We start from the raw sequence: 144,179 nt of genomic DNA on the forward strand, positions 1-144,179 counted from the left end.
GCAATATGTGACATCATCAGCAGTGCATTGCGGGCGCGTGAGTTATAGTTAGCAGAACTAACTATAACGGAGGAATTTCTATGGTTTTGTATGAGTGAAATGGGCAGCTAACTATAACACCCCTGAAACCTATGGTTTTTTCTGTGAATATATATATATATAACATCAAACTTCACTGAGATATTCACACACATGTACGTGTTGAAAAACGGAGGGAGACTGACCAGGAGGCTTCCTGCTGGCTTTACGACCTCATCAAGAACACTTTATTATAAGCCCTGAAGAAGCACAGTGGAGCGCGGAACACGTGTTGGCTTTTTCTGACTGCTTAAGGAAAATAAATAACAACTAAAAGAAACAGAACAAGAAGATTACATTTTTTATTGATGTTGTGTGTGAATATCTCGGTGAAGTTTGATGGTATATAAGTATAATGAATACTGGTGGGGAACAGTATCTGAGATACTTTTGCTCCGGGCAGAAAATCCTGTTACCCTCACTGTTTTAATATATATAGTTATATATCGAAATCCTCCACACTCTTGCAACCTCCTCTTGGCGAAGAGAGAGTAACAGACTCCTGGCTAATAGTTTTGGCAAGATGTTTATTTGTTCTCACTCCTCACATCGATGACACATTTCAGGTAACAGGATGGCTGAAAACACATTGGGGTATGTTCACAAGAATGTGTGCTAAACATCTCCAATAAATGTTAACGCAACTTTACACATCGCAGGAAAATAACCCCGTGTCAACGTGGAATTCACAACATGGCGGTACCATGCGAGAGTCACCAAAAACGCGGCCAATGTCCATGATACAACCACCTTGACGGAGATAAAAACACAAAACTCAATGAAAAAAAAATGTGATGGCCCAAAGCGCGATGAGGAAATCAGCGATAAACAGCGCCAGGCCAGCAATACACACATGGCAGGCGAGAAAAATCACTATAAAAGTTTTTAAAAAAACCCAAACACAAACTGACCAACACCCAAGCACCATGGTGGCAGCCGGAGCAGCCGGAGCAGGCGCAGAGGACGAGCGCAACTCCACAAGCACCCCAGACAACCAGCCTGGGACCTCGGGTACAGGGAAGGGCAAGGACAAGAAGAAAAGGAAGACAAAGTTCAGTCTGAAGGAAAACAGGATACTAGTCACAGAGGTGATGGAACACCATCAACTACTGTTCGTCACCTCCAACGTGTCATTGGGCACCAAAAATGGAATATGTCGGGACATCGTGGACAAGGTGAATGCCGTCAGAGAGCACAAGAGATCAATGGACGAGGTCACGAGGCAATGGACTGACATCAAGTGCAAGACCATGGATAAACTCGCAGCCAGCCAGAATGCAGCAATGCAGACTGGAGGTGAGAGCCCAGCGCCATAGCTCGTGCTGGATGACATGGAGGAGCTGGTGTCGACAGTCATCAGTGTGGAGACTGTGGCCGGAGTCGACAGGACACAACATAACCGCAATGTGTTTTCAGCCATCCTGTTGTTCTTAATGTTGCTACGGGGTGCAGTACATTCTGAGTCACTTGAGGTGAATGCGGTACGGCCCACTTCTGTAATGATTTGTGCCGGTTACTTTGGATTATATGCCTCTGCTCCGATGCGAAGGTGAATTTTCATGTATTATTAATTTGAGTTTATGAAACCAGTGTATTTATGCCTGAATTACACCGTGCTTTGATAGCTCTAGTATTGTATAGTTGTGAAGCATGTTTTTGTTATGCATGACAATGTGAGTTTAAAGGTGGCATTGACACAAATGATTTCTGTAGCTTTTGACAGGGTGAGTGACCACCAGGTACTGGGGGCGGGTGGAAGTGGCTACAATGGCACACATGCACAATCAAGCAGAGCACAGTGCACACCCACAATGACTCTGGGTCTTGGCCCTGATCTACAGACTGTCACAATGTACAATGCCATGCTGTCTGAATGTCAACATGTACCATGCGGCTACATACGTGTGGACACATTGTAATACACCATCTCCCCTTCACATTGCAGGGGCACCATCAACACCTCCTGCAGAGCATTCCCAGCCACTCTTCACTGATGACGAGGAGGGCACCCCCAGCATCGACACCCAAGCCCTCCAAGACATCATTGACATCATCCACATCTCACCTCCAGGATCAGGGCAGCCCAGCTGCATCGAGGAAACCCCACCTACTACCCAAACCACCCAGCAGGAGGCACCCACAGCCCCGGCAGTCTCCCATGACCCCCAGGAACAACACATGGCCTTCCAACGCCGTGTGCTGGAGGGCCAGATGGAGACGGCTGAGCAGGTGCGGGTGGGGTTCGACATCATGGCTACCTAACTGGATGCCATCCATGGGTGTATAGGTCTGTTACATGGTCACCAACGAGCCCTGACTGACATCGCTGGAGTCATGACACGGAGAAAAGAACACCTGTCTGCTCAGAGTGGCTCCAGCGATCCCAGCCTTGAGCTGGCACACATGCGGAGGCTCATGGAGGAAATGTGCGGATGGAGGCGGAAAGGATGGCAGCCACGCTGCACATCAGCAAAATATAGCAGGGATCTACCATGCCCTGCATATCCTCATCATGACATTGCTGCCACAAGGCGTGGCGTTGATGAATGCTGCTGCCCCCACATCATCCACATCTCTGCCCCCTGGTGTGTCAGTGCCTCACAGTGTGGCAGGCGTATCCACTCCGGCCCCTGATGTGTCAGTGGCACACAGTGCCGCAGCCGGTACTGCAACACCCACAAGTGGGGCAGAGCACACATCCGAGGATGAGGACGTGGATGGGTTTGAGTTCAGAAGGAGGCACTAGCATTCATTTCCGCCACCTGTCCTGTTTCTGCTTGGCGCCGCACATGGCCCCATTACCTTCCACTGACCCCGGATACACTCCACTGCACTCACCTTGGACCGCAACATGGACTGCCATTTCCTGTTTGATGACCAATGACACGCCGACCAGACGGTGGACTGTACCCCTCCTATTCTGCAGTACTTTTCATCCCCAGATGGACTCTGGCTGGCCCTCCAGGGGCCCATAATGAGCGGTGCGCTTAGCATGGCCCTGTACCGCTCCAGCTGCAAAACTCCACTGGATGTGCAATAAGCATCCAGTAATGCACTGCTGTGTCATGTCTTTCATCATTCATGTATGAATGTGTGAACAGTGAACAGTGATTTCCCTTACGTCAATGATGCCAGTCACTGTGTGCTACTTTGCCTATTGTGTTCCGGGTGCCGTGGACACTACAACAGGGACACATGCATTAGTCACTTCCTTGACCGGACATGGACTGAACCACGCCCAGAGCGCCCCAGTCATTGTTGCAAGCCCTGTGCTGGTCCGGAATATGCCAGGCCAGCCCACTCCAATTATGCTCCGAGAGGGGCCCACATAGCTACCTGTCGCAGGCGTAGTCGCTGGTGATGTGCAGGTCACTGGTGTAGTCATTGGCATGTCACGGACACTCCCTGAGGGCAGGTTTGCACACACACAACACCCATCCGGCACAGGTGTCACAGGCCATGTGACGCCGCAAATATAAGGGGCCGACAACGTCACATTCCCCTCTGCCAGTGGTGACTAGATGACGGACGCTCCATGGTTCTCAATCATAAAAGGCCCATGAGTTGTTGCACACAGGGTCAGTGGCACCCGAAGCCTTGTGGCCACCATGGGCCTACCACCACGTGACGCTGACTGGTGTTGCACAGGGTTAGTGGCACCCAAAGCCTTGCAGCCGTCATCGGCCTACCACCACGTGGCGCTGACTGGCGTTGCACAGGGTTAGTGGCACCGAAATAGCTGAGTGCAGCCTGCGATGATGACGTGTGCACTGATGATGCAGGACTCTGCGTCATATGTGGGACCTGCTGGGCCGCGGGACGGGTCTGCATGATGTGGACCATGCCATGGTGGCGGGACCGGGGCCTGGAGCTTGCACGGGCACGTGGTGTGCCCATTGGAGGACACACCGGTGGCAGCAAGGGAACAGTGGGGCCTGGGTGTACTAGGGCATCTGTGTCTCTATCTCTCTCCCTTCCCTCTCTCTCTCTATCTCTCCCTTCCTTTCCTTCTCTCTCACTCTCTCCCTTCCTTTCCTTCTCTCTCTCTCACTCTCTCTACCTTCCCTCTCTGTCTCTCTCTCTCCCTTCCTTTCCTTCCCTCTCTTTATCTCTCTCTCCCTTCCCTCTCTCTCTCTCTCCCTTCCTTTCCTACCCTCTCTTTCTCTCTCTGGCTTTCTTTCCTTCTCTGTTTCTCTGTGTCTCGCTCCTTTGATGTGTGCATGACACATGTCCTGATTTTTTGCATTTTTTTCCAGGCTGTGACGTTGAGATTGTCCCTGACGGACCAGACAGGAGTCTTTCGCATTGGTGTTTTGTGTTGTATTTCAATAAAGTTTTTGGTTGTTACTTCAGTGCCGTGTGACTGTTTCCCGTTCTTCTGGCCACACGTGTGTGTTTTTTTGGCAATGTGCGTCATCATGCGCTTTTTGTGGCTCTTGTGTCGTGCACGGTATTTATATGTCCAGGGGGGGGCTGGGGTGGTGGTGGTGGGTGTTGTGACCCTCATGGGTAACGGAGCTGCATGATCATTGTCTCCATGGCATCTGTGGATCTTCAGGTGTGGCTCCTGGCTCGGCTCCCTTTCATGCTGTGGATAGTCATGCTACTTAGCACCAGCAAAAGGCAGGTGTTAAATCCCTGGTGCTACCGCGGCTTATCGCCTGTTTTTGTATCGCTTCGCAGATCTGGCAGTTCGTTGTGTAAGTGGTGTTGTGGTTTTTTCGTGAGTTTTTGCACGGGAACGCCTACTCTGTATGTCATTAGCGTTAGTTGGTGGTGTCCACCTGCTTGTGAATGGGGTGTTAAATCTATCTCCACTTTTGATGCGTTAAGGTGGAGATAAATCGGAGATAAATCCTTGTGAATATACCCCATTGTCTAGTAATGTTATCCTAACACCAAGTGGCCTGCAGAATAGACATCTCATTTCTTAAGGTGCCACAACAGCTCCAACATACAAAATGGCCTATATTTACAATATTTGCAAATGTTTGTGCACATGTTTAAAGCGACATCAGTTTGCAAGAGTACTCATGCCTAGTTGCCCCAAATATAAATCCTCTTTCAAAGCCAGTCAGACTAGAAAACAGATCGATTCTGCTGTTCTCACAAGAACAAAAAATATATTGCTGTGATATTATAGCCCAGTGAATTAAGCAAATGAGATTTATAATCAATTTGCAGTTAGTGTAAGCCTGACACCACTGTGAATTCATATAACATCATACAAAACTACCCACCAATTTACAAAAAGAAAACATTAAACACAGAAAGACACAGAAATCAAATTAAGAATATATGGCAAACCGTCCAGTAATTAACACAATTTTCATCAAAGGATATGACAAAACATGATACAAGAACGAACACTGCTAGGGAGGGAAAATATATGTATATACAGAGACTTATCCTCAATGAAAATGAAGCTCCTCATCCTGGTTCAGACTCCCCGGCTATTTGCCGTTGAGACCGATTATAGATTCAAATTTCAAATTCCTATAATAAACTCAAATTCCAAATTCTTGCTACTATTGCTACTGCCAATTATATAAATTGGGACATGACCACATGGAAAGGAGCAGTTACTGTAACGAGCACCTTCAGGTATGAATCTTCTATGAGACAGTAGTGCGGCTGATGAGGGGTAAACGTGCAGTACAGCCAGTCCGACACTGACAGCGCACTTTGGCATGATTAAAACGCCGCCAAAAAGGAAACAAGTTACTTTCACGAATACCATCACGATGATGAAACATCACTATGATTGAACTGAAACACATGCAATTATGGCGGCATCATGAATGAAGTGGACTACAGAGTCCTTTTTTGTTGTCCACAGTGCAGGAGGAGTCAAGTGAACCATGTAAACACCTGCATGACAACGATTTTAACTGAAAGCATTTGAAAAAGGCAGAATCGCCGAAACACATCATGCTGAGTTGAAAGGATGCATTTTGGGAATACTGAGTGAAATAAATGCATCTTTCTCACCCGTGAGAGCTCAGGTTTGGTTCCTGATGTAGGGACTTTCTGGTGAACAATTTGTTTGGTGCAGGTCACATGCACACCGGAGGCACCTGTCTACAAAGTGTTCGGAGGAATGTGTGTCAATTGATGGACTCTATAAGAAAATCTGCCTGAACCCCCGCAGTCCAATGAGGAAATATGCCTGCCAATTATAAATTGGGACATGACCACATGGAAAGGAGCAGTTACTGTAACAAGCACCTTCAGGTATGAATCTTCTATGAGACAGTAGTGCGGCTGATGATGGGTAAATGTGCAGTACAGCCAGTCCGACATTGACAGCGCACTTTGGCATGATTAAAACGCCGCCAAAATGAGAACAAGTTACTTTCACGAACACCATCACGATGATGAAACATCACTATGATTGAACTGAAACACATACAATTATGGCGGCATCATGAATGAAGTGGACTACAGAGTCCTTTTTTGTTGTCCACAGTGCAGGAGGAGTCAAGTGGACCATATAAACACCTGCACGACAATGATTTTAACTCAAAGCATTTGAAAAAGGCAGAATTTGCCGAAAGCGTCATGCTGAGTTGAACGCATGCATTTTGGGAATACTGAGTGAAATAAATGCATCTTTCTCACCCCTGAGTGCTCCGGTTTGGTTCCTGATGAAGGCACGTTTTGGTGAACAATATATATCCATATATGTGTATATATATATATATATATACATATATATATATATATATATATATATATATATATATATATATATATATATCTACTGGCGGTCGCCAGTAGATAGTTATAGTTAGGACCGAGTTTCCATAGGAAATCTCAAAATTCTATTTTGAATAACTTTGGCGCCGATTGACGAATCCTCGCGAAATTTTCAAAACTAATGGGGCGCTCCGCTCCTACCCTGAAAGTCTCGGGGTGATTTGTCAAGCGGGGGCCGAGAAAAAGGGGGGTCCCAAAACGCGTTTTCCCCATGGATTTTTCCATAGGGACTTTAGTCGCAGCTACAGCCCGAACGGCTGAACAGAATTACGTGAAATTTGGCAGAGAGGTAGCCATAAGGCCTTTTGCAGGTTTGGTGTAAATCTGCTCAGTATTTCCAGAGAAAATAGCATTTAAATCAATATATATATCTGTACGCGCGCAGGCACGAACTGCGTAAAGTGGGCGTGCAGTGCGCGAAGTGCACCGCGTGCCCACTGCGTGTGCATGGTGCGCGAAGCGCACCGTGCGCGCGCCGTGAAAAAGTTTTGTTTAAAAAAATATATTAATAAATAGCATTTAATAAACCGTACAAATTCACTGAAAAAACCATAGGTTTCACACACGTTATAGTTAGGAATTAGCATTTAAAAAACCTTGCAAATTCACTTAAAAAACCATAGGTTTCACACATGTTATAGTTAGCTGGGCATTTCCCTCGTAAAAAACCAATGAAATTCCCCCGTTATAGTTAGTGCAGGCAACTATAACTCATGCGACCGCAATCCGCTGCAGATGACGTCAGATATTACATCACTGATGACATATGTGTCTTTCTGAAAAAAAAAAAAATGAAATATATGTATAGCTAAAGATGAATGGAAGAAGACATGGGTAAATAAGTGTCTAAATACAGTGATGTAATATCTGACGTCATCAGCAGCGGATTGCGGTCACGTGAGTTATAGTTGCCTGCACTAACTATAACGGGGGGATTTCATTGGTTTTTTACGAGGGAAATGCCCAGCTAACTATAACATGTATGAAACATATGGTTTTTTAAGTGAATTTGCAAGGTTTTTTAAATGCTAATTCCTAACTATAACGTGTGTGAAACCTATGGTTTTTTCAGTGATATATATATACATATATATATATATATACATATACATATATATATATATATTCACTGAAAAAACCATAGGTTTCACACACGTTATAGTTAGGAATTAGCATTTAAAAAACCTTAGAAATTCAGTGAAAAAACCATAGGTTTCACACATGTTATAGTTAGCTGGACATTTTACTCGTAAAAAACCAATGAAATTGCCCCGTTATAGTTAGTTCAGCTAACTATAACTCGCGCGCCCGCAATGCACTGCTGATGACGTCACATATTACATCACTCATGACATGGTCAGTGACATCACTCATGACATCACTGATGACATCTCAAATGACATCACTGATGACATCACTGATGACATCATCCTTGTGATAGAGTGGCAGACCTCCTCTCACCTTAATATAAGCTTTGATACACACATTCAAAAATAGAGACTAAAAATTTCAAAACAATGGACATACCAATACCAGTTACAACAACCTCTTCAGTAATTCTAAGATCCACATACACATCCACTCATTCACCAACAGTCCTATACAGTCACTCATACATGTACTCACTCATCATATGTACTCATACATCTATACATCCTGTTACACAATGCCACTCATCCATAGAGTTACTCACACACATAGTCACTCATTCTAATAAAGAATAAAACATACATTTACTTGCATATACAGTAATACACACACCACCATACTTACTTCTACGGAAACTTACACATACTTAGTCTTTTAAACAATCACTTATAGAAACACATACTTATTCATACAGGAACTCTTTCAATCTCTCCCTCTCACATATACTCACATATATACACCAATAGTCACATATACTAGTTAAAAACATATGTAGTTACTCCTGAAGACACTATTGAGACAGTCATTCACTCACTAACACACCCATACACACACTCATCCACCCATACAGTCCTGCACACATGCTGTCTTCAACACATACAAACAGTGAGTCACTCATTCATGCATCTATGCACTACGTAATACCCCCCACCGTACCATACAGACACTCAGACTGATACTCAAAAAAACAACTAATAACCTATATAGACACCCATGTAGCTACTCACCAACCCATGCAGCCACTTATACACAAAGTGAGAGATACACTTAATCAGTCAGTAACACAATCAATTTTTCAAAAACAAATCATCCATTTAGACACTTATATACCCATTTATTCTTCCATCGACCTTGAGATACACATATATAAAACATATTTAATTTTCAGAAAAACACACATTCACTGGATGATGTCATCAGTGATGTCATCAGTGATGTCATTTGAGATGTCATCAGTGATGTCATGAGTGATGTCACTGACCATGTCATGAGTGATGTAATATGTGACGTCATCAGCAGTGCATTGCGGGCGCGCGAGTTATAGTTAGCTGAACTAACTATAACGGGGCAATTTCATTGGTTTTTTACGAGTAAAATGTCCAGCTAACTATAACATGTGTGAAACCTATGGTTTTTTCACTGAATTTCTAAGGTTTTTTAAATGCTAATTCCTAACTATAACGTGTGTGAAACCTATGGTTTTTTCAGTGAATTTCTAAGGTTTTTTAAATGCTAATTCCTAACTATAACGTGTGTGAAACCCATGGTTTTTTCAGTGAATTTGCAAGGTTTTTTAAATGCTAATTCCTAACTATAACGTGTGTGAAACCCATGGTTTTTTCAGTGAATTTGCAAGGTTTTTTAAATGCTATTTTTTTTTTTTATTCTTCATTTTTTTCAAACATATTTTTAATTTAATTTTCTTATCTTTTATAAAGACTATGCTTAAATTTTTAAAATCCTTAAATATTTTTTTTATATATATTTTTTAAAATAAACATGTAAAATTTATTTCCAGTTTTTTTTTTTTTTTTTTTTATTTTTTTTTATAGTACGCGTACCGTAAGCTCACGGTAAGCGTACGGTTTACGCAACGCCCGTAATCTATCTACGCTGCTTGCGTATAGTTACGTACTTTGCGTAGCCGCGCGTACTGCGCGTGGGACGCGTGCGCGCTTACGCAACACGCGTATGTTACGCGGAAGTGCCGGGGAGTGACTGTTATGCGCATGCGCGCAAGCGCGTGTCTTTTTTACGCGCACGCGTACTTTTTGCCGTAAGCGTACCGTAAGCGTACCATAAGCGTACGGTAGGTCATGTGATCTTGAAACACAACTTTTGATTGGTTGAAACTACTTTCAGTTCTAGAACTCTCCTACACCACACCCATTCCCCTCATTTCTGCTTGTGATCCCTTGGGAGAAGGAGCTGGTTTGTCTTTGGGATACGATGGCAGAACAGCAGAGCTCTTCTGAGAGTGAGGCTAGCACCAGCAGCACTGTCTTGAGGCAGAGAGCGAGGAAAGTAAAGCCTTCTTATGTTTGGGATTATTTTACTTTTCCAGAAGGCCAGCAAAAGGTGAATGCACCCTTAGTTACTTGCAAGCTGTGTAAGCGTGTACTTTCTAGAGGTAATCCTAACAGGAAGTATTCCTTTGGGAATCACACCATGAAGAGACACCTCCAGGAAGTACACAGAAGGACACATGGTCATCTTTTTGGAGGTAACTCTTCAGAAAGACGAGCCAGTACATCCACAGCAGCTCAGCCTGGACCATCACCTGCAGGGCAGACTCCTTCTTCTGCAGGTCAGGTGAGCCCTTCATCTGTGGGGGGAGAATCTCCTTTTGCTGGCCCTCTGGAAATTAACCCTCGGTTTGCGAGGGTTGAAGTACGGTGCGCCACTTGTCACGATCTAATTACTTATAGGGAGACCAGTGTTTCCCTGGTGAACAGTAAAATAGATCAGCACACTTGTCGTACCGTCTAATATTCCCAATCTTTCTTTCCTCTGTCCCTGCATGAACACAACGGTTCTTTTAAGAGCCAACCTTATCTTTCATCTTTTTTTTACATATGTTTTTAAAAACTTTTTTTTATTTTTTTTTACCGTACGCGTACGGTAAGCGTACCTTTTTTTTATTTTTTAAAAAAAACACTAAAAATCATTTATCACATTACAAGGTCCTTGAGAGACTACAATTATTATTATTGACTTACCATACTCACTCAAAAAAATATTTATTCATTTGTTTTTAAAAAAAATAGTTTTTAAAATGGTTGTAGTTTCCAAAAATTTTCTATATCGATCTGAAAAAAAAGAAAAAAGTATTAATATTTTTAAACCATTTTATAATACAGTACACATATTTACATTGCTACACTCCAGCAAGGGCAACCAGCCTTAGTGATGCTGAATGTATTTGCATTACAGACTTAAACCTGAAAACCCCACTCGCTTCTAATTACTGTGCATGACTATACATGGCAAGCACATGGGTGTGTGCTAAGCCTCTGCTTCTTCCCCAAAAAATTCGCTCCTCTTTTCCATCTACTGCAACTGTGAAATCACCAGAGCAAGACGCAATAAATCTCTGCCTATAATTCTTCTATGCACACAGAGTCATGTTTTCACATTAGTGCCAAAACGAAATTTCTTTGCCAATTTGAAAGCACACTTACTGCTCTTTTTTTTTCGGGCCAAGTGAAAATCTCTTTTTACAATTTGAAATCACTTTTACAGACTGACACATTCTGAAACCTTTTTTTTAAATTTATTTAAATGCACATGTCCAAGCTGTTTTTTTTTCAGAGCACCACCGTGTGTATTCTCTGTGACTGCCTACACTCCAGCAGGGGCAACCAGCCTTACTGATGCTGAATGTATTTGCATTACAGACTTAAACCTGAAAACCCCACTCGCTTCTAATTACTGTGCATGACTATACATGGCAAGCACATGGGTGTGTGCTAAGCCTCTGCTTCTTCCCCCAAAAATTCGCTCCTCTTTTCCATCTACTGCAACTGTGAAATCACCAGAGCAAGACGCAATAAATCTCTGCCTATAATTCTTCTATGCACACAGAGTCATGTTTTCACATTAGTGCCAAAACGAAATTTCTTTGCCAATTTGAAAGCACACTTACTGCTCTTTTTTTTTCGGGCCAAGTGAAAATCTCTTTTTACAATTTGAAATCACTTTTACAGACTGACACATTCTGAAACCTTTTTTTTAAATTTATTTAAATGCACATGTCCAAGCTGTTTTTTTTTCAGACCACCACCGTGTGTATTCTCTGTGACTGCCTACACTCCAGCAGGGGCAACCAGCCTTAGTGATGCTGAATGTATTTGCATTACAGACTTAAACCTGAAAACCCCACTCGCTTCTAATTACTGTGCATGACTATACATGGCAAGCACATGGGTGTGTGCTAAGCCTCTGCTTCTTCCCCCAAAAATTCGCTCCCCCTTTCCATCTACTGCAACTGTGAAATCACCAGAGCAAGACGCAATAAATCTCTGCCTATAATTCTTCTATGCACACAGAGTCATGTTTTCACATTAGTGCCAAAACGAAATTTCTTTGCCAATTTGAAAGCACACTTACTGCTCTTTTTTTTTCGGGCCAAGTGAAAATCTCTTTTTACAATTTGAAATCACTTTTACAGACTGACACATTCTGAAACATTTTTTTTAAATTAATTTAAATGCACATGTCCAAGCTGTTTTTTTTTCAGACCACCACCGTGTGTATTCTCTGTGACTGCCTACACTCCAGCAGGGGCAACCAGCCTTAGTGATGCTGAATGTATTTGCATTACAGACTTAAACCTGAAAACCCCACTCGCTTCTAATTACTGTGCATGACTATACATGGCAAGCACATGGGTGTGTGCTAAGCCTCTGCTTCTTCCCCCAAAAATTCGCTCCCCCTTTCCATCTACTGCAACTGTGAAATCACCAGAGCAAGACGCAATAAATCTCTGCCTATAATTCTTCTATGCACACAGAGTCATGTTTTCACATTAGTCCCAAAACGAAATTTCTTTGCCAATTTGAAAGCACACTTACTGCTCTTTTTTTTTCGGGCCAAGTGAAAATCTCTTTTTACAATTTGAAATCACTTTTACAGACTGACACATTCTGAAACCTTTTTTTTAAATTTATTTAAATGCACATGTCCAAGCTGTTTTTTTTTCAGAGCACCACCGTGTGTATTCTCTGTGACTGCCTACACTCCAGCAGGGGCAACCAGCCTTACTGATGCTGAATGTATTTGCATTACAGACTTAAACCTGAAAACCCCACTCGCTTCTAATTACTGTGCATGACTATACATGGCAAGCACATGGGTGTGTGCTAAGCCTCTGCTTCTTCCCCCAAAAATTCGCTCCCCCTTTCCATCTACTGCAACTGTGAAATCACCAGAGCAAGACGCAATAAATCTCTGCCTATAATTCTTCTATGCACACAGAGTCATGTTTTCACATTAGTGCCAAAACGAAATTTCTTTGCCAATTTGAAAGCACACTTAATGCTCTTTTTTTTTCGGGCCAAGTGAAAATCACTTTTACAGACTGACACATTATGAAACCACCATGTGTAACTACAACAAAAACAATTCCCATTTCTATTATTCATTTCTTAAGTTACCACATACATCCCCTCTCAAACTGTAAACTCACCTTTAAAATTAGTTAGTTGTGAAAGAAATGTGACACTCAAACAGCAGATTATCAGAGCCAGGATCTCTGTTGTGTTCACCTCTCTCCTCTCAGCAGAACCAGATAATGGCAAACTTTCCCTCTATTTTTCCACACATATACATGTAAGTTTCAAATCTCAGTGCTTCCCCCTTTTTTTCAAATGTAATGACACATTTCTATTGGTTGAAAACCAACCCTTTTCCAAAAGTACCCTTCCCCCAACTTGACTTCTGCCTAGTACCCTTCCCCCAACTTGACTTCTGCCTGCTACCATAGCAACAGCTCATGGAACACTGCTGTGTGCAGTTAGGTCAGAAGTTCGACACACAATGTTTCAATTCCACAGAGCAAGAGTGCTTGACTTTTCAAACCTAACAGCAAATCCATAGTACTGTTCTTTGGTTACACATTGTTTTGTACCAATACAAAACATGCTTCTATTAATTTTCACATACAGCCTAGTTTTTTTTCTAGAATGGTATGAAACAGCCAATCAGTTCTTTTTGTTTTGTAAAAAATATGTATGCCTCCATTTCCAAACTGTCTTTCTTTTCATATTGCCATTCTACTGAAAGACACCTCCTGAGTGCATCCAGTTCTCCTTTGAAGATGTTCACAGTGTGGATTGTAGGGCACAGCTATGTCTTCTGGAGTGAAAAGTTTGCAGAGAAAACAGATATGGTGAGAGACCTTGCTTTGCCAAATGTAGACATTAAATGGATTGGTCAGAGAGGGTTAAAGTGGCACCAATTGATGCCATTGGTGAAATCCTTCATTCAAATCCAACACCCTGACCTCATAATAGTGCACTGTGGTGGCAATGACCTAGGCACTTTGACTGGGGTAGGTCTGGAAATGCTTATGAAGGACACCTTTGCACAACTGTTTACACTTTTCCCTAAAACTGCCTTTGTGTTTTCCAACATATGCCAAAGGCAAAAATGGAACTGGTCCAATCATTTCTGTCCACAGATTGACAAAGCAAGAAAGCACGTCAACAAATCTGTTTCTGCTTTCCTCCGTGACTATGGTATGGGTGCCATTTATCACAACAACTTGCGTTACGACATGCAAGACATTTATAGAGGAGATGGTGTGCACTTCAATGATGAAGGGAACAGAGTCTTCCTCTTGAACCTTAGACTCTGCATCGGTACTTACTTGTAGGTACCACTAAAAAAATGACTCCATAAACACAACAGCTCTTTTTAGAGCTCCCTAATTTCTAAACTCTTAAATCTGATTTTCATTTATTTATTATTTTTTTTTTTACCGTACGCTTACCGTAAGCTCACCGTACGCGTACCCCGTGATTTTTTTTAAAATCAATAAATGTTTTTTTTGTACTTTTCTGTCCTTCTTTGACCCCCTTACAATTGTTAGGGGGTCTGTAACTCTCCTCATTGCCCCCTTTCCTTGTTTTCACTCTTTTTTTTCAGAGTGAAATACACAAAATGGCGGCCGCCGCTTCCTGGTTTCGGCCGATTCGAATGTTTACTAAGATCAATCAGAATCGCGCTCGCGCACGCCACCGTACGCTTACCGTAAGCGTACGGTAAGCGTACCGTAAGCGGGCTCAGATATATATATTGATTTAAAGGCTATTTTCTCAGAATCTACTGAACAGATTTACACCAAACCTACAAAAGGCACTTCCTTGACCTAGGGACTACCTCTCTGCCAAATTTTGAGTAATTCTGTTCAGCCGTTCGGGCTGTAGCTCGTTCTAAAGGTCCTATGGAAAAATGCATGGGAAAAACGCGTTTTGGGACCCCCCTTTTATCTCAGCCCCCGCTTGACGAATCCCCCCAAGACTTTCAGGGTAGGAGCGGAGCGTAGCGCCCCACCTATTTTGAGAAATTCGCGAGGATTCGTCGACCGGCGCCAAAGTTATTCAAAATAGAATGTTGAGGTTTTCCTATGGAAACGTGGTCCTAACTATAACTACCTACTGGCGACCGCCAGTAGGTAATATATATATATATATATATGTATATATACATTCACAAAAAAAAACCATAGGTTTCACACACGTTATAGTTAGAAATTAGCATTTAAAAAACCTTGCAAATTCACTTAAAAAACCATAGGTTTCACACACGTTATAGTTAGGAATTAGTATTTAAAAAACCTTGCAAATTCACTGAAAAAACCATAGGTTTCACACATGTTATAGTTAGCTGGACATTTCACTCGTAAAAAACCATTGAAATTCCCCCGTTATAGTTAGTTCAGCTAACTATAACTTGTGCGACCGCAATCCACTGCTGATGACGTCACATATTACATCACTCATGACATGGTCAGTGACATCACTCATGACATCACTGATGACATCTCAAATGACATCACTGATGACATCACTGATGACATCATCCAGTGAATATGTGTCTTTCTGAAAAATAAATATTTTTTATATGTATATTTAAAGGTTAATGGAAGAATAAATGGGTAAATAAGTGTCTAAATGGATGGGATTTTTTTGTAAAATTAATTGTATAACTGACTTATTAACAGTATCTTAGTGAATACAGTGATGTAATATGTGACGGGTGTGAAACCTATGGTTTTTTTATTGAATTTGTAAGCTTTTTTAAATGCTAATTTATGTGTGTATTATTATATTTTTTATATACTTATTTTACAATAAACTACCTATGTATATAGTTATAGATTGACTGTATCCTGTAATATGGAATGGCTCAGCTCTTTTTTTTTTTATTTGGAGAAAGTTGAACAGCATAGTTAATATCTTCAATAAACTTATAAACAGTTTAAACAGTTTTTTTTTTTAAAGGGTTTTTCACCGTGCGCGCACCGTGCGTGCACCGTGCGTGCACCCCGTGATTTTTTGAAAAAAAATAAAATGTTTTTTTCACCCTTCAGGGTCCTTCAGGGACCCCCTGACAAAGTCTAGGGGGTCAGGAACTCTCTACCCTGCCCCCTTTTCACGTTCTCCACCTTTCTTTTTCACTGTCACACACATAATGGCGTCCGACACTTCCTGATTTCGACCGATTCGAATGTTGACTGACATCTAACCACCAATCAGAATTACGCTCGCGGACATTTGGTGCACGCACGGAACTCGGTCCTAACTATAACTATCTACTGGCGACCGCATAGGAAATCTGAAAATTCGATTTTGAATAACTTTGGCGCCGTTTGACTTATCTTTGGGAAATTTTCAAAACTAATGGGGTGCTCCGCTCAGCTCCTAACCTGAAAGTCTCGGGGTGATTCGTCAAGCGGGGGCTGAGAAAAAAGGGGGGTCCCAAAACATGTTTTTCCCATGTATTTTCCCGTAGGACCTTTAGTCTAAGGTACAGCCCGAACGGCTGAACAGAATTACTTGAAATTTGGCAAAGAGGTAGTCCTCCGGTCTGGCAAGTGCCTTTTGCATATATGGTGTCAATCTGTTCAGTAGTTCCTGAGAAAATTGCAGTTAAAAGTACATAAATATCTATATGCGCGCACCGTGCGCGCACCGTGCGCGCACCAAATGTGCGCCAGCGTAATTCTGATTGGTGGTTAGATGTCAGTCCACATTCGAATCGGTCAAAATCAGGAAGTGTCGGACGCCATTTTGTGTGTGGCAGTGAAAAAGAAAGGTGGAGAACGTGAAAAGGGGGCAGGGTAGAGAGTTCCTGACCCCCTAGCCTTTGTCAGGGGGTCCCTGAAGGACCCCGAAGGGTAAAAAAAACATTTTATTTTTTTCAAAAAATCGCGGGGTGCGCACACGGTGCGTGCACCCCCCAGCCGTCATTTTAAGTTTTAGAGGCAGAAGAAAGCTAAAAACACAAGTGGAGAACGTGAAAAGGGGGCAGGGTAGAGAGTCCCTGACACCCTAGGCCTTCTCAGGGGGACCATGAAAGACCCCTAAGGTCCCAAAAAAAAAATATTACAAAAAACGCGCATGGTGCGCTCACGGTGCGCGCACGGCGGCAAAAAATTCATTAAAAAAATAGATTCAAAAATCATGTTTGAGTGTTTAGATGTTGGTTGGCTCTAAAATGAGCCGTTGTGTTCATTGAGTGTTTTTTTGTACCTACAAGTAAGTACCGATGCAGAGTCTAAAGTTCAAGAGGAAGACTCTGTTCCCTTCATCTGTGAAATGAACACCGTCTCCTCTATAAATGCCTTGCATGTTGTAACGCAAGTTGTTGTGGTATATAGAACCCATACCATAGTCTCTGTGGAAAGCAGAAACAGACTTATTGACGTGCTTTTTTGCTTTCTCAAACTGCGGACAATATTGGTTGGACCAGTTCCACTTTTGCCTTTCGCATATATGAGAATATACAAAGGTTGTTTGCGGAAAAAGTGACATCAATTGCACAAAGGTGTCCTTAACAAGCATTTCCAGACCTACCCCAGTTAAAGTGCCTAGGTCATTTCCACCACAGTGCACAATTATAAGGTCAGGCTGTTGGAGATGTAGAAAGGATTTCACCAAAGGTATTAATTGGTGCCACTTTAACCCTCTCTGACCAATCCATTTAATGTCTACATTTGGCAAAGCAAGGTCTTTCACAATACCTCTTTTTTCTGCATACTTTTCACTCCAGTAGACTAAACTATGACCTACAATCCACACTGTGAACATCTTTCAAGGAGATCTGGATGCACTCAGAAGGTGTCTTTCAGTGAAATGGCAATATGAAAAGAAAGATAGTTGTAAAATGGAGGCTTACTTACTTTTTTTTTTAATAAAAAGAACTCATTGGCTGTTTCAGACCATTCAACACTAAAAACTAGGCTGTATGTTTACATTTTTAAAAGCATGTTTTGTATTGGTTCAGAAAAATGTGTTCCCACAGAAGATTACTTTGGATATGCTGTTAGATTTGAAAAGTCAAGCACTCTTGCTCTTTGGATTAGAAACATTGTGTGCTGAACTTCTGACCTCTCTGCTCACACCAGTGTTCCATGACCTGTTGCTATGGTAGCAGGCAGAAGTCATGTTGGGGGTAGGAATCATTTGGAAAGGGTTGAAATTTGCAACCTATAGAAATGTGTGTTTCCATTTAAAAAAATGTGGGAAGCAATGTGATTTGAAGTTAACATGTATATGTGTGAAAAGAGAGAGGGAAATGTTGCCATTTAGGGGTTCTGGTGAGAGGAGTACAGCTCAGAGATTCTGGCTCTGATAATCTGCTGTGTGAGTGGCACATTTCTTTCTCAACTAACTACTTTTAATGGTGAGTTATGAATTTGAGAGGGGATGTATGTGGTGTATTTTTATATAAATATTAGAAATGTGTTTCTTCTTTTAAAGTTGTGTTTTACATTTTATGTTTTGGAAGATATTTAACTGCCTTGAACTTGTAAGATATTATGGAGAATGTCTTCACCATAAGTTAAGGTGTACTGGTATTACCCAGGAATACTGTTTTGTGCCTAGAATCACATCATGAGTCTGTGTGCACACAGGAATTGTTGTCAGAGATTTAATTAGTGTTGCTCTTGTTCTGTAAGACTTGCATTTGTAGGAAAGGGGCAGCTTGTTTTCATGAACTGTGATGGTTAGCATTCAGCACAAATCACTATCTCACATATGAGAGGCAAATGCTAACACATTTGAAAACAACAGGGTAGATTTTCCTTCTACTCCTGCAATGGGTGTGGTAGTTCCTACATGTTCAAAACTCCAATTAACCCTTACCACAGGTGATCTTACATACATCTCTGCAGTCTTCATGCAGTTGTGCAAGCGTCCATGCAGATCTCTCTTGCACCTGACAATACACAGTCTCCAGAAACACACTCTTAGCACACAGGCAGCTGTTTCTCCTGCACTCCCATGCTTACTATTCAGCACTGTGTGGTATTTCAGATAGCAGTGTGTAACGCTAACACATTCAACATCACCAAGGCTCATTTCCTTTGCTCTAGTCTAATCACTCACCCAGGTTCCACATGCTCATGGTCTCAAGTAGCTGTTAGGACATGTGCTCTTTTCTGCATTTCTAAACTATAAGGAAAATGTGTCAGGCTTTTACAGTAATTATCACTTGCTCTACCACAGTAGTAAATGTGCCTTTGAAATTGCCAATCAAATATCGTTTTCAGCCTAGAATCACACAATGAGTCTGTGTGCACACAGGAAATGTTGTCAGAGATTTAATTTGTGTTGCTCTTGTTCTGTAAGACTTGCACTCGTAGGAAAGGGGCAGCTTGTTTTCTTGAACTGTGATGGCTAGCATTCAGCACAAATCACTATCTCACAGATGAGAGGCAAATGCTAACACATTTGAAAACAACAGGGTAGATTTTCCTTCCACTCCTGCAATGGGTGAGGTAGTTCCTACATGTTCAAAACTCCAATTAACCCTTACCACAGGTGATCTTACATACATCTCTGCAGTCTTCATGCAGTTGTGCAAGCGACCATGCAGATCTCTCTTGCACCTGACAATACACAGTCTCCAGAAACACACTCTTAGCACACAGGCAGCTGATTCTCCTGCACTCCCATGCTTACTATTCAGCACTGTGTGGTATTTCAGATAGCAGTGTGTAACGCAAACACATTCAACATCACCAAGGCTCATTTCCTTTGCTCTAGTCTAATCACTCACCCAGGTTTCACATGCTCATGGTCTCAAGTAGCTGTTAGGACATGTGCTCTTTTCTGCCTCTCTAAAGTATAAGGAAAATGTGTCAGGCTGTTACAGTAATTATCACTTGCTCTACCACAGTAGTAAATGTGCTTTGAAATTGCCAATCAAATATATTTTTCTGCCTAGAATCACACCATGTGTCTGTGTGCACACAGGAATTGTTGTCAGAGATTTAATTTGTGTTGCTCTTGTTCTGAAAGACGTGCACTCGTAGGAAAGGGGCAGCTTGTTTTCTTGGACTGTGATGGTTAGCATACAGCACACATCACCATCTCACAGATGAGAGGCAAATGCTAACACATTTGAAAACTACAGGGTAGATTTTCCTTCCACTCCTGCAATGGGTGAGGTAGTTCCTACATGTTCATAAGCCCGATTAACCCTTACCACAGGTGATCTTACATACATCTCTGCAGTCTTCATGCAGTTGTGCAAGCGTCCATGCAGATCTCTCTTGCACCTGACAATACACAGTCTCCAGAAACACACACTTAGCACACAGCCAGCTGCTTCTCCTGCACTCCCAGGCTTACTATTCAGCACTGTGTGCTATTTCAGATAGCAGTGTGTAACGCTAAGACATTCAACATCACCAAGGCTCATTTCCTTTGCTCTAGTCTAATCACTCACCCAGGTTCCACATGCTCATGGTCTCAAGTAGCTGTTAGGACAGCTGCTCTTTTCTGCCTCTCTAAACTATAAGGAAAATGTGTCAGGCTGTTACAGTAATTATCACTTGCTCTACCACAGTAGTAAATGTGCTTTGAAATTGCCAATCAAATATCGTTTTCTGCCTAGAATCACACCATGAGTCTGTGTGCACACAGGAATTGTTGTCAGAGATTTAATTTGTGTTGCTCTTGTTCTGTAAGACTTGCACTTGTAGGAGAGGGGCAGCTTGTTTTCTTGAACTGTGATGGCTAGCATTCAACACAAATCACTATCTCACAGATGAGAGGCAAATGGTAACACATTTGAAAACAACAGGGTCGATTTTCCTTCCACTCCTGCAATGGGTGAAGTAGTTCCTACATGTTCAAAACTCCAATTAACCCTTACCACAGGTGATCTTACATACATCTCTGCAGTCTTCATGCAGTTGTGTAAGCGTCCATGCAGATCTCTCTTGCACCTGACAATACACAGTCTCCAGAAACACACTCTTAGCACACAGGCAGCTACTTCTCCTGCATTCCCATGCTTACTATTCAGCACTGTGTGGTATTTCAGATAGCAGTGTGTAACGCTAACATATTCAACATCACCAAGGCTCATTTCCTTTGCTCTAGTCTAATCACTCACCCAGGTTCCACATGCTCATGGTCTCAAGTAGCTGTTAGGACATGTGCTCTTTTCTGCCTCTCTAAACAATAAGGAAAATGTGTCAGGCTGTTACAGTAATTATCACTTGCTCTACCACAGTAGTAAATGTGCTTTGAAATTGCCAATCAAATATCGTTTTCTGCCTAGAATCACAGCATAAGTCTGTGTGCACACAGGAATTGTCAGAGATTTAATTCGTGGTGCTCTTGTTCTGTAAGACTTGCACTCGTAGGAAAGGGGCAGCTTGTTTTCTTGACCTGTGATGGTTAGCATTCAGCACAAATCACTATCTCACAGATGAGAGGCAAATGGTAACACATTTGAAAACAACAGGGTAGATTTTCCTTCCACTCCTGCAATGGGTGAGGTAGTTCCTACATGTTCAAAACTCCAATTAACCCTTACCACAGGTGATCTTACATACATCTCTGCAGTATTCATGCAGTTGTGTAAGCGTCCATGCAGATCTCTCTTGCACCTGACAATACACAGTCTCCAGAAACACACTCTTAGCACACAGGCAGCTGCTTCTCCTGCATTCCCATGCTTACTATTCAGCACTGTGTGGTATTTCAGATAGCAGTGTGTTACGCTAACACATTCAACATCACCAAGGCTCATTTCCTTTGCTCTAGTCTAGTAGTATTTGTACTGTACGACAAGAATCTATTGATAAATTACGTGACTTTCTAAGAGAATATAGTAAAAAAAGTGTTAAATAGAAGATTAAGGTGATTCAAAGACTAGATCCATGCAGAGTGAAAAAGAATACTGGTTTGCAAGGACATTCTCTGGCTTGTCTTTCTAGGAAAGTTTGTCAAAGTGTTTTTCACCATTTTAGGATGCTGGCAGTACATCATACTGAAATGAGAAAGTTTGTGAGAAGATTGTATTTTGCTAAAAGTCCAGCACTAAAGTTAAATGAGTTGAATAGTGCTCTGTTGCGTGGATCTGTATCAGATGTAGAGAAGGTTACTGATGATATTCAGTTTTGTTACTTTGGTCCAGAACAAGAAAGTGCAGGAAATGACACAGTTATTGAAGAATATGTGGAAGAGAATGTAGAACCCACTGTTAGTAAAAATTTTGAAGATCAAATGACAAAATTTACTATCATCTCTAATGAAAGACCAAATATTACTTGTATTTATTGCCGGAGAAGCCATTATAAAACTCAAACAAGGAATGTTGATCTCTATAAAAAAAGTGAAAAAGAAAATAATTATGAGTGGAAGGATTTTGCTACATATTTGTTTCTGGAAAATTGTTTTGATTTGGGTGAAGATCAGCGTATTTGTAAATACTGTTATAACAAGTTAGAAGAAAATAAAATGCCAGCTAGAGCTGTACATAATAATTTAGAATTGGTTGATATTCCTGCAGAACTTAGTGATTTAAATACGTATGAGTCTATACTCATTCAATGTGTCCATCCGTTTCAGACTATAGTTCGTATGGAGCCCAAAACAGGTAAATTACCTCCTTCAGATTTACAAAGAGGTTTAAAAGGAAGAGTTGTCTATTTGCCATTTGATTTGAAAAAAAATATTGAAACAATTGATGCAGATAGTTTGGAAATTGAACCATTAGTTATTCTGGTTAATGGTGTACCTACAAAGAATAAGAAAATTTGGCAGGAGCTAGTAGATGTACGAAAAGTACAAAGAGCAAATTTATATTTGAAAAGAAATAATAAGTACTATGAATCAATTTATATGGATGAAGATGAAGAAGTTTTACTAGCAGACACAGGAATACCAACTGGGCAAATTGAAAAAGTGGATAAGTCAAAAGAAGAAGAAATTTATGAACATTTCAGCATACATCCTCTTCATTCTAAAGAAGTTATGGGAAACACTATTCATCTGTTTCAGATGAAAAAAGCAAAAGGAACTCCCGTGAGTGTATGGGAGGAGAGCTTGGAAGCTCGTTGTTTTCCCCAGCTGTTTCCTACAGGAAAAGGTGGACGATATGATGAACGTCCAGTACAGATTCCTGCTTCTGAGTATCGGACTACAACAATATATGCAGAAGATCCAAGATTTCGTCAAAGTATTCCTTATTTGTTCCATATTTTATTTGAAAATGACTTGTCTGCACTATCCTATGCAGTAAATCACATTTTAAAAACTGGAGTTCATCTACATAATGTGTCTGCAAAGGATTTTATGAACAAAGTGCAACAGCGAGATGATCATTTGGAATATCAATTGATTAATCTGATGGCTTGTCAGCGTGGAACTAATGAATATTGGTACCGATGCCATGGAGAATTGAAATGTATGTTACAGAATTTATGAACTCCTACATGGTTCCTTACCCTAAGCTGTGCTGAGTACGCTTGGGATGATTTACTGGATTTTCTTCGAGAGGCAAATTCAAATATTGAAAACATCCAATACAAGACAGCAGGAGAATTGTGCTCATTGGATCCGGTTAATGTTTGCAGATATTTCAATCATAGATTTGAGGCTATGATGTCCTTCATCTGCAATAAAAAAATCCACCTCTTGGAGAAGTTGTGGATGTCTTTTGGAGAAAAGAGTACCAAGCAAGTGGTGCTCCTCATATTCATATGCTGTTGTGGATCAAGGATGCCCCAAAATTTGGAACAGATTCTGATGATGCAGTTTTATCTTTCATTGAAGAATATGTAACATGTGCTATACCTAAAAGCACAGAAGAAAAAAACTTAAAAGAGCAATTTTTACGTTTCCAAAGTCATCGGTGTGGTAAATACTGTAGACGAAAGTACTAAAGATAAATTCTACACAAAATGTCGATTTGGATTTCCACGACCTGTTCTTTCAAAAGGAAGAGTAAACAGTTCTATGTCAGCTGTGCGACATGCCATTACAAGAAAATCTCTGAAAAATACCTACAACCTAAGAAGAAAAGAAGAGTCAAAATATGTAAATGACTACAACCCAGTCATTTTATCCATGTGGAATGCTAACATGGATATTCAGTATGTAGCTGACAATTCTATTGCTGTTGCTCGGTATGTCACATCTTACATCACTAAATCTGAGAAAATGGAATTGAAAGAAATGTGGGAAGAGATTTCTCACGAGAAGACTGTCAGTAAAAAGCTATACAGTTTCAGTTTAAAGATGTTATCGCATCGAGAAATTGGGTCATACGAATGCTCAGATAGGTTATCATCTGCAAGTCTGTACTCCAAATCCAGAAGAATAATTTGGGTAAGTTTAGGCCTTGCAGGAATGCGAAATTGGGTACTGAAATCTATTCGAGAAATTGAATATTTAGCAGAGAACGAACCAGAAAGTACAGACATTTTGAAAACTGATATGTTGGACACATATTACCCAAACAGAAGTCATCATCTTGAGAACATGTGTCTCTATGAAGTGCTGCAGAACTAAATTTTTACACGGAATGCCATTGAAGACATCAGCAATGGAAAATATAAAGTCGTTGGTGAGGAAGGATGTTTGGTGAAACAAACAAAAGGATGTTTGATTAATCACAGGAAGCTGAGTTGCGACACTACTGACAAAAAGGAATTTTCCTACTTAGCACTTTTACAGCTGTTTAAACCATGGCGTTCAGAGGATGAATTACTTGGAGATTTTCAGAGCTATGAAGATTCCTTTAATGCATGTAAAGATAGCATAGAATGCAGTACTTTCACAAATTATGCACATATGTTAAATGAAGAAATTGAACAAGAAGCTACAATTGCAGCTGAAGTAGCTAGAGACAGTTCTCAAGACAGTCAAAGTTCTGGTACGCTCAGTCAAGATCCCCTAGGACAACCAATCGTAGAAAATGAAGCTGCAATAGCCATGACTGAAGTGGAAACAGCTATGAATCAAGCGCAGGAAGATTTAATAGACTTACCAAATTTGGAACAACAACTGAATGATGAACAACAACAAATTTATGAAGAAGTCACAAAACAAATTGATCATGGATTACTACATGAAAATAAAGAGTGCTCATGCACATCATTTGAACCAATCAGAATGTATGTGAGTGGACAAGCTGGAACTGGAAAAAGTTTCTTAATTAAAGTAATTAGAAGCTACCTACTGAAAAAAACTGATTCAACTTTGTCTTGTGTTGTTACTGCTCCAACTGGGTTAGCAGCATATAACATAAAAGGAATTACCTTACATCGTTTGCTAATGTTACCAGTAGAGCATGAGAACAAAATAGAATACCACAAGCTAACAGGAGAAGCATGTTTTGAAGTTTCAAGAGTGTTGAAGAAAATGAAAGTTCTCATTATTGATGAGGTAAGCATAGTATCAAACTTAATGCTTGCCTTTGTGCATTTAAGAATGCAGCAAATTCTAAAGACAGACTATGACGTGTTATTTGGAGGAAAACATGTTATAGTGTTTGGGAATCTACTGCAGTTCACTCCAGTTAAAGGACAACCAGTATTTAATACTCTTGCACATGAAGACACGAAAAAGTCATTAGGAAGTATAGGTAATGTGAATATTTGGTCATACTTTGAGTACAAAGAACTCATTACCAATATGCGGCAAGCAAATGATGATGATTATGCAAGTATTCTCAAAGATATCAGAATTGGACTACTCACAGAGCATGGTAGAAAAGCTTTACAGAGTTGATTGCTATGTAATTTGTTTCCAACAGAACAAATAGTTCCAGAGAAAATATACAAGAAAATTGCAGAAAAAAATACTGTAATCTGCTTAATGCCAACACTACATGAATGCTCTATATTCAATGAAGAACTTTTGAAATGGGAAAATGAAGAGATTATGAAAATGGAATCCGTGGATAAAATACAGCATGAAGGAATAACTATTATATTGACAGGCAAATTGAAAACTAAATTGGATTCTCTAGAGAAAAACATATCGAAAACAGCTGGTTTAGAAAATAATCTTTATGTATGTATGAACTGTCGAGTAATTTTAAGACGTAATTTGAATGTAGAAAAAGGTTTAGTGAATGGAGCTATGGGTAAAGTTGTGGGTTTTGTTAATTACCAGAAAAAAGATGGAATTGAATTTTAAAAAATAAAATTTGATCAAATTGAAGAGGTTAAAGACATTAGTCATTGTTCAGTTCGTTTTTTGCTTGTGAAAGACTTATATGTACGTAGGAAGCAGTTTCCGTTTTCTCTAGCATATGCTGTAACTATTCACAAATCTCAAGGATTAAATGTAGATAGTGCTTTTGTAAACATTGGATCTAGTGTGTTTAAAGAAGGAATGGCATATGTTGCTTTGTCACGAGTGAAAAAATTATCTGGTTTATTCGTGATAGACTTTGATGACTCAAAAGTTAGTGCTGATGCAAATTGTGTAAAGGAGGATAATAGATTAAGAAGAAGCTATGCTCCTCATTTAGGTCAGTATCCTGTGTTTGAAAAACTTGTTGTTTGTCGGAAAAGGAGAATTGAGAATATCTGTAATGAGGATGTACAGAAGAAAAAACAAAAAGAGAGTGATGTGATTGCAAGCAAAAAGAAAAAGGACAAAGTTGAAGAGGTTGTTGGTTGTCATTTTGAAAATAGCTTTGGTGTCAACTGCTACGCTAATGTAGTGCTGAATGTTGTATTTTATCATGAAAGTTTGCAAGAACAGATAATACAAAATCATGAAAAAAGATTTTGTTCTCTGCTGAGTTTCCTTTATGAGAAGTTGAGTAATGATAAAACTAAAATAGAAAGTGCTTCTGATGTTAGAAATCTTTTAGATGTATGTTCTGGATGTCCACAGTTTACACAAAATGTCCAGAAAGATGCACAGGAATTCTTAATGTATATGCTTATGGTACTGGAAGATGAAGGGGTAGAAATACAAAATATGTTTGGTCTCTCTTATAAATGGGAACATTGTTGTGAAAACTGTATGAACACATGCAGCACTAATGTTGATTCTGAAAGGTTCATACATTTAACATTACCAGAGAGTAAATCAGTGACTTTTAGTAAATTAGTTAAAGATGCAAATCACAACATGGAATGTTCTCAATGTAAATCAGAAATGTTATCAACGTTATTTTTAAAGAAATCTGGACAGTATACAATTTTAATGATGCAACGTTGTAGAGCTGATGGAACAAAATTGGACACTTTAATAAAGAAGTTTGTAGGAAATCAATTATCAATATCAGGAAATACTTTTTTTGCAGTTGCAATAATTTTCCATGATGGACCTTCTATAACTTCTGGTCATTACACAGTTTATCTAAAATGAGAAAAAGGCTGGACACTGTGTAATGATTCTCAAATGATTTTCAAGCAACGTTTGCCTGCAGAATTACCAAATTCCTACTTAATTTTTCTAAAACCAAAATTTTAGATACAAATTGCAGCATCTGAAGAAACCATTATTTCGATTTTATAGGATTACCATTGGATATTTCACCTAAAAAGGATTTAAAAATTACCATTTGGCCTCATGGAAAGGTAAATGTTTCTATTGTGGACTTCTTTGACAGATATTATTTTGGTGTATGTGCTTAAGCAATAAGATTTACAGACGTTATTTATTGCAAATAGTTATTGTTCTTAGAAGATATTTTTAATATATATGTTAAATTTCTACCAAGGTATGTTTTACTGAGGATTGATTCAGGGCTTTTTTAAACAATCTTTCAGATTGTTTATTTTTTTGCCCGCTGTTAAGTGATGAATACAATTGATATCACTATTTTCAGTGAAATTCAATATATTCTGAAAACAGCAAAAAAAGGACAAAAAAATACTTTGTTAAATATGAAAATATGTGCACTGTATTCTAAAATGTATTGTTAAATATTACTACTTTTTTTCTTTTTTTTCAGATCTAGAAAGAAAATTTAGGAAATTGAATCGATTGTTCTTGTAATTAAAAAAAACCAGTTATTTCTAATTAAGTTATTTTGTTGGTTATTTAAGTTTAAAATAGCTGTATTTCTCACCCCTTCACTTTCATGCTCCCTTTTCTTCACTTCTCCTCACTCTGCTTTTCTCATTCCCCTTCCCTCTCTCTTCTTCCTTTACTGCTCTTTCGTAACTCCCTCACTCCTTCTCTACTACTCCCCTAGGTTTACTGCCTCCATCACTATTTTTTCAACCATGTTTCTCTCCCTGTCTCCATATGTCTCAGTCATTCTTACTGCCTTACTCCTTCTCAGTTGCTTGCTCTCTGTCTCTGTTTCTGTCTCTCTCCCTTTGTCTGTCATACCCTTAATTTCCTTAACATCTCTCTTTCTACCACTCCTCCTCACTCCATCACTCATTTTCCATCTATGTTAATTTTTTAACCTTCTCCGTCATTCTCCTTCCCTCACCTTCCCTAACTGTCACTATCCTTTACTCATAGTCACTCCTATTCTCCTACTTCACTTCCTCCTGTCTGTATCTCACACCCCTTCATCTTTTCGCATTCTTTCCTTCACGCTCCCTCACTCTCCTTTGCTCATTGAAATCCTGACTCTCTTTCTCTCACTCCAGTTTCCTAAATCCCTCCATACCCTCACTCCCCATCTCTCACTTTCCCTTACCCCCTTTTCTAATCCTCATACCCCTTATCTCACCATCACTCCACTTCTCTTACTTTCAATCCCTTTACCCTGCTGTACTTCATCCGCTTCATCTGTTACTCCCTTTTCCTATCTCCGTCCCTTACTCCCCTTTTCTCACTCCCCCTCCATCACTCTCCATTACTCACTGCCATTCCCTTACTCATTCACTCTTCTTACGTGTATCCTCTACCCTTAGTCCTTTTGTTGCAGTCAGTCTTTCACTTCCATTTCATGACTGATCATACTTTCCTTTTCTCACTCATTCTGTCTGTCCTTCCCTCCTCTTCACTCAGTCCTTTCAATCATTTCAATCATTCATGTATACACTACACATTCATTCAATAAAATTACAACACAGTATATTAGGAATATAGCTCTTCTTGGAGAAGTGAAGTGAGTTCTGAAAAGAACAGTTTTTTTTGTTTTTTTTGTTTTGTATTTTTTTTTAGTTTTTTAACAATTTTGTATTTTTTTTAATTTTTTTAGAGCACCAAAAAAAAACTGGGAATGAAAAACTGTTCAACAGGAACAAAAACAGTAAATGAAAAAAATTACGGGCTGGAGCATGTGTGCTGCTGTATTCTGTTTTCAATCAAGTTGATACTGCTCTCACCATAGCAAAGAACAGCATTGCACACATTACAATGTATGTGCACCTTCTGGAAAAGTGGGCGGATGTCCAGTGGCCTGGTACACGGTGAATCTGCGGCCGCAGATGATGTGCTCGGCTGAGCAGGTGGAGGGTTGTCCCTTAGGGCTCTAGTTGTCTCTTGAGCATAAGGTACAGGATGCGCTGTTTTGAAGTGCCTCAGTATTGAATAAATACTAAATGAGTATTTCTTGCTGGGATCTCCTCTGGACAAGACAGTGCCACAAATAGTGCATGTCACCTTCGGGGCGTTGACCTTCTTTTGGCCCTCTGGAAAGGTGAAGAATTTCCAGATGAAAGAGTCTTTTTGTTTGCTCCTCCTTGGTGGTACCACAAAGGTCTCCTCCTCACTCCCTGAAGTAGACTGCTGTTCTGCCATTTTCCAGTAAAATTTTACTAGAGTAGCTGTTCAGCTCCTTCTCCCAGGAAATAAGAAGAAATAGTGAGGGGAGTGTGTGTGGTGTTTGAAGATTCTGGAACAGAAAGTACTATGAACCAATGAAAAGTGTTGTTTCGTAATCACATGACTTGCCATTCGCGCACGGTGATCGCACCGTGCGCGCACGGTGCACGCACGGATCAGAAATGAATTACTTTTAACCCGATTTCTAAAACATGAAAAGGAGGCAGGGAAGACACTCCCTGACCCCCTAGACCTTAGTCACGGAGCTTCGACCCACCGCGTCAGAGCGGATTCGTGCGGCGCCATGAAGGTGCTGCGAGGTACGAAACGAAGTAGGTTGGCGCCTTTGCAGGACTGGTGTCACCCTATGTGCAATTTGGATTCTGCAAAGCAGGGCAGGCATAACAACAGGACAGAGCACTAACTAACCCACTGGGGTAATAACTTTGATTCATTGCACAGGCACAAGAGCATACCCACTGAGGAACACTGCAGCGCACTACGTGTACCAGAAGGCTTTGAGAAAGGCAACGCCCACTGAGGCAGGTGACATGAATATAAAAGGTGCGTCAGAAACTTTGCTCTTTGTCACTATGCTTTGCCACTGAAGAAGGGAATATTTGACTCCTGAAACGCGTCTGGCACTTTGATTTACTGATGTCTGAAGCCTGTTTTCTGCCTGCCAGCAAGTTTCCAAATAAACGGCATGAATAACTCAATCTTCGTGTGGTTGAACTCCTTTGGGGCTATCCTGCTCGTGTGGATTTATAATGGCTGTTGCCCAGCCACGGAGCTTCGACCCACCGCGTCAGAGCGGGTTCGTGTAGCGCCATGAAGGTGCTGCGAGGTAGGAAACAAAGTAGGTTGGCGCCTTTGCAGGACTGGTGTCACCCTATGTGCAATTTGGATTCTGCAAAGCAGGGCAGGCATAACAACGGGACAGAGCACTAACCCACTGGGGTAATAACTTTGATTCATTGCACAGGCACAAGAGCATACCCACTGAGGAACACTGCAGCGCACTACGTGTACCAGAAGGCTTTGAGAAAGGCAACGCCCACTGAGGCAGGTGACATGAATATAAAAGGTGCGTCAGAAACTTTGCTCTTTGTCACTATGCTTTGCCACTGAAGAAGGGAATATTTGACTCCTGAAACGCGTCTGGCACTTTAAATTACTGATGTCTGAAGCCTGTTTTCTGCCTGCCAGCAAGTTTCCAAATAAACGGCATGAATAACTCAATCTTCGTGTGGTTGAACTCCTTTGGGGCTATCCTGCTCGTGTGGATATATATATATATATATTCAGTGAAAAAACCATAGGTTTCACACATGTTATAGTTAGCTGGACATTTCACTCGTAAAAAACCAATGAAAATCCCCCGTTATAGTTAGTTCAGCTAACTATAACTCGCGCGCCCGCAATGCACTACTGATGACGTCACATATTACATCACTCATGACATGGTCAGTGACATCACTCATGACATCACTGATGACATCTCAAATGACATCACTGATGACATCATCCAGTGAATGTGTGTTTTTCTGAAAATTAAATATGTTTAATATATGTATATCTCAAGGTCGATGGAAGAATAAATGAGTATATAAGTGTCTAAATTGATGATTTGTTTTTGAAAAATTGATTGTATTACTGACTGATTAAGTGTATCTTTTTGAATACATGGCTAAGTGAGTAATGTTTAAATGTGTAAATACCTGTATCAGTCTCTCACTTTGTATATAAGTGGCTGCATGGGTTGGTGAGTAGCTACATGAGTGTCTATATAGGTTATTAGTTGGTTTTTTGAGTATCAGTATGAGTGTCTGAGTGTCTTCATGGTGCGGTGGGGGGTATTACGTAGTGCATAGATGCATGAATGAGTGACTCACTGTTTGTATGTGTTGAAGACAGCATGTGTGCAGGACTGTATGGGTGGATGAGTGTGTGCATGGGTGTGTTAGTGAGTGAATGACTGTCTCAATAGTGTCTTCATAAGTAACTACATATGTTTTAAACTAGTATATGTGACTATTGGTGTTTATAAGTGAGTATATGTGAGAGTGAGAGATTGGTAGACTTTCTGTATGAATAAGTATGTGTTTCTATAAGTGATTGTTTAAAAGACTAAGTATGTGTAAGTTTCTGTAAAAGTAAGTGTGGTGGTGTGTGTATAACTGTATATGCAAGTAAATGGATGTTTGATTCTTTATTAGCATGAGTGACTATGTGTGTGAGTAACTCTATGGATGAGTGGCATTGTGTTACAGGATGTTTAGGTGTATGAGTACATATGATGTGTGAGTACATGTATGAGTGACTGTATAGGATTGTTGGTGGATGAGTGGATGTGTATGTGGATCTTAGAATTACTGAATAGGTTGTTGTAACTGTTATTGGTATGTCCATTTTTTTGAAAATTGTCAGTCTCTATTTTTGAATGTTTGTATCAAAGGTTATATTAGGGTGAGAGGAGGTCTACCACTCTGTCACAAGGATAATGTCATCAGTGATGTCATTTGAGATGTCATCAGTGATGTCATGAGTGATGTCACTGACCATGTCATGAGTGATGTAATATGTGACGTCATCAGTAGTGCATTGCGGGCGCGCGAGTTATAGTTAGCTGAACTAACTATAACGGGGGAATTTCATTGGTTTTTTACGAGTGAAATGTCCAGCTAACTATAACATGTGTGAAACCTATGGTTTTTTCACTGAATTTGCAAGGTTTTTTAAATGCTAATTCCTAACTATAACGTGTGTGAAACCCATGGTTTTTTCAGTGAATTTGCAAGGTTTTTTAAATGCTAATTCCTAACTATAACGTGAGTGAAACCCATGGTTTTTTCAGTGAATTTGCAAGGTTTTTTAAATGCTAATTTTTTTTTTTTCTTCTTTTTATTTTAATTGTCTATCCTTTTTTAAAGACTATGGTTAAATTTTAAAAATTCTACAATATGTTTTTATTTTACAATTTTTTTAAAATAAACAGGTAAAATTTATTAGCAATAAATTTTTTTTTTTTTTTTTTTTACCGTGCGCGTACGGTAAGCGCACGTCTTGCTGTAATTACGTTAGATTTCTACGCTGTTTGCGTTCATTTACGCAATTTGCGTAGACGCATGTCACGCGCGCATAGCGCGTAACGCGTACGCTGCACGCGCACATTACGCGGAAGTGAAGGGGCGTGCCTGTTTTGCGCATGCGCGCGAGCGCGTGTCTTTTTTACGCGCATGCGTACTTTTGCCGTAGGCGCACCGTAAGCGTACCGTAAGCGTACGGTAGGTCATGTGATCATGAAACAAAACTTTTGATTGGTTGAAACTACTTTCAGTTCTAGAACTCTCCTACACCACACCCATTCCCCTCATTTCTGCTTGTGATCCCTTAGGAGAAGGAGCTGGGTTGTCTTTGTGATACGATGGCAGAACAGCAGAGCCCTTCTGAGAGTGAGGCTAGCAGCACTACCTTGAGGCAGAGAGCGAGGAAACAAAAGACCTCTTACATATGGGAGTATTTTTCTTTTCCAGAAGGCCAGCAAAAGGTAAATGCACCCTTAGTGACTTGTAAGCTGTGTGGCCGTGTACTTTCAAGAGGGAATCCCGACAGGAAGTATTCCTTCGGGAATCACACCATGATGAGACACCTTAAGGATGTACACAGAAGGACAAATGCTCGACTTACTGAAGGTAACCCTTCAGTAAATCAACCAAGCACATCCACAGCAGCTCAGCCTGGACCATCATCTGCAGTGCCGAGTCCTTCTTCTGCAGGTCAGGTGAGCCCTTCATCTGTGGGGGGAGCATCTCCTTTTTCTGGTCCTCTGGAAACTAACCCTCGGTTTCTGAGGGTTGAAATACGGTGCGCCACTTGTCATGATCTAATTTGTTATAGGGAGACCAGTATTTCCCTAGTGAACAATAAAATAGATCAGCACACTTGTCGTACCGTCTAATATTCCCATTCTTTCTTTCCTCTGTCCCTGCATGAACACAACGGCTCTTTTAAGAGCCAACCTTACCTTTCATCTATTTTTTATATATGTTTTTAAAAACTTTTTTTAATTTTTTTTTTACCGTACGCGTACGGTACGCGTAATTCTTTTTTTTTTTTTTTAAAAACACTAAAAATCAATTATCACATTACAAGGTCCTTGAGAGACTACAATGAAAAACTGAAAATGTGATTGTAGAGAAGTGGAAAAAAGGGACCATGATATTATTGACTTACCATACCCACTCAAAAAAATATTTATTCATTTAAATTTTTTTAAAATTGCTTTAAAAATGGTTCTAGTTTTCGAAAATGTTCTATCTCAATCTGAAAAAAAAGAAAAAAGTATTAATATTTAATAAAACATTTTATAATACAGTACACATATTTACATATTTTTCAAAAAATATTTTTGACTTATTTTTGCTGTTTTCAGAATATATTGCATTTCACTATAAATTGTGAAAGCAATTGCATTCATCATTTAACAGCGGGCAAAAAAAAAATTAACAATCTCAAAGATTGTTTTAAAAAAGCCCACAATCTCTTTTTGCATAAACATAACTTTATAGAAATGCATAATATTCTTAAAAAATATCATCTAATATCAATACTTATTTCTTTAAAATACCGTCTGATATTTTTGTTTCAGAAGTATAATCACAATAATATATCTCAAATAACTCCACAATACATCTGGTTCCATTTCCTTTAGGCCAAATAGTAATTTTAAAATTCTATTTTGATTAAATTTCCAATGGTAATCCAATAAAAAACTAAAGTTTAAATTGTACAGATCTCACCAATTCTCTGTAACATTTTGGTTTCCGAAAGATTTATTAATAATTAAATAAGTCCACAATAGAATTGTTTACCTTTCGGCATGGCCAAATAGTAATTTTAAAAATCTTTTTTGAAAAAATTTCCAATGGCAATCCAATAACATTCCAAAATTTAAATTGTGCAGATGCTACCGATTTTTTCTAAATTTTTGGTTTTCCAAAGTTTCATTAAAAAATGGAAATATTCCACATTACAATTGGTTACCTTTCCATTAGGCCAAATGATAATTTGTAAAATCTTTTTATTTGTAAATTCCAATGGTAATCCAATAAAATGGTAAAATTGTTTTGTCCAGATGTTGCCAAATCTCTCTAAAATTTAGGTTTCAGGAAGATTAGATAGGAATTTGCTAAATCAAAAGGCAAACGTTGCTTAAAAATCAATTGGGAATCATTACACAGTGTCCAACCTTTTTCACATTTAAGATAAACTGTGTAATGACCAGAAGTTACAGTAGGTCCATCATGGAAAATTATTGCAACTGTTACAAAAGTTTTTCCTGAAATTGATAATTGCTGTCCTGTAAACTTCTTTATTAAAGTATCCAATTTTGAACCATCAGCTCTACATCGTTGCATCATTAAAATTGCATACTGTCCGTATTCCTTTAAAATTAACGTTGAAAACATGTCAGATTTACACTCACCGCATTGCATGCTATGATTAGCATCTTTAACTAATTTAGCAAAAGTGACTGTTTTACTCTCTGGCAATGTTAAATAAATAAACCTTTCATTATCAACATTAGAGCCACATATATTATAACAGTTTTCACAACTATGTTCCCATTTATAAGAGAGACCAAATACATTTTCAATGGGAACCCCTTCTTCTTCCAGTACCTGAAGAAAATACATCAAGAATTCCTGTGCGTCTTGCTGTACATTTTGAGAAAACTGTGTTCGTCCTGAACATACATCTAAAAGTTTTCTAATTTCAGTAGCACTTTCTATTTGAGTTTTATCATTACTCAGCTTTTCAAAAAGGAGACTCAGCACAGAACAGAATCTTTTTCCCTGATTTACTATTATCTGCTCTTGCAAACTTTCCAGATAAAATGCAACATTCAGCACTACATTTGCGTAGCAGTTGACACCAGAGCTATTTTCAAAATGACATCCTACAACCTGTTCTTCATTTTCCTTATTCTTTTTGCTTGCAATTACATCACTCCTCTTTTTTTTCCTCCTCTCTACATCTTCATTACAGATATTCTCATTTCTCCTTTTACGAGAAACTACACGTTTCTCCAACACAGGATACTGACCTAAATGAGGAGCATAGCTTCTTCTTAATCTATTATACTCCTTTACACAATTTGTATCAGCACTAACTTTTGAATCATCAAAGTCTATCATGAATAAACCTGATAATGTTTTCACTCGTGACAAAGCAACATATGCCATACCTTCTTTGAACACAGTTGAACCAATGTTCACAAATGCACAATCTACAGCCAATCCTTGAGACTTGTGAATAGTTACAGCATATACTAGAGAAAACGGAAACTGCTTCCTACGTACATATAAATCTTTCACAAGCATGAAACGAACTGAACATCGACAAATGTCTTTAACTTCTTCTATCTGATCAAATTTTATTTTTAAACATTCAATTCCATCTTTTTTCTGATAATAATAAAACCCACAACTCTTCCCATAGCTCCATTAACTAAACCTTTTTCAACATCCAAATTTCTCCTTAAAAATGCTCTACAGTTCATGCAAACATATAGATTTTTTTCTAATCCAGCTGTTTTGGAAATGTTCTTCTCTAGTGAATCCAATTTATTTTTCAGTGTGCCTGTTAATGTGACAGTAATTCTTCCATCCTCAATTTTGTCCACTGCTTCCAATTTCCTGATATCTTCCTTTTCCAATTTCAAAAGCTCCTCATTGAATATTGAGCATTCACGTAGAGTAGGCATTAAGCAGATGACACTTTTCTTTTCTGCAATGTTCTTGTATATCTTCTCTGCAACTATTTCTTCCTTTGGAAATAAATTATGTAGCAGCCGACTCTGTAATGCTTTTTTGCCAGCTTCTGTGAGTAGTCCAATCCTGATATCTTTCAGAATACTTCCATATTCTTCATCGTTTGCTTGCCTCATATTAGTAGTAAGTTCCTTGTACTCAAAGAAGGACCAAATATTTGTATTACCGATGCTTCCCAATGACTTCTTCGTGTCTTCATGTGTCACAGTATTAAACACTGGTTGTCCTTTAACTGGAGTAAGTTGCAAAAGATCTCCAAAAACTATGACGTGTTTTCCTCCAAATAACACGTCATAGTCTGTCTTCAGAATTTGCTGCATTCTTAAATGCACAAAGGCAAGCATTAAGTTTGATACCATGCTCACCTCATCAATAATGAGAACTTGCATCTTCTTCAATACTCTTGAAACTTCCAAGCATGCTTCTCCAGTTAGCTTGTTGTATTGTATTTTGTTCTCATGCTCCACTGGTAACATTAGCAAACGATGTAAAGTGATTCCTTTTATGTTATATGCTGCTAACCCAGTTGGAGCAGTAACCACACAAGACAAAGTAGAATCCGTTTTTTGCTGTAGGTAGCTTCTGATGACTTTTATAAGGAAACTTTTTCCAGTTCCAGCTTGTCCGCTTACATACATCCTGATTGGATGAAATGATGTGCATGAGCACTCTTTTTTTTCATGTAGAAATCCGTGATCAATTTTGTTTCTGATCTCTTCATAAATTTGTTGCTGCTCTTCGTTCAGTTGTCTTTCCAAATTTTGTAAGTCTATAAATTCTTCTTGAGCTTGATTCATAGCCGTTTCCACTTCATTATTGGCTATTGATGCTTCATTTTCAACGATTGGTTGTCCTAGGGGATCTTGACTGAGTGTTCCTGAACTTTGGCTGTCCTGAGAACTGTCTCTAGCTATTTCTGCTGCAATTGTAGTTTCCTGTTCAATTTCTTCATTTAACATTTGCAGATAAGTTGAGAATGTACTGCATTGTATGCTGTCTTTGCAAGCACTAAAAGAATCTTCATAGCTTTGAAATTCTCCCAGTAGTTCATCCTCTGTACGCCATGGTTTAAACAGCTGTAAAAGAGCCAAGTAGTAAAATTCCTTTTTGTCAGTAGTGTCGCAACTCAGCTTCCTGTGATTTATCAAACTTCCTTTTGTTTGCTTCACCAAACATCCTTCCTCACCAATGACTTTATATTTTCCATTGTTGATGTCTTCTGTGGCTTTCCGTGAATAAATGTAGTTCTGCAGCACTTCATAGAGACACATGTTCTCCAGATGATGACTTCTCTTGGGATAATATGTGTCCAACATGTTTGATTTCAAAATATCTGTACTTTCTGGGTCATTTTCGGCCAAATATTCAATTTCTCCAACAGATTTCAGTACCCGATTTCTCATTGCTGCAAGGCCTAAACTTGCCCAAATTATTCTTCTTGATTTCGAGTAGAGACTTGCAGAAGATAACCTATCTGAACATTCGTAGGATCCAATTTCTCGATGCGATAACATCTTCAAACTGAAACTGTACAGCTTCTTACTGACAGTTTTCTCGTGAGAAATCTCTTCCCACATTTCCTTCAATTCTGTTTTTTCTGATTTCGTAATGTAAGACGTTACATATCGAGCAACAGCAATGGAATTGTCAGCTACATACTGTATATCCATGTTAGCGTTCCACATGGATAAAATGTCTGGGTTGTAGTCATTTATATTTTTTGATTCTTCTTTTCTTTTAAGGTTGTAGGTATTCTTAGGTGATTTTCTTGTGATAGTATGTCTCACAGATGACATAAAACTGTTTACTCTTCCATTTGAAAGAACAGGTCTAGGAAATCCAAATCGACATTTAGTGTAGTATTTATCTTTGCTCTTGTATTTCCGTCGACAGTATTTTCCACACCGATGACTTTGGAAGCGTAAAACTTGCTCCTTTAACTTTTTCTCTTCTGTGCTTTTTGGTATAGCACATGTTGCATATTCTTCAATGTAAGATAACACTGCTTCATCAGCATCTGTTCCAAACTTTGGGGCATCCTTGATCCACAACAGCATATGAATATGAGGAGCACCTCTTGCCTGGTACCCTTTTCTCCAAAAGAAATCCACTACTTCTCCTAGAGGTGGATTTTTTTTATTGCAGATGAACGACATCATAGCCTCAAATCTATGATTGAAATATCTGCAAACATTAACCGGATCCAATGAGCACAGTTCTCCTGCTGTCTTGTATTCGATGTTTTTAATGTTTGAATTTGCCTCTCGTAGAAAATCCAGTAAATCATCCCAAGCGTACTCCGCACAGCTTAGGGTAACGAACCATGTTGGTGTTCCTAAATTCCGTAACATGCATTTTAATTCACCATGGCGTCGGTACCAATATTCATTTGTCCCACGCTGACAAGCCATCAGATTGATCAGTTGTGTTTCCAAATGATCATCTCGGTGCTGCACTTTCTCCATAAAATCCTTAGCAGACACATTTTGTAAATGTACTCCACTTTTTAAAATGTGATTTACTGCATAAGACAGTGCAGACAAGTCGCTTTCAAATAAAAGATGGAACAAATAAGGAAAACTTTGTCGAAATCTGGGATCTTCAGAATATAGTCTTGTAGTCCGATACTCAGAAGCTGGAATCTGTTCCGGACGTTCATCGTATCGTCCTCCTTTTCCTTTAGGAAACAGCTGGGGAAAACATCGAGCTTCCAAGCTCTCCTCCCATACACTCACGGGAGTTCCTTTTGCTTTCTTCATCTGAAAGAGATCAATATTGTCTCCCATAACTTCTTTTGAATGAAGAGGATGTATGCTAAAATGTTCATAAATTTCTTCTTCCTTTGACTTGTCCACTTTTTCAATTTGTCCAGTTGGTGTTTCTGTGTCTTCTTGTAAATCTTCTTCTTCTTCTTCTTCTATATAAATTGATTCATACCATTTGTTATTCCTTTTCAAATACAAATTTGCTCTTTGTACTTTCCGCACATCTACCAGCTCCTGCCAAATCTTCTTATTCTTTGTAGGTACACCATTAACCAGAATAATTAATGGTTCAGTTTCCAAAGTATCCGCATCAATAGTTTCCATATTTTTTTTCAAATCCAAGGGCAAATACACCACTCTACCTTTTAAACCTCTCAGTAAATCGGAAGGAGGTAATTTACCAGTTTTGGGCTCCATACGTACTATGGTCTGGAACGGATGAACACATTGAATGAGTATAGACTCATATGTATTTAATTCAGAAAGTTCAGCAGGAATAGCATCCAATTCTAAATTATTATGTACAGCTCTGGTCGGCATTCTATTTTCCTCTAACTTGTTGTAATAGTATTTACAAATACGCTGATCTTCACCCAAATCAAAACAATTTTCAAGAAATATATATGTGGCAAAATCCTTCCACTTATAATTATCTTCATTTTCACTCTTTCTGTAGAGATCAACATTCCTAGTTTGTTTTCTATAATGAGTTCTGCGGCAACAAATACAAGTAAAATTTGGTCTTTCATTAGAGATTATTGCAAATTTTGTTATGTGATCATTAAATGTGTTACTTACAGAGGGTTCTACATTCTCTTCCACTTCTTCCTCATTTACTGTGTCCTTCTCTGCACTGTTTTGTTCAGCACCAAAGTAACAAAACTGAATTTCATCAACAACCTTCTCTACATCTGATACCGTTCCTCGGAACAGAGCCCTATTCAATTCATTTAACTTAATTGCTGGACTTTTGGCAAAATACAACCGTCTCACAAACTTTCTCATTTCAGTATGATGAACAGCCAGCATCCTAAAATGATGGAAAACACTATTACACACTTTTCTAGATAGACAAGCCAGAGAATGACCCTGCAAACCAGTATTCTCTCTCACTCTGCATGGATCCAGACTTTGAAGCACCTTAATCTTCTGTTTTATACTTTTTTTACTATATTCTCTTAGAAACTCACGAAATTTGTCAATAGATTCCTGACGCACAGTGCAAATAATACTACAATTCCAAATGTACACTGGGGCTTTAGGACGTCTCCCCATAGCCTCATCTGCCATCACTTGTACCTCATCTCTTGGAACCATTATCTCCTTCTCCATTATGCAACCATTTTTTACTTCGTAAGCACGACCTCTGGTGTCAACTGCATGCAGCAAACTATTACTTTGAAAATAGCTCTCTTCATTAAAAAAAGGTTCACTACTTGAACTATGCATCCACTTTCCTAAAAACACTTTACAAAAGTTTGTTCTGTTCACTACTCTTTTCCTTTTGCTATGTGATTTCAGTACATTAACCATTTTGTCTAATGTACGCATCCTATTCAAAATTAAAATGAATAGTTTCCTTTTTAATTCTAATACCTTTGCTGCAATGGCTTCAATTTCTTTTTTTCTTTCATAAAACTTAGTCTTTTGCTTATATTTCTTCACATCCTTTATCAAATTGGACATAACTCTTCTCTGAAACATTTTTCTACGTATCTCTTTAAACGCTGTTTTTCTATTTATGTAAATCTTTTCAGTTGCAGAAGGTATATTTGCATTAACTAAATTCTCAATTTTTTCCTGTCCTTTTCTTTTCAAAACATTCTTTCCAGTACAGACATTTTGTACATTTTTCATTCTTTTGAATATATTTTTTAGAAATTGTTTTTTCTGCTTACCAGAAGATTTTTTCTTTTTCCCAACATGAGCATCTTCTACTAACTTTGGTCCTCCAGTTGTCTTCAAATATAGGTTTTTTTTGTGAGTTTTTTGAACTCTGGATTTTGTAGGCATCTTAAATTTTGTTCACTGCTCTTCAGCAATACCTGAAAAAAACTAGAAAAAATTCCTTTATTTTATTTAAATATATTACTACATTTCTTTTCACAATAGTCACAAAACGAAATTTCTTTGCCATTTTGAATGCACACTTACTGCTCTTTTTTTTTGGCAAGTGATAATCACTTTTACAGACTGACACATTATGAATCCACTTTTCAGATTTTTTTAAATGCACATGTCCAGACTGCTTTTTCAGACCACCACCATGTGTATCCTGGGTGACTGCCTACACTCCAGCAAGGGCAACCAGCCTTAGTGATGCTGAATGTATTTGCATTACTGACTGAAACCTCAAACCCCACTCGCTTGTGAATACTGTACATGATTCCACATGGTAAGCAGCTGGGTGTGTGCTAAGAGTCTGCTTCTGCACCAAAAAATGGCTCCCCCTTTCCATCTAATGCAACTGTGAAATCACCAGAGCAATACGCAATAAATCTCTGCCTGTAATTCCTATATGCACACAGAGTCATGTTTTCACATTAGTCACACAACGAAATTTCTTTGCCATTTTGAAAGCACACTTACTACTCTTTTTTTTGGCAAGTGATAAACACTTTTACAGACTGACACATTATGAATCCACTTTTCAGATTCTTAAAAAAGCACATGTCCAAACTGCTTTTTCAGACCAGCACCATGTGTAACCTGGTTGACTGCCTACACTCCAGCAAGGGCAACCAGCCTTAGTGATGCTGAATGTATTTGCATTACTGACTGAAACCTCAAACCCCACTCGCTTGTGAATACTGTGCATGATTCCACAGGGTAAGCAGCTGGGTGTGTGCTAAGAGTCTGCTTCTGCACCAAAAAATGGCTCCCCCTTTCCATCTAATGCAACTGTGAAATCACCAGAGCAATACGCAATAAATCTCTGCCTGTAATTCCTATTTGCACACAGAGTCATGTTTTCATATTAGTCACAAAACGAAATTTCTTTGCCATTTTGAAAGCACACTTACTACTCTTTTTTTTGGCAAGTGATAAACACTTTTACAGACTGACACATTATGAATCCACTTTTCAGATTCTTAAAAAAGCACATGTCCAAACTGCTTTTTCAGACCAGAAACATGTGTAACCTGGGTGACTGCCTACACTCCAGCAAGGGCAACCAGCCTTAGTGATGCTGAATGTATTTGCATTACTGACTGAAACCTCAAACCCCACTCGCTTGTGAATAATGTGCACGATTCCACATGGTAAGCAGCTGGGTGTGTGCTAAGAGTCTGCTTCTGCACCAAAAAATGGCTCCCCCTTTCCATCTAATGCAACTGTGAAATCACCAGAGCAATACGCAATAAATCTCTGCCTGTAATTCCTATTTGCACACAGAGTCATGTTTTCACATTAGTCACAAAACGAAATTTCTTTGCCAATTTGAAAGCACACTTACTACTCTTTTTTTTGGCAAGTGATAATCACTTTTACAGACTGACACATTATGAATCCACTTTTCAGATTCTTAAAAAAGCACATGTCCAAACTGCTTTTTCAGACCAGCACCATTTGTAACCTGGGTGACTGCCTACACTCCAGCAAGGGCAACCAGCCTTAGTGATGCTGAATGTATTTGCATTACTGACTGAAACCTCAAACCCCACTCGCTTGTGAATACTGTGCATGATTCCACATGGTAAGCAGCTGGGTGTGTGCTAAGAGTCTGCTTCTGCACCAAAAAATGGCTGCCCCTTTCCATCTAATGCAACTGTGAAATCACCAGAGCAATACGCAATAAATCTCTGCCTGTAATTCCTATTTGCACACAGAGTCATGTTTTCACATTAGTCACAAAACGAAATTTCTTTGCCAATTTGAAAGCACACTTACTACTCTTTTTTTTGGCAAGTGATAATCACTTTTACAGACTGACACATTATGAATCCACTTTTCAGATTCTTAAAAAAGCACATGTCCAAACTGCTTTTTCAGACCAGCACCATTTGTAACCTGGGTGACTGCCTACACTCCAGCAAGGGCAACCAGCCTTAGTGATGCTGAATGTATTTGCATTACTGACTGAAACCTCAAACCCCACTCGCTTGTGAATACTGTACATGATTCCACATGGTAAGCAGCTGGGTGTGTGCTAAGAGTCTGCTTCTGCACCAAAAAATGGCTCCCCCTTTCCATCTAATGCAACTGTGAAATCACCAGAGCAATACGCAATAAATCTCTGCCTGTAATTCCTATATGCACACAGAGTCATGTTTTCACATTAGTCACACAACGAAATTTCTTTGCCATTTTGAAAGCACACTTACTACTCTTTTTTTTGGCAAGTGATAAACACTTTTACAGACTGACACATTATGAATCCACTTTTCAGATTCTTAAAAAAGCACATGTCCAAACTGCTTTTTCAGACCAGCACCATTTGTAACCTGGGTGACTGCCTACACTCCAGCAAGGGCAACCAGCCTTAGTGATGCTGTATGTATTTGCATTACTGAGTCCAACCTCAAACCCTTAAACTATTCTTTTTTTATACCAGTACACCTTAATTTATCGTGAAAACATAGTCCATATTATTTTACATGTTCCTCACATTTAAATTTCTCCCAAAACAGAAAAAAATAAACACAACTTCAACAACAGGAATCCCATTTCTATTATTCATTTCTTAATTTACCATATACAACCCCTCTCAAACTCTAAACTCACCTTTAAAATTAGTTAGTTGTGAAAGAAATGCGGCACTCAAACAGCAGATTATCAGAGCCAGGATCTCTGTTCTTTACATCTCTCTCCTCTCAGCAGAACCAGATAATGGCAAACTTTCCCTCTCTTTTTCCACACATATACATGTTAGTTTCAAATCTCAGTGCTTGCCCCTTTTTTTCAAATGTAATCACACATTTCTATTGGTTGAAAACCAACCCTTTTCCAAAAGTACCCTTCCCCCAACTTGACTTCTGCCTAGTACCCTTCCCCCAACTTGACTTCTGCCTGCTACCATAGCAACAGCTCATGGAACACTGCTGTGTGGAGTTAGGTCAGAAGTTCACCAAACAATGTTTCAATTCCAAAGAGCAAGAGTGCTTGACTTTTCAAACCTAACAGCAAATCCATAGTACTGTTCTTTGGTAACACATTTTTCTGTACCAATACAAAACATGCTTCTATTAATTTACACATACAGCCTAGTTTTTATTCTAGAATGGTATGAAACAGCCAATCAGTTCTTTTTAAAAAAAAAAAATATGTATGCCTCCATTTCCAAACTGTCTTTCTTTTCATATTGCCATTCTACTGAAAGACACCTCCTGAGTGCATCCAGTTCTCCTTTGAAGATGTTCACAGTGTGGATTGTAGGGCACAGCTATGTCTTCTGGAGTGAAAAGTATGCAGAGAAAACAAATATCGTGAGAGACCTTGCTTTGCCAAATGTAGACATTAAATGGATTGGTCAGAGAGGGTTAAAGTGGCACCAATTGATGCCATTGGTGAAATCCTTCATGCACATCCAACACCCTGACCTCATAATAGTTCACTGTGGTGGCAATGACCTAGGCACTTTGACTGGGGTAGGTCTGGAAATGCTTATGAAGGACACCTTTGCACAACTGTTTTCACTTTTCCCTAAAACTGCCTTTGTGTTTTCTAACATATGCCAAAGGCAAAAATGGAACTGGTCCAATCATTTCTGTCCGCAGATTGACAAAGCAAGAAAGCACGTCAACAAATCTGTTTCTGCTCTCCTCCGTGACTATGGTATGGGTTCCATTTACCACAACAACTTGCGTTACGACATGCAAGACATTTATAGAGGAGATGGTGTGCACTTCAATGATGAAGGGAACAGAGTCTTCCTCTTGAACCTTAGACTCTGCATCGGTACTTACTTGTAGGTACCACTAAAAAATCACTTCATAAACACAACGGCTCTTTTTAGAGCCCCCTAATATCTAAACACTTAAATCTGCATTTCATTTCTTTTTTTCTTTTACCGTACGCTTACCGTACGCGTACCCCGCGATTTTTTTTAAAATCAATAAATGTTTTCTTTGTACTTTTCTGTCCTTCTTTGACCCCCTTACAAATGTTAGGGGGTCTGTAACTCTCCTCCTTGCCCCCTTTTCTTGTTATCACTCTTTTTTTTCTGAGTGAAACACACGAAATGGCGGCCGCCGCTTCCTGGTTTCGACCGATTCGAATGTTTACTAAGATCTAAGAGCCAATCAGAATCGCGCACGCGGACGCCACCGTACGCGTACGGTAAGCGTACCGTAAGCGCACCGTAAGCTGGCTCAGATATATATATTAATTTAAAGGCTATTTTCTCATAATCTACTGAACAGATTTACACCAAACCTACAAAAGGCACTTCCTTGACCTGAGGACTACCTCTCTGCCAAATTTCTAGTAATTCTGTTCAGCCGTTCGGGCTGTAGCCCTGTCTAAAGGTCCTTTGGAAAAATGCATGGGAAAAACGCGTTTTGGGACCCCCCTTTTATCTCAGCCCCCGCTTGACGAATCCCCCCGAGACTTTCAGAGAAGGAGCGGAGCGTAGCGCCCCACCTATTTTGAAAAATTCGCGAGGATTCGTCGACCGGCGCCAAAGTTATTCAAAATAGAATGTTGCGGATTTCCTATGGAAACGTGGTCCTAACTATAACTACCTACTGGCGACCGCCAGTAGGTAATATATATATATATATATATATATATATATATATATATATCCTTTCAGCTGCAGCCCAATTTCTTGACAAATATAATTATAGAACTACCATATCGTCTCTGGAGAAATGATAAATAAGCCCAAAACAGAATAAAAACACAATTCACTGAAGAATTCCAGTACTAAGTTATGGAAAAAAGAGAGGCACAGAGAGTAGCAGTAATCGAAACTTTCTTTGAACAAGAAAACGTGACAAATAAAGAGCCAGGCGCAACAAGTGGTTCAAGAAATTCGGATATAAAGAGCAAATTACGTACGTGGGAGAGACTTTCAAAAAAAGAAATTAACAAATGGTGGGAGGTTGCCACACTCAGGAAATACCTAGAAGTGAAACGTGTACCACGTGGCTTGCGCATACATCTGCTGCCAAATCACCAAGAAACGAGTAATGAATTACTGAATGAATGGGGAGAATTCATACTTAAGTCATCCCTTGGATTAATGGAAATACTGATCAAACACATTGAAAAAGCATTAGAGAATACAACAAAACAACTTAAAGAGTTGGAGAAAGAATTAACTGAAACTGAGCTCAATGTGGAACAAACGAAATTCAAAGAAGAATTAGAGCACTACATTGAAAAGCACGAAGAGGTAGTGAAAACAAGAAAACAAATAAAATTCCAAAGGGATAAAGATGACTACCTAAATGGACGTATTTTTACGTATGCTAGAAAATACGACCAATTTAAACAACAAGATCAACCCAATCTTTTCACAGGCGCAACAGGAAGTACATCATCACTCACTTCAACAGATCTAAGTGAAGGAGAAAGTGATCAAACGGATACACGTCCAAAATGCTCTTTTTTAGGAGAAATGCGATTGGCGTTACAACAGAAGAATTGGGAGAAAAACATGGAGACCCCACCAAATGCCACTCGCGGAAGAGGAAGAGGACGAGGACATACAAGACCAAACCAACGAGAAGAGGGAAACGCACCAACAAGTCTAAAACGAGCTGGAGCAACAACCAGAAGTATGAGACAGAAATGGACATAGGAGAAAGCCCAGAGGAAATCACAGAAGAGCTAGAGGTTGTTAACCTCTCGAAAAAAATACTGACAGAAACAGAAGAAAACATTCTAAAAAGAGGCCTAAATTTCTGTCCTACCAACAACTTGGACTTAGCTCAAATGCGTATAGACCTTTATAAATACACCCGCAAAATAAAATTGGCAAAAGTCTTTGCTGAAAATTCTAAAATGTCGGAATATACTAAAAAAATTGATATACCTACAATGGATTTGACAGTAAAAGAGTCAGATGGCTTTGTAACACTGATGGAAATGGATAAAGAACCAGACTTCGAAACCAATCCAATAAATATATACTGCCCACAACTAGGAGCAGGGACGAGTGGCAAGAAGCCAAAATCAAAATTCTACCCACAATTACCACAAGGAAACAAAGTGGACCTTTTCCAGGAAGCAGTGACAAAGGACTTATACAAATTGAGCTACACTAAAGGAAAACAAAATCTCACGGCAAATGAAAAAGAGGCATTATTGAATCTAAAAAAAGATAACACAATCGAAATAAAAAGAGCAGATAAAGGGGGCAACATCATCATTATGGATAAAGATGCCTAACTGCGGGAAGCACATTCCCAGTTAAGAAACAAGGAATACTATGAGAAATTAAAAGAAAATCCAACTAAAAAATGGAAAGAAGAACTTGATGTGAAACTGATAAGCTGGCAGAAGGAAAATCTCTTAGATGAGGATGAAGTAAAGTACTTGAAAAATGATTACCCAAGGATGGCCACAATATACTTTCTCCCTAAAATTCATAAGCATCCAACTAGACCACCAGGAAGACCGATAATATCAGCAAAGGGAGCATTATTGGAAAATATGGCAAATTACATAGACGTATACCTAATACCATATGTCAAGAAGTTAACTTCATATTTACAAGACACAGGAGATCTGTTAAGACACATACAGGAAATCCCATGGGCAGACACATACCAACTAATAACTATGGACGTAGTATCACTGTATACAAATATAAGAAATGATATAGGGCTGAAAGCCTGCAAACATTTTCTACAAGATAGAAACATTCAATATGGAGATCATAACAGGATGCTGCTTCAAATGATCAATATGTGTCTGGAACAAAATGCATTTTTATTTGGAGAAGAACTATATCGCCAAGTAAAAGGATCAGCGATGGGCTTTTCATTTAGTCCTAGTTTTGCCTGCCTTACCATGGGATGGTGGGAAAACACATTTGCTTGGTCAACTGAAAATGAATGTTATGTAAACAAAACTGTACTATGGCTACGGTACATAGATGATTTGCTGCTGATTTGGGATGGTACAAATGATGAATTTAAAGAATACTTTGAAATACTGAACAATACAGAAACATGTCTCAAATTTACATACAACATCAGTAAAAGTAGAGTGGTATTTTTGGACACTGAAATTTACATTGACAAAGACACAGTTCAAACCACACTTCATCGAAAAAGCACAGCAACCAATGCTGTTCTCCATGCTGAAAGCTTTCCCCAAACAAGCCTGATCAACAACATTCCATACGGAGAATTTCTCAGGATAAAGAGAATCTGTTCACAGGAAGAGGAATGGAAAGTGAACTGTCAAAAAGCAGGACAAAGATTCAAAAAGAGAAAATATAATCCTAAAATTGTGGCATCAGCATTAGAAAGAACAACAAAAATATCAAGAATGGAACTTTTGAAAGAAAAAATCCCACAAATACCGGAAAAAGAGAAAAAAGATCAAGAGATTCGCCTAATAACAACACATTCCGCTGAAAATAAACAAATAACAAAGATAATGAAGAAAAATTGGCACATTTTACATCTTGATACAACAGTGGCCAGCATAATAGGAGACCACCCTAACATCACATATAGAAGGACAAAAAATTTGAAAGACCAGCTGACTCACAGTCATTTCTTTCCAATGAAGAAGCAGGACTCATGGCTTAAACCAAAAGGGTTCTTTAAATGTACAAACTGCAAAGTGTGCACCATAGCCAAGAACATGAAAGAGATCAAAACAGCTGATAATAAAAAATGGAAAATACAACAACTTATCAACTGTAAGAGTCAATATGTGATATATATCATTGAATGCCCATGCCCACTGAAATATGTTGGAAGCACGAAATGTGAACTTAAGAAACGCATTTTAGAACATGTGCGGGCTACAGTTAACAACGATCGAAGTAATGCAGTAGCAAAGCACATGGAACAAAAACACGGGGGAGACTGGAAGAAGTTATCATTCTATGCAGTAGAATCAGTAGACAAACATATCAGAGGCGGCAACAGAGAAAAAATTCTTCGTCAAAAGGAATCACGGCACATCCTGAACTTTCGAACTCTGACTCCGAACGGACTGAACCAGGACGAAGAGATGTATTCGCACCTGTAAAATTAGTAACCTGCTAGAACTTTCTGTACCTCACAACTGTAAATTTGTATATAATCTGATGAATGATTTTAACAAATAGAATTAGTAGTATCAATGATGTTTAGGCACAAAAAGTAAATCTGCACAAATATAAAAATAGAAATCAAAAAAGGCCTTACGTACAACTATTAAGCAGTGGAAAAATAAAGAACAAACCTTAAGGATATAAACAACCTAAAATTAATCTGAATCTCAACCCACTAGAGGGTAGTATCAGCGTAAGTAGTATTTGTCTAAACCAAGTCTATAGAGTATCTGATTAAGAGAACTAGTCTGAAAATTAGACCTTTACTTATAATTAATATGAGTATCAACTAAAAGGAAGTTGAGATCTGTACTAAGAAATGACTTACATAAATTGTGACTGATAGATATAATACGTGAGGAAAAAAGAAAATTGATTGATAATGAATACGCACTGGGGTGAAAATATAAGATGCACAAAAATACAAGTTTAATAGTAGAATAGTATAAATAAAATAATAAAAAAATATATAAAACCACATGAACCAGAATGCATTGCACATTACAAACAGGAAATGATGTCACATGAAATGAGGAAATAGGTTTAAAAAGAGAAAAAAACATCTCAATAGTGTAATGATTGACCCTCGTGAACAAGATCTTTGTAAAGATTGAAACGCGTAGAGGATACTTTACTGGAACGCTGGAAATGTTGAATTAAATCGTAACATCACTGAAGAACAAAGAACTGGCTGTGTTCATTTCTGAGTGCGAGCGAGTTGGTCTCTAACCAGAGACGCCTGTGTGGATATATATATATATATATATATATATCACAAAATCCATTTCTCCCGTTACCGGAGCCCCCGACCCTTCAGGGCAGCCTCAAAGACAGTCAGCAAAAAACAACTTGAGGCTCATTACTGGAAATGTCGGTTTATTCAGTATCCAGGCAAACACAGCATGCTTCCCTTTCGAACGTTCCGGCCCAGGACGGCCTTGCTCAAGGTGGGAATCATTTTGCAAAGTGCGCTCATGCGTGCTTTAAAGAGTACTACATCACGTGACTGATGTTGTGAAATACAAGTTCCATAGTGCTTTAAAATCCTCACAGTAATAGCTGGCAGTCCACATGTAACATCACCATAGTGGAACTTATTTTTCGGCACAAGCACTAATGTTCTTATGGAATCTTAGAAGCAGTCAGGTGAATTTAAATGCAAAGTGCGAATATTTCATCTGGTCTGAAAAAACTCTGCATACCAGTACGATCGAAGTAGGATGTTCTCCCTCTCGAATCCCTTCCATACGCACATATTTTCACTTCATTAGTTGTTCCTTTAGTAGGTTACGTGCCTGTGTGGGTCATGCTCCTCCATAAATCTCACAAAATCCATTTCTCCCGTTACCGGAGCCCCCAACCCTTCAGGGCAGCCTCAAAGACAGCGGGCACAGAGCAGCCCGTCCTTAAACAGCAAAAAACAACTTGAGGCTCATTACTGGAAATTTTGGTTTATTCAGCATCCAGGCAAACACAGCATATATATATATATATGAAAATCCAAACAGCTATCTCCCACCTCCGACCGGCGAGGAAGAAGCACACGGACACCAACTCGTGCTTCAAAGGTATTTAATGTTGATCAGCACCCACACAGCACGCCATTACGCGTTTCGGCCACCAGATGATCACATATATATATATACACACATACATCTGTATATGATTTCAAGAATAAGCCCCCAGAGAACCCTAAGATAATAACCTTTATTTGGCTAAGAATATGCCATAAAACACCAACATTTGCAGAAAATACATACTAGACGAGTGACCAGTGTTTCCCAAGCTGTAGGTCACAATCTGATTTTTGGTGGGTAGTGAAAGTCCAAGCAATAAATAAAGATGTCTTTAAATTCTGAATTTATCTTTTCACGTTTGCTGTGCTTCAATGACAGAGGTTGAATGTCAGGTTAGGCCTTCTGACAAATTTCTGCATATCTTTTTTTATCATGGGGATTGGTGTTTACAGACCTCTGGGTTACTCAGAGTGTAAAGGCTGAAGGTTGTCATTTTTTAGAACACAACAAAATGTAAATACTTTTAAATGAACTGTATACATTCAGCAGTTCGAAATGTAAAAATGAAGCACAGTTTTTAGTAATTCTGAAGAGTGTTGGAAACAAACATTTGAATAGGATCAAAACAAATTGCTACACTTTCTCTTGATGATGTGCAAAGGATAAATATTCACTGAAATCCTTTTTTCACACATATCATTTGAGTGCAATTTCGTTTTATCAGTAAAACTGTATGTATGTACAAAATAGAGGCCATTTTCCTGGGAAAAGATGCTCTGTGTAAAGGGCAGTGCAATGACACACAATGCTTTAGTTACATTGAAATATTGTCCACCCCATGTCCATTAAAGGTAGGTGGATCGAGAAAGTTTGTTATGCTAAAAAGTGGGTCATTTTAAAAAAACTTTTGGAAAGCACTGTACTAATTGAATATTAAAAGGTAATAAAAAGCAATACATTATTCTGGCCCATTTACCCAAAAACCAAGACATGCTTGACATTTCCATAAGATTTTCAGATTTTTAAAGCTGATCGTATAAAATTAATTATAGCCTCACACATAATTTTAGAGAAAAGCTGTTGCATTAGAAGCGTTGTCACTTTATAACTCCTGGTATTTAAGGTTTAACTAAAGAGAGAAAAAAAACATTTATGATGGAAAACTATACAATGAGCAAAATAACAATGTGGGTAAAGTGTGGTTACATTGTCACAGGGACATGGAGCCAAATGTGTCAATCAAGTGCCTAAAACAAGAAATGCAGGGGCATATTCACAAGGAACTATCGCCGAGTTAACGGCACTTTATCGCAGCCAAAGTTCCGATAAATGTATCACCCCATTCACAGGCTGGTGTTAACAGCCCACAGCACCAGTTTACCCACGACAGTAGCCACAAAAAACATTGCCACGGATGACCCCTGCAACTATCGCTAGTGAGATACAGAGTAGGCGTCCCCGTGCCAAAAGCCATGACAACACAACTCCACAACATTCTCAACGAACAGCCAGAACTGCGATAAGAAGACAAAACAGGTGAAAAGGCGCGTTGACACCAGGAAAATAACACCTGCTCTTACCTGGTGCTAAGTCAGACTGCAGCCTGCACCACAAAAGGGAGCCCAGCCCACAGCCACATCGGAAGAGCAGCAGATGCCATGGAGCCACTGGTCATGTGACCCAGACATCCAAGAGGGCCACAACACCCACCGCCACCACCCCAGGACCCCATACAGCACCCGGAACACCCCCCCCCCCGGACAGCACCCAGGTAGCCCTGACAAAGACAGTGGACCCCCAGGAAACACACCAGCCTCATTGACCCAACACCTGACAATGACATTGCCCAATTCAGGCTCCAAAGGACAACCATTGCACGCATCATGACCAACAACGCCCAACAGGCCGATGGCACCAACACAGCGGACAACCAACATCCCACCCCACACATAGCTGCTGGCTGTGCTACACCAGTAGGCCCCTGGGGTCATCGACACCATGTGCATGTGGCCCTGCGCTGTCTGCTGCCTCCACCCTCAACTGGGGACCACCAGGGCTCACACATCAAATCGAGTCCTGACCAGCTCGGACATCACATCCCCGCAGGAGCCACATACCACCTCCGCCAGGACAACCTCCAACTGCCATTTGCCAGAGTCGAAATGGTGGTCCTGAGAAACCTGTGGAGTTGATAAACACCTGTCGTGTATACCATCATCAGACTGATACTCTGTTTGGCACTCCAGGTGCCACTGACTCAGTGCCCCGCAAGCCATCGTCCGTTACTGATTGTGTTTTGTGCTGTGGAGAGGCTGCGCAGCAATCTCATATCAAGCAGTGTGGAAGGCCTGGGTCATTGTTGAGGAAGCTGATTCAAGTCTCACACACCACACTGCATCTGCATCAGGAATATCTTCAAGGGACACAATCCGAGACTTTTTCTTCACATGTGAGCGCTCATCTCTAGTGCCCCAACCACAGTGCACTGCAACTCATGGACACTTCTGTTTGCATGTTGTGTGTCCTCTGGACTTTCTCTGTCTCCCTCCATGTTGCTCAGCAGTTGACTCTGTTATGCAGGCGTTTTCAGTTTCTGTTGCACTGGTGTCCACTGTTCAAGTGGTTGCCGGCCCCAAGTACTCCGTGCAGGCTGGCTTACACTCACCCCACACCCATCTAGCACTGGTGTCACTGTACATGTGGCCCTTCCAATAAAGGGCCGGGCGCAAGTGCCCGTAGCCAGGTCAACAAAATATCTACGTGTGTCATTGTGGTCTTGTTGTATGCATGAGGGCCCTGGGCCCTACTTCATTACATTGTGCTGTGTACAGCGGATGCAGACATGTCACCGCAGGCAGCGCGTTGGAGCTTGGCCATGTAGTTTTGTCATCACCCACTCAATTTGTAAGGCGAGTGGGCTGGGCCGTCGTGGGCTGGGCTGTAGTAGGCATTCTGCTATTTACGTGCCCCTGGGCGTGGTTCTGTACTGTGAATGTGCATCTGCATGGCTGTGTGGGTCTACTTTGAGGGGTGTGGGGTGTGGGTGGTCCTGAAGTGTAATGGACACCAACATATGTGATCTAGTTCGCCTTCCATGGGTTCGGACCCCAACCACGCCTGTTTGGCCACCTCCTTCTGGCATGCTGACACATGGCAACAGGGTGCCATGTGTTGGTGGGTGAAGTGTTGTGAGCCAGCTGTGCTTGCGGGTGCTTCCTGCTGGGTGGTCTGTTGTAGGCTTTGTGTCCTCCTTTGAGTAGCTTGTCTGCCCGGGTCCTGGGGGTGGCTTGCATGGGTTGTTCATGGGCTGTTGTAGGGTGTCAGTGTCGAAGGTGTGGTGGTCCTCTCCTGCATCACAGATGTGTTGTCTTGTGTGCTCTGCTGGAGGTGCTATGTGCCCCTCTGCAATGTGAAGGGGTGATGCATGTTGACATTGTGTTGACATGTATGTTTGCGCATTGTTCTGGTCTTCATGCAGACTGTATGACAATGTACAATGTGTCTGTTCGTGAGGTGCTGAATCCTGCTGCGGGACAGTGTACATTTGGACTACATGACGGATGTGAGGTTGTACGCGTACATTTTCATTTCACAGTTTCCTGCTCTGTCAGATGTAGTAGGCATGTTTCTGTGCATGTGCGGAGTCAGTTGTGTCCTCTGTTCTGCAGTGTTGGCTATGAGCATTGTACCGCGTTGTCATCAATGTGGGTGTGCTGTTCTTGCTATGTGTGTGTGCTGCAGTGTGCCAAGGGGATGAGAGATATGATCCTGGGTGATTGGGGGTGTGCAGTATGCTACGCGTTGTTTTGCATGTGTGCCATTGTGCCCATCTCCTCCGTCCCCTCAGTCCCTGTTGATGTTGTGTCTGTAATCCCTACCCCTTGCACCATCTCCACACTGATGACTGTGAGACTGTGGCCTCGGTTTCCTCCAGCTCCTCCTGTGTTGCTGGACTGCCACCTCCTGTCGCCATTTCTGCCTTTCTGTTGGCAGCGGGTTTGTGCCTGATTCCGGTTGTCATGTCATGCCGACGCCTCTTGTCCTCCTCGATTGGCCTCCTTGGCACTCTGACTGTATTTCGGGTGGTCTGCTTGTGGGTCAGTTGCTGGTAGTGTTCTGTCACCTCCGTGACGCTGGTCTTGTTTTCCTGCGGTCAGCACCCCGTCTTTCTCTCCCTCTTCTCCTTGGCCTTCTCTGACCCTGTTGTTCCTTGCTGGTTGTCTGTGGGGGTTGTGTGGTTCGCGTTGGCCTCTGCGCTGGGTCAGTTTGCATCCATGTTGCTACGCGCTTTGGCTTGTTTCTGGTGTGTTGTTTCTATCTTTTTTGTGGTGCATTTGCTCACCAGATGCGTGGTATTTGCAGGCCTGTGGCTGGTTTTTGTGACTTTTTGTACCACGTTGGCCTTGTTCACGTTTTGCATTTTTGCGGCATGGCGTTGGATTTTGCGAGGCCAGTTGACGCGTTATCTGGTGACTATCGCATGCTACCGCCACGTTGTGAATACTTGGTTGGCACGGCGTAATTTTCCCGCATTCGGCTGCGAAGCTGGAAGTTGCGTTAAGCTACTCTTGCTGTAGTTATCACACGTTCTTGGGAATATATCCCACAGTGTATTATTAGACGAGTAAGGTACAACCTAAACTGTGCATTTTGAACAATTCATAAGCAAGGTTTATGTCCTTGAGATGTGACCAATGCATAGAATTCTCTCACTGCCGGTTCAATATTAGTATTTACCATCCGTTTTAGTTCCAGTCATTGATAGAACATTTTTTTCACTCTTCACTTAGCTGTACCATCAATGCATGTCCCCTGCTTCAATATCTCTACACCGCCAAGTCAGAAAGTTTGTTATACACGTGTGAGCCAGGGTGCGGCTAGCATATTATGCAAAGAAATATAAACCTTCTATTCAAGCTTTGGAGAAGGCCGTTTCACATTTTGCTCAAACTGAGACCTACAAAATATTAGGACACACTTTAATGAAATCACTGATGTAAGGAGTGCCTGTCTCCGAGTGACAGATACAATACGGGAAGATTTTTGGGATAGCCAACAAAGAATAAACTCATTTTCAACTCTCTGAAGGGGTTCGGAGTTGGCAAACCCCCAACCCCGGCCCCGTATCAACCCACCAAAATACATTTAGAATTGTATTACTCAAGAATGACTTTAATTGGACTGTCCCAAAACCTGGCAGCAAATCTGTGTATGGCTTTGTTTGATCTCAACAGTTGTTGAGCTCTGATAGTTAGAAATTTCCAAAATTAGGGAAGAAGCAAACAGTAAACCCAAACAGGTGACTCTTTGTTGGGAATTGGGTTACTGGTTGAGGGGGTGACACCCTTTTCAAGCAGCAACCACAGTTCCTGTCACGGTGAAGTAACAAGCAACCCCACATAAACCTGTGCTTAAACCTGCGCTAGGTTGGCAGAAAAGCAATCAGGCTTAACTTAGGGGCAATGGGTAAAGTATTTTCTACAGCACTTCAGACAGTAACAAAATGAAGAAAAGTCCCACACAATGTAGAAAAATAGAGTAAAGTTAATAAATTACTTGACACCAAAACAACAAAATAACTATCAGTAGAACCTGAGATATGCAATTTTAAATACAATCATGCCAAGAAGCACAGAGTCAACTGTAGTTATCTGAACGCACCACACTGGGTCAATTCACAAGAGCAGGCTCACTGTGATGGAGTGTCCGTGAATAAAGTGACCAAATTAGACCTGCTGAACAACAGTATCTTAAATCCCACGTCAAGGATGCGCCATGTAGCGGCAGCTCTTAGGAGTTGCAAGGCTGCAATGCAAGGTCATGCATCGTCCTTGAGGATGCTGTTGGGGGGTTGTGAAGCAAAATCCTGCATCGAAGATGCATCACACCTTGGCTGGTTCCAAAGAAGATGCAAGGCTTGTGATGGGGAGTCCTGCATCGTCTTGGAGGTGGCCATTGATAAGGGACTTGTGATGTGATCGCCTGCTTCGACTATGCTTTGCTTGGCGGTACTTCCTAGGAGACTTCACTCAGCGATGTGGAGACCTGCATCTTGGATGCCCCATGCAGCAGAGGTTCTGAAGAGGGGGCCCGAGCCAAGGAGATGTGTCGTGCTGCATTGGTTCAGCCCACAGGACAACAGCTGGGCTAGTAGAGAACCTTAAGTTCTGCTTCCAAATGTCAAAGACTGGGGTGGCACCACTTGGAGGACAAGACTCACAACAGACTGAGTCCTGGTGCTGGGTTCCAGATGGTTGGAGCCTGTTCTGTCCCTGAGGCTTTGACCAGTAGGCCACCCTTCTGACCCTTGGAGTCACTCTGTTGTTCCTGGGATTATGATGCAGGTCCATTCCTTCACTCAGGCAGCAGGGCCACTGAGAATCAGGACAATAGAGTAGCAGTCATTTAGGCAGAGCAGCACAGCAGTCCTCTGGAGAGTTGGGTCTGTGGGTCCAATATTTATATCTAGTGCTCACAAAGAAGCAGCAGAAGGTTCTGGAGAGTTCCACAACCGGAGGTGCTTGGGATTTCCTGCCTCCTTGTCCTAGTCACAGATTGTCTGGGTTCACAAAAAACAGTGTCAAACCCTTTGTGGGTGTGCTCAGGCAGAGCCTTTGTGATGTGCAAGTGTGATAGGTGACAGTTCCTCCCCTCATCAATTCAGAAATGGTCCTTTCTGCCAACACCTATGGCACTCTGTTTCACTATCTGGGAGCAATACACAAAGACCACCTGCCAGCTATACATAGTCATGCGACTCAGTACACAGGCTGTGTGCATCAAAGGGTTAGGACGAGCAAATACCAACTTTTTAAAAATAGCATTTTTAGAATTGTGACCTAAATCAAACGTTACCATTAAAAAGGAATTTAAATTAGAATTATTTAGGCAACAAACTCGACATTCCTACCTACCCCAATTAAAAGTTATCACTTTTTAAATGTAATGAGTTAACCCACTTTTATTCTATGGGAGAGGTAGGTCTTTCAGCTGTGAAAATCAAATTGAAGAGTTTTTCACTATCAGGACATGTAAAAGTTAGAAGTACATTTCAAATTCTTCCAATACACTACACCCTGCCTTATAGGCTATTTAGGGTATACTCTTGTGGTGATATATTTATTAAAAAGGAACGTTTGGGCTTGGTTAAAGGTTTATTTTGCCAGGTTGAAGAGGCAGTTTTAAAACTGTTCACATAGGCTGCAATGGCAGGCCTGAGACATGCTTAAAAGGCTACTTAAGTGGGTGGCACAATTAGTGCTGCAGTCCCCCTAGCAGCATTTAATTTACAAGCCCTTGGTACATGTAGTTCCATTTGACTAAGGACTTACAAGTACAATAAATGTGCCAATTGGGTGTAAGCCAATGTCACCATGTTTAAAGGAGAGAACACAAGCACATTATCACTGGTTAGCAGTGGTAAACTGTACAGAGCCCTTAAGCCAACAAAAATGAAGTCAATTAAAACAGGAAGCTGGAAGGCAAAGAGTTGGGGGAAAAGCATGCCAAGGATGTCAGGCGCAACACTCTCTATAGCTTTATATTAGAAATCTAATCTTAGTTCTTGTCGGTCATAACTTCTGATTTATCAAGACCAGTGTTCGAAGTCTAATTTGTTCGTAAAAAGAGTGAAAGAGTTAGTAAAGATTAAAGGCCATTTACTTTCCCTGAAAGCAAAAGGGCATCAGCCAACAAAGTTAAAATGGAATGGATGTCTTCCAGGTTGTGGCTAGTCTTTCCCTTAATTAATCAATTACTTTTCTAAAACATTAACATAGTCAGAATATAAATATGGCGTGAAAACGCACCCCTGTAAGACCCCTCTTGACAATCCTATTTTTTCAGTACAAACCCTGCTAGTGGTGTACCCTCTTATACATTTTCTGGTGTAATCTCCTTAAAAAAGAACTTAAAGGCTTCTCCACCCCCAAGGATTCACTCACCATTCATAACTCAGAGCGATTCACCAAATCAAATGTGCATATTAGATCTGTGAATCAATTCTTTTTTACTTTAATATATTTCCCTGTTAACAAAAGGACATGTAGGCATTTCTCCACCATGCCAGGGCCTGGGAAGAATTATGGGAGGTCAGAACTAGCGGAGATGTACTCCGCAGAATTCTGTGGAGTTACACAGAAACTCTGTGAAATTCCACGGAGTTCCGCCCACCCGTAGTAAGGTTGTATGATCCTCTTAGGACATTGTTATTTAACCACAATAGTGCTGCAGGTGATCATGTTTTGTAATAGTGTTCACTCTTTAAAACATGAACAAAAAGCCTGTTTTTTTTGGGGGGGGTTTGTAGCTCTGCAGCTTCGGCCGTTTTCAGATTATACATGTGTCAGGTGTGAATGAATATCCTGTGCTTTTTTAATGCTTACTTCGTCCAAGTGAGTTCAATCAAAAGGTTGCCTGCCCAGTAATGACTGGGCAACCCCAGCTGAAGCTCACACTGCACAGGATTACCTCACGAGTGCAAGAGCTTTGCAGTGGAATTCACACTGTGATAAAACAACTGCAATTCACATTGGATGCAGTTCCTACTAAGGACAAAAACTGGAGAACTTTTAACGTCAATTCTAGTCTTTGTCTAAAAAAACAGATGCAGAATTCAATACAGATGTGCAATAACCTTCAAGGGTGTGGCTGATAACAGAACAGTATCATGGCTCTAATTTCACTCTCCAGCCCACTCCATACGCCGCATGAAAACCATAGCATGTAATCAATCTACATGCCCCGTGTTCGTCACAAAGCTCTACAGCCCCTGAATGACACACACTGCACAAAATGACATTCAAATCACACTTCCATTCTGTGCAATCTGCACCAGAAGGTTGGTGTCAGAGCACAACTCACACCAGATGGTAGGCCCATATGACAATACAAAACTGCATCTGTGCTGCTGCAAAATGATCCCAGCTTTCCCAACAAAACAAGAGACAAAGGTTATGTCCCACCATACATATGTACATGCAGGTTCCATTTCCAGAACCTGAACAACAGAGAGCCGTGTGTGTGTGTTTCAGTTAAAAAAAACAGCATGTGCCATGCTCACTTGCAGCATGGGATGTGCTCAACCCCAAAAGATCATGCTATATGATCGAGCACGCAAGATTACTATTCCCCTGAGCACAGTTGGGCAGGCACACATGGCAGCCATTTCCACTTGAAGACCAAGCACTTGCCGCACAACTAAATGCTCGTAGTGCCCATGTGGCACATGGAGACACTGGCTTAAACCAGTGTCCTCATACGACATGCAACCTGAAGCATTATCAAGCAGAGCAGAGGTCCAGCCTCAGCCCACGAATCTCCCCTTACCAAACACAGGAGGCTGTGGACTGCAAAGAAGCATCCAAGAAGGACCTAAAAGATCACTCTAGTATTGTTCAACTAACAAATGTGCCTCCAAGCTTACACATACACACACACCCATTCACTCCTCAGCTGCAAACATTCAAATGCTTGTCAGACCAACACTTCGTTCCCTCCTAAACACTTGAAGAAATCCCCAATTGGCCCAGCAATGTGGTTCGCTGTGTTGCAAACCAATTTCCGTGCTGATGATTGTGGTAAAAAAGTATGGTAAGATTGTGGACACAATGATCCCTTTCCTGAGGCCGGTGGATAGATGAACTGAATCATCAAGATGCCTCCCAGCAACAGGGTGCGAACACTGCCACCAATCAGCGCACCAAGATGGGCTGCCTGTCCCCGTTTTGTCCCATACATGCTGTCTCCCGTGGCGTGCCTCCACCCATGGCAGGGTCACATGTGTCAAGGAGCACAAGTTGGAGATTTTAGTATGATTGAGGGCTGCCAAGGGTCAAAGTGATGCCAGATGGCCACGCCCACCCTACTTCACATGTGCTTCACAAGCTCCAGCAACTTTGAGCCATGCTGCCAACGGGTGCAAGAAAACACAAGATCTCGGCGGCCATGTCAGAGTGGCACTTCCTCACAGGAAAACACTTGCAGTTCTTCTACCAAGTCTACTGCTGATTGATTCTGCTGACAGACCAGTGGAATATTATAGTAATTATGCATTACAAGAGTAACATGGAATTACTACATTTCTTCACTTCAGCCAGCGGAATTACAAATTCCGCCCTCTCCTAGGAAGAACCCATATTGGATCTCAGAAAAGATCCCTCTTTACTCCTCTAACCTAGAAAGTAAGACACAGCACAGGATTTTCACTGTTGAATCACGCAATAAGATGTGATGAGAATGTTCCCATTTCTTGTTTTAAAAATGGGTACTATAATTGCTTCGGTCTAAGTGTGTGAATTGAAGCCAGTATTGGCAGCCCAAATCACATTTGTCAACAACGGGACCCACAAAGGTATATTACTGTTGAAAATGCCCACTGGTACACCATCCGGGTCCAGGGTTATTCCCGATAGGCAGGTCATCAATATGTTGATTACCTCCTGGACCTGGATAGAGTAGGAAAAATGCAACAGCCTCCCTATAAGCCACTTGTTTCTAGCATTCAGTTGCATCATAAACCTCAGCAGAATAACACCTTTTGAAAATTGATCTACCCATTTAACAGCAGAGATAAAAGATTCTGGGGATATTGTGTTATTATTGAAATAAGGTGCATTCACCAACTTCAAAAAAGCCACAGCATCTTTGGTCTTGCCAGAAGTTTTCTTTAATATCTTTCTTCTATTTTTTAGCACGTGTTGATAAATATACAGAGCCTAAATTCAACCCTAGATCAAGGCCCTTTCAGAGAGCCAATAAGAGCTGTTTGTGAGCACTAGAACATGCTTGGTTAAACCAGCCAGTCCTGTGTTTAACTGGGCACTGATTTTTACTAGTCAGTCTATAACTAATAGTGTTACTAAGGGACTAAAAAGTGCATGTAATTTCTGAAGGATCCCCATCAGGGTTCAGGCACATCTCAACATCATATCCTTTGTCTGCCAGTAAATCAGTCAGAAACCTAGTAGTTCTTTTTCACTGATTTTTAGAATTTTTAACCGCCAACCCATTCTCCCATTTTTTTTTTACTTTAACACAAATGACAATTGAAAGTAGATTATGATCACTAAAACACTTGGGCACTTTCTTAAAGGTAGATAGCTAGGCAATTATAGAGGTGGAAAATAAAAGGAAGTCAATAATACACCCTCCACCTTTCCCTATGAATATTGGGGTCATATATTTGCATGGGAGAGTGTACGCTAGGGAGTCAAATTTAAATTATATGTCATGCTTAAATTATTTTTAGAAATCACCATATAAGTCACATTTAAAATGAAGCAAGCTCTCACCCTCCATATTAAAAAAGACACAGACCCTCTTGCTGGTAAGCCTGCAAACCGTAACGTTAACAATTCAGATCAATAGGCTTGGCAGGGTTGATTGTAATTTTATCAGCTGCTTATCTAAGTCGTGCTCCAAAATGTTCACTATGAATGTTTGAAATATCAAAATATAATGGTAAAAGGTGGAGAGTAAATTCATGGTAAGGAGAGAGCAGTTTACAGACAGAAGGATTGACAGTGGCCCCAGCTCTGCCTGCATTACATTGTACATGTCAAACATTCACCGTTAACAACAGATCAGAAAGTCAGTGCAAAAAGTGGAGACATAAAAAGGAAAATCATTTTTCATTAAATAATTAAAACGTAATCAAGCATACCATGCTGTTGGTTGAACAGCGTTCACTTGCACAGTTAAATTACAGCACGAGTAAAGCATTCACATGTTCTTATACTATGTTTTTATATTATGGGGCACAGAGGCCTAATTCTTGATAGGACCATTGGCTGAGCTCCCACTTTGTTAAAACCAATTAGCTGTAACAGGTAAGGGACAACACTATGGGTCATGTTATACAGTATAACCCACCACTTATGTATTGGTACTTCTGGGTTATCATAGGTTGCAGAAGACATGGGAAACCCAACTAACATGGATTTGGTGGCATAGCAAACTATGGAAATTCTATATGCTTAATTAGGTGTTCTAGTAATGTCTGTTTTTGAGTCAAGTTCACTTTCGAGTCAAGTTCACTTTCGGGTTACAGTAGCATTCACCAGAAATATTCATACACTCGGGTCCAAATTTACTAACAGATTTACTAACACTTTGAACAAAGTTTACATAACGTTTATGGCACAAACCCTCTGCAAAGTGCTTTGGTTGTATTTACTTTCTAGCACAATCCAGTTTTTGCATTGGAATGTTTGCCAAAGAAATGGAAAGTTGACCTATGTGTTCCTTTCAGTCAAAGAAGCGTTCCATGGGTGTCGTGCTAGCATTCCCAATCACCCATGTGTTTTGAAGCAAATCCTTTTCTACTAACACCTTTAGACAGGGATTTGTGCCATTACCTTATGCTTCCTCAAGTCAGAAGAAATGTTTAAATTGTTCCATACTTTTCAAAATGTGCAGGTACCCTGCATTGTACCAGACACATGGGAAGGGTGAGTAAAGTATTAAAACTTAGATTCCCCTTCCAGTACAAAACCTATGCTTGACAGAATACACATACTCTTGCACTATGGTGCAAGGGTAGGTGTGTTGGAGTATGACAGCCTAAAATGTGCCAGCATTGGGGAAGAGATTAACAGTACCATATATTAGGAGATATGGAATTGTTTTTCATTCTCCCTTTGATGCAATGCAGGGCATTGTATCACATTTTAGTTAATTTCTTCCTCCATGTCTTCCTCCATGTCTGTCAACTGTGCAACTGTGCAATTGTAATGGTTTACCAAAATGTATACCAATGTGTACTCAGCTCTTTGGTTACCTCACGTTTGTTTTGTTCCACTCTCTCTGCTTCCTCTGAGCTTTTTTTCACTTGCTCATACTGCTTGACTGGCTCTTACAAGGGCATAACATGTGGTGTTATGGTTCCACACGATGAATTCTACTCCTCATTTGAAAGCAGTTAGAATGTGTCCTAGTGGTCATGAATGCTCCTCAAAGCTTCTGTGGGGATAAAGAGTGATTGGCACTTCCTTTCTTATACTGAGTTCAGTAGTAGCCAACAGAATTGATTAGTAATACCTGGTTGTGCTCTCCATTTTGTAGTGCATGCTTTTGGTTCAATACATTTTTATGAAATCTTTAACATGTCATCATCTATCATCTCACATTCCTGAAGTAGAATCATTCCACTGCCCCCTACATGACATCTTCCTCTCTTAGGGCCCTATTATGAGCTTGGCGGTCTTCCTACGGTACCGCCAACGTGGTAGTCCCAGGAAGACCTCCAAGCCTGTGTTGCTCCCACCCGCTGGATTATGAGTATAATCCAGGGAGCGTAGTGTGGTGGCAGTGTCACGGCGGTGGGTATGTAAGTCTCATAGGAGAGCATATACAGCATACCGCCGCAGTGACAGCGTTGAATGCTCATCTGTGCACAGTGTGTGGCATGCACCATATCCTGCATGCCACACAGTGCACACATGGCCTTGTACTTGTGAGGGTGGCACATCATGTGCCCCCTGCACCCACCCCCATGGGAACATTTGCCCAGGGGCCCTGTTGGGTTCACCCTCCTTGCCCTTCTGCCAGCTTTTTCATAAATACATATATTTATTTCTAATGTTTTTGTACTCTATGTACTCTATGTTCTAACTATAACGTCCCTCTAACCTTTTTTTTTCAGTGAAAAAGAATATATTTCTCTCTCTCTCATACATAGACATTGTCTATTGGTGGTTGCCAGTAGGTAGTTATAGTTAGGACCAAAGTTTACATAGGAATTTTTTTGATTTTTGTTTTGCCAAGAACTTTGGCGTCCCTTTACGAATGATCACGACATTTGCAAAAAGCTTCCCCATTTTGATTCAGCTGCTTTGTTGAAAGTTTTGGGGTGATCCATCAAGCGGGGGCTGAGAAAAATGGGGGGTCCCAAACTGTGTTTTCCCCATGTTATGTTTAATGGGATTTTTCATTTTTTGAACACAACTACAATCTGTGCCGCTGAACAGAATTACACCAAATTTAGCAGAAAGCTAGATGTGGGTCCGGAAAGCGGTCCATTTGTGATTTGGTGTAAATCAGTCTAGTAGTTTCAGAGAGATTCAAGTCTTAAAAATATAGATATCTGGGAGCCCAAAATCCTACTGAAACCACAAAAAAATTAAAACAAAAGAAAAGGGGGCAGGATAGAAACACCCTGACTCCCTAGGCCTCTTTCGAGGTCCCACTGGGACCCCACAGGGCCCAAAAAAGTATTTTTTTAAAATAGATTTGGGAAAATCTTTAAAAAAATTAATTTTGGGTTCCCACGCTTTGTTCATTATCGGCCCCCGGGTGGGTCAGGTCCCAGAGCATTATGCAGATAAAGGAGGGGGACACAGAGGATCCCCTCCTGGGGCTGGACATGCCCCAGGGACAACCACCTCCTCGGTACTTTAATGAAAAGTAATGTGGGGGGTCGCATGGACCCCTACAGCACTGTGGACCACCACCTACCGGAGGTAAACTAGACCAAAGGAGGGAGCTACATGGTCCCCCTACTGGAGCCTCAGATGGTCCTCATGACTGCCACCCCCAGGGGCCGGCTCGAGCACTGTACCACGGTGACCACCCGGGACACTGCAGTTTGCTAATGGTTGCACAAAGTGGTGTGAAATTTATTTTGCTGCATGTTAATGGGTGTCCTTGATGGGTGGGTGTCCTGGGTGGGAACAGGGCACCCACACAAGAGGCCAGCCCCTGGCGTTGAGGTCCCAAGGGCCAAAATCTTTGCCGGAGTGGGGGCCATGCTACCTTTCCCTCATTTTTTATTTTAAAAAAATGTTTTATGAAAAAGGCCAGGCCCCAGGAGATGGGGACCCTAGGGCCAAGATGGGTCCCGGGAGGCGGGCCACGCTGCCCCCTCCGCATTCCAAAAATCCCATGGGGCTGGCCACAGGGCATGGGGTCCCCAGGTCCGAAATCGGGCTGGGGAAAGGATGCTACGCAATCTTCCCTTCCCTTAAAAAAGCAAAGAAAGAAATTGCCTGCCAACTCGCCAGAGGCCCCGCCCCCTTTCTCCACCACTCCACAAATGCACCTACTGGTATGCTGCTAGTTGGGAGATAAAGTCTCCTTGCCTCCTGGGGCTCTCAGGCCTAAAGTGGACTTCTTCCCCAAGCAGAAGTGTGCCAGGAGGCATGTTTGCAGAGTGGTGGATAAAGGGGGCGTGACCTCCAACAACCTCTCCAATCCAGCTGAGGGGGTAGTACTGGAGGTAACAGGAGGGGTAGTTGGCCACCAAGGACACTCAGGGGTAAAGTGGATATCAAGGAAGGCTGTTATCTCCAATAAGGCCACACAGGGAAATTGCTGAGAGGTAGTAGCAGGTACAGCCCCTTTCTTCACCACTCTGCAGAAACACCTCCTGGCACACTGCTAGCTGGGGGATGAAGTCCCTTTAGCTCCAGAGGATCTTTGCAGTCCAACTACTCCTCCTGTTACATCCAGTAATTTCCACACAGTGGGATTGCTGAGAGGTCTTTGAAGGCCAACCCATCTTTTTCCACCTCTCTGTAAACATGCCTCCTGACACAGTACTGGTTGGGGGATGAAGTCCCCTTTGTTATTGAGGGTGTTTGGGGCCATCTACCCCTCCTGTTACCTCCAGTAGGTCACACACAGCTGGATTGCTAAGAGATTTGTTGAAGATCATGGCCCTTTCCTCCATCATTCTGCAAACACACCTCCTGGTGCACTACTGGTTAGGGTAAGAAGTCCACTTTACTTCTGAGGCCCTTTACAGTCAAGCGGACATCATCCTCCCTCCAGCAGTGCGCTGAAAAAAAGGGGGCATGCCTTCCAATGACCTCCCAGAATCCCCATGTGTGGGTCTTACTGGAGATAACCAGAGTTTATGTTGGGACGCTAACGACGCTCAGCATCCAAGTGAACTTCATCCCCTAACCAGCAACGCACCAGGAGGCGCTCTCCAGCATCGTACCTGTAATGTTTTCTTTTTTTTATTATAAAGGAAAGGAGCCATGACCAAATTTTGTGTAATTCCATTTAGCAGTTCGGGCTGTAGCCTTGTCTGAAGTTTCCTATGGAAATTAACATGGAGAAAAAGAATTTTGGGACACCCCTTTTTCTTGGATCCCACTTGAGAGATAGCTGAAGTGACTGGTAAATTACTTTGAAAAATTTTGCAAAGATTAGTCAAACGACGCCAAAGTTATTGGAGAATTAAAGAACGCTCTTCCTATGGAAACTACATCCTAAGTATAACTACCTACTGGCTACCGCCAGTAGTTAATATTCGCGACCACAGATATACAAATTTGGATTTTCTTTATTATCTAGAAACTGCTCAGATGATATAACCAACTAACAAAAAGGGCACTTTCTGAACCAAGATCTACCTGTCGGCCAAATTTGGTGGAATTCTGTCCAGCGGTTCAAGCGGTAGTCATGTCTAAAATCTCTATAGGAATTAACATAGGAAACACACTTTTTTGCCCCACCCATTTTCCTCAGGTTCCTGCTTAATGGTTTGCCCAGAAAGATTCCACGCACAGCTAGAATTAGCAGTACACTTATTTTGAAAAAGTGCCTGAAGATTAGTCAAATGGACCCTAAGTTATATGCAAGTCAAAAAAAACACTTTTCCTATGGAAACTAGGATGTTATAGTTATGTTCAGATGTTACACACACAAAACCATAGAAATTCAGCAGTTATAGTTAGAATTATAGTAACTATAACTCATTTTGCGCCCCCACCATGAACAGTTTCCTCATCAATAATTTTACTGCAAATGTTACAGCAATATTATCAGTGATGTCATAGAAGATATCATGACTGTTGTAATATGCTGGATAATTAGCAGTGCAATGCAAGAGTGTGAGTTATAGTTCCCTTAGGGCATGGGATATAGTTACTTGAGATAACTGTAACTCTAACGGCTGAATTTCTATGGTTTTGCTTCATAAAATCTTAGCCTAACCATAATGTCCCTCTAATCTTTAATTTTTTTACATGATTTCTAAGGTTTTTTACATTCTTTTTCCTAACTATAACATCCCTGTAACCTTGTTTCTTTTCAGTAAATAAATATATATATAAATATATATTTATATATATATTCACTGAAAAAAACAAAGGTTATAGTGACGATATAGTTTGGCTCAGGGTTCACTTGTACAAAACAAGTGAAATTCAGGAGGGATCGTTAGCCGAGCTAACTATAACCTGTGCCTCCCCAATGCACTGCCTATGACCTCACATATTACATCACTCATGACATGGTCAGTAGCATCACTAATGCGTCTCAAATGACAACACTTGAGTGTTTTTAAAAAGTGTATGAGTGTTAAATATATATAAACTAAGGTGTATTGGTGAATCAGTGAGTGCATGAGTACCTGTATGGATGATTCAGTGGGTAAGTGAGTGATTAGATGTTTTAATGAATGTATGGGTGAGTGACTGGTTGTTTGAATGTCTGTATCAGTCTGTCAGTTGGTGTCTAAGTGGCTGTATGGGTGGGTGAGTGGGTACGTGACTGACTGTATTGGTGAGTGATTGTCTGAGTACCTGCATGGTTGTCTGAATGTCTGTGTGGATCAGTCAGGAGTTGTGCTACTGCCTGTATGGATGTGTGAGTGGGTGAGTCAGTGGCTGTATGGGTTAGTGAGTATATGTGTGAGGTGATGTATAGGTGAGTGAGTGCGTGTATGGCTGTGTGGTTAAGTGAGTGGATGTGTCAGTGGTATATGGGTGAGTCACTGGGTATGTGAAAAGTAATATAGGTGAGTGATGAGGCATGTGAGTGACTGTATGAGTGAGTGAGTGAATTTGAGAGTGGCTGTATGGGTGTGCGTGTGTTAGTAAGTGTTTGAAATATTTTAAATTTATTCCAGGAGGGGGGGCCGCAAGGCCGCCCGTTTTGGGCCTATTTTGGCCCTGGGGACTCCTCCCTCAGGGCTAGGCCTATTTTGAAAAGGGGAAGGGGGCTGCATGGCCCCCTCCCTCTGACGATTTCAGCTACAGGGACCCCATCTCCTGGGACCAAGCCTTTTCTATTTATTTTTTAATGAAAAGGGAGGGGGACTTTGTGTCTCCACTACTTGGCCGATTTCAGTGCCTGGGATACTATACACGGGGGCCCACCCTCTTTTTAACATTTCTTTTAATAAACTGTGGGGGGTACGCGGCACCCCTCCTGGGTCATTTTGGGCCCCAGGGATCCCATCTCCCAGGACCCTGCCTCTAGTGAGGACACCCACTTTCTCGTGTTGGGGGTCGCCTCAAGTCCCCCGCAGTCTCTGCCAGTTCCCTGCCTCCTCCGGGATCCAGAATTGCTTTGACACAGAGGGAGCTGCTAACATGCTACTCCCTCTGTGACAAAGCAATTGTGCTCTTCTTTGAGCAAGTGAGAGCAAAATTCTCTCGCTTGCTCAAAGCAGAGCACAGCTTTCTATTGCCTGGTAGGAGGGGTAAAGGGTGGGTGGTGAGGGAGGGAGGTGATCCCTGGGCGTGCCTTCCTGCATTAATTTTAAAATTAGACCTGGGGAAGTGGTGGTCCCTGGGTCTGCAGTGGGCCATAGCCCCTCTCATTCATAATACATCTAGCCCCGGGGAGGTGGCGGTCCCTGGGGCTGAAGGGGGCCACATGCCCCCCTCACATTTATGTCATATTTCACTTCAGGGAGGTAGTGGTCCCAAGGGCTATGAGGGTGCCTAGTGTGCTCCCCACATTAACACATTTCCCCTGGGAGGTGGCAGTCCCCAGGGCTGTGAGGAGGCCATACAGACCACCCTACACTAATTTCACATATAGCCCTGGGATTGAAGCGGTCCACAGGGCTGCAGGGCGGCCATATGGGTCCCCACATCATTTGAGTAGTGGTTCAGGGGGCGCGAGGTGCCGCATTGGCACCCTCCGCATAATTATTAAACACTGGCCCCAGGATTTGGCCGTCCCGAGGGCTTCATAAAAAGATGCGCTGGAGCTAGGGCACCCTTTTATATTTATTTTGAACCACCAGCAGCTTCCTTATTGGACCCCCTCACCATAACTGGGGTGTCATGGTATTCCTACTCTGCCCATTTTTCTTGATTTTGTACTTTTTTGTGGAAGTCAGCTTCAAGATGGCTGCCAACACTTCCAGGTTGAAGTGTTGGCAGTCAATCAAATTTTAAAAGGATCCAAGCACTTGCACCCCCAGATATCTATATCTTTCTAACTGAAATATCTCTGAAACTACTGGACAGATTTACACCAAATCACAAAAAGCACGCTTCCCGGACCAACATATAGCTTTCTACAACATTTGGTGTCATTCCGTTAAGCAGTTCGGGCTGTAGCCATGTTCAAAAAATTAAAAATCCCCACAGACATAACATGGGGAAAATGAGTTTTGGGGCACCCTCATTCTTTAACCAGCCTATGCTTGATGGATCACCTTGAAACATTCAAAACACAGCAGCTGAATCAAAACATGGAGTTTTTTTTAACATTTCGTGATGGTTACTCAAGCGGTGAAAGAGTTACTTTTGACTTTACTATAACTAGGTTATACATATACATGTAGGACATTGTTTCCATAGGTAAAGTGCTTTTTTGACTTGCCTATATTATTGGTGCCGGCTGACGAATTTTCACAAAATGTTCCCCCAAAAAGTGTAAGAGTACGTTTTCTTGTGCATGGCAAGTTATGTGGTGATCCTTCAAGTGGGGGTTAAAAAAAAGGGGGCTCAAAAAAAGAGCTTCTTATTGTGTTAATTCCCATAGGACACTGAGTGGAACCTACAGCCCGAACCACTGGATGGAATTACAGTAAATTTGAAAGAAAGATAGATGTTGTTACACAGATTGTGCTTTTTATTATTTGGTGCAAATCCGTTCAGTACTTTTTGATAAATATAAGAAGAAAAAGTTAGTGTGTCAAGTTGCGATTAATCTTGACCGTGCGCCAATAGGAATGCTGTGATTGGCTGGCCGTATTCTGAACAGAAAGTCGTGACTGCCATTTTATTAATCAGGGAACAGTTCCCGGAGGTGAACATGTTTCTGACAGCTAGCATAAGGGGTCAGATTGGTGGTGCTCTGACCCTATATTTGGGAAATGGGGTTTTTTGTGGCAAGTTGTGTGTCCAAAATGTATCTTTTTAATGTCAAGCAATATTTGCGATGATGCTGTGGGTACCTTCACTGGGACATCGAGATTATTGACGTCGTTGTGAATATTGGTGAAAGTATTTGAAAAAAAAAAGATATATATATATGCACACTTGTCAACTGTTTTACTTATGCACTTACACAACCACTCAGAGATGCACTCACACACTGATTCACCCACTCACAGACTTACTCCAACACTGACACACCAACTCAGAGACCCACTCAGACACTGATGCCCTCACTCACAGACTCACTCACAGACCCACTCAGACATTCACACACCCACTCACATACTCACACAGAGAGTCATGCACCCACTCACATCCCTACTCAGACAGTCATGCACCCACTCACATACCCACTCTGACACTTATGCTCCCACTCACAGTCCCACTCAGGCACTCATACACCAGTCACAAACCCAAGGAGAGACTCATGCACCCACTCGCACACCCACTCAGAGACTCATGCACCCACTTGCAGACTCCTCTCAGAGAGTTATGCACCCACTCACAGACCCACTCAAGAGAGTCATGCATTCACACACATGCCCACTCAGGGACTCATGCACCCACTCTCATACCCACACGGAGACTCATGCACCCATTCTCATACCCACACAGACACTCATGCACCCACTTGAATACCCACACACATATTCATGCACCCACTTACATACCCACTCAGAGACTAATGTACCCACTCACAGACTCCACTCAAAGAGTCATGCATCCACACATATGCCCACTCAGGGACTCATGCACCCACTCACATACCCACACAGAGACTCATTTAATCACTCACATACCCACTCAGATGCTCATGCACCCACTCACATTCCCACTCAGACACTCATGCACCCACCCACAGACTCCCTCTGAGACTCATATGCCTACTCACATACCCGCTCAGAGAGTTATAACCCACTCACAGAGTGCTCAAACAGTCATGCCCAGTTACATACTCATACACTCAGTCACATACCCACACAGAGACTCATGCACCCACTCACAGACCCAAGTCTGAGACTCATGCACCCACTCACAGACCTATTCAGTAGGTTGGGATTGGTGTTTTTTTGCTATATCTAGAGGACCTGATCTCAGCCTCCAAAGCCAGTCAGAAAAGCATTTACTGGAAATGTATGGCAGTCCAAAGGGTCACTGTAAATACAGGCACCCTAACTGGGGAATTTCTGGATTACAAACCCCACCTTTGACATGAGTCTACTATAGATGAAATTGTGCCAATGATGGCAACCAAAACTGTAAATACAGTTAAGATATAAGACGCTACCGATAAAGTTTTTAGGTCTCGCCTACGCAGCGCGCATGCACTGCATAAGAAAGAGACTTTTAGTAGTTGATTCCCTTTTTGAGGCAAAGCGAGCGGCAGCGCCATATGGTAACAATTATCGAGCCTTGCCGCTTGCTCTCGCAAGGGAATCCCGCAGGCCCCCTCCTCTCTCCCCTCCTGCTGCACGAGGCGGGCGTGAGTTTTCTCCCTATTTTTCAGTTTGTCCAACTTCTGGCAAAAAATGTCTTTACATCCTTTTGACTGGATGAATTAATTCCTTCCCCTGCTGACGTGAGAGGACTATTTCAATATTTTCCATTTAGCACATCACTTTTCTTTTCTCATTTCCCCCGTCTCAGCCCTTCTCTTTCTTTATTCACAACTTTCCAACCTGCAGCCACTCTATTCATATTATCTCTTCCTCCTTCGCCATATTATCTCCGACCATCATGCTTCATTTATTTCTTTTTCTTTTTTGTTTGCACATTTTTGAGAGTCTGGTAGGTGCACACTGCTGCTGAGAAGCTCATGTGTACTCATTTCCACAACTTCCCTTTCATCCACCTTGGATCAACATTCCCATCAGCCATCCTTGAGCACTAATCTATTACAATGGTATAGCGAAACAATTCTGAGATGGCCACTGCATGAGAGCATGCATGTGCACACACACTGACAGCCTTTTAAAAATTATTTTTGTTATACTTTCACAATATAAATTTCAAGATCGCAGCTGCCCGCATGCATAAATGGACATCTTGTAATGTTTCGACCCATATAGTATGCAGCTTGAAAGTGTTCAGTTCTTGAGTGTGCTTTAGACCATCACTGTCCGGTGACGCTGTAATGACTGTAATCTGTACTGTGCTGGATCACTTCAGAAAGCTCCACAGGATGTGAAGTGTCCATCATGAAGGGCTTGTAAATTAATGTTTCCCCCATTCAGCCTTTAAAAATAAATCCATTGGCTCACAGTGGCAGTTAGAGGGAAATAAACCAAGCATTGGCATAGCCAATAGGTCTCGCCTTTGGGAACTTATAAGTATTTAATTATGCAGTACAATATCATTGGTGCAACATAAACTGTTGCATGGCTAAACACTTATAAAGTCCCAAAGGCGAGACCTTTTGGCTATGCCAATGCTTGTTTTTGTAGCAAGTGGACAGATGCAGCAGTCAAAGCTGATCTATGCCCAGCATGTATGGGAGCACTGGAGACACCCACTCAAATAATATTCTTTTATCAAGCATATCCCCCCAAAAGAAACAAATGGATAGTGCTCATCTGTCAGTCCCTGGGAAATAGAAAGTACCTGGAGGCCATCAGAATACTTAGTACAAACATAAAGCGAGTTTAAGTGTTTGCCATTGGTAAATTTTTAATGCCTGCTTGGATTTGGCGCACTAATAGAGAGATTTACCAACTTTTCACACAGCGCACAGCAGCAGCCACGAATGCTGCGCTGCGTTACGTGAAAAGGTGTGCGCCCCTATTTACTAAAATAGGGCACTCTCCTCCCCTCTCACTAGCGCCAGCACTGAAGTCAGTTGCCATGTGCCACGGAGACACCTTTGCACCATGGTGCAAAGGTGTCTCCATAAGTCTAGCATAGGTTTTCTACTGGAAGGGTACCCTTCCAGTACAAACAACTATGCTGAGACTCATTTCAAACCTTTTTTCCTCTGTATATGGGTGCTGTACAGTGCAGCAAAGATGCTAGTCGGAAAAGGAAGGAGATATGAAAGCACTTCTCCTTCCTTGTGCCTAATTGAAAAGTGTGCAATTTTCTCACGCTAAACCGAATCTACTTTACTTAGTAAATTGGATTTAGCATGAGAAACCTTGGGTGGTTGCATGGGAACGCCAATGCTCCAACATTGGTACACCCCCATGGCGCAAAGTAATGCAAAGCAGCACTATGCGCTGCTTCATGTTGCTTTTCCGTTATTTCCAGCGCTAAACATGTTTAGCGCTGGAAAGTAAATTGGAAAAAAAAGATTTTGTGCCAATTTTCATCACTTTTGTGATGCAAACCCGGCGTACAATCATAGCAAATCACCCCCTAAGTGCCTATAAATCATTGGCTAAGTGTTCCTTCAACATATAAGAGGTGTGATAATTAGCTCCCCCTTTTGTCCCAATCCCTCATGTAAACCTTGTTATATATTGATACACATACTGTACTTAGGATTCTTGTATACTAATTCCCTGCACTACAGTTTTATGGGTCTTTTTAACTTTTTAAAAACTTTTATAGACATACCTTCCCATGCTTCTATTTTATCTATCTTGAAGCGTGTCTATGTGTATGTTTTTAACTTGCAGCTTGACAAAGACAGGGCAGCATCCTGCACTTTACACAATGGCCCGCAAATTCTCTATTTGATTTTTTAACAGTAATATGACTTTTATTCATGCATTTTAATGCATTTATTTGCATTTGTATAAATATTGTAAGTAAATGTATTTATATTTGTCTTTGGATGTTACTTTTATGATCCTGGAGATCGAAATAAATCAATCAATCAATCAATCATAGCATTTGTAAAGCACACTACATACCCGTGAGGGTCTCAAGGCGCTGGGGGGGGAATGCTGCTACTGCTCAAAAAGCCAGGTCTTGAGGATTCTTCAGAAGGTCAGTAGGTCTTGGGTCTGCCGTAGGTGGATGTGGAGGGTGTTCCAGGTCTTGGCTGCGAGGTGGGAGAAGGATCTGCCGCCGGAGGTCGCTCTTCGGATGCGGGGAATTACCTTCGGATGCTTTCACTCAAAAGCTAGGCAGAAGGAGGCTAAGATATTGAGCAGGTGTTCACTGCTCTGAACCCCTCTCATGCACCCACTGTGTCCAAAGGCACACCAGCGTCAGTTTGGCGCACTCTATTTAGGCAGTGACTAGGATCCTGATGAAAGTTGAGAGACAAAGCACTTGAATAATTGCTGCGGACAGTACCAGATGGCAGCCGTGGCCCATGGAGGGAGTTCCGTTGGGCGAAAAGGCGGTGCGGGGAGGGGCAGGGTGGGGGGTACTAAAAACCGGAATATGGGTAATTGGAGGTAAGTAAACAATTAAATAAATAAAACAAATTTCGTATTCCGGTTTTTAGTACCCCCCACCCTGCCCCTCCCCCGCCCCGCCTTTCCGCCTCACGGAACTCCCTCCACGGGCCGCGGCTGCCAGATGGAATCTGGAAGTGGATATCTCTGGATTACCCTTCAGTTCTAACCCCTTCATGCAAGCTCAGCCGCTCCTTCTACGTCTGTCTAGTCTTATCGAGAAGGCTTCTCCCTTTCCTAGAATTTCCTCCCTGACAGCTTCCACTTTTACTATTAGTAGAGAATGACATTTTAGGGCAAAAAAGAGAGGCAATGAGGCGAAAGGAGTTTTGCTTTGGTTACACTGTTGCAGCTAGAAGAGCAGCATTTCGCCCACTCTATATCCAGCTCTTCTCTCACCTAAAAGTTATGTTGTCTGTGAGTTTAAAGAGCCAACTTTCAAAGTGGAAGGTGCTTTTTACCGGTTGGGACAGAATTTCGTATTGAAGCTGTGTGAATTAAATAGGTTATAAATTATATTTATTTTTGACAGTGAGTTAACGCAAGGACAGGAGTGCAAGGCTGTCCACGTTTTGTAAAAACACACATATAGCTAGGGGCGTCACTAGAGGGGTGCGGGGGTGTGGACTGCACTGGGTGACGCCATCACATGGGGTGACACCGTGACGGGTGCAACTTGCAGGTAAGTTCCAAGTGCAGGTGGAGCATGAGCCTGCTTAATACCACACGTGTCTATTCAAAGCGCTTTAAATAAAGCGCTTTCCTATTAACGAGTTTTAATGGTCCTAAGGTTAGTAACTGCGGGAGGATGGAAGTCTGGGTCAGCCCTGCCAGAGTTTGAAATTGTGACCTAGTGACTCTTCATTTTTCAGCGGCGAGCGCGATTAACTCACTGAGCCATCCTGCTGCCCATCCAGACTTCCTTGGGCTGAGTCTCTCACAGCGTTCGCCCCTCATCGGCTCCTATGAGTCGCTGAAACTGCATGGTTGAGGATAAGAGGGAATCTACAAACAACTCTCTTAAATGCCTCCTTATTTGATGTTCCCTCAGCGAGGAATCCTGCGGAAACGGGTAGAGAGGAGTCCCGAAGGGGAAGAAGGTGTAGCAGAGGGCTCCCCTTATGGACGTATATGATGGATAAATGTGCAGCCCAAGTCTGACCCTAAAGCTCGCTTTTCGAATACAACATGAAGCATTTTCAGCCTTTAGTACCAGTGAGTACGTCAGGAGCTGGCCTTTGTGTGCTCTGAGGACGAGGCGTGTGCACGTGAGTTTGGTTCGGTTCATCACTGGGAGTCTGTCCCACCTTTGGTACCGTGATTCCTCCCCCCAGGCCTCCTGCCAGACGCACCACAGCTTTTTGTCCCAATTGCAGGGTTAAAGACATTTTTAGCCATGGCTATAGACTGTGCATTTGTGTCATCTATTATGGAATTCACGGCGGAGCCAGTAATCAGAGTGAATGCACCAAACCAGTCACCTGCCTCGGCGAGGGATACGGAACATGTCTTTAAAAACAAGAGTTTATCTCGGGTGAGGTGAGTGCTAAAAGTCTCGTCAAAATCCAGCTACAAGAAACTGCTCCAGAAACCGTTTTCTAGTAACTCTGGGGCATATCAACGGCCAGCGATAATTATCGCTGGCCGCTCTTAGCGTTAAAATGTTTAACACCGGCTATCGCAGATAATTATTGCCATGCTAGAGCTGTATTAAAAACGCTCAGCGCAATGGCGATAATTATCCTAGCAATAGCGATGTTTTCCATGGAACATCGCTGGTTTTCCAGCGATGTTCCATGGAAAACCGCAATACCCTTGATAATAGGGGCCTGTGGGCTTAGCCACACAATCAACCCCCCATGTTAAGTATTTAACAGACGTTAAATTCCTGCGTTAAGGCATACTTAGCGCGATTTAAATAATCGCTTCGCCGCATTGTAAATATCACGAAGCTGCCTTCGTGATATTTACCCATGTTGTTTCCACAGAGAGGCCTACTTTGCATCTCATTAGCGATGCAAAGTTAGGTGTGCTAGAAACGGAAGCAAAACACGCGATAGCGTGTCTTTGCTGATAAGGCGATAAAATTATCGATAATTTTGTTATGCCCCTCTGTTTTTGCGCACAAGTTGGAGGAGGAGGTCGATTATGGGGTAAGTCGTGAGGGGGTGACACCATGAGTTACGCACTGGGTTACACCAACCCTAGTGACGCCGCTGCATATAGCATGCTGCATCATTCTTGGTGTGCTGCAGTCAAAAGCAAAATCAAATTGGAACTACTAAGCAGATGTATTTGCATAATTAAGATATCAGACATAAATGCCTTCAACACCAAAGTATGTTACAGGAAAATGTGATGGAGCGATAAGGAACAACTTTAGAAAACAGAGTGGAACTGATGACTCAGGGAGTGGCCTGTAATAAAGAACCAGATGGATGACCACTGAGATCATATAGCGCCTGACACTACAGCATTCAGCTATATCCTTGTATCCATAGAAGAGAATTTAGGTGCATATTATCAAGACAGGCGATAAAATAATCGCCGCTTTAGCGACAGGAAACTGCCGCTAAAACGGCGATAATGGGCTTGATAATATGCTCTATGGAATTCCAATTGAAGCTCAGGTTAGACGTCCTTCACATCTAACATGGGCTTCAATTGGAATTCCATAGGGCATATTATCAAGCCCATTATCGCCGTTTTTGCGGCAGTTTCCCGCCGCTAAAGCGGCGATTATTTTATCGCCTGTCTCGATAATATGCCCCTTAGTTGGATTACAGCTCAAAGTCGTTCGTGTTGCAGAATGACAAGGGGCCTTCAGCATAGGCCATGCTCCTTGCGCGCTTGGCTCAGGCTTTACTGCGCACAGGATATGCCTGATGGACATGCCCTGTGCATAGTACTAGTGTGAACTGAATAGAAGGCCTCACCAGGCTCTACATTCAGCATGCAATTGTTGGGACTTAGATCATGAGCGGTGTGTACGAAACTCACTATATACAGAATGCAATGTAAAGTCCAGGACCACGACCTGCAAGCAGTTTATATAGAGGGTCGTGCACAGTGAGTGCTGAACACATCTGATGAACGCAGGCCATGTACTTTGTCTACTTTACTCTGCATATACTCCGCATGGAACATAAGGGACATGGCCTTCTTCAAACGTTTCTTTTGTATGAAATGCCCCTGAATGTATTTCACTTTTTAATGTTTAAAAGTACGGCGGGCCGTGCTTACTCACAAGGAGGATATGTGGCTGCATTCCAGGGGTCGTATTTGACGAGTTGCTCGCCCTGTGACATCACATTAATGATGCTGGAATGATGCTTCAAAAATGTACTTGCCTGCAAAACTGTGTTCTTTTTCACAAACTGCTGGATCTGTATCTCTGTGTAAGGTGCGAGACAAGGCTCCGCTCCCCTTTTTCTCATCAGTAAAAAACTGAGATTTAGATTTCAGTGGAAGCGGGGGTATGAAAGTGCTGGTACAGCCACGTCAAGTTCATAACAAAAGACCTGAGACTTGTTGAAGGTGACATAGGCTTTGTCTATATATTCAATGTGTGGTGTAACTTTTGTGATACATACATTAGAAACAGACCAGTCTGCCAGGTGTAAATTTGGAAGTCGCAAGAGGCAGCCTGTTGTGAAATCTGAGAACCTTTCTAAAAACGGTACTTGATGACCAGAAATGGTATTATGGTGGCTTGACTTATAATGTGGTAATGTGTCGATCATTCAGCTACTTTGCTCTGCGTGATTTGCATCTTTCCATGTTCTGTCTACTAATATATTGTTTATTTTTGGTGTGCATCACAATCTTGCATTTAAAATTCTGAGACAGGTATATAATTGGTAATTCTATGTTCTCATATATTTATTTTGACTTTATCTGTGAAATCTTTAGATTTCTTATTTTAGTTATGTTACATTTATTTATGCAATACTATCACATTTAGTTACGATGTTTATAATAAGATAGGATTTAATTTACAATGTGCTAAACTTTGATTTGTTGTGTTAGGTGTTGTTTTGTTAATTTGCATTTTCTGTGGCATTTCATCGTTGTATTGTGATTAACATCGTGGTGTTTAACTATGTGTTGTGATGTTATGATTTCCTCTGTACTGCTCAGCTGCATATTTCATCTGATTTATTTAGTTGTAAAGCATCGACTCTTGAGTTTCTTTGCAAGCTGTGAAAGAAAATTGCAATTTTATTAAAGACGAGGTAGATTCCACTAACATATTTATCCTCAGTTTTGACAACTCATTGGTTCTGTGTGTTTTCAATTAAAGTGGCCCTATTACATCATTTCCTGCTGAGAGGTGGCTGTTCTGAAGCACCTGGGGCCTAATCACATAGCCCCCATTTAGCCATGGTTCTATTACCGCGTGCAGCAATCACTGTTAAAGCACCAATACCAAGCACTAGCAGTCTCATTTCAGTTATTGTCACTTTAGCAATTCAAGTTTAAAAAATATGTTTTCAATAATTGAGCAACTAGGGGTGTTAAAGAAGAATCCTATTGAAAACAAAAAAATAAAAAACAACAGATGCCAAAGTGAAAAAATAATTTATAATAAGATTGAAAACCTGGTTAGATATAAACAGAACAAATACAAAAATGCAACAACATTGGCACATTATCAAGGATGGTGATGTCATTGGCTAAGTGGTAGGCTCACACATGACCATCTCATATAGGAAAGCCAAATAAATTAAAGATTTGATAACAATGTCATTTCATGAATAATTTGGAGAATTTGGTCTGCAGCAGAGAGGTTTTTTTTAAAAAAAGGTTTATAATTGAGAGTTCTTTACACAATTACTCGTATAAAAATAAAGTGCTTACAGTACCCAATTTTCATTGACACGTCATCCACATAACATAAATATTCAATGAAGTGTGTATTCCAGATTAACCCTGGGCATAGCAGGCGTAGTGCCTCTACGCGTATTTCCACAGACTTAAAACAAATCTTAGTGGAAATATGCTATGCTTGGCTACGTTCCCTCCCCACTCCCAAAGTCTTTAAAAATGTAAAAGAAACCACTTACCTGTTGTCTGCTACCTCTCCTGCTTGGTTGCCTTCTCCTCCCTGCTCCTCGCTGCCTCACGTCCTTCTGTAATTAAAAAAACACTACATTGTACATCTGACCTGCAGGTAAGTGGCTTCTTTGACATTTTTAAAGACTTTGCGAGGTGGGAAGGAGCGGCTAACTCTGCTCCGCCACGGAGGTGGAGTTTTTGCTTACTGCGCGTTTGCCACGGAGCGCAGAGTAGGCAAATCTCTGCAAACTCCGCTGGCAGAGCGGAGGTACCCGCCCAGAGTTTTTCCAGATGTACCGCTGACGATAATGCTTAAAAAACACATAGAAAAACCATATATTGCACATTTTCCCCTTAAAAACTTAACTTATCTAATCTACTGGCTAGTTTCCTATCAACTTCCAGCGTTTCTCAAACTTTATGTACGAGCCCGACCTTAGAGCATATCGTCTCTCCAGCTCTTTAACTGTATGCAGTTCAGACTGACAACTTTGAAAAGTTGCTATGATCTCACTTCGCCAATTCTAGAGAATTACTGATCTTGCCACTGAGGCCAGCATACATAGCCCTTCCTCTTGTGTGTTGTTTACCATTATGTTTGGGAAACATCCAAGGGTTGCAATATATCTATCGATAACTATTGCATTACCAAGCTTCAGTCTGCAGTATTTCTCAATTTCTTCCAAAGATTGCTGAATCTTTGGGCAATCCAAAACAATGTGAGTCCATGTACCTCCCCTTTCTGCTAACCACCGGAAACTTCAATCCTCTATCTGAGGATATACTCTGTGCAGAAAAGAAAGAGTCCTATATATCAGCCATTTAGTGTAGAATTTCATTCTACTGAAATTGGCGCCTTTCAATAATTGAAAGAATTTGTTAATTCTTTTCCAGACCATCCTTGAAATCGGTAGGCTTTCTTTCTCATACCATTTATCTCAAGCTTTTTCATACAGCTTTATAATCTTATGTTTTCAAAAAATGTTTACCCAACTAATTATTGGTTTCTGTCTAGTTGTTTCAAGTAAAACCTCACTAAGTTCTAGTGTTGCACTTAGTGCAGACGGATCAATTTTTTCTAAAAGATGCGTTATTTGAAGAAAAGACCATTTAAGTATCTACTTTAATGCAGCGAAGATAAGTGTGGCGTTAGCACTTTAAAACTACTGCAACTAGATTCAAAACACACAATTGACCTTGCAGCAATAGTTCACTCTGGCCAAAAGCTTATAGTTTCTGCTTTGAAAAGGTTAAGATGCTACAGAAGCTGGTCTAGCACACACAATTCCTTGATATATAGATATTTTACTATAGTAATAGGGCCAGATTCACAGAACTAACTTAAGACAAAATCCTAAACTTACTACCATTTTGGTATTCACAGAAGGCACTTACTCATTTTGGCATTCACAGAAGGCACTTACTCATTTCAGTATTCACAGAAGTTAGGAGTCCTAACTTTAGGACTCCTAAATGCCTTCTGTGAATACCAAAAGTCTTAAAGTTAGGATTGTTCTCAGTTTAGGAGTAGTAAAGTTAGGACTCCTAACTAACTAACTAACTAGAGATTGGATGAAAGGATAAAAAATAGACTTTAAGAAAGTGGACTTGCTTGTTCTCAGCCTTTCTGAATGTAGGTCCATGTGGGTGGTATTATCTTTTTATGGCTACTCCTCCGATTGAAAATGCTCCTGCCTGGGATACAAATGGACATCCATCAGAAAACGTAAGTAAGGTAGATAGAGAGAATAAATGAAAAATGCTCCTACCCGGGATCTTCAAGGAACACATAGGCAACCAATAACCTAAAAAAGCCCAATAGGCTCTAAGGGTGGGTAAAAGGAGAGCGTGATAGATCTCAAAATAATGATAATGTTCTTGCCGGATACTGTTGATGCAGAGGTAAATATCCAGCAACCTCAATTTACGATTGTACCCAAAAGGCTAAAGCGCTCTACAGGCCGGTAAAGAGATCGCATAATCACTATCAAGGGTAAAGAAGATTATACCTTCCTCGGAATGTGCCGTGATCTCCCAGGGGGCAGCTTACTTGCTGTCCAAAGGCTGCAGTTCACTGACCTACCCATCATCCACAAACCCGGAAGTAACTGGGATCATGAGACCGCATGTGTAGAGGCATGGACTGGGGGTGGTCTTACATCCTGACTAGCCAGGTAACACTGTGTCCCTACAAAAATAGAAAAAGGACAAATAAATAAAGTACAATGACCACAACTTTGTAGGTAGCATCGGCCATGATATAAAGAAGCGTAAAAACCAATGGCACGTTTAAAGAGCAAAGGAAATTAGTCCCAACTATGTTCCAATGCCCAACATAACACATAATACCAAGGGCCTGATTACGATGCTGATTGGACCGGCTTCCACGGTCCGGTCGGATGCAGTCCCACTGGAATCATAATAAGGCCCCAAGTGTCAACAAACAAGTGTCCTGTTTAAAAAGGAAATATAGTTCGGCCACGTTGAATTAATATGGACTGTGTTTTTCATCAAGCAGGCTGTCATTCTCCCCTGCTACCGTCTCTTGAAGTTACTGTGTAGCTCAGATAGATTGCGACATCTATGAGCGACAATAGTGTAGATTGTAACTTCATTCACAGTAAGACATATATTCTATGCCACTGACATGTCATACTATAAGATGGGAGCTCCGGGTTTTGCTTGTGCCGCTCACACTGTCACTTTCCTATGTCTCCTCCCTCATGTGGTGATGGAAATGGGACTTTTCTTCTATACAAACATGATATTAAGGCAAAATATTGAAAACAAATATTGAGAAGCAGAAATATCGAGTTAGCAATATTGTGATGCACAACTTTCACCCGCAAAAATAACGTTGACAAGAATATTGAATATAAGGTAAATAAGATCGATGTTACAAATATCTATGTTGTTAATATCGATGTTAACAATATCTATGTTGTTAATATCATTTACAAAAATATTGTTGTTAATAATATTTTTGGAATTATTTTTATGTATTTTAGTATTCAATTGTATATCTATAAATTATTGTATAATTATTGTTAATCTTTTTAAATACAGTTTGAAAAACGTGTTAATATATTTAATTTAATAGTGTATTGTCAGTTTTAGCGCTGCAGTGGGTTGTGGGGTTTATAGGGTACAGGATGGGATGTAAACTAATTATAAAAAATGTATAATACATTTGTAATAATATCATTTTTTTTAATTGATAATTCATTATGTTAGTTGTGTAATTAACTTTTTTAATAAAGTTATGTTTTAGGTGCGAGTAGTGAGGTTTGTAGGCATATGAGATGGGAAGTAATTTAATGATGATTAATTGTAAATTAATAAAAATTATATAATTTAAAATTAATTATGCAAATTGTGTAATTAATTTAATTTTGGATTTATATTTTTGGTGAGGGTTGTTGTTTTTGTAGGGGTAAAGGTTATGAAGAAAGTTAATTATAATAATTAATAATAATTTGAATTATTAATATTATGTAATTTCTAATTAATTATGTAAATAGTGGAATAAGATATTTTTTAAGTTATATATCAGGCACTGGTTGTTGGGTTTGTAGGGGTAAAGGGTGGGAAGTTAACTAAATATAATTATTGTATCATTAGTTAACTACTATTAATTGTTTAACTGATAATTATGTAAAATGTGCAATTATTTTAATTTCTAAATTATATTTTCTGTGTGTGTTGTTTAGTTTGTAGAGGTATAGGTTAGGAAGTTATTTAAGTAATAATAAATGTAAAAATAGTTATTCATTAATTAAAACTTGTTCTACTTACTATGCTATGTGTGTAATGTGTTAATTGTGTTATGCTTTTTACTCGTTAATGCCATTATATTTGTCGATTGTTATGATTTTGAGAATATAGTGTGGTATTTTAATATATATCAGTATGAATTGTTTTAATTTTAGAACATTTATTAAACACTGTAATACATATGACATTTTAAATTATGTTTTAATGTATAGATATATATTTTATATTTATATTTCTTGATATTTAATATAGTTGATAAAATATAGTATTTGTTTGAAGTGAATTTCAATCTTTCTACTGTTGCACAAACAGGAGCGGGAATAATAAATTCTACCCCTCCGCAATCCATCGCATTCCTTAAATATATATATATATATATATATATATATATATATATATATATATATATATATACCAATCGTAGATTCCCAAAATTGAAGGCACCACACACTGCGTGTTTTCTTTCTTTTATTTGCAGGGCAGCATTCCAAAACTTCGCGGCCACAGTTCATTCATCTGCCATTAGATTCTCCCAACGTGTTTTGGGCGTCCTCTCGCCCTTTATCACAGGAATGTCTTTGGTGGAATAACAGCAGCTTAAGATTACTCACATTTGTATTGTACTCAAGTCCCGCCCGGAGGCGTGTCTCCTCCATGCATTGTGGTATTTGCAGTTCTTTAATTGATGTATTTCCCGAATGGGTGCCGCAGTTCAATTTCCTTCATATGCTTCAAAATCCATAATGAGCAACTGTGTAACTCGCTAGGTTGCTGTTGTGCCACATTAAGGGCCTGCAAACACAACACGCAATTCCTTCTGCGTCGCTGAAGTGACGGCGCCGGACCCGCTCTTCTGCGGGGGGGGGGTGCCTTCGTGGCCTGGGGAGGCCGCCACATATGAAAATCGTAGATTCCCAAAATTGAAGGCACCACACACTGCTTGTTTTCTTTCTTTTATTTGCAGGGCAGCATTCCAAAACTTCACGGCCACAGTTCATTCATCTGCCATTAGATTCTTCCAACGCGTTTCGGGCGTCCTCTCGCACAATGCATGGAGGAGACACGCCTCTGGGCGGGACTTGAATACAATACAAATATGAGTAATCTTAAGCCGCTGTTATTCCGCCAAAGCCATTCCTGTGATAAAGGGCGAGAGGATGCAGTCTACAACATAAGGAGCTCCAATCCATCATCACACGAAACTGGCCCATGGTACTAACTGACCCCATTATTGGAAAGAGTCTACCGACTCGACCATCTATTACTTTTAGTAGAGGTCTATCAATGCGGGATGAAATTGTGAAAACCAGCCCAGAGGTTATTGAGAACACAAAGTGGCTACAGACACACAAGGGCTTTTTCAGGTGCAAAACCTGCAAGGCGTGCCAGCAGGGTGAAAATAGGACGACATACACGACACCGTTTTGCACCAGAAGCATAAAAATTACCAAGCTTCTGATGTGCAAAACTGAATATTCTGTATATGTTTTAATCTACCCCTGCAACCTACAATATGTGGGGAGCACCAAATTGCAGGTGCATAAAAGAATTCTACAACATCTCAGGGCTATAAATAATCATGACAATACTTATCCTGTGGCACGCCATTTCAAAAGCAAACATGAATCAAAAAGCAAGACCTCAGATACTTTGTGATTGACTCATTACCACCAAGCAGGAGAGGTGGGAACAGGGAACAACGGCTGCGACAGTTGGAAACTAGATATATTATTTAATTGAATTCCAAATATCCGTAAGGGCTGAACGTAACCGAGGAGATGTATACATGCTTATTAGTTGGTTTATAATGAGTATTTAAAAATGATTTTTTAAATGGAATTAGATTGAAATATTTATATATTTATATATTTATATATCTATATTGAAGGACTGTTTTGACCTGGGTCTTGACTACATGTTTTATATGAATGGTTCATTACGATATAGGGATGTTTTAAAATCTGGTATTTTACTAAGATTTTATTAATTGATACAGTTATGTATTTATTTTTGAATGATTTTATCAACATATTTAACATTTAGTATTTAATATTCAATTCTTTATATATTTCTATATATGGGTTATTGTACCCTTTAAACAATATAGGGGCACCTAATGGCCAACTAGCACAACATTCAATATAGACATGCACATTTTTTTGCATTTTTTTGCAGTTTAACTAGTTAAACTAGTCCATTATTATATATATACATTGCCATGAGGTATTTATACTGATATTAGAAGCATCAAGCACTAAGACCCACGAGACTCCTGAGGCGGAAGCCGGGAGTGATTGAGACATTTCTTTTTAAAAATCTTGTGTGTGATACTCTGTTTTTTAAAATATTCACCTCTTGCACTTCGCAGTCCACGAACAGCGAGCTCATCGCTGCAACGCTTGTCACTCTCCCACCGCCATTCTCGAGGGCGAGGCGCGACGAGAGACACGCCCACCTCAGGTGGCCACGCCCCCTGATAATAGTATAAATAGTGCGCGCAGCTGGAAAGCGCGACACTAAGACCCACGAGACTCCTGAGGCGGAAGCCGGGAGTGATTGAGACATTTCTTTTTAAAAATCTTGTGTGTGATACTCTGTTTTTTAAAATATTCACCTCTTGCACTTCGCAGTCCACGAACAGCGAGCTCATCGCTGCAACGCTTGTCACTCTCCCACCGCCATTCTCGAGGGCGAGGCGCGACGAGAGACACGCCCACCTCAGGTGGCCACGCCCCCTGATAATAGTATAAATAGTGCGCGCAGCTGGAAAGCGCGACACTAAGACCCACGAGACTCCTGAGGCGGAAGCCGGGAGTGATTGAGACATTTCTTTTTAAAAATCTTGTGTGTGATACTCTGTTTTTTTAAAATATTCACCTCTTGCACTTCGCAGTCCACGAACAGCGAGCTCATCGCTGCAACGCTTGTCACTCTCCCACCGCCATTCTCGAGGGCGAGGCGCGACGAGAGACACGCCCACCTCAGGTGGCCACGCCCCCTGATAATAGTATAAATAGTGCGCGCAGCTGGAAAGCGCGACACTAAGACCCACGAGACTCCTGAGGCGGAAGCCGGGAGTGATTGAGACATTTCTTTTTAAAAATCTTGTGTGTGATACTCTGTTTTTTAAAATATTCACCTCTTGCACTTCGCAGTCCACGAACAGCGAGCTCATCGCTGCAACGCTTGTCACTCTCCCACCGCCATTCTCGAGGGCGAGGCGCGACGAGAGACACGCCCACCTCAGGTGGCCACGCCCCCTGATAATAGTATAAATAGTGCGCGCAGCTGGAAAGCGCGACACTAAGACCCACGAGACTCCTGAGGCGGAAGCCGGGAGTGATTGAGACATTTCTTTTTAAAAATCTTGTGTGTGATACTCTGTTTTTTAAAATATTCACCTCTTGCACTTCGCAGTCCACGAACAGCGAGCTCATCGCTGCAACGCTTGTCACTCTCCCACCGCCATTCTCGAGGGCGAGGCGCGACGAGAGACACGCCCACCTCAGGTGGCCACGCCCCCTGATAATAGTATAAATAGTGCGCGCAGCTGGAAAGCGCGACACTAAGACCCACGAGACTCCTGAGGCGGAAGCCGGGAGTGATTGAGACATTTCTTTTTAAAAATCTTGTGTGTGATACTCTGTTTTTTTAAAATATTCACCTCTTGCACTTCGCAGTCCACGAACAGCGAGCTCATCGCTGCAACGCTTGTCACTCTCCCACCGCCATTCTCGAGGGCGAGGCGCGACGAGAGACACGCCCACCTCAGGTGGCCATGCCCCCTGATAATAGTATAAATAGTGCGTGCAGCTGGAAAGCGCGACACTAAGACCCACGAAACTCCTGAGGCGGAAGCCGGGAGTGATTGAGACATTTCTTTTTAAAAATCTTGTGTGTGATACTCTGTTTTTTAAAATATTCACCTCTTGCACTTCGCAGTCCACGAACAGCGAGCTCATCGCTGCAACGCTTGTCACTCTCCCACCGCCATTCTCGAGGGCGAGGCGCGACGAGAGACACGCCCACCTCAGGTGGCCACGCCCCCTGATAATAGTATAAATAGTGCGCGCAGCTGGAAAGCGCGACACTAAGACCCACGAGACTCCTGAGGCGGAAGCCGGGAGTGATTGAGACATTTCTTTTTAAAAATCTTGTGTGTGATACTCTGTTTTTTAAAATATTCACCTCTTGCACTTCGCAGTCCACGAACAGTGAGCTCATCGCTGCAACGCTTGTCACTCTCCCACCGCCATTCTCGAGGGCGAGGCGCGACGAGAGACACGCCCACCTCAGGTGGCCACGCCCCCTGATAATAGTATAAATAGTGCGCGCAGCTGGAAAGCGCGACACTAAGACCCACGAGACTCCTGAGGCGGAAGCCGGGAGTGATTGAGACATTTCTTTTTAAAAATCTTGTGTGTGATACTCTGTTTTTTTTAAATATTCACCTCTTGCACTTCGCAGTCCACGAACAGCGAGCTCATCGCTGCAATGCTTGTCACTCTCCCACCGCCATTCTCGAGGGCGAGGCGCGACGAGAGACACGCCCACCTCAGGTGGCCACGCCCCCTTGACGCCTCTTCTCTCCATTATAAATTATGTGCCTCGTCAGGAAGCGCAGCGGACGAGCGCAGCGGGCGCGCCGATGGCGCGCCGAAGGCGCGCCTAAGGTAAGCCCGTCTGCGCCCGTCCGCGCCAGACCGAGCCCTGAGCCCATACCCCAGGCTGGTCATACCTGCCCTCGATTGAACTATTCATTAGATACTCTGTACCAGCTCAGGGAACCATTAAACACCAGATGTAATGGAACTATCATTCTGGAAACCGATCCTATTGGCTGCCCAAACTGCGACTACGGGTTATCCCCATCCCCCCAACCCGAACCAGTATATATTGAGATGGCCCTGCTTAATTGTAGGTCACTCCCAAAGCACCAGACAGAAATTCACCTATTACTATCAGAGTCGGACTTAGACGTCCTGTTCTTAACAGAAACGTGGCTTTCCCCTAGCACGGATCCGGACATCAATCAAGCACTTCCTCCCGGATACCTCATTAAAACCCTAAATAGACCGAAGGGTATTGGAGGGGGTATTGCGATTATTTATCGTGACAATCTCTCATGCCAGTTTAAAGATAGCCCCATTTTAGATAGTGAAAATGTTCTGTTCTCCCTTCACCTGCCGCCATCTACGACACTTTCTGGGGCCCTAATCTACCGCCCTCCGGGACAGGTAGGGTGTTTCATAGACTCACTCATGGAAGCCATCTCTTCTTTTGCTTGTGTGACCCCAAACTTCACAATCCTCGGAGACTTAAATCTCCACTTCAATGATCAAGGCAACAAACTCGCCACTGACTTACAAGCCGATTTGGCTTCCCTTAATCTTCAACTACTCAACAATGAACCCACCCATACGAAAGGACGGCTACTGGACCCCATCTTTTCCAACCTTTCCAAACTCTCCGTACAAAACCCTCTGCCCCTTCCCTGGTCAGACCACTTTTTGGTCCCTTTTAAACTTCAACTTCCAGGTAAACCGTCTGACACCCCCCTTCCCCGAGTCCCTTCTCGTCCCTGGAAAAAACTGGACATAATCCTATGGGATCACGCTCTGACTTCCACTCTACCTATAGTAGACCCTAATCCCTCGTCAGCTGAAATCCAACTTCATAACTGGATAAATGACTCCCTCGACTCAGTCTTACCACTTAAAACTCTCCCATCCAGTAGGAAATCGTCCAAATTACCATGGTTCTCTGAAGAACTACGCGAAATAAGAAGGAAGGGCAAAAGGCTTGAACGCCAATGGAGAAAGAACTGGAACACAGGTGACAAAAACGATTATAGAACCCATATTAGGCTTTATAAAAACGCATTAAAAACTGCGCAGGCCTCCTACTTTGAGGAGCAAATAGCCTCAGCTGCTAATTCCGCGAAAGAGACCTATCGAATAGTGAAACTCCTCACCAAAATACAAGACCCTCCATCATCCCCAGACTTGGATGGGGCAAAATGTAACCAAATGGCAGATTTCTTTTCGGCAAAAATTGCTAAAATCCTGACCTCCCTTCCAGCTCCTTCTACCGCACAAGCAGGCTTTGGTTCCTCTCCCCTTCAAGACACCCCGAGATTAACCTTTTTCTTCCAAATCTCCATTGAAACGTTTCTTAACGTTCTACAGAAAGTCAAAAGTGGTTCCCCATCAGACCCAGCCCCCATTAGTAAATTGAAGCTAGTTGCTCCCACTATTGCCCCCCTTTTTACCAATCTGATCAACGCCTCCTTTAAAAATGGTATAGTCCCGGCGAACTGGAAAAAAGCCACAGTCAAGGCTCTCATAAAAAAACCGCACTTAGATCCCACAGATCCTTCTAATTTTAGACCGATCTCATTGCTACCGGCTATGAGTAAAATAGCCGAACGAGTAGCAAACCAACAACTTTCGGAATTTTTAGAGACCAATCATCTTCTCCGCATGTCCCAGACAGGCTTTAGACCAGGACAAGGGACTGACACCGCATTGTTAGCCGTGGTCGAAGAAGCTAGGGGCATAATGGACGCAGGAGGATCAGTGGCAGTGATCCTCCTCGACCTGAGTGCCGCCTTTGACACGGTGGACCATGCAACCCTTGTCCAGCGCCTTGGTCTGATAGGAGTGGCGGATTCCGCTTTGGCCTGGATCTCATCCTTTCTCAAAGACAGGTCCTTTCAAGTTGTTGACGGGTATTCCGTCTCTAATGCTCAGTCTCTTAAGTGTGGTGTGCCTCAGGGGTCCTCCCTGAGCCCCACACTTTTTAATGTCTACATGGCTCCCCTTGAGGATGTTGTCAAGCCATTTGGCATTAAATCAATAATGTATGCTGACGACACTCAGCTCGTCGTCTCCCTTAACCAACCAGACAACGCCTTGTCCAATCTGAGCAGTTGCCTGGAGAAGGTGCATCAATGGATGTGCGAATCCAGGTTAAAACTGAATGGGGAGAAATCTGAAATACTCCTCTTGGGAACCTCCAACAAAATCCCCATATCCCTTCCTTGGCCACCATGCATGGGAACGCCACCGATTCCCAAATCCGAAGTCAAGAGCTTAGGGATATGGCTTGACCAGGATCTAAGTTTCAAAACTCAGGCGAGAAAAACGGCGGGAACCTGTTTCGGCCTGATAAAGATGGCTCGAAAGATTTTACATCTACTCCCGCTCCAGTCCAGGAAACTCCTGATGCAGGGGCTTGTGAACTCCAGATTGGACTATGGAAATGTCCTGTATCTGGGGGCCCCAGCCTCGGTTGTCCATAGACTTCAATGCGCACAGAATGCGGCGGCTAGAATCCTCACAGGAACCCCAGCGAGGAATTCGGCCAAACCAGCTCTCAGAAGCCTGCACTGGTTGCCAGTAAAGGAGAGGGTCAAATTTAAGACCCAGTGCATTACTCATAGAATGTTGCACAACGAAGGCCCTCCCATTCTTAGGACACTCGTGACTCAACAACATTTAAGTCGACAATTAAGATCTAACTCTCTTTCCCTCGCTAATGTCCCTAGAATTAGGAAGGCCAGAACAGGCGGTCGCCTGTTCTCCTATAATGCTCCTAGACTTTGGAACGCCCTTCCTCTCTCCCTGAGGCAAGAACATAACCACCTCAGGTTTAGGAAACGCCTAAAAACCCTACTTTTCCCCTGAGCTCGTCTTCCTGACCCTTCCTTCCCTCAGTACCGTGGTCTTTTTAGCGCCAGGATGCCCTAGGGTAGCTGCGCGCTCTAGAAAACCTAAAATCAAATCAAATCAAATCAAATCAAATCAATATATTTATTTACAATCAATTTATTTATCATCAATTTATTTATAATCAATGTATTTTGTAAATGTCGTTCCCAGTTAAATAAACCAACAAAGCTCATTTAATTCCAATTACTCAATAAACCCACATATAAAAAATATACGGGGGATTTGAATACTAATGTAGTGTATTGGGGCTCCAATACCACCACGTGATAACAAAAAAAAAAAAAACAAGGGAAAAAAAAGAAAAAAAGACCATTAATGGATATGTATTTATACAAACACAAGTGACTCATGTCAAACCTTTTCTTAAACCACATAGGGTTTAGGTGATTTGCACATTTGCACAAATAACACAATAAGCACTTTTTTATCATGGTTAACTATTGCATACGCCAGGCATGCTCCACAAGATATTGCAATAGGTGATAAGGGTTATATACAACCGATTGCTAAATTATGTGAAGAAATCAAAATGCATCTTTTTGATTTTGGTGATTTGCAAAAATCAGAATAGTGGATACAAATCAGTTATTATTTATTCTTGTTGCATTTCCAAATTGCCAATAAGTCTGTTAAAATTGTGTGTTTTATGATTTCATAACACATAGATTTTTATTTGGAGAGTGAGAGAAAAAGAGAAAAACAAACAAAATTGGCGGAACTAAAAATGTAACTTCTCTATGTCTATGGCGTTTTTTGCACATGTGATTTTAATTATGTTTGCACTTGTCACTTTAAAAGATCAAGGAAAATGTAGAACTGTGTCATGTGATCAAGGCTCCCGAGTGAGCTGAAATGCGTTATGCCGACTTGATTTGCACTAAATGAAATAACTTTGCAGATACTTTCATGGTCTGGACCCGTTCTTTGGAGTATCCAGCTGGTGAAACGGTGATGAGTGGATATATATATATATATATTCACTGAAAAAACCATAGGTTTCACACATGTTATAGTTAGCGGAAATTTTACTGATAAAAAACCAATGAAATTCCCCCGTTATAGTTAGTGCAGGCAACTATAACTCACGCGACCGCAATCCTCTGCTGATGCTAATACTGTATTTAGACACTTATTTGCCCATGTCTTCTTCCATACATTTTTAGCTATACATATATTACAAATATTTTTTTTTCATAAAGACACATATGTCATCAGCAGAAGATTGCGGTCGCGTGAGTTATAGTTGCCTGCACTAACTATAACGGGGGAATTTCATTGGTTTTTTATCAGTAAAATTTCCGCTAACTATAACATGTGTGAAACCTATGGTTTTTTCAGTGAATTTGCAAGGTTTTTTAAATGCTAATTCCTAACTATAACGTGTGTGAAACCTATGGTTTTTTCAGTGAATTTGTACGGTTTTTTAAATGCTAAGTTACTTTACGCCATTCGTGGCGTGCGCGCCCACTTAACGCAGTTCGTTCCGTGCGCGCACGGTGCGCTTCGCGCACCGTGCGCGCACAGTGAGCACGCGGTGCGCTTCGCGCACCGCGCGCCCACTTTACGCAGTTAGTGCCGTGCACGCACGGTGGGCACGCGGTGCGATGACAAAGCAAGAAAGCACGTCAACAAATCTGTTTCTGCTTTCCTCCGTGACTATGGTATGGGTGCCATTTACCACAACAACTTGCGTTATGACATGCAAGACATTTATAGAGGAGATGGTGTGCACTTCAATGATGAAGGGAACAGAGTCTTCCTCTTGAACCTTAGACTCTGCATCGGTACTTACTTGTAGGTACCACTAAAAAATCATTTCATAAACACAACGGCTCTTTTTAGAGCCCCCTAATATCTAAACACTTAAATCTGATTTTCATTTTTTTTTTTTTTTTTTTTTACCGTACGCTTACCGTAAGCTTACCGTACGCGTACCCCGTGATTTTTTTTAAAATCAATAAATGTTTTTTTTGTACTTTTCTGTTCTTCTTTGACCCCCTTACAATTGTTAGGGGGTCTGTAACTCTCCTCATTGCCCCCTTTCCTTGTTTTCACTCTTTTTTTTTCAGAGTGAAATACACAAAATGGCGGCCGCCGCTTCCTGGTTTCGGCCGATTCGAATGTTTACTAAGATCTAAGAGCCAATCAGAATCGCGCTCGCGCACGCCACCGTACGCTTACCGTAAGCGTACGGTAAGCGTACCGTAAGCGGGCTCAGATATATATATTGATTTAAAGGCTATTTTCTCAGAATCTACTGAACAGATTTACACCAAACCTACAAAAGGCACTTCCTTGACCTAGGGACTACCTCTATGCAAAATTTTGAGTAATTCTGTTCAGCCGTTCGGGCTGTAGCTCGTTCTAAAGGTCCTATGGAAAAATGCATGGGAAAAACGCGTTTTGGGACCCCCCTTTTATCTCAGCCCCCGCTTGACGGATCCCCCCGAGACTTTCAGGGTAGGAGCGGAGCGTAGCGCCCCACCTATTTTGAGAAATTCGCGAGGATTCGTCGACCGGCGCCAAAGTTATTCAAAATAGAATGTTGAGGTTTTCCTATGGAAACGTGGTCCTAACTATAACTACCTACTGGCGACCGCCAGTAGGTATATATATATATATATATATATATATATATATATATATATATATATATATATATATATTCACTGAAAAAACCATAGGTTTCACACATGTTATAGTTAGCTGGACATTTTACTGATAAAAAAACCAATGAAATTCCCCCGTTATAGTTACTGTAGGCAACTATAACTCACGCGACCGTAATCCTCTGCTGATGCTAATACTGTATTTAGACACTTATTTGCCCATGTCTTCTTCCATTAAATTTTAGCTATACATATATTACAAATATTTTTTTTTCATAAAGACACATATGTCATCAGCAGAGGATTACGGTCGCGTGAGTTATAGTTGCCTACAGTAACTATAACGGGGGAATTTCATTGGTTTTTTATCAGTAAAATGTCCAGCTAACTATAACATGTGTGAAACCTATGGTTTTTTCAGTGAATTTGCAAGGTTTTTTAAATGCTAATTCCTAACTATAACGTGTGTGAAACCTATGGTTTTTTCAGTGAATTTGTACGGTTTTTTAAATGCTAAGTTACTTTACGCCATTTGTGGCGTGCGCGCCCACTTAACGCAGTTCGTTCCGTGCGCGCACGGTGCGCTTCGCGCACCGTGCGCGCACAGTGAGCACGCGGTGCGCTTCGCGCACCGCGTGCCCACGTTACGCTAGATGGGCCATGAACGCACGATGCGCTTCGCGCACCGTGCGCACATGGAGGACATATGATGAGCATCGTTGTGACAGGTAAAATATATGTTTTGTTTAGCTCTAATAAGCCATGCACAAAAGGTCCTCTTCGGGCACCTTTTGCACACGGGGTGGGGAGAATGTGGATATATTTTTTTTTTTTTTATTATTGCTTACCGTACGCGTACGGTAAGCGTAATCGGCGAAATTTTCGAAAAAATTAAAATTGCCTTTTTTCACTTGGGGGATCGTTGGGGACTCCCTCGACATGGCTAGGTGCTTGGGAGCTGTGTAAACAGCCCCTTTACATGTTTTTGCACTTGGTTTTTCAACCCCCTGTCAGAGTGCAAGAGAGAAAATGGCGGCCGCCGCTTCCTGGTTTCGACCGATTCGAATGTTTACTAAGATCTAAGGGCCAATCAGAATCGCGCTCGCGCACGCCACCGTACGCGTACGGTAAGCGCACCGTAAGCGCACCGTACGCTGGCTCAGATATATATATTGATTTAAAGGCTATTTTCTCAGAATCTAGTGAACAGATTTACACCAAACCTACAAAAGGCACTTCCTTGACCTGAGGACTACCTCTCTGCCAAATTTCAAGTAATTCTGTTCAGCCGTTCGGGCTGTAGCTGTGTCTAAAGGTCCTATGGAAAAATGCATGGGAAAAACGCGTTTTGGGACCCCCCTTTTATCTCAGCCCCCGCTTGACGAATCCCCCCGAGACCTTCAGGGTAGGAGCGGAGCGTAGCGCCTCACCTATTTTGAAAAATTTGCGAGGATTCGTCAACGGGCGCCAAAGTTATTCAAAATAGAATGTTGCGGATTTCCTATGGAAACGTGGTCCTAACTATAACTACCTACTGGCGACCGCCAGTAGGTAATATATAGATATATAGATATATGCATATGCATATATATATATACATATATATATACGTATATATATATATATATATATATTCACTGAAAAAACCATAGGTTTCACACATGTTATAGTTAGCTGGACATTTTACTGATAAAAAACCAATGAAATTCCCCCGTTATAGTTACTGTAGGCAACTATAACTCACGCGACCGTAATCCTCTGCTGATGCTAATACTGTATTTAGACACTTATTTGCCCATGTCTTCTTCCATTAAATTTTAGCTATACATATATTACAAATATTTTTTTTTCATAAAGACACATATGTCATCAGCAGAGGATTACGGTCGCGTGAGTTATAGTTGCCTACAGTAACTATAACGGGGGAATTTCATTGGTTTTTTATCAGTAAAATGTCCAGCTAACTATAACATGTGTGAAACCTATGGTTTTTTCAGTGAATTTGCAAGGTTTTTTAAATGCTAATTCCTAACTATAACGTGTGTGAAACCTATGGTTTTTTCAGTGAATTTGTACGGTTTTTTAAATGCTAAGTTACTTTACGCCATTTGTGGCGTGCGCGCCCACTTAACGCAGTTGGTTCCGTGCGCGCACGGTGCGCTTCACGCACCGTGCGCGCACAGTGAGCACGCGGTGCGCTTCGCGCACCGCGTGCCCACGTTACGCTAGATGGGCCATGAACGCACGATGCGCTTCGCGCACCGTGCGCACATGGAGGACATATGATGAGCATCGTTGTGACAGGTAAAATATATGTTTTGTTTTAGCTGTAATAAGCCATGCTCAAATGGTGCCCTTCAGGCACCATTTGAACACGGGGTGGGGAGAATGTGGATATTTTTTTTTTTTTAATTATTTATTACCGTACGCGTACGGTAAGCGTAATCGGCGAAATTTTCGAAAAAATTACAATTGCCTTTTTTCACTTGGGGGATCGTTGGGGACTCCCTCGACATGGCTAGGTGCTTGGGAGCTGTCTAAACAGCCCCTTTACATGTTTTTGCACTTTGTTTTTCAACCCCCTGTCAGAGTGCAAGAGAGAAAATGGCGGCCGCCGCTTCCTGGTTTCGACCGATTCGAATGTTTACTAAGATCTAACGGCCAATCAGAATCGCGCTCGCGCACGTCACCGTACGCGTACGGTAAGCGCACCGTAAGCTGGCTCAGATATATATATTGATTTAAAGGCTATTTTCTCAGAATCTACTGAACAGATTGACACCAAACCTACAAAAGGCACTTCCTTGACCTGAGGACTACCTCTCTGCCAAATTTCATTAAATTCTGTTCAGCCGTTCGGGCTGTAGCTCTGTCTAAAGGTCCTATGGAAAAATGCATGGGAAAACGCGTTTTGGGACCCCCCTTTTATCTCAGCCCCCGCTTGACAAATCCCCCCGAGACTTTCAGGGTAGGAGCGGAGCTCAACGCCCCACCTATTTTGAAAATTTTGCGAGGATTCGTCGACCGGCGCCAAAGTTATTCAAAATAGAATGTTGCGGATTTCCTATGGAAACAGGGTCCTAACTATAACTATCTACTGGCGACCGCCAGTAGATAATATATATATATATATATATATATATATATATATATATATATATATATATATATATATATATATATATATATATATATATATATACATCCAAAGCGGTCCAAAGGTTCTGGGGTTTCTGGCGCTCTTTTTTGAAGGTGCGGCACCCTTGGGGTTTGGACCCAGCCGCTAATATAAGTACAATTTTCTCCCAGACCGAAGAAAAGTAGGGTCGCACTCCAGCAAAGTGTTTGTAATCCAATGATCAAATTTATTGCCAATTCATTCCAAACCACAATTAAGACGCAAAAAATAACCAACGCGTTTCGTCAACTTCCGTTGACTTGGTCACGGTTGTTTCTGTTGGAAAAAACAATGCATTTTAAACAAAGTTAAGACAGGAAGTTATCATACCTTCATTTCCTGTCAAACACGGGGTTTTTTTAAACCCAGAATTCTGGGAAACGTAGTCCCCGATTAATTTTAGCTGTATTATTTGAGAAGGCTAAGATCAAATAATCCAAACATTGATGCCGAATTTAAATAAACACAGTGCAAAACTTAAATGGACACAGTGCAAACTTTTTAGCATCGTGTTGTGTACCACTCTTTTCATTCGAAATAAATCATATGGTTCTCTATTAAACAATTATACTGTTTTAAGTTCCAGACCTCCCCTCTGGTGGGCAGTCCCGCTGCTGATTGAGTCAAAAAAGTCCCCTATTGGCCCGTTGCACACAATGTCATGACAAGTTTTGTTCATATGATTTATGGGTTCTGTCCTTACACCCAATGTTCAGTATTTCATTTTTGTGGTACCACATAATATTTAATCTCATTACAGATGTATATACAGTTCTTCCGACTGGTTCAGACCAAACGGTATCATGCTTCTGAAATTTATGATGTGTTGCGATTCTTTCTGTCGCAGTAGTATCTCCCGATTTCCTCCATGTGTGTTAACAGGTATAGTTTCTATTCTGTAAAACTTCAGAGACTTCCAATTACTACTGTGGTGTGTTTCCATGTGCTTGGCCACCGCATTATTTTTGTCTTTGTTTGTTGGGGCCCTTGTGTGTTCCAAAATCCTTTTCTTAAGGTCACATATGGTACTTCCCACGTATTTTAATTTGCATGGGCATTCTATTATATAGATGGTATATTGACTTTTGCATGATATAAATTGTTTGATTTTCCATTGTGATTTCGCTTGTTGGTTTGCGATTTGACACACCTTACAGTTTTGACATTTGATAAAACCAGTTTTCTTTAACCAAGTCTCTTGTGCTTTACTGGATCTAAAGTGACTGTGCACCAACCGATCTTTTAAATTTTGTGCTCTCCTGTATGTTATCGTTGGTTGAGATCCCAATACTTTTCCCATGGTCCCATCTAGTTGTAATATTTTCCAATTCTTTTTGATGATACTCACAATTTCCTTTGATTCCTGGGAGTAGTCCAAAATTAGTCTTATTGGTTCATCAGTTGATTCTGTTACTTTTGTTATTGATAATCATTCCTTCTGAGATTTCTGGTTAGCTCTGTTCCAACACTGTTTTACCATATATTTGTTATATTTCCTCTTTATGAACCTTTTTATTGTTCCTGCGCTCTGTTTTCTCCATTCCTCCTCCTCACTGCATATTCTTCGAAGACGGAGAAATTCTCCATAGGGTATGCTTGATACCAGTGAGGGTTGGTGGAAGCTGGTTGCTTCAAGGGTGGCATTTGTTGCTGTGCTTTTCCGATATAAGGCCGACTCCAGGCAGTTATTTTTAGCATATATTACAGTGTCCAGAAAATTGATTTTTTCCTTGTTTATTTCATATGTGAACTTTACATTTTTGACACTGTTGTTGAGTATCTCAAAATATTCCTTGAATTCCTCCTCATTTCCATTCCAGATGATTAGCAAATCATCAATGAAACTTGTCCATTTAATTATCTTGCTGGTGTATCGTTCACGTTTTTTGCTCCAGGCCACCTCTCGCTCCCACCAGCCCATCACTAAGCAAGCATAGCCTGGGCTAAATGAAAAACCCATTGCTGCCCCGTTCTTTTGTCGATAGAGATCATCTCCAAATAAAAAGATGTTACAAGTGAGGCAGGAGAAAATCATATTGAATAGCATCTCCTTATGTTCTTTATAATGAATGTTTCTTTCTTGCAGGAAGAATCGGATTGCTTTCAATCCTAAATCATTGTCAATGTTAGTATACAATGCGATAACATCCATTGTTACTAAGAGGAAGTTGCTTTCCCAAGTCACATCCTGTAAATTTTTTAGGAGGTCAGTAGTATCTCGGATGTAAGACTTCAATTCCACTACATGTGGGATAAGAAAATGATCAATGTAGTTGGCCATTGGTTCAAATAGCGAACCGTTCGCTGATAAGATGGGTCTTCCTGGGGGTTCTCTTTGATTTTTGTGTATCTTTGGGAGAAAATACATAGTAGTGAGCTTGGGAAAGCTGACTGATAGATACTTCCGCTCTTCTTCGTCTATCAGATTTTTAGAGGTCCAAAGATTTAGTTTGTTCTCAATCTCCATTTTGTAAATCATTGTGGGGTTTGTATGCAGTTTTTCATAATACATCTCATCTTGCAATTGGCGAAGTGCCTCTGAAATATATAGTGATCGGTCCCATATTACAACGTTACCCCCTTTGTCTGCCATTTTGATTTCTATTTCCTTGTCATTTGCTAATATATCCAGGGCCACTCTTTCCGAGTTTGTCAAGTTGTCTTTATGTTGTGATTTCTTTATTTTGTACAAGTCATGAATGACAGCCTCTTGAAAAACATCAATTTTGTTTCCCGGGGGTAATTGGGGGTAAAACTTGGATTTAGATCGTTTTTTACTGAGACTTGACCCCAGTTGTGGAATTGCTGTTCCCAGGGGTATCTCTTCCCCTTCCTCTGCATTTAAGTTGAGTAGCATTAAATAATCATCGGCTTCCTTTGCCGATAAAGTTGATGTAGGAGTTTCCGCTGGGCGGCTGATTTTGGATCTTTGCGGGTTTTCCAAAAAGTATTTAGCCAATTTTATCTTGCGAATATATAGATAGAGATCAACTCTTGTTTGTGCCAAATCCATTCGTTTTACTGGGCAGAAATTGAGTCCTCTTTTTAGGAGCGAAATTTCAGGTTCCGATAATTCCCTCTTTGAAAGATTGACAACTTGAAGTTCGTCATTTATTGCTCCTTCCTCTGCCTCATACTTCGGGTCTTCGTACCAATCCTTTCGCTTGAAGTACTTGGTTCTTCTTCCCCTTCGTTTCGTTTTTTTTATACCAGGTTTTTCCCCTTCCCCTTCCTCTTGTTTGCCTTTGTGTCATTTGATTCTGTTCCCATTGACGTTGACAAAAATGTCAAAACTAGTGGGGCGCTCCGGTCAGCTTCCGTCTTAAAAATTTCGGGGTGATTCATCAAGCGGGGTCTGAGAAAAAAGGGGGGTCCCAAAACGTGTTTTCTCCATGGTATTTTCCATAGGAAACTTCAGACAAAGGTACAGTCTGAACTGCTGAACGGAATTACACCAAATTTGGCAAAAAGGTAGGTCTTGGTTCAGAAAGAGCGGTTTTTGTTAAATGGTGTAAATCCGTTCAGTAGTTCCTAAGAAATTAGGAAAAGAAAAAGTTTCAATATCTGGGGGAGCTGTGGGTTCGCGAACCCTCCGGACCACAAGTTTCATTCCAATTGGTTGTCAACACTCCAAACCAGGAAGTGTTGCCAGCCATCTTGTGACTCGGTAGAACCGAGTCACAAGAAAACAGGGAAAAAAAGGTCGGCCCCGGGGTATGGGGTCCCCGGGGCCATAAATGGCCTGAGGAGGAGGGCCACGCGGCTCCCCTCCCAAAAAATGTAACAAAATAAAAAGGCTGGCCAAGCCCCAGGGGATGGGGTCCCCAGGCCATAATTGGCCTCTGGAGGGGGGCCACACGGTCCCCCTCCTGAATATATATATTTTTTTAAAGGCTGACAGGCCCGGGGGGATGGCAGTGATGTTATTTGAGATGTTATCAGTGATGTCACTGACCATGTCATGAATGATGTAATATGTGATGTCATCAGCAGTGCATTGCGAGGGTGCGAGTTATAGTTAGCTGAACTAACTGTAACGGTGGAATTTCTATGGTTTTGTATGAGTGAAATGTGCAACTAACTATAAGGACCCTGAAACCTATGGTTTTTTCAGTGAATTTCTAAGGTTTTTTAAATGCTAATTTCTAACTATAACGTGCCTGAAACCTATTGTTTTTTTAGTATATATATATATATATATATATATATATATATATATATATATATATATATATATATATATATATATATATATATATATATATATATATATATATATACAAAACAATCACCAATGCGTGTCTCCTACAATCCAGGAATACAAAAAACACTGGAGCCGTGGCCAAAGTGCAGTTTATTCAGTCGACACTACGTCCGACGCGTTTCGGAGTTAAACACACTCCTTCTTCACGGGCCCTTCTTTGCCGCCGCTGTGTGGAGGTTGGAAGTAGTGGGAGTTGGAATCTTCCAATATATATATATATATGTGATCAAGGCACTTGCAGTGCCAAAACGCGTAATGTTGCTAGCGCAGATGATGGACTTATTCAAATAAAGAAATCTGCACCTTACCTGCGGTCCGTGCTCCATGCTTGATCAGAGAAGCAGTGGGAGTTTTCTGGATATATATATATATATGCACACATACATACATACATATACATATATATATATATATATATATATATATATATATATATATATACATTACCTACTGGCGGTCGCCAGTAGGTAGTTATAGTGAGGACCTATTATCCCTAGGAAAATCGTAACATTCTTTTCCCAATATCTTTGGCAACGGTTGACGAATCTTCGCAAAGTTTCAAAACTCGTGGGGCACTCAGGTCAGCTCCTATCTTAAAAGTTTTGGGGTGATTCAGCAAGCGGGGGCCAAGAAAAAAGAGGGGTCCCAAAACGTGTTTTCTCCATGTTAATTCCCATAGGAAACTTTAGACACGGCTACAGCCCAAACTGCTGAACGGAATTACACCAAATTTGGCAAAAAGGTAGGTCTTGGTTCAGAAATATCCCTTTTGGTTAAATGGTGTGAATCCGTTCAGTAGTTCATGAGAAATTAGAAAAAGAAAAAGTTTCAATATCTGGGCAGAGCCTAACGACACATCTCATCGTGAGATCTGATTGGCTGTCAGCACTTCATCCTGGAATTGCTGGCAGCCATCTTGGGACCAATACACATGATAGTACCCCATTGAAATGCATTGTAGTGAATCGAAGATTTTGAGGATTAGTTACATTAGAATTCATTTGTTGATGGTATCATACTAATTTCAGGAATTGTGGTGTGTTCTAAGGTGATTTTACCCTGTGAAAAACCTTCCTCTGGGATATCATGAATCATGTTTGAGAGAAAACTGAAGCTAAAATGAGAGCATATTTTCTGTAAATTCACATTATCTTTCTCAGTCATGTGAGAATGAAGTCTTTCCTTCTCAGTAAATCATGTACATCCAACAAGGGCAGAGACTGTCAGTTGATTCCTTTGTGTTCTACTGCAGCTTCCCAGAGTGTTCTAAAGAACAACTAGAGCGCTAACAGCCTTACTTAAGACAAAAGTATGGCACACCTGAAGCCATCTTGATTGGAACTGGTAACAATTAAAACATTTAATTTAAAAAGGAACAAAATGATGGGGTTAATTTTGTCATAGAAATGATGGTTAGTGCTGTAGAAAGAAAAATTAGGACATGTTTCAAGTGTGATCTCAGCTATCTTCCTGTTATATTTTAACAGGAGCAGCCTGTCAGTTGATGCCTTTGTGTTCTAATACAGCTTCCCAGAGTGTTCTAAAGAACGACTAGAGAGCTAACAGTCTTACATATGACAACATTATGGCACACCTGAAGCCATCTTGATTGGAATAAACTGGTAACACGTAAAACATTTAATTTAAAAAGGAACAAAATGAGGGGGTTCATTTTGCCATAGAAATTGTGGTTAGTGCTGCAGAAAGAAAATTTAGGGCATGTTTTAAGTGAAATCTCAAATCCTCTTCTATCTCATTAGAAAATTCTGACATGCAGACTGAAACAATGACTTTCAATACCAGCAGTATACTCCCAGTTAACTCCCTGGTGAGCAGTAGCTTTACTAAAGTGATCTAATGAACAACTAGAGTGCTAACATTCTGAATTTATGGCAAATGTGTGACACATCTGAATGCCTTCTTGATGGAATCAAAGTAAAAAGCTGAAAGCATTTCCTACTTAGGAGACTGCAGTAAATGAGGAAATTAGGAAACTTCATAACAAATAAGTCTCCCAAGATGGCCACCAGAGAAAAAAGAGCCCAAATGTAGCACAAATATCACCCAGATGTAGCCCACATATAGCCCAATGACAGAAGTGTGCAAAACACTTTTTGTTTTTAGTTTTTCTGCAGTTTTATATAGTGCAGACTGGTCAGGTATTGGAGCGTTACATCGTACTTGGACCCCTTATTGCGTATTTTGCACAAAGTACATGAGATTGATCTTGCGAAACATTGAACTTTACGATTCTGTCAACCTGAAGTTGCTCTGAACCGGGCTTTGTAACACCCATGTTTACCTACTGGTTTTAATTAATTCTCACTGTATTGTATTAGGAAAGAGGATGTACTGTTTTTATGTACACTTTTATGATCTATGTTTCTAAATCAGATCAAATAAAGTTTAATGAATTCTATAGGACGGAGGCGAGGATTATGCATATCTTTCCTCACTTTAATTGCATAGCAGTGCAAAGAGGACATAACACAAAAATCATTAAACAAAAGACTACACAACCCATGAACCATTAGGGGTGTGGTCTCCAAGGCAACTATAGTCCAATCATATCACAGTCCATCATATATAATATCGTGACGTCCCTTCCACTTCCTCTTTCTTGACTGCTCGTCAGTTAAGTGCATTCCTTTCATTCTTGGCTTAATCTGACGTTGTTGCTGTTTGTATAGCGGTTTCTTGTGCACGTTATTATCATTATTGTCTTGGGATTGTTTCATATTCCCTGCCCAGCAGGCTCTTGCCCAAGAGCGTTCTCTCCCTGCAGTTTCTCCCGCTGTGCGCTCTGCGCGCGGTGAGATCCTGTCAGGCGTGTCAGGTCCGAGCGAGGCAGCTCCGTCGAGCGCTCCCACTGGTCTTTACGCGCGTTTGGGAATCCGGTCACTCCTTTAGTGTCCGCTTGATTCCCGACCAACCGTCGCCTAATTTTGACACCGCTACGCGGTGATTTCCCCTCACAGCCACATTATTGACCAGCGCCACCTGGTGGTGGTAATTGGTATTGTGCCTCAGTCTATTCTTATAACAGCTTCGGGGAAAGACCAGCTGTTGGAGCACCGGCGAGGGGGCTGCCTTAAGGATTTTAAGGGCATTTGTTTTGTGCTCACACCCTCTGTTATCATGTCTTCTCCAGAAGACCATTTTTACTCCTCCTACCAGGAAGTGGAGGAGGAATGGCCCCCCAACTTCTCCCTCCAGCAGTGGACAAAGCCCTCTCTCTGGCTATTTCTAGGGCGCTGGCTACTCTTAGGGATCAGATTGATAAGCTGGCGAAAAGCATCCCTTGGGTGTTCAGTGATCCAGATCTGGTGGTGGCGGGTCTCAGTAGCTCCCAGATGGGGAAAAAAAGGGCCGTTAAGCATAACGCGGGGCACTTGAAGGATTTGATAAACATACGGAGACCTTCCTCAAGAATGCGCGAATGCTAAAACATGCACCTTGCCGGGAGGAGGAGGAGTCCGGATAAAATTGCGTCGCTGTCACCACTATTGTAGACCCCGACGGCGGGTTTCCCTTAGAGGGGGAGGGTGTATCGGAGGACGATTTCTCCTCCAATGAGGATAAGGACTTGGGGCGTCCCTGGCATCCAGAGTCCCACTCCTCTCAGTCCCGGGTTGGGGACGGGGTCCACTCGGACATGTTCGAGCCTACCCAAATTTACCATCCTAGGTCGGAGGAGTGGACCCCTGACACCAAAGTGGCAGAGTATGTGGTGGGGAAAATCCATCAACCCCTTGAAAGGGAGGCCAGGAATAGGATGAGGGGAGAATACCCCAGGCCCACACTGAAGGGGAAGGTGGCACACATGCCTGAAATTGATGAGAAACTATGTACCTTTTTCTCCAAGTATATGAGGGATCCCAAGAAAGGAATTGATAGGTCTTGTACGTGGTAGGGCCCTTGACCCAAATTATTCAATTGGTGGAGCGTTCAAAAGAGTCAGGATCCCCTTTGTCCACTGATATTGTGGCTAGTTGGGTGCACTACCCTAAACCCTAAAACACTACCCCCTCCACTACCCAAACACCACTGCACTACCCTAAATCCTAAAACACTACCCCTAGCACGACACCCTACACTACCCAAACATAACTGCACTACCCTAAACCCTAAATCTACCCCAGCACAACCCCCTACACTACACAAACACCACTGCACTACCCTACACCCTAAACCACTACCCCCAGCATGACCCCCTACACTACACACACACCACTGCACTACCCTAAACCCTAAAACACTAACCCCAGCATGACCCCCTTCACTACCTAAACACAACTGCACAACCCTAAACCCTAAAACACTACCCCCAGCATGACCCCCTTCACTACCCAAATACCACAGCACGGCCCTAAACTGTAAAACACGACCCCCTACACTACACAAGCACCACTGCACTACCCTAAAACAATAGAACCCAGCACAACCCCCTACAGCACACAAACACCACTGCACTATCCTAAACCCTAAAACACTACCCGCAGCACTACCCCTACACTAAACAAACACCACTGCACTACCCTAAACCCTAAAACACTACCCTCAGCACTACCCCTACACTAAACAAACACCACTGCACTACCCTAAACCCTAAAACACTACCCCAGCACTACTCCCTACACTACCCAAACACCACTGCACTACCATAAACCCTAAAACACCACCCCCAGCACAACCCCCTACACTACACAAACACCACTGCACTACCCTAAACTCTAAAACACTACCCCATCACGACTCCCTACACTACCCAAACACCACTGCACTACCCTAAGCCATACAACACTACCCCAGCACAACCCACTACACTACACAAACACCACTGCACTACCCTAAACCCTAAAACACTACCACCAGCATGAACCCCTACACTACTCAAACACCACTGCACTACCCTAAACCCTAAAACACTACCCCAGCACGACTACCTACACTACCCAAACACCACTGCACTACCCTAAACCCTAAATCTACCCCCAGCATGACCCCCTACACTACCCAAACACCACTGCACTACCCTAAACCATAAAACACTATCCCCAGCACGACCCCCTACACTACACAAACACCACTGCACAACCCTAAACCCTAAAACACTACCACCAGCATGACCCCCTACACTACCCATAAACCACTGCACTACCCTAAACCCCAGAACACTACCCCCAGCACGACCCCCTAAACTACTGCACTACCCTAAACCCTAAAACACTACCCCAGCACGACCCCCTACACAACCCAAACACCACTGCACTACCCTACACCCTAAAACACTACCCCCAACACGACCCCTTACACTACCCAAACACCACTGCACTACCCTAAACCCTAGAAAACAAACTCACCCCATGCCCAATCGCCCTTACCTCTCACTCCTCATGGTTCCTCTCTCCTCGTGGTTCCTGCTTCACGTCGTCTCTGAGGGGCGGTGCACGTCGTTGTGAGGAAACGGAACAGCCTCTGTTTCCTTACAACAACGTGGATCGTCTACATGTTTTTTAGAATGCATGGTCATTTACCATAAATACCTTTACAACAAAATTTGTTGTAAAGGCATGAGTTCTAAAAAAATGTGTGGTAATGACTTTGTGATGTACAACGCATATGTGGTAATGCATGCGTTGTAATGGTATTGCGAAGTAAAAAAGTTGTTGTAACATCTGTTTACCGATCGAAGCTGGCCCCTGTTCTTCAGTGAGATGTTTATTTGATTAATTAGGAGGAAGGAATGTGGTTTTCTTACCGAAAAGTCCATTCCCAGCTGTTGTATTGTGAAAGTGTACGAGTGGCCTGGTTTCACTTCCGGTGAGAAAGTGTAAGAGTCTGTTTGGATCTAAAGGAGTTCTGTTGTTGAACGGGACCGGCGCGACACGTCATCAGAAAACATAGCTAATGGAAAGCGTCCTCCCTGAAGTGTGGAGCAGTGCCATGAGAGGTCAACGAGTGTGCGTCCCACCGCAGTATGCCCGTACCGTGTGACCCATGTGCCGCTAACAGGGTACGGGAGGCAGAAGCGGCATCGCAGGTCCTCTTGAAGACCATTGTAGCACTAATTCTACATTTTGGTACTAGGGCATTTTAACTTTGTCGTTCCTGCCAGATACAAAGAGAAGATCATGTGTTATTCAGTGCCCTCGTTACCTTTTTTGTGGGTTGTGGTGCTTGTCACTTCGCTGCCCCGCTGGTGCACACGACTGGGCACCCCACCTCGTGTGCCATCTGCAGGGCCTCTCCCCTCGGATCGCTGGTTTCTGTTTCTGGAGTGGCAACATAAACAGTTGCTCCCAAAGGACTAGTCTGAACACTTAGGTGAATATCCCCTGCACCAGCATTCCACCAAAATTCTTTCCTAGCTCTCCCATGGCGACGAGGACGTCATAATAGCACGGCTCCGCTCGCGACACCGTATGACATCATCGGAGCCATAAGAGGACCTCGTCGGCGTGCTGACGTCAGTTCCACCCATTTTTTCTGTGCCACCGAGGCAAACAGGCAGACCGAGACATTTTCACATGTATACATAGTATAATTAATATATATATATATTCACTGAAAAAAACCATAGGTTTCAGGCACGTTATAGTTAGAAATTAGCATTTAAACAAACCTTAGAAATTCACGGAAAAAACTATAGGTTTCAGGGGCATTATAGTTAGTTGGACATTTCACTCGTACAAAACCATAGAAATTCCCCCGTTATAGTTAGTTCAGCTAACTATAACTCGCGCACCCGCAATGCACTGCTGATGACGTCACATATTACATCACTCATGACATGGTCAGTGACATCACTCATGACATCTCTGATGACATCTCAAATGACATCACTGATGACATCATCCAGTGAATGTGTGTTTTTCTGAAAATTAAATATGTTTTATATATGTGTATCTCAAGGTCGATGGAAGAATAAATGGGTATATGTGTCTAAATGGATGATTTTTTTAAATGAAAAATTGATTGTATAACTGACTGATTAAGTGTATCTTAGTGAATACATGGGTTAGTGAGTAATGTTTAAATAGGTAAATATCTGTATTAGTCTCTCACTTTGTGTATAAGTGGCTGCATGGGTTGGTGAGTAGCTACATGAGTGTCTATATGAGTTATTAATTGGTTTTTTGAGTATCAGTATGAGTGTTTGAGTGTCTGTATGTTTCGGTGGGAGGTATTACTTAGTGCATAGATGCATGAATGAGTGACTCACTGTTTGTATGTGTTGAAGACAGCATGTGTACAGGACTGTATAGGTGGATGAGTGTGTGTATTGTTATACTAGTGAGTGAATGGCTGTCTCAATAGTGTCTTTATGAGTAACTACATATGTTTAGTATATGTGAGTATTGGTGTATATAAGTGAGTATATGTGAGAGTGAGAGATTGGAAGAGTTCCTGTACAAATAAGTAGGTGTGTCTATAAGTGATTTTTCAAGAGAGTAAGTATGTGTAAGTTTCTGTAGAAGTAAGTGTGGTAGTGTGTGTATAACTATATGCAAGTAAATGGATGTTTGATACTTTGGTTGCATGTGTGTGAGTAACTCTATGGATGAGTGGTGGTGTGTAACAGGATGTATAGGTGTATGAGTACCTATGATGATTGAGTACATGTATGAGTGACTGTATAGAGACTGTTGGTGAATGAGTGGATGTGTGTGTAGATCTTGGAATTACTGAATAGGTGTGTTGTAACTGGTATTGGTATGTCCATTGTTTTGAAAATGTTAGTTTGTATTTTTGAGTGTGTGTATCAAAGGTTATATTAGGGTGAGAGGTGGTCTGCCACTCTTTCACAAGGATGATGTCATCAGTGATGTCATCAGTGATGTCATTTGAGATGTCATCAGTGATGTCATGAGTGATGAAACTGACCATGTCATGAGTGACCATATGTGACGTCATCAGCAGTGCATTGTGGGCGTGCGAGTTATAGTTAGCTGAACTAACTATAACGGGGGAATTTCTATGGTTTTGTACGAGTGAAATGTCCAACTAACTATAACGCCCCTGAAACCTATGGTTTTTTCAGTGGGAAAAAAAAACAAAACAATATATATATATATATATATATATATATATATATATATATATATATATATATATATATATATACTATGCATCCTATCAAACGCTGCTTGGAAAAGAGATGAAACAGCATGCCGCGGACTTGGATTCTTTACAAAAGTGCTATTTTAATGGTGGCACAACGGCTCTATGTGTTTCAGGACCAACGCTCCTTGCTCACGAGTAACTTTTGTCCTAGTGAAAAAAACTTTAAATAAACAACCATGTGACATTATAGATCATGGATACTGTAAACAGACTTAACTGAAACATCGAGTTTGCAACTCCTCACTCGAAAAAAACATTCTTCTTTTAGTGAAAAACAATACCAATTCGTATTTTTCATTTTAATATATAATTTCAAGGCAAGTGGGAATATTAGCAATCGGCTTCAACTCTGCCCGATCGCTTGAACTTAACTCCTTTTGACAATAAGGTTTTGGATCAACTTTATTGTTCGTTAAAAAACCAAACACATTAACAGAAATATACTCGCTGTGGTAATCATTTATATTAAGGGTGGTTCCCTATTGCACATAGAGCCACCCCTATGTGTATTAATCATAGCTCGATTGCTCAATTACTTTACGCCATGACACAAAAAAGTAATATTGACTCTATATAACAATATTAATCTGTTGAGCTCAGATTATATCCCACTGTACCACATGTTTGGGAAACACCTTTCCCTAACATCGAACCCAAAACGGGGTCTTCTCATTATTTCCTGAGGTTGCCCAAGTGGGAAAACAAATTTATTACACCTGGTATGGCATTTACCCGAGGGTCACCCTAATTATATGCATTATATATTTGTGTACTGGAATTTATAATACAGCCCCAGTGGGCTTTACTGGTCACTGTTGTTTGTTCTGCATTGCAGACTCTTCAAAAACAACAATTCGAAACCTACTCTCCAAAATTTATGGCTATCCTTGTGTCGGTATGATATAGCGATCATAGTCGGTAGATACATTTAGCTCCATTGCCTTCCACTTGCCACAGTATTCGACAGAAATCTGTAGAAATATAATAATATTAAACAGTCTGTTTAACAGTCATATTTCAAACCCATATTACTACAACTAAAGTGCACTAAAGAAAGACAACATAAAGTGGGATTAAAACCCAGATTCCTAATTCAGTAGCCTAATGTAAAAACATTTAAAGTATGTTATTCAGCAAATTAAAGATTTTCGAATAATTGTATCATGTTTCATAGGTAAATTCTCTCATCCTAGATGAACCGATAGTTCTTCATCCCCATTGTGGCCCATGGGCGCCATAGTATAATATTGTATTATCAGCTTAGATTCCAGGCATTTTAGTTCCTGGACCCGGTCCCCCCATCATTCACAAATTGGATCAGTGTCAAGTACACAGAATGACAGACAGTTACTGTTCTGATTGCGGTGGGTCTTGAAATGTCTGGCAATAGGATATTGCTTGTCTTCATTTTTAATGGCGCAAAGATGTCCTAAAATTTGATTCTTTGCTTTATGTATTGTACTGCCAATATGATATTTATTGCATGGACATTTCAAAGCATACACCACATGGTCAGTGGTGCATGACACATGTTTTGTGTTCTTAAAGGGTTTACATAAAGGTGACAATTCTTTATCTTTGCAGTTACAGCTGTATTTGCACGCTTTGCAACTTCCACATATATACAATCCGTGAAGGCCTGTTCCCTTAGGGTTTAGTGTGGTAAGAGATCTACAGATCGTGTCTTTAAGGGATTTGCCTTTCTGAAGGTAATTTGTGGTTTTCCTCAATGTGACTGGCCAAATCATTTCAGTTTTAAGCACATGCCAGTATTTGTTCAGACCCTTTCTCATTTGCTATGATTGTGCGTGAATGGTGGTAATAAATCTAATTTATTGTCTGATACCTCAGAGGCGGCAATATTGGGTGTCAACAATTCTGTCCTGGTCCTATTCATCACCTCTAAACTTGCTTTTTAAATCATGGAGCGTATGTAACCTCTCTTTAAAAATCTTTCAGTCATCCGTATCTCTTCTAACTGAAAACCCTTGTCCGAGCTACAATTCCATTTAGCTCAAAGCAGTTCTCCCAGCGGGATACTTTGTATGAGGTTCTCTGTGTGGCAACTGCAGGCATGGAGTAGACTGTTCCCAGCCATCTCTTTCCAATGTAAAGACTGTCCAACCTATCCCCATTTACTGTAAGGTAGAGGTCTAGGAATTCAATCTTTTTAGTATCCATTTGGCTGGTGAATTTGAGATTAAGTGCATTGTCATTTAAGGCATTGGCGAAAAGGGTGGCCTCAATTTTGTTACCTCTCCATATACAAAAGATGTCGTCTATGTATTGCACCCATAATACAACTTGTTCCTTGAATTGGTCCAAGTTGCTCACCACCTGTTCCTCTCACGACCTGAGGTATAGACCTGCAAAGCTGGGGGCGAAGCAGGTCCCCATTGTGGCACCAAGTATTTGCCTCTAGATCTTATTATCAAATGTGAAGTAATTATGGGTAAGACAAGTATACATCATGTCAATCAGCATCTCTGTATGAAACAGATATGAGAGTGATCTGTTATTTAAGGAATAGCGACATGCCCTCAGCCCTAAATCAAGTGGGATGCAAGTATACTGACTAATGATGCCCAAACACATCAGCATGGGAACTCATCTGTCCATACTGCTTCCTGAATAATTCTAAAAAAATCCACTGTATCTTTTACAAAGGATGGAAGACTTTGTACCAAAGGCTGCAAGAAAAAGTCAACGTACCTAGACGTGTTTTCTAGTCAACTTCCTCTAGAGGGGACAATTGGTCTCCCCGGGGGATTGAGGCTATCCTTCTGAATTTTGGGTAACAAATAAAGGGCAGGTAGTTTAGGGAATTTACAGGTTAAAAAATCAATACAATGTGGTGCACCAGGCATATCTCACGCCTCGCACGCTGCATAAAATATACCCGGAACGAGCGGATACATGTCCCAGGTGTAGGGGATCGGATGCACACTTTGTCCACATGATATGGGACTTTCCCGAACTGGTACCCTACTGGGGTGAGGTCACAGACACTTTGCAGACAACTACGGGATGGGTCCTATCTGTCACCATTAAAAGAGTGATTTTGACCCTCACCCACCAGCCAAAACGCCTCAGGCGCACCTCGAACTTTGGTTCTCCAAAATATTGAAAATGACAATCTATTTATCTGAAACAATTACTGTGTGAACCTTTTTATCCTCTATATATTGTACATTATGTTTTCCTTGCGCCTTGCACTGTAGTGTGTTTTTTCACGTTGTCACTTGCGCCGTCACTTCCTGTCACGAGCACGATGTGCACTTCTCTTTTGGGTTGCCTTCGCATTCATGCCTAACAGTGCTGTTACAACTGTTGTGTATTTTTTTGGTCTTCTAAAAATATATGATGCCCAAGAGCACATTTAACAAATATTTTTGAAGTCTCTCGCCCTTTGTTCCTTTATTGTAATATCTTGTACATACAAATATAATCAGTCTTAATGAATCAGCTGAGATATTGTTGTATTTATACAGTAGGAGTGGGGCCATTTTAATAGAGTCCGTGATAAAAGGTAAAGCCAGATCCATATGAGGCACATCATTCGAAAATGACTGAGGTAGAGAGGTAAAAGACTTAAAAAATGTATTCTCTATTACTTGTAATGAGTCGCAGGGAGCCGTTCCCCACACTGCTGCCCCGTACACCGCAGCTGCCTTTGTTTTTGCTTGATATATGTTTTTCATAGGAATTAGCGGTTTGCCTCCCAGCTTTTTAGAGAATGATTCCAGCACAGCTAGGTTTCTCTGCATGCCCATTACTCTGCCCTCTAACAGTTTGGACCAGGATTGTTTATTGTCAAATAGGAACCCTAAATAGGGGAACAAGTCTACCACCTCAATTTTGACAGAACCCACAATAAAACATGGTGGTCTTTCGCGTCTCCCAGCCCCTGCTATGATTATGAAGGATTTAGATTGATTGACCTTTAAGTCCAATGAATTCATAAGAACTGCGTAGGCCGCTATGAGACGCTGAAGCCCCATTGCAGTTCGGCCATCAAGACAGCGTTATCAGCATACGTCAAAATCGGTAACCGCTGATGGTCCGAGAGCAAGGGGACATCCAAGGCTGTGCCCTCAAGATGTTTTCCCACACCGTTGCTATAGATGGAAAATAAGAATGGTGCCAGGATGCAGCCCTGCCTGACCCGTCTTTAGATCTTAAATGCTCGGGTACATTCCCCGTTCTTCCCGTAGCGGACCGATGAGGATGCATCAGAGTACATCTGTCTGATGAAATCAACCAATGCCTGATCAATTCCCATCTCCTCCATTATCTGCCAGAGTCTAGGGTGGGACACGCAGTCAAATGCTGTGGACAAGTCCATAAGGCAAGATAGATCTTCCCACCCTCGGCTCTGACGTATCTATCCACAATAAGGGAGAGGTTCAGGCATTGGTCTACCGTACCCTTTCCCTCTCGGAAACCGTATTGGGACTCCATTAAAATATTCTTACTCCTCACCCACGCCTCCTGTCTTTTCAGAAGAAGGCAACCCATAAGTTTGGCCGTCGTATCAATTAACGATATTCATCAATAATTTTTTGGATTGCTTTTACATCCCTTTTTCTACACTGGGATGATTATACTCGTTTTCCACGACATGGGGGGACCAACTATAGCGATTTTGTTAAAAACATTGGTTAAAAGGGGAACCCAAATGTCCATATACTCAAACAAAAAGTCCATTGGGATGCCATCAGGGCCCAGGGCTTTCTCAGCACTACAGGGCCTAATCCAATTCCTAACTTCCTCAGTATGGAAAGAAAGAGAGAGCCCAGAAGTGGTACAAACCGGGGGTCTCAAATAAGCAGTTGGAGCAAAAATACCTTCAAAATGAGCTACCCACTCCTCCTCCCCTACGTTAACTTCGAATGCACTACCATTTGGTGTTTTAAAGTGTGGGTCATTTATTATGCCCCAGAACTCCTTTGAATTACCTGAAGCCGCATCCTGTTCAAATTTGGACCAAGATTCTTCTCTTTACGCCTTTTCCCTATTTTTTCTAGCCATTTTATATTCCCTGCGGAAAAAGGAAATTTCGGAGGGATTCCTAGGGATACACCTTAGAGCTTTGGTTAGGGCTTTCTTTGTTTTAGTACAGGAAGACTCAAACCATCCCTTGATCTTTTTTGGGTTGTTCGTATTTTTCCTAGTGATTGAGTTCCTTATGTGTGCTAAAAGTTCTAAATAGGAAGACACCACAAGTTGGGGTTGAATCTCAGTTTCCAAACAATTATTTATATTATTTATGGCATTGCTAATTATGGTAGGTATCACCTCCAGTTTGTCAATTTTGGACCACTTCAGTTGGTATCCATTAAGCCTAGCAACTATAGGCAGACCAATTTCTTGTGATATAGTCAGAGCCCTCTGCATAGTTTGAATCTCGCAGCACAAAGTCGCATGGCCACTAAAGGAATTAAATTGGTTGTTAACTTTGCTACACCTGATGTTTAAAGGGTTAGTGACCAATATGAAATCAATCGTTGATTCCCGATGATCTCGATGGAAAGTTGGGGGCAATTTGTTACTATCAGTAGCTGAGTTATTAACCATAAGCATATTTCTCGACGAGATTAACGTATTCAGAGTGTTTCCATATATGTAATGTGAAAAGTGGTGAACAAGGTTACCCCACATATCCTCCACACCACAGACCCATTGTGGTGGCACAGATGTATATGAAAGTCACCCGGCCATATGATGTTTAGGACTGCCTTTTGTTTCACCAGTTTGGGAGCCTTATCGATTGCCCCATTCACCTCGCCCAGCACTTTATGCATGTTTGGGCCAAAATGAAGGTATCAAAACAAGGACCCTATTGAATGGTAACACGTTATACACATTTCACAGCCTATGACACCTATATCCGGTTCCAACAGAACAATTTCAAACCTTTGATTCACTGATCAATGCAATAAGAAATCTAAGGGACTATATGGACGAATTCCCATATGCTGTTACAGAAAGGTGTGGCAAAAAGAGTGGTGTCCCAGCAATATCATGTACTGTTGAATGTCTAAATTTCATTGGACACAATCAGGAAGGCCTGGGAGATAGACCTGGGAGAGGAACTACCTGTTGCCAACTGGCAAAGGCTGGTAGGATACCTACAATAAATCTCTAGAACACCAGTTATAGTGTTTCAACATAACATATTACACCACACTTAGCTCACAATGAACCATTTATGTTACGTTCAAGAAATTGGATTATTATTTTGTGTGGTTGACTGCCCATCTCATAGAAAAATCACAACTCTTGTTGGGGTGAAAACATTAAGAGGTCCATTAGGATTGCGGGCGGAAAAGCACCCCGACCGCCATGGAAGTTGAAAACAACCACCCCCCGGCATCGTGGGAAAACCGGCAGCCAAATTAGGATAAACCGGCCAAAAAATCCGACCACGGCGGAACGAGGCCAAGAAAAAACGCCCGTTGAGGGTGGAGCTGGCCATAATCCATCAGCGGCGGTCAGAATTGCGGCAGAAAAAAACCAATCCGCCACAAGTATAGCGGAGACACCGCACCAGAAATTAGGATATCCCCGACGGTCGTGCGGTACGTACCGCCATCTCCGACCGCCCGCGGTCGCACAATGGGATGAATGGGAGAGCCAGCGGAAGAGCTGAAGTCCAGCCACCGCGGCGGACGAACCGTAAAAAATATGGCGGACGAAGCCAAAACCCCACAAGAAGGCCAAAAAGTGCACACAGAAAACTAGCCATGCCCCCCAAATACACAAAACACACCCCAATGACACAACCACATGGCAAAACCTAAAATACTAATCCCAGGACAACACACCTGTCATCAACACCCCAATTGGACACACCCACATAGCTGAGTATAAAACCAGCCCCTTCCCTTACCACAATCCCTTGCAAAACTCCAGGAGAGAAGGGACACATACCACAGCTGACAGGAGAGGCAAAGGACACAACATAACTAGCCACAACACACACAGCACCACCAAGACCTTCACACCAGCACAACTAACCCCCTGCACAACACACACCATACACAGCACAACCACAACCACCCCTCACACTCCTGCACCCACAATCACTTTGCACACCACACACCATGGCCACACAGAAAATGCCCAAATTCACTGAGAGTGAGTTGAAGGTCATGGTAGATGAAATAGTCAGAGTGGAACCACAGCTTTTTGGTAGCCTGATCCAACAGACACCATTAGCCACAAGGACACAAATGTGGGCAAGGATAGTCCAAAGGGTCAATGCATTGGGGACCACCCCGTGATCAAAAAAGGAGATCATGAAGCGGTGGCATGATCTGAAGATGGTGGTCAAGAAGAGGAGGAGCAAGAACCGTGAGCTGGCTCAGAGGACTGGCGGTGGCCCTCCCATTCCAAAAAACCCATTCACACCATGGGAGGAGAAGGTGATTGCCATACTGCATCCAGAGAGTCTCTAAGGAGTAGCCGGGGAGTGGAGGCTGGTAAGTACAAACAAATGACTACCACCACTCTGCTATATACTTGCTTGCAGAACTACAAAGCTACGCCACCTAGGACACATACCATTCATCTGCACCACACACTCACAAAAACATGGCTCACAGATCCAACATTCACCCACTTCCATTCACCCCAAACATAGCTACCAACATTACCATGGGGGCATGTCTACAGACAGACAATACTACAACTCCCACCAGGCCCCCTGGCACACAGCATCAGCAAGATGGATCCCTCCCCCCACCCCACCCAGAAGCATGGGTCAGCCATTACACAACTCACATCAAACTTACAGGTAGGTAGCCATCTTCACACTGAGGGTGTTTGTGGGGTGGAGGCCTGCACCACTACTCCTACCATGCCCCCTGTCCCACACCTGAGCAGGATGGAGCACTCCCCCACCCAGGAGCATTTGGAAGCTATTGCAGTACACCTAACAAACTTACAGGTAGGTAGCCATCTTCACAATGAGGGTGTCTGGGGGTGGGGGGCCTGCACCACTACTCCCAACATACCTCTTATCCCACAGCCTACCATGATGGATCCCTCCCCCCCGAAACATGTGTCAGCCATTACACAACCCACATCAAACTCACAGATAGGTAGCCATCTTCTCTGGGAAGGTGTCTAGGGGTGGGAGGCCTGCACCACTACTCCCAACATCCCCTCTGTCCCACACCTGAGCAGGATGGAACACTCCCCCACCCCACCCAGAAGCAGTTGGAAGCCATTGCAGTACACCAAACAAACTTACAGGTAGGTAGCCATCTTCACACTGAGGGTGTTTGTGGGGTGGAGGCCTGCACCACTACTCCTGCCATGCCACCTGTCCCACACCTAAGCAGGATGGAGCCCTACCCCACCCAGGAGCATTTGGAAGCCATTGCAGTACACCAAAAAAACTTACAGGTAGGTAGCCATCTTCACAATGAGGGTGTCTGGGGTGGAGGGCCTGCACCACTACTCCCAACATCCCCTCTGTCCCACACCTGAGCAGGATGGAGCACTCCCCACCCCACCCAGAAGCAGTTGGAAGCCATTGCAGTACACCAAACAAACTTACAGGTAGGTAGCCATCTTAACACTGAGGGTGTTTGTGGGGTGGAGGCCTGCACCACTACTCCCACCATGCCCCCTGTCCCACACCTGAGCAGGATGGAGCCCTCCCCCACCCAGGAGCATTTGGAAGCCATTGCAGTACACCAAACAAACTTACAGGTAGGTAGCCATCTTCACAATGAGGGTGTCTGGGGTGGGGGGCCTGCACCACTACTCCCAACATCCCCTCTGTCCCACACCTGAGCAGGATGGAGCACTCCCCCACCCCACCCAGAAGCAGTTGGAAGCAATTTCAGTACACCAAACAAACTTACAGGTAGGTAACCATCTTCACAATGAGGGTGTCTGGGGGTGTGGGGCCTTCACCACTACTCCCAACATACCCCCTGTCCCACAGCCTACCATGACTGATCCCCCCCTGAAGCATGTGTCAGCCATTACACAGCCCACATCAAACTCACTGGTAGGTAGCCATCTTCTCTGGGAGGATGTCTGGGGGGGGAGGCATGTACCACTACTCCCAACATCCTCTCTGTCCCACACCTGAGCAGGATGGGGCACTCCCCCACCCTACCCAGAAGCAGTTGGAAGCCATTGCAGTACACCAAACAAACTTACAGGTAGGTAGCCATCTTCACACTGAGGGTGTTTGTGCGGTAGAGGCCTGCACCACTACTTCCACCATGCCCTCTGTCCACACACCTGAGCAGGATGGAGCCCTCCCTCAACCAGGAGCATTTGGAAGCCATTGCAGTACACCAAACAAACTTACAGGTAGGTAGCCATCTTTAAAATGAGGCTGTTTGTGGGGTGGAGGCCTGCACCACTACTTCCACCATGCCCCCTGTCCCATACCTGAGCAGGATGGAGCACTCCCCCACCCAGGAGCAGTTGGAAGCCATTGCCGTACACCAAACAAACTTACAGGTAAGTGGCCAGTACGTGCACCCACCTATTTTAAAATAATCAAATGGTGCCATCTGACAACACCAGCCCTCTCATTTCACAAAGAGGCATACCTACCCCATTGCCAAGCACAGTGTGCACACAGGTAAGCTAAGGAAATTGGCACAGCTACCAAAGTGTGACACACCAATGCACAACTAGAAGAAAGTCAGGGCGCAATTATGCACAGCACCTATTGACAGGTGCATCGCCATGAGGCCAGAGCAACAAGGATCATTCGAAAAATAAGACTGCATGTGTGGTGGTAGAAATCAAGATATGCACATGACAGGACAAAGGGATGCAGGAGATGACAACGGCCAGTCCATGGCCAGATGTGACGTCTGCCAGGTCAGACAAATAAACAATGAGTTCTCAATTGAACACATGTTGTGCCAGGCCCTAGAGGGCAACAAGTCCCTGTAAACCTCAATTGTGCACGGGTCGCATGGTATGCCTTGATGCCTCACACCATGGACAAGTAATGCCTGTACCACTGCATCATGTCAGGAAGCACAGTACTGCACATAGTCAACAATGTGATATGTCAATTGTGCAGTGCACAAAAAGTGAATGACACACAGCTAACACAAAGCTTGCCGGGTGCACTGCAATGACCATTTCAAATCTGACCCACAGGTGACCAAGAACTCACTGCAGAGGACAACACCAGCAACCTGCAGAGCCAGTCTCCACCCCGGTACAAGGACTCTCGGGTGTTGACTCCCAGGATTCCATGGACGATGAGCTCGAGGCCGGCCCATCTGGTGTGCCAGGGAGCAATAGGTTCCTGGACCCCATCGTCCCCCCAACACATCTGCGCCAACAACAAATCCACAGCAGACCCCTGCTGTCACGGCCTGTGTGGCTACCGCCACCGCCACCACCACCACCACCACCAGTGCTGCCTGCAACACCCTCCCTGTCCCAGAGGAGGACCAGCACACACCACCAACAGAGGAGGGCAGTGAGAGGATGTGGGTGCCCACAGTGGTGAGGTAACAGGTCCGTGGCAGCAGGGCAGGTCGGAGGGGCAGGGTCACCCAGGGACACCAGGAGGCTGGGACCCACTCCCTGGAAAACATCACCAGTGTCCTGGGTGCATACGAACAGGCCCAGGGACAAACGGGCCGGTCGGACCAACTGTTGCATGAGCTCATTCTGCTGATGAGGTCCATCGACACCTGCATGGGACAAATCATGGACCTCTTGCGCCAGCAAGTGGCGGTACTGAGGGACAGGCATGCACCACAGACAACACCTTCACCTCCCTCTGGTGGGTCGCATGATGACAGTTCACCATCCTCCCCTGTGCCCACAGAGAGGGGTGAGACCTCAGACCCCACTGGCCCTGCAGCAGGGCCCCCCCTGCCAAATGACAAAGGGGCCGTCCTAAGAAGACCCTGGGAGTATCTGGAGGCCAAGCACCTGCCAGACACCAGTCACAGAGCCAGCAATGATAGCAACCCTCTCCACCACTGTATTGACTTTTTGGACTGTCCTTCACCACACTGCCTTGTGAATGGCATCTGTCTGTTGGACTGGGTCACCACAGCAATGTGGTGACTACTCGATTATCTCATCTACCACAACTGTCAACTCACTGCTCCACCCCACCCCCAATGGAAATGTACACACCGCTCGCATCTCACCATTGTAAATAAAATATCCTCACACACATGTTGGCGTGTCCTCTCCGTCTTTATTGCAGAATGTACAGTCTTTAACATGATCACAATGTACCAGGAGCATGGGCTGTATGTAGGCAAGGATAAGTCTAAGGTACCTAGGGAAACACAACAGAACAACTGTCACTGTGCAATCACAGACATCACACAACACCTACCATCAGGATAACCCAACATGCACATGTCACAATGGCCAACAAGTGACAACATACACGTCCTGTAGATGTCCCCGAATGACATGTCCCAGAAACATTTCCAACCACTACTGAGTCTACAACTGACTGATGCTACAATTCTCACATGCCCCTTCATGACATCAGCAATATAATCAGACAATGGGTATGTTGCACATTGACACCCACCGTCAAGTGAAGTAGCGGGTGATGAGCTCTTCACGCAGGTCAACACCTTCCTCCTCTCCACTGTCCTCATCACTGGACACGGCTTGGTTTGCAGGCTGGGGCCTTTGGTCCTCACCATCATCTAGGAGCAGGGGAATCTCCTTGCGAATGGCTAGGTTGTGGAGCATGCAGCATGCCACAACAATCTGACACACCTTCCCGGACGAGTATGCCAGTGCACCTCCGGTCTTGTCCAGGCAGCGGAAAAGTGACTTGAGCAGACCAAAATTACGCTCCACCACACTATGTGTCCTCCCATGGGCCTCATTGTAGCGGATTTCATCCGGGGACCTGGGATTCCGCAGTGGGCTCAGGAACCAGGGACGGTTGGGATATGTAGAGTCACCTAGATATGACAAACACAAATAGACATTGCAACCTCGCTGAGGCTCAGGTCACACACACAGCACGCCACACGACTAGGCATACTCACCCACAATCCATTGCACGCTCAGGAAGAAGATTAGCCATCAGCTGGGGCACTATGCTGTTCCGCAGGATGTAGGAGTCATGGGCCAAGCCTGGGAATTTGGCACACACATGCAAGATGGTCATATCTGCCAGGCACACCACCTGCACATTGATGGAGTGGTAATGCTTGCGATTGCGGTATATGTGCTCACTTACCTGTGGTGGCACAAGACCGACATGGGTGTAATCAATGGCCTCAACAACATTGGGGATGTGTCCAAGGGGATAGAAGTCTCCCTTCACAGCTGGCAATTCAGCAGCCCTGGGGAAATGGATGTATCGGTCCATGTATAGCATCATGGCGGACAGTACATCACGCAGCACCATGCTGAACATCGGTTGTGACATCCCACCAGCGCTGGCCACAGTCTCCTGGAACGATCCAGTGGCAAAAAAATGCATGGCTGCCATCACCTTATAAGTAGGGGTGAAAGCTGTTGGATATGCCCTGCAGGGATGCAGGTGGGATTCCAACAGATTACAAAGGTTTTTCAGGGTGGCTCTGTCCAGGCGGCATTTCCGTATGATCGCAACATCCTCCATGTCCTCCAGCAGCGTCAAGTGACGAGTCAAATTTGGCCTCCTCCTATTTGAGATGATAGTGGACACATGCCAATGCAATACTTCATGAGATGTACACAGCATATCAAGTTCTGGATGACACAACCACAATGACTGACATCTATAGTGCTAACAGACCAGCTGACATGGAGTGACACCTTCAGCTACACAAAGGGCACACGTGTCAACTTACACAAGACAAGTACCTCAAACAACACCTTAGTCAATGTGAATGCACATAGGGATATGGCCACAGTTCACATGGGCACGCCTGGGAGTATAGCATCCAGCATATGTGTAACTAATCAAAACCACTGTCTCATACCTAGCTGCTGTACCTGTCAAACCTTAATGCATCATTGCAACTTGGCACACATCCATCACACAATGACCACATTCGGCACTGGAATGATGAATGTGTTCCTGAGCAGACATGAGAGGCAATGCTAAATAGATCATCATTCATTGAGACGAGCATTGCTGTGATTGCCACTGGACCTCAACACATTGACATGTGTACATATTGTACAGTCCAGAACAACACTGTCCTGCCTACACCAACATCAAATACATAAGTGACACGTGAGTGGGTACAGGCAATTCTACGTTACACACACACAAACATAGAATGTGTAGCCATCAGTAGACTGAATTGAGCATTGGCATCGTGTGCACAATGATGTGCCATTGAACATGTTGGGACTGTGCACTTTTGTTGTTGGACAGATGGCCATCGCCATTGTATGGCTCTCAAATCACGGTAGCTACCGCCTGGCCCCAACGGTGTGTCACCAGCACCCCCATTCACAGAGGTGCGGTAGTGATAGGCATGGAGACATGGGGAAATGGCAGTTGGCATGCTCCGCTGCCTGAATGGCGGAGCCTCGTGTGAATGTATGGCACCAAAATTGCGGTAGCTAGCACCTGGCCCCGGCGGTGTGTCACCAGCACCCCATTCCCATAAGTGCAGTAGTGATAGGCATGGAGACATGGGGAAATGGCGGTTGGTATGCTCTGCCGCCTGAATGGCGGAGCCTCGTGTCAATGTATGGCACCCAAATCGCGGTAGCTACCGCCTGGCCCCGGCGGTGTGTCACCAGCACCCCGATGCACACAAGTGCGGTAGTGATAGACATGGAGACATGGGGAAATGGCGGTTGGCATGCTCCGCCACCTGAATGGCGGAGCTTCGTGTCAATGTATGGCACCCAAATCACGGGAGCGACTGCCTGGCCCTGGCGGTGTCACCAGCACAACCATTCACACAAGTGCGGTAGTGATAGGCATGGAGACATGGGGATATGGCGGTTGACATGCTCTGCCGCCAAAATTGCGGTAGGGCACCCTGGGCCCCTGCCTTGTGTCACCGCCATGGAGCATGCCCATACAGCCAATGGGAGCCATGATTGCAGTGGCATGATGCAATTTTGAAGATCGCGGTAGGCGTGCTTTGCCACCGCGGAGGCAGTCATTGGATGCATTTGAAAGAGGCAGACCTGGACCATCAATTGCTGCAGCTTTGCACCTTTGAAACAACCCCAGGGGGCTTTATATGTGTGGGAGTGAGCTTCACATTTCCACTGCTCCCAGAGTCTGCTGCCTGAGACCCCTCACCTGTTGCTGCCTCCAGGGACTGCTGCCTGAGAACCCTCCCCTTCTGCTGCCTCCAGGGACTGCTGCCTGAGACCCTTCACCTGCTGCTGCCTCCAGGGACTGCTGCCTGAGAACCCTCACCACCCAATTCCGCCGCTGTTGTCTCACGTCCACAGTGATGGCAAGGACAGAGAAGAGCCGTGCCAGTCCCTTCACGAGCGTGGAGCTGGAGGTCCTGGTGGACGAAGTGCTCACACAGTACCCAAGGCTATATGGTGCCCCAAATGTCGTGGTAAGTCTACCAACAGTGGTGGTCTCGGGCAGGGGGGCCACAGCTGTAGTTGGACTGATGCAGTATGTGCCTGGGAGTGTGGGGTAGTGTCATGCACTGCCTGACATGCTGTCTCCAGTGGGAGGGTGTGTGTACCCAATGCCCCAGCTTACCCTCCCTGCACATGTATGTATGAGTGACCTGTGTTGTGTTGTCAGCCATACAGTGACACATAAGGTTGTTCATGCTGTAGCCAGGACAGTGATTGCTTGGCTGGATGGCTGTGTGTGCCACTGTAATCCTTCTCAGTGTGAGCCCAGCTGGCCTGCACAGTCGCCGCCTAGGATACCTCACTCAACTTATAGAGTATGACATCAGTCTTTTCACATTGCACTCCAGCTATGGGCCATCTCAGCACTGTATTTTGTACACAACTGCCCTTGTGAATGGCATTTTGTATTTGTGTGATCATGTCCCTCAATGTGACCACCAGGACACATTCAACTATTCACAGGACAGGGACATTGCTGGCTGCGCAGTCTTGGACACAGTGAGTCCACCCACAAACACAGGTTGATATGTGATGTATGTGTTGCTGAAGCCAAAAATGGACTGGAGTGTGGGCAGGCCACATGGGTGTTTCAGTGCTGGCATCCGGCATGTGCGTGAGATGTGCAGGGACTGTGTTCCCCTTACACCTGCATGCTTTAACATCAGCTTTTCCATGCAGGTGTCCCATGTGAGCTGTACTATAGTCTCTAATTGCCAATTTTGTTTGATATGTGATGATTTTGTATCTTGCTGCTATACTGATAGATGTTGTTAAATGGCACTGTGTCACTGATCATTTCCCACTCTTGTCTCCCATGCCTGCAGCTCAAGGTACACCAGTGTAAGGCCGTGTGGAGAGCCATTGCAGCAAAGGTGCGAGCCCTGGGGGTCTCAAACCGACGGCGCAACCACTGCCACAAGAGATGGGATGACATCAGCCGGCTGGCAAATAATGTGGCGGAGATGACCTTGGGGCTGCTTCCTCGCACTGGGCGTCTGGCATGGTGCATTATGACACCACTAATGGGGCGCATCTTGGAGGTGACACAGCCTGAGCTGGATGCACGTTTGAAGGTGCATCAGCAGCAAGCCAGGGGTGAGCATTTGGGGAGTCTGAATTTGGCTGGGAGTGGCTACATGTGTACAGAGCCGTTGCCAGCGCTGGCCTCTGTAACGTTGATAGTGTAATGCTGTGGCATGTAAGTGGCTGCTGGCCTGGGTGCCTGTGGCATGCATTTGCTCTACCTGTACTTACAAAGGTGATTTGGATGCTGTGCCTTCACATTACATTCTGAGTTGTGCTCTTCAGGTTTCTTCTGCATTGGTGTAGTCTTGGTAATCCCATGGGAGGGAACGGCAGTGTGGCCAATCTGACTGTGCGTACATCAATGCATCTATTGCATGCACCCATATTGGGGTGGCCTACACATCTTACAGCAATCTGCAGCATTATATTGTCCCCAAGGTACGACATGAGTGGTGGCATGGGCTAATGTCCATTGTGGACTGTCATGTTGTAGTCTGGGTCTGTGTTGTCCCCTCCTGTTCCATCCAGTTCTGTCATTGGCAACAAGTAGTGTACCCCCATCATGTCACTAGGTGTGCTCAGAACTAGTTGTGTGTCTGTTTGAACAGAGCCACAAGCAGGGTGTTGGGCTGTGTGGTCATCACATGGCTCACTCATGCCTGAGTATCCTGTTTCCATGCACTGCTTGAGTCAATGTAGTTAGTTTGCACAATGTGATTGCACAGGGTGGTGTGCAACATGTAGATTTGGTCAAATGTTGTCATGCATTGCTTGCATATGTTTGTTCTGTTGCTGCCACTGACCTGACCCTATATCTCTCTCTCCCATGCAGCATCACCTGTGGTTACGGAGGGTCAGGAGACAGACACCAGTGGGGGTGAAACTGGCACCACAGCTGCCCAGTAGCCCAGGGACACAGATGTCACCAGCACCTCAGAGGACAGGAGTCTGCTGGAGGAGTCCCAGCCTGAGACACAAAGCATCACATCATCCGATGCCAGCGGGGATGCATCCATGTTGCAGGGCACAGGGAACGAGGACTCTGCATCGACTTCCACCACACAGCGGCATTGCCCACCCTCCCAGCCACTTCCTCTGGTGCTGCCCGTGTCCGCCTCAGTGAGAGGGGGGGAGTGTCCTTCACCCCTGGCACCGCTGCCCCTGCCCCTGTCCACCCTGCTGCCATCAGTGCTAATTCTGTGGACCTTTTGCAACAGCTGTATGTAGGCCAGACAGCTCTCCTCAATGCCTTCATTAACCACGACAAGAAATTGGCCCAGGTGGTTGCTTTCATGGAGGGCATACATTCGGACATGGGTGGGCTGCACCGGACAGTCCAGGCATTGCCATCAACAGTGACATCTTCCCTGCAACACGCACATACTCACAGTCCAGCTCCAGTCCCTTTGTCCACCCCCCTGGCAGTGGCCACGTCTGACGATAGTGACCACGGTACACATACATCAAAGTCACGATACAGCACACGGAGCACACAGCAGCAGCAACCCAAGCAGTTCCGGGCACAGACACCATCCCCACAGAAGACCAGAGGCACACCAGAGCACAGGGAGAAAAGCCCGTCAGGTGACACCAGTGGCAAAGCAGCAGACCTCAGGCATACATGTCTCAGTGGCATCCCCATCCAAGGATTCTCCTGCCCCTAAATCCTTGTGCAAAGATAATCGTACAGTGTCTGTGCCCACCAAGGAGGTGGTGCATGGCAAGGGTACACCTAGGAAGGGCTCCAATGCAGTATCACCAACCACCTCGACTCCCATTCCAAGCCCAGTGACGCAGGGGCCGGAGTGCCCTTTGGAGGGAAAACCTAGTAAATGGGGGAAGGGAGGCAGAGGCGAAGCAAGGCAGAGCATTCCGCTGGGTCCAGCACATCACCAGAGTGGCTGCCAGCGCCTGCACCTGCTGCAGCAGTGGTTGTGAGTGTGCCTGTTGTGCCCACACCACTTCCCATTGATCCAAAGTCAGGCAAGCCATTTAGGATCACCAAGAAGTGGAAGGGCACTCCTCCACAATCTCCCAGCCACACCGTGACTCCTGTCTGCATGACTCCACCTCTACGTGCCACTACACCACCTGGTCCAAGCAGGCCTCCGGCTTGCCAAGCCACTGATAGCTCTACCTCAGTTGTTCCGCTCTCTCCCCCATCAAGTGCCCTGACAGTCCCCGAGACACAGCCAGCTCCCAGTCCACCTGACAGCCAAGTCTGAGTGTTAGTCACCCTCACACACCTGTCTCTCACACAGGTGGGCCTTTACTGCACATTGTTGCCCCCTGACTGTGCAGTTTCTGATGGACTCAGTCTGCACCCTGGACTGGCCACTGGCCATGTTGCTCTTCGCTGTGTTGGACCCTTCCCTGTGCAGCTTCTCATGGACTCAGTCTGCACTTTGTCCTGCCCACTGGCCTTGTCGTTCACTTCTGTGTGCCCCCTGCCTGTGCAGCTTCTAATGGACTCAGTCAGCACCTTGGACTGGTTACTGGCCTTGTGTTTTGCCCACTGCCTGTGCAGCTTCTCATGGACTCAGTCAGCACCTTGGACTGGCCACTGGCCTTGTGTTTTGCCCCCTGCCTGTGCAGCTTCTCATGGACTCAGTCTACGCTTTGTCTTGCCCACTGGCCTTGTCTTTCACTGCTGTGTGCCCCCTGCCTGCGCAGCTTCTCATGGACTCAGTCAGCACCTTGGACTGGCCACTGGCCTTGTGTTTTACCCCCTACCTGTGCAGCTTCTCATGGACTCAGTCAGCACCTTGGACTGGCCACTGGCCTTGTGTTTTGCCCCCTGCCTGTGCAGTTTCTCATGGACTCAGTCTGTACTTTGACCTGCCCACTGGCCTTGTCGTTCACTGCTGTGTGCCCCCTGCCTGTGCAGCTTCTCATGGACATGCTCTCTATATTGTGCCTTGCTCTTCTCTTCTCGTGGTACCTATCTGTGCACTATGTGAATAAATACATTTTCACTTGTTTTCTATTTTGTCAGTGTCCTTACTGAATAAGGTTAATTTGCTGTGTGTAAATGGTTTACTGTGCCACATGGTCTGTGTGGCACTTCAACATGGTAAATGTTTGGGCTCACTTACTCTTTGTTTTTTCAGGGCTGACAGGGTCTTAATTTCTTCTTGACCCAGATTCTTGTGGTGGCAATGGTGTAAATTTAGAATGGTTAACAGTAGTCATTTACTTGATTAGTTCATGTTGGCTATATTGTACACATGTCAGGGGGGGTCACTGCCAGCACAGAGTGGGTTTCTGCACACAGTATTGCAGGCAGGCTGTCCAGGGTCATCATGTATGTGTGTTCTTCCTTTCTGTGTGCCCAGTGATGTATGTGTGTGGTCATCTTGTGATGGCCAGTCATCCTAGTCCCATGGCTTACTTTCCATTTGTGCTCTTGGATGGCCAGGTAGTGTGCAGTGTGAAGGGGGTGAGTTTGTGGGGAGTGTTGATGTGTACATGCCTCTACAATGTCAACTACACACATGTGTCACCCAGGAGTTGTGTGCCTGTTGTTTTGATTGTTCAGCCCTGTAGATGTGGTTGTATGTACATGTGTGAGTTGTATGTAGTGCACTGTGCTGTGTGTTGGTGTGTCCTTGCAGTTCTGTCTGGCTCCTACTTGTTGTTTTTGTGACTTGCGAGTATGCAGAGTGTGTTACTGGCAAGTCAGTGTTGTGTTTTGCTGCACATCCATGTGTCTGGTGGCTGTTTGTGGAGACTGTGCAGACCTGCTGCTCCACACTGCCATTGTGGTTGTGTTTTATTATCATGCCTTGCTGTCACATGGTACCTTCTTGCCTCCAGTGTGGCATGTTGTGTGTGTTATCATGCCATCCCCTATCTGTGCTTCAGCTGCCTAACCATTGTGGGTCTGCAACTCTGCACTCCCTCTCTTTGGGTATGGTACTCTCCTGCAATGTCCCCTAATGACATGCAGTACACTTCACTTTGGTGTGAGCTGTCCCCTTGCTTTGTATCTATGTGTGCCTCCCCATGACCTAATTTGTGCCACTGTGCTTTGTGGTGCAGTTCTTTGTCCAGGGTCAATGTGTCACTCAGGGCATTTTATCAATGGGTCATGTGTGATGTTTTGGTGCTGTTTGTCAGTCATGTTTGCTTCTATGCAGTTCAACTGTGTGTGCTGCCCAGTCCTGTGGTCAAGTTGTTTCCATCTTTGTGTCCCAGACTTGTGCATCTATTGGGTGTTGTGTTGTATTTATGTGTGTTGTTTGTGTTTTTGTTCACTTCCTGGGTGTGCAGTTGTCTTTGTGCTGTGCTGTGTGGTGTTGTGTGGGTTGCTGTTCTGTCACTGATGTCTGTGTTTGTCTGGTATGCTTGGTGTGCACACACTGCTTGTTGTCCATGCAGTGCTGTGTGTGTATGTTGCCTTATGATTGCTTGGTGTGCATCCCCTGATGTTGTGCTGTGTTTGCTATGTGATTGTTCTGCCTGTGCATCTGTTATTTGTTTGCTGTGACTGTGTTGTTCTGTGATGGTGCACTTCTTCTGTGTGTTGTGGTATGTTGTCTGTGCATTGTTCCTGGGTGATGGGGTTGTGCACTGTTAGAAGGCGACCTCAGAGGGGCCCGGAGGGGGCCCTGACTGCCCTGAGACCCACCCTCGAGGTATCGTAGCCGGGCACTGGCGGGAGACTCCTCAGGGGAGGAACCTCGTATCTAGGATCGCACACTCGGCACCACACGACAGAGAGACACCAAACGAGGAGTTCTTAAGAGCAAATCTTTATCAGATCGGAGTGGTAGGATCTTTATGATCCGCAAGGCGAAATATATACAAGTAGAGCGCGGGCTCACAAAGTCTTGGAGGGGGGATAGGAGGTAGCGGGACAGTCTTTTGGGGATATCGATCAAATGCAGGAGCGTACCCGGCGCACAGCTCACAATCCTCGAGCTGGGGGATACGCTTGTCGTCGTGGGGTCCGGCGGGACCAAGAGAGTCTGTGGGAGCTGCGAGTTACTCAGCAGGGCTCGAGCACAAGTTCGTAGGTCTTACGATCTTCAGGGAGCCGCGAGTCACTCAGCAGGGCCCAAGCACGAGTTCGGAGGTCTTACGATCTTCAGGGAGCCGCGAGTCACTCAGCAGGGCTCAAGCACGAGTGCGGAGGTCTTACGATCTTCAGGGAGCCGCGAGTCACTCAGCAGGGCTCAAGCACGAGTTCGGAGGTCTTACGATCTTCAGGGAGCCGCGAGTCACTCAGCAGGGCTCAAGCACGAGTTCGGAGGTCTTACGATCTTCAAGGAGCCGCGAGTCACTCAGCAGGGCTCAGGTGTTTCCAAGGCGAATCTGCTGGACCGTCCCAGAGCACCCCTCATTATAGGGCAACTCCTCTTTGATGTCCGGAGTCTGTGCAGGCAGGGGTCTTGTCACCTGGGGGTCGCTTGTTGGGGGGTTCCTGCCATTGTCCTTTGATCCTTTCAGGGCCGGGTTGGGAGGAGCCCCAGACACCCAGCAGGCATGGAGCCAGCCCTCGGGGAGGCCGGCGGGTCGATCGAAACCCACCTTCCTAGGGAAGCGCAGAGGTGTGATGGTAACTGCTCCTCCCTTTCTCATCCCAAGGGGAGCGCGATGTCCTCCAGCCGGAGTGGCGCCTAGAGGCTAGGGTCGCGCTGGGGCCGGGCGGCCATCTTGGTGCATGAAGTGGGCATGCGGGCCCGGGGTGGCCGAAGGAGGAAGGCCACGGACGGGGGAAGTCTGGGTCGGGTGTGTGTGTTCTGGTGGGAAGGATCGGCTTGGCCGTGGGCTCGGGGCTGGTGTGAGGTGCAGGGGTCAGGTCTGACTAGGTTACGAGGGCCGGGTCTAACACGCGTCCCCCCCAGCTGAAAGCCGGAGAGAACTACCCATCTTCTTGGGGGTTCTCTTCGCTGAGGCGGAAGAATCGGGAGAGGCCATCGGCGTTGGCGTGGTCCATACCAGGGCGATGTTCCACGGTGAAATCCATCCCCTGGAGGGAGATTGACCACCGCAGAAGCTTGGGGTTTTCTCCTCGCATCTGCATGAGCCATCGCAAGGGGCGATGGTCGGTTTGGACCCTGAAATGGGTGCCGAACAGGTATGGGCGTAGTTTCTTGAGGGCCCAGACTACGGCGAACGCCTCGCGCTCGATGGTACTCCATCTCTGTTCCCGGGGCAACAGCCTTCGGCTGAGGAAGGCCACGGGCTGGTCTAGACCCTGGTCATTTACCTGGGAGAGGACTGCCCCGATGCCATGCTCGGAGGCATCAGTTTGTACCACAAACTCTTTGGAGTAGTCGGGGGCCTGGAGGACGGGGGCCGTACACATGGCCGTTTTCAGGGCATTGAACGCCTCTTGGCAGGCAGGGGACCACTGCACCTTCTTGGGCTGCTTCTTGGACGTGAGCCCCGTGAGGGGACCGACCAGGCTGCCGTAATTCTGGATGAACCTCCGGTAGTAGCCCGTGAGGCCCAGAAAGGCTCGGACCTCTGTTTGGGTAGTGGGGGGTTCCCAGGCTAGGATGGCGTCGATTTTGGGCTGTAGAGGGGCGACCTGCCCGCTTCCGACCTGGTGCCCCAGGTAGGTTACCGAACCTTGCCCAATCTGGCATTTGCTGGCTTTCACGGTGAGGCCCGCCTGGCGTAGGGCGGTTAGCACCCTCCGGAGGTGCTGGAGGTGCTCACTCCATTCGGAACTAAAAACTGCAATATCGTCGAGATATGCAGCGCTGAATTTTTACAGCCCGGCCAGGACTCTATTTACCATGCGGAGCAGTTGGACCCGAGGATGAGGATTTCTGTCTTGTCTGTGTTCAGTTTGAGGCAGCTGTCCTCCATCCAGCCGGCGACAGCCTTCATTCCCTGATGGAGGTTGGATTTGGTGGTGAGGGGGTCCTTGGTGAGGGAGAGGATCAGCTGAGTGTCGTCGGCGTAGGAGATTATGTTGAGGTCGTGTTGTCAGGCGATGCGTGCTAGTGGTGCTATGTAGACGTTGAACAGCGTGGGGCTGAGGGAGGATCGCTGTGGGACGCCACAGATGATCTTGAAGGCCACGGAGCAGAACGGGGGGAGGCGGACTCTCTGAGTTCTGCCAGAGAGGAAGGAGGTGGTCCAGTCCAGGGCCTTGTTTCGGATCCCTGCGTCATGGAGGCGCGTGCGTAGTGTGCGGTGGCAGAAGGTGTCGAAGGCGGCGGAGAGGTCTAGGTGGATGAGGGCCGCTGTCTCGCCTTTGTCTAGCAGGATCCTGATGTCGTCTGTGGCGGCGATGAGGGTGGTCTCACTGCTGTGGTTGCTGCGGAATCCTGATTGTGATGGGTCTAGGATGTTGTTGTCTTCGAGGTGTCGCGTGAGCTGGGACTTTACTATCTTCTCGATGACCTTAGCTGGGAACGGGAGCAAGGAGATGGGCCGGAAGTTTTTGAGGTCGCTCGGGTCTGCTTTGGGTTTCTTCAGTAGGGCTTTGATCTCTGCGTGCTTCCAGTTCTCAGGGAAGGTGGCGGTCTCGAAGGAGAGGTTGATGATTTTGTGCAGGTGGGGTGCGATGGACTTGCTGGCTTTGTTGAAGATTTGGTGTGGGAGGGGGTCTGAAGGGGAACCGGAGTGGATAGATCCCATGGTCTTCTTGATTGTGTCCTCGATGCTTACGTTAGCCCAGGTTGTCAGAGTTTCGTGGGTGGTGGGGTGCGGTGGGTTAGGTGCAGTGTGGTCGGCAGGGGTCGTCCGGGGACTGAAGCTGTCGTGGATGTTGGTGAATTTCCGGTGAAAGAAGGTGGCGAGTGAGTCGCACAGGGCTTGTGATGGTGGGATGTCGTTGGCGTTGGAGCTGGGGTTGGAGAGTTCCTTCATGATGGTGAAGAGCTCATTGCTGTTGTGTGCGTTGTCAAGGCGGTCTGTGAAGGAGGTCCTTTTGGAGGTCCTGATGAGGTGGTGGTGGTTGCGGATGGCGTCTTTGTAGGCAGTGTGGCTGTCTGGCGTCTTGTTCCTGTTCCGTGTGTTTTCCAGTTTCCGGCAGGTGCGTTTGTCTGTTGTACTTGCTTCCACTTTTGTGGTGACATCCCTGTGTGTGTGTGTGTCTGTGTGTGTTATGTCTGTGGCTGAGCCCAGGGTGTGTGGTTGTTTGTGTGTATATTGTCTGTCAAGTATTGCCAGCCTTCATTGTGTTTGGCACTGGTGTTGTGTGCTGCTGGTGTGCGGGGGGTATGTGTGTAGATTCTTACTGGTGTTAGTCAGTCCTGAGGTGTGTAGATGGACCCTGTGTGTAGTGCTGCTGGTGTGCTCCTGTGGGGTAGTTGTATGTATGTGTGACTGTGCAGGTGGTGTGTCCATTTGGATGTTGATTCCTTGTATGTGTTCATTTGTTGCTTGTCCTCATTGATAATTCCCTGAGTGTGGTGTTGTGTGTGTTTCCCTGGCCCTGTGCTACTGTGCTGTGTGTTGTGTGTTCCTGTGCAGCCACTCCTGCAGTGGGTGTCTCCATGATTGTTTGTTGTGTAGTGCAAGGTGTGTATTGCCCAGGCTTGTTGTTGTGCATGGTGTGCACAGGAGGGGCACATGTCATGTGCCTTCATGGGGTCTGCTAGTGTGTGGTGGGAGTGGGTGTGTCCCTGTGGTCTTTGTGCCCTACCCATGCCTGGCAGTGGCCCTGCCTTCTGCATTGTGCGCATGTATTTGCTTGTGTTCGCTGCTGCGGTGACGTGACCGGGACATTGCTGCATGGTGGCGGTAGCTGTGTGTCCTGGATATAGCAGGGTGACTTTGTGGCAGGTGGGTGAAGTGTGGGCACCATTGTGGATGTGTCCCTGTCCCCCCTAAGGTGTCTGATGTGTATTTGGAACTGGTGTCAGGCCGTGTGTTGTGTGTTGTGTTGTTGTGTACCTGCGGCGGCATCCGCAGTGATCCATGAGTTCCTGGTGATGTAGCTGCTAGGCCTCTTCTCCCCCCCCCCCCGTGCTGAGCCTTTTTTTGGCTATTTGGGGTAGTGCGCGCTTAGGCCCCTGTAACATTTTTACCACATAAGGTATCCATGCCAAATGTGCGTCCTGTTCTTCCAACATCATGGAGATTGTAAAGGTACCCAGGGTTTGTGTGTTCCCCTGGAAGGGTCCCAGAAATTAGCCAAAATACAGCAAAATTATGCTTTTTTTGGGGAAAAAGGGCTGCAAATGAAAGCGTCTGGATTTTTCCTTGCAAATGGTATCAAAAAAGGGTTTGTGGAGCTGAAATCACAATTTTCCCAGCTTTTAGGGAATGACAGACTTTTGTCAGAAAACTAACAGTTTTGCCATTTTTCTGGGACATAGCCTATTTTTGCTATTTTTTGTGGTTTCAACCTCCTTCCAGTTAATGGGAGAAATGGGTATGAAAGCAATAATGGATCCTGGAAAGCTATACATTTTAGAAAAGTAGACAAAATTCTGAATTCAGCAAGGGGTAATTTGTGTAGATCCATCAAGGTTTCTTTATGGAAACTAACAGTTAAATGTAGGAAAATGTTTAAATTAGTTGAAAAAAACAGCCTTTTGTGTCAACGTTTTCACTTGTAACTTCTTCTAATTATGACAGCTCTTTGAACACAATATACTGTTACATCTGCTGGACCTTTCTGGTTGTGGGGATATATAGGACTTGTAGGTTCACCAAGAACCCGACAAACCCAGAGTCAAAAACTGAGCAGCAATTTGCATTGGCTTTTTATTATGTACCGGGTATATATCAATTATTGTGGGAAAATGTATACATGGAAAAATCGGTATGAAAGACACCTATGTATTTCTGAAATGGGAACAAATTATAGAGTTTAGAAACAGTAGATATTTGCACATTTTCGAAATTGGAATACTCATACTATCATGAGAATTATCGGTCATTTTTCAAAATGACTTCTTTTTGACACAATATCTTTCATTTGGAAGGCAGAAATGCATCGAAAGTCAATAGGTAATAACAGTTGCTTTACAAATCTGAATTACCCTAAGTCTTCCGATAAAAATGGTACCTCACTTGTGTGGGTCAACCTAGTGCCCGCAACAGGAAACGGCGCAACATGCAACATGGTCACACCTCAATTTCGCAGTGAAAATTGACCCTTTTTTGGCAAAGTGCCTAGCTGTAGTTTTTTAACCATAGCTCTGCCGGCACCTAGGGAAACCTAGCAAACCTATACATTTTTGAAAACTAGATGCCAAGGGTAATCCAGGAGGAGGTGACTTGACTGCCTCCCACCAGGTTCTGTTACCCAGAATCCCTTGCAAACCTAAAAAATTGGCAAAAAAACACATTTTCTCCACATTTCTGTGGTGGAAAGTTCTGGAATCTGCATGGATCCACAAATTTCCACCCACCCCGCGTCCCCCAAAGTCTTCCGAGAAAAATGGCACCTCACTTGTGTGGGTCGGCCTAGTGCCCGCTACAGGAAACGGCACAAAACGTAACGTGGTCACACCTCAATTTCGCAGTGAAAAATGACCCTTTTTTGGCAAAGTGCCTACCTGTAGTTTTTGAACCCTAGCTCTTCTGACACCTAGGGAAACCTAGCAGACCTATACATTTTTGAAAACTAGACACCCAGAGGAATCCAGGATAGGGTGACTTGACTGCCTTCCACCAGGTTCTGTTACCCATAATCCCTTGCAAACCTAAAAAATTGGCAAAATAAGCACATTTTCCCTACATTTCTGTGGTGGAAAGTTCTGAAATTCGCGTGGATCCACAAATTTCCACCCCCCCCGCGTTCCCCAAAGTCTTCCGATAAAAATGGTACCTCACTTGTGTGGGTCCGCATAGTGCCCGCGACAGGAAACGGCGCAAAACGCAACGTGGACACACCTCAGTTTCGCAGTGAAAAATGACCCTTTTTTAGCAAAGTGCCTAGCTGTAGTTTTTTAACCGTAGCTCTGCCGGCACATAGGGAAACCTAGCAAACCTATACATTTTTGAAAACTAGACACCCGGGGGCTTCCAGGGAGGTATGGCTTGTATGGATCCCCCAACGTTTCCTTACCCAGAATGCCCTGCAAACCTCAAATTTAGCTGAAAATCACTTTTTTCACATTTTTGTGTGGGAAAGTTGTGACATCACCGGGCTGACACAAATTTCGTACCACCCAGCGTTCCCCCGGGTCTCCCGATAAAAACAGTGCCTCACACGTTATATCAGGGAGGTGTATTCATCTCTGAACATTCCATTTATACCTACTGAGGGGTGTTTCACTTTTGACTGCCCTAAGGCATGACTAAAGGTCAGATTACGTGGGGTGGCAAGGGCAGCGAGGGAGCGACACAACCTCTTGAAGAGTTTGGTGGTCTCATACTTATCCATTCCCCCAGTGTACGGCTGCAGTCGTATTTGAGCGATATTCTTTCTACCCCTCATGGGTACATTTTAACCAGGTTCCATCTCAATTTAATACAAAACAGAAAAGGAGAGAAACGGATTCTCACAATGGACAACCATTGGGGGGGGTTACTCCCAGTCCCCTAATCAGTACAATATCTAACAAAGCCAGGGAGTACTCCCAGTCGACAGCAAACTGTCTATATGGTATTGGAACGTGGAGCAAATGAAGAAATTATCTTTCTTAAGAAGACCCCTCACTCACCAACCTAGTTAGTGACATGCTTCATCATCAAGGTCCCACCTGGATAGCAGAGTGCCACCCAGGTGTGCTACGACACCTGACTACAGTGGAGCTGGTTTTTGAATGAAGGTGAATAGTGAATTTGTGAATTTTAGGTTAAAAATTGGCCAGATTAAACCCAATCAAAAAGTATTTTATTCCAGGGTAATTTGGACAATGTTAAAAATAGTGAAGATACCAGGAAAGGTTAAATTGACCTAAGGTATCTTATAATAAATTTGACAAGTGAAAAAAGGGTCTACATGTTTCAACCATTGTTTGTTATTACTAGGTTTTCGTCAGGACCAATAAACGTGACCCGGTGGTGCACACTCGCTAAGGTGTGCACTGCCCTTGGTCAGTGTTTTAAACCTAACCCGCTATTCACGGTTAGGACAACCTTTCTTCAAGTCTTTGAAAGGAAAAAATCTGTAAAAAATAATAAATAGTAAACAAACGAACACAGGACAAACATATAATACACATAATCGTCACTCTATTCGCAGATTAAATGCTCATAATGGTTGCCAATAGAAGTAGTGTGCGTAACACGGTCGTACAGCACTCAGTGAACCTCAACATTAGTAAGGACGTGGACTCACACAATCTTACGCATATCATTAGAAGCGATAAGGAGTCACACATATGGATTAGTAGCAATCAGGAGCCACATACATATGTTACATACCCACTCATGTGCAGTTCAAAAAAAGTGGGCGTCAATATACTATAACAAGAGTATAAGTGTACCAGTGCACCAGTGTAACCTAAAGGTATAATGGGGAATCTCCCGAAATCCCTGGTTAAAATGAACCCACGTGCATCCAAAATATAGTAGTGGGTAATCACATAACCTCACTCATTGTGGTGAGCGTGCCGCTTAGACGAAAAATAGAATCAGAATCGCTTAGCGTAATGAAGTTAGCAAAGAAGTGTAACAAACTAAAAGTCAAGTGTATGGGAGGAAAAGAAAGGACGCTTACTGAGAGGGCGGTAATTGCGCGCCTCTTGGGAGTCGGGATCAAGCGATTTGTTACTTCAGGATCTAAATTGAAAGAATCAATCACTAGTTAAGCATATATACATGAGCGGTGGAAAACGAGCTTGGAAAGCCCGTATTCCGCCATCGTACTCACTCAGAAATGCAAATCGGTCAGCGTTTATGCCTAACGTAGATCAGCCGTGTCTCCCGGTGGAATACCGAGGACCCGGTCAAGGTCTCTCTGATATGTTGGTATTTCCGGGTCACGTGGATGTGAGAAGTGACGAGGAAGTCATGTGATCTGCGTACGCACGTAAAGACGCGCTACTCAGAACACGGTCCAATTCAAAGTTAATAAAGTTTCAGCGGCTAAGCCAAAACATAAAGAAAGATTGTCAGAGGCATTAGTTCAAGGTCATACTTCCAGTGAAATAATTAAATGCTCGGTACCTAGTCATGTGGCTTCCCCATTGGAGGTTCTCATAATTAAAGTGAAATACGGGGGTCAAAAACACAAATGCAGACAATATTGGTGTTTTTCGAGTGTCATACTCGGCACGCTCGATGTTTATCAATCTACAGTAAACCTCATAGCACAATCATTATCAACACCAGGATGTCAGATAAAGTTATCTCAGATAGTATTTCATTTGTAACAAGTCCTTGTCAAAGAATTAGCCACAATCCCTTATGTTGTATAGGGGGAGGGGAATTCCACATAACATTACTCTAAATACAGTATGTACATGTTTCACTTGACAGTATGTATGTGTGGGTCAACCAAACCTCCTTCTCGTAGCATTCATATTGATAGATTAGTATGAAAAAAGGAAAGCTAGATCAACATGAGAAAGGACATATAAGATACTATAGTGAGTGAATACTTATCTCGTCAGTACTGAGTTCCAAGGGATGTTCTCATTGAGACTATTAAGGTGAGTTGATAGCCTGTAAACCCACCTTTGTTCCTTTTCAAACAGTCTCTGTTGTACATTGAAACCAGAATTAATTTGCTCAATGATAGTCCATCGCATATCATTAATGGTGTGGTTCTTATCAAGGAAATGTTCAGTAAGCTTAGTCGTGACCCTTTTACATCTGATGGTACTGCGATGCTCGCATATTCTCTGTTTGATCTTTCTTGTTGTCATTCCCACATATTTAAGATTGCACGGGCACTTGATCAAGTAGGCCACGTTGGTACTATTGCAATTAGTGTGGGTTCTTTGGGTCCATGTCTTTCCTTGTTCTAATGATAACGTTTTGGTGTTGCTGGTCAGGTGGCAAACACTGCAGTTGCCACATGGATAGTGGCCTATAATGTCTGGTAATCCCCATGTATTAAGTACAGTGGATGGAGTGACCTTCCCTATTATTTTGGGGCGAGTGTTAACCAGAGAGTCTTTTAGGCTCCTTGCTTTTTTAAAAGAAAACAAGGGCTTTTCCCAATGTAGATTGCCAGTGTTAATGATTGACCAATGTTTATTAATGGACTTCGTCATCAGGTTGGACGCTGTACTGTACGTTGTCACACCGGTGAGGGGTATTTCACTTCCCAGGGGATTTTTTTCTTCCAATAGAGCTTCTCTCGGTTGATTCCGTGCTCGTTTTTGACACTTGTAAAGGATTCTTTCAGAGTAGCCTCTCTCGGTCAGTTTATTGGCCTGACTACGATAGTCCATGGTTTTACTGCAGTTTCTGCGTAGTCTCAGATATTGACCGTATGGCAAGTTCTCCCTCGGGCTCTGGGATGAAAACTTTCAAATCTTAAAAGATTATTCTTCGCACTTGGTTTATGATAGGTCTTAGTTTCCAAAAGGCCATTCTCCTTCGTTATAACCACATCTAGGAAGATCTTCGTCTGAGGGTCCACATTATGTGTGAACCTGAGGTTATTGTCACAAGTGTTGATCCAAAGCATAAATTCGCTCAGGGTTTCAGCTGGTCCTTGCCAAATGGCAAGGACATCATCTATATATCTCTTCCAAAAAATGATGTGTGAACAAAAAGGATTGTGATTGGTCAATATGAACCTGGTTTCAAAATCAAAGACATAAAGCCCCGCCACACTAGGAGCGAAGGTGCTTCCCATCGAAGTGCCCCCTGTCTGAAGGAACAGGGTTCCCTCAAACTCAAAAAAGATTTTCTTCAGGGCCAGTCTGGCGCATTCTAGTATGAAACTTTTTGGTGTCTTATGTGTCCATGTTGCCATATCCAGAGCTTTTTTCAATACTTCCAGGGTATCATCTTGTGGGATGCTAGTATAAAGACTTTCTATGTCTTAACTAACTAAGATTGTATCTTCATCCACTGTCAGACCCTGAAGCAGTTTCAATAGGCTCTTCGTGTCCTGGAGATAGGTGGAAGTCTCCTGTACCAGTTTTTTGAGAAAGAAATCACAGAAACGTGACAGGGGTTCCAACAGAGATCCAATCCCTGACACAATTGGTCTCACAGGTGGTGGGATCTTGTCCTTGTGCATCTTAGGGAGGGTATAAAAGTAAGGAATTCTGCCCACACTGTTGGTCAGAAAAGTAGCTTCCTGTCTTGAGATGTGACCCATATTTTCTGCATGTTTTACAAGAAGTCTGATTTCTTGTCTCAAGATGTCAGTGGGGTATACGTTAGGCATAAACGCTGACCAATTTGCATTTCTGAGTGAGTACGATGGCGGAATACAGGCTTTCCAAGCTCGTTTTCCACCACTCATGTATATATGCTTAACTAGTGATTGATTCTTTCAATTTAGATCCTGAAGTAACAAATCGCTTGATCCCGACTCCCAAGAGGCGCGCAATTACCGCCCTTTCAGTAAGCGTCCTTTCTTTTCCTCCCATACACTTGACTTTTGGTTTGTTACACTTCTTTGCGAACTTCGTTACGCTAAGCGATTCTGATTCTATTTTTCGTCTAAGCGGCACGCTCACCACAATGAGTGAGGTTGTGTGATTATCCACTACTATATTTTGGATGCACGTGGGTTCATTTTAACCAGGGATTTCGGGAGATTCCCCGTTATACCTTTAGGTTACATTGGTGCACTGGTACACTTATTCTCTTGTTAGAGTATATTGACGCCCACTTTTTTTGAACTGCACATGAGTGGGTATGTAATATATGTATGTGGCTCCTGATCGCTACTAATCCATATGTGTGACTCCTGATCGCTTCTAATGATATGCGTAAGATTGTGTGAGTCCACGTCCTCACTAATGTTGAGGTTCACTGAGTGCTGTACGACCGTGTTACGCACACTACTTCTATTGGCATTATGAGCATTTAATCTGCGAATAGAGTGACGATTATGTGTATTATATGTTTGTCCTGTGTTCGTTTGTTTACTATTTATTATTTTTTACAGATTTTTTCCTTTCAACGACTTGAAGAAAGGTTGACCTAACCGTGAGTAGCGGGTTAGGTTTAAAACACTGACCAAGGGCAGGGCACACTTTAGCGAGTGTGCACCACCTGGGTCACGTTTATTGGTCCTGACGAAAACCTAGTAATAACAAACGATGGTTGAAACATGTAGACAATTTTTTCACTTGTCAGATTTATTATAAGACACCTTAGGTCAATTTAACCTTTCCTGGTATCTTCACTATTTTTAACATTGTCCAAATTACCGTGGAATAAAATACTTTTTGATTGGGTTTAATCTGGCCAATTTTTAACCTAAAATTCACAAATTCATTATTCACCTTCATTCAAAAACCAGCTCCACTGTAGTCAGGTGTCGTAGCACACCTGGATGGCACTCTGCTATCCAGGTGGAACCTCGATGATAAAGCATGTCACCAACTAGGTTGGTGAGTGAGAGGTCTTCTTAAGAAAGATCATTTCTTCAATTGCTCCACGTTCCAATACCATCTAGACAGTTTGCTGTCGACTGGGAGTACTCCCTGGCTTTGTTTGATATTATTCCATCTTAATTTTAGACACTTTTATTGTGGATTACCCACTGATACGTCAATGAACTAAAGAAAAGAGGGTCTGCCCTTGTGATGATCGGTCTGTTCAGTGCAATATGCACTATGCTTTCTTTTGCACTTTTTACCGCTCTATTAGAGTAAGATTTATAAGGCTCCATAATCAAATTTTAGGCAGTGTGGGCAGGCTTTGTTGTTTTAAAATCCGTCCCTAACCAGATTGTATGCTCATAATTTGTAAATTATGTATCCACTGCTGTGAGCATTAGGACTCATTCTCCTTAATTGTATGCCATGACTACTTCCAGTTGATTGGGTTTATCATGTTCCTATTGATATATGTTACTTTATGCCTAAGAGCCATGTGTTAGTTGTGGATGTTCAATCATATTAATTTCTAAACATGTTCTTTCCTCTCATTGTACCGTTGACATGTCCTAGACTTAGTTATATGTGAGGGTAGGGGCCAAGTTATCATAACCATTAACATGGCAGCTATTAAGTTGGTTTTGGTTTTTGGTTTAGACATTCAAACCTTTGTGTTGAGCCATTGGTAGTGGGTACTGAGACATGTGACTCTGTTTTCTATTTATTGTCATTATATTAACTGTGCTGTTTTTATTGTGCTCTATGTTTTAAATGTATTGTTAATAAAATAATTGTGCTATTTTTATTGTTTATTGTTATGGTTTTCCATGTGGGATCTCTATAAAGATTAATGATGATGATGATGAACTATAGTAGTGAGGTTTGTGAATAGAAACAGGCTTACTCTTTTGTGGGTGTGTGCCTGTCCCTCCCTAAACCCCTCCTTAACCCTCCCTAAATCTAAGGATTGGCAAAGAATTCCACTCCGCTGGCAGAGTTTTCTGAGTTTCTCACTCCGCGCAGGTTTGAAAAAAACTGTGCGAGGAGTATTTTCTCTCAAGTAGCTCGCCAACGGTAAGCTGGCAGGAAAAAAATCAAGCGCTACACCTCCTCCTGGTGAGATTTCTCATTGCAGGCAGTTGAGGCAGGTCGCTATTTGCGTTGAGGAAGCTGCCTCTCTAGTAGAATGTCTACTTGAGTCGTTAAAAGCAGAAACGCCCTCTGGCGCGAATCATAGTGCCATTCGCACTGATTTTACAGCACGGGGCAAAGTCCCGGTGCTACAAATCAGTGCAACTTAACAGACTCCACCACGGGGGAAACTCCTGGTGCTGCCAAATAGAGAAAGTGTTCGTCCTCCAGCCCCATAAGCACCTCTATGATCAAAATTGACAATCAACTCTCCAAACCTTACGCATGCCTTGGAGGGTGTCTTAATGGGTTTCTGAAATGATGTTGAAGAGAGTACAGGTTTCTTTTTAGTTAGTCTGGACCATCTTGTGTCCTTCAACCAGCAACACCCTTAGGATTTAGGGGGCCTTGGAACAAATGTCTTTTAAGGGCCCCTTTTCATAACAGCTTTGAATTTATGATTCCATTTCAGCTCTTTCATGCCCTCTTTGGCCAGGTCACTGACAGTGAGCAGGTACACTGATCCAAATCTAACATTCTGGGTTAGTGATGCG

The sequence above is a fragment of the Triturus cristatus genome, chromosome 9 (genome assembly GCF_964204655.1).
Source record: "Triturus cristatus chromosome 9, aTriCri1.1, whole genome shotgun sequence".
Taxonomy (NCBI): Eukaryota; Metazoa; Chordata; class Amphibia; order Caudata; family Salamandridae; genus Triturus; species Triturus cristatus.